General features: G+C 37.8%; 2 protein-coding genes across 2 annotated transcripts; one reads left to right on the forward strand and one right to left on the reverse strand.

Annotated features, from left to right (window-relative positions):
- Positions 1-24410: 24410 nt before the first annotated feature.
- Positions 24411-24711, reverse strand: LOC113931329 (60S ribosomal protein L38-like). Its single transcript, XM_035725757.1, has one exon. The coding sequence runs from the start codon at positions 24669-24671 to the stop codon at positions 24459-24461; it is 213 nt and encodes a 70-aa protein (XP_035581650.1). The 5' UTR covers positions 24672-24711; the 3' UTR covers positions 24411-24458.
- Positions 24712-31039: 6328 nt separating this feature from the next.
- On the forward strand, positions 31040-96514 carry EDA2R (ectodysplasin A2 receptor). Its single transcript, XM_027608927.1, has 9 exons — positions 31040-31116; positions 45713-45782; positions 46669-46765; positions 89650-89828; positions 90373-90458; positions 92699-92860; positions 94384-94388; positions 95906-95960; positions 96132-96514. Exons 3-9 carry the CDS (start codon positions 46679-46681, stop codon positions 96512-96514), a joined length of 957 nt encoding a protein of 318 aa, XP_027464728.1. The 5' UTR covers positions 31040-31116; positions 45713-45782; positions 46669-46678.
- Positions 96515-144179: the final 47665 nt, after the last annotated feature.

Below are 144179 nucleotides of genomic sequence, written 5' to 3' on the forward strand. Positions count from 1 at the left end.
GCAGACCTGTAGCAGCAGGGAAAGGACTTTAGACAGAAACCTGAGCCGAGATGTGCCCCGACGGGGAGGCGAGGACTGGGAGCACTGCAGAGGGGCGCACAAACCAGGATGCTGCAGTTTATAGCAGCACAGACAGAAACGAAGATAGTGCAGCCTGGAGAGCTCACTGAAGAACAGATTGCAATCTCTCTGCTCTGAGGCAGAGGGTTGGAAACGGTCTCTTCTGCTATGACTCTCAGAAGAGATGCAGAAAGCCAGCAGGGAAAGCCGCCAAAGAAAAAAAGCCCCCCAAAAACAGTTCTCAGGAGCCCATCCCCCGCCACAGGGGGGACAGGGCAACTCAGCCCAAATAGGGTTGCCTGAGTAACAGCACAGCAGGCCCCTCCCCCAGAAGACAGGCTGGGAAAACAAGAGGCCAGCAACCCTAAGGTCCCTAGAAAACAGGTACTTCTTGCTAGGGCTGTGGTTAATAATTTGGACTCTATATATTCCCTCAACTACCCATCAACAGAATGAATAGGAGGAGGAACCCCCAAAAGAGGAAAGACTCAGAGATTATGACTTATGCTGCAGATTTACAAATGGATGCAGATATAACCAAGATGTCAGAGATGGAATTCAGGCTAGCAATTGTGAAGACAATAGCTAGGATGGAGAAATAAATTAATGGCAACATAGAGTCTCTAAGGGCAGAAATGAAAGCTGAATTGGCAGAACTTAAAAATGCTATCAATGAAATTCAATCTAATCTAGATAATCTAACAGCTAGGTTAAGTGAGGCAGAAGAGCGAATTAGTGACCTGGAAGATAATTTAATAGATAAAAAGGGAAAGGAGGAGGCGAGGGGAAAAAACTCAGAATCCATGAAAATACAATCAGAGAAATAAGTGACACCATGAAGTGTTCCAATGTCAGAATTATTGGAATCCGGGAGGGGGTGGAGAGAGAGAGAGGACTAGAAGATGTATTTGAGCAAATCATAGCTGAGAACTTCCCTAATCTAGGGAATGAAACAATCATTCGTGTCCTAGAGGTAGAGAGGACCCCTCCCAAGATCAAGGGATAACAGACCAATGTGCCAGCATGTAATAGTAAAACTCGCAAATCTTAGAATCAAGGAAACCATCTTAAGGGCAGTTAGGGGAAAGAGATTCCTTACGTACAGAAGGAGGAACATCAGAATAACGTCAGAACTATCCACAGATCTGGCAAGCCAGAAAAGCCTGGCAAGACATATTCAGGGTACTAAATGAGAAGAAAATGCAGCCAAGAATACTTTATCCAGCAAGGCTATCATTTAGAATGGATAGAGAGATGCAGAGCTTCCAAAACTGGCAGAAACTGAAAGAATATGTGACCACTAAGTTGGCCCTGCAAGAAATATTAGGGGTTTCTATAAAAGGAGAAAGACCCAAGAGTGATATACAACAGAAATTTACAGGGACAATCTATAAAAACAATGTCTTCACAGGCAACATGATGAAATTAATTTATATCTTTCAATAATCACTCTCAACATGAACAGCCTAAATGCCCCCATAAAAAGGCACAGGGTTGCAGATTGGATTAAAAGACAGGACACATTCATATGCTGTCTACAAGAGACTCATTTTGAACCTAAAGATACATCCAGACTGAAAGTGAAGGGATGGAGATCCATCTTCCATGCCAGCAGACCTCAAAAGAAAGCTGGGTAGCAATTCTTATATCAGACGAATTAGATTTTAAACTAAAGACTGTAGTTAGAGACAAAGAAGGACACTGTATCATTCTTTTTTAAATTTATTATGTTATGTTAATCACCATACATTACATCATTAGTTTTGGATGTAGTGTTCCATGATTCATTACTTGTGTATAACACCCAGTGCTCCATGCAGAACATGCCCTCTTTAATACCCATCAACAGGCTAACACATCCTCCCGCCCCCCTCCCCTCTAGAACACTCAGTTTGTTTTTCAGAGTCCATCGTCTCTTATGGTTCATCTCCCCCTCTGAATTCCCCCCCTTCATTCTTCCCTCCTGCTATCTTCTTCTTCTTCTATTTTTTTAACATGTAATGTAATATTTGTTTCAGACGTACAGATCTGTGATTCAACAGTCTTGCACAATTCACAGTGCTCACCATAGCACATACCCTCCCCAATGTCTATCACCCAGCCACCCCATCCATCTCACCCCCCACAACTCCAGAAACCCTCATTTTGTTTCTTGAGATTAAGAATTCCTCATATCAGTGAAGTCATATGGTACATGTCTTTCTCTGATTGACTTATTTCGCTCAGCATAACACTCTCCACTTCCATCCATGCCGTTCCAAATGGCAAGATTTCATTCTTTTTCATGGCTGCCTAATATTCCATTGTATATATATACTAAATCTTCTTTATCTATTCATCTGTCTATGGACATCTTGGCTCTTTACACAGTTTGGCTATTGTGGACATTGATGCTATAAACATCGAGGTGCACGTACCCCTTCGGATCCCTACATTTGTATTTTTGGGGTAAATACCCAGTAGTGCAATTGCTGGATCATATGGTAGCTCTATTTTCAACTTTTTGAAGAACCTCCATACTATTTTCCAGAGTGGTTTCACCACCTTGCGTTCCCACCAACAGTGTAGGAGGGTTCCCCTTTCTCCGCATCACCACCACCATCTGTCGTTTCCTGACTTGTTAATTTTACCCATCTGACAGGTTTAAGGTGATATCTCATTGAGGTTTTGATTTGGATTTACTGATGGCGAGGGATGTTCAGCACTTTTTCATGTGTCTGTTGGCCATTTGGATGTCTTCTTTGAACAAATGTCTGTTCATGTCTTCTGCCCATTTCTTGATTGGGTCATTTGTTCTTTGGGTGTGAGTTTAAGAAGTTCTATATAGATTTTGGATACTAGCCCTTTATCTGATATGTCATTTGCAAATATCTTCTCCCATTCTGTCCGTTGTCTTTTGGTTTTGTTGACTGTTTCTTTTGCTGTGCAAAAGCTTTTTACCTTGATGAGGTCCCAATAGTTCATTTTTGCCCTTGCTTCCTTTGCCTTTGGTGATGTTTCTAGGAAGAAGTTGCTGCGGCTGAGGTCGAAGAGGTTGCTGCCTGCGTTCTCCTTTAGGACTTTGATGAACTCCTGTCTCACATTTAGGTCTTTCACCCATTTTGAGTCTATTTTTTTGTGTGTGGTGTAAGGAAATGGTCCAGTTTCATTCTTCTGCTGGTAGCTGTCCAATTTTCCCAACACCATTTGTTGAAGAGACTGTCTTTTTTCCATTGGACATTCTTTCCTGCTTTGTCGAAGATTAGTTGACCATAGAGTTGAGGGTCCATTTCTGGGCTCTCTATTCTGTTCCATTGATCTATGTGTCTGTTTTTGTGCCAGTACCATACTGTCTTGATAATGACAGCTTTGTAATAGTGCTTGAAGCCAGGAAATGTGATGCCGCCAGCTTTGCTTTTCTTTTTCAACATTCCTCTGACTATTCGGGGTATTTTCTGGTTTCATAGAAATTTTAAGATTATTTGTTCCATTTCTGTGAAAAAAAGTGCATGTGTATTTGATTGCATTGAATATGTAGGTTGCTCTAGGTAGCACTGACATCTTCACAATATTTGTTCTTCCAATCCATGAGCATGGAATGTTTTCCCATTTCTTTGGGTCTTCCTCAATTTCTTTCGTGAGTATTTTATAGTTTGCTGAGTACAGATTCTTTGCCTCTTTGGTTAGATTTATTCCTAGGTATCTTATGGTTTGGGGTGCAATTGTAAATGGGATCAACTCCTAATTTCTCTTTCTTCTGTCTTGTTGGTGTATAGGAATTCCACTGATTTCTGTGCATTGATTTTATATCCTGCCACTTTACTGAATTCCTGTATGAGTTCTAGCAGTTTTGGGTGGAGTCTTTTGGGTTTTCCACATAAAGTATCATATCTGCAAAGAGTGAGAGTTTGACTTCTTCCTTGCCAATTGGGATGCCTCTTATTTCTTTTTGTTGTCTGATTGCTGTGGCTAGGACTTCTAATACTATGTTGAATAGCAGCGGTGATAGTCACATCCCTGCCATGTTACTGACCTTAGGGGGAAAGATCTCAGTTTTTCCCCATTGAGAATGATATTCACTGTGGATTTTTCATAGATAGCTTTTATGACATTGAGGTATGTACCCTCTGTCCCAATACTCTGAAGAGTTTTGATCAAGAAACGATGCTGTACTTTGTCAAATGTTGTTTCTGCATTTATTGTGAGGCTCATATTGTTCTTGTTCTTTCTTTTATTAATGTATTATATAACATGGATTGATTTGTGGATGTTGAACCAACCTTGCAGCCCAGGGATAAATCCCACTTGGTCGTGGTCAATAATCCTTTTAATATACTGTTGGATCCTTTTGGCTAGTATTTTGGTGAGGATTTTTGCATCCATGTTCATCAAGGATATTGGCCTGTATTTTTCCTTTTTGATGGGGTCTTTGTCTGGTTTTGGGATCAAGGTAATGGTGGCCTCATAAAATGTGTTTGGAAGTTTTCCTTCCATTTCTATTTTTCTGGAACAGTTTCAGAATAATAGGTATTAATTCTTTAAATGTTTGGTAGAATTCCCCTGGGAAGCCATTTGGCTCTGGGCTTTTGTTTGTTTTTTGATAACTGCTTCAATTTCCTTAGGGGTTATAGGTCTGTTCAGGTTTTCTATTTCTTCCTGGTTCAGTTTTGGTAGTTGATACAGCTCTAGGAATGCATCCATTTCTTCCAGGTTATCTAATTTGCTGGAATAGAGTTACTCATAATATGTTCTTACAGTAGTTTGTATTTCTTTGGTGTTGGTTATGATCTCTCCTCTTTCATTCATGATTTTATTTATTTGGGTCATTTCTTTTTTCTTTTTGATAAGTCTGGCCAGGGGTTTATCAATTTTGTTAATTCTTTCAAAGATCCAGCTTCTAGTTTCGTTGATCTGTTCTACTGTTCTTTTGGTTTCTATTTCATTGATTTCTGCTCTGATCTTTATTATTTCTGTTCTCCTGCTGGGTTTAGGCTTTATTTGCTGTCTTTCTCCAGCTCCTTTAGGTGTAGGGTTATGTTGTGTATTTGAGACCTTTCTTGTTTCTTGAGAAAGGCTTTCCTCTTAGGACTGCCTTTGCTGCATCCCAAAGATTTTGAACAGTTGTGTTTCCATTTTCATTTCCGTGAATTTTTTTTAATTCTTTTATTTCCTGGTTGACCCATTCATTCTTTAGTAGGATGCTCTTTAGCCTTCATGTATCTGAGTTCTCTCCGACTTTCCTCTTGCGATTGAGTTCTAGTTTCAAAGCACTGTGGTCTGAAAATATGCAGGGAATGATCCCGATCATTTGGTACTGGTTGAGACCTGATTTGTGAACTTGGATGTGATCTATTCTGGAGAATGTTCTATGGGCACTAAAGAAGAATGTGTATTATGTTGCTTTGGGATGGAATGTTCTGAATATATCTGTGAAGTCCATTTGGTCCCGTGTGTCATTTAAAGTCTTTATTTCCTTGTTGATCTTTTGCTTAGATAATCTGTCCATTTCTGTGAGGGGAGTGTTAAAGTCCACCACTATTATTGTATTGTTGTTGGTGTGTTTCTTTGCTTTTGTTATTAACTGCCTTATATAATTGGCTGCTCCCATGTTAGGGGCATAGATATATACATTTGTTAGATCTTCTTGTTGGATAGACCCTTTAAGGAGGATGTAGTGTCCTTCGTCATCCCTTATTATAGTCTTTGGTATAAAAATCTAATTTGTCTTATATAAGGAATGCCACCCCAGCTTTCTTTTGGTGTCCTTTAGCATGGTAAATGGTATTCCACCCCTTCACATTCAATCTGGGGGTGACTTTGTGTCTAAAATTAGTCTCTTGCAGATAGCTTATTGATGGATCTTCTTTTTTTATCCAATATGATAGCCTGTGTCTTTTGATTGGGGCATTTAGCCCACTTATATTCAGGGTAACTATTGAAAGATATGAATTTAGTGCCATTGTATTGCCTGTAAGGTGACTGTTACTGTATATTGTCTGTATTCCTTTCTAGTCTCTGTTGCTTTTAAGCTCTTTCTTTGCTTAGAGGACCCCTTTCAATATTTCTTGTAGGGCTGGTTTTGTGTTTGCAAATTCCTTCAGTTTTTGTTTGTCCTGGATGCTTTTTATCTCTCCTTCTATTTTCAATGGCAGCTTAGCTGAATATAGTATTCTTGGCTGCATATTCTTCTCATTTAGTGCTCTGAATATATCATGCCAGTCTTTTCTGCCCTGCCAGGTCTCTGTGGATAGGGTTGTTGCCAATCTAATGTTTTTACCATTGTAGGTTTCAGATCTCTTCTCCTGAGCTGCTTTCACGATTTTCTCTTTGTCTCTGAGACTTGTAAGTTTTACTGTTAGATGTCAGGGTGTTGACCTCTTTTTATTGATTTTGAGGGGTGTTCTCTGTGCCTCCTGGATTTGATGCCTGTTTCCTTCCCCACATTAGGAAAGTTCCCTGCTATAATTTGCTCCAATATTCCTTTTTCCCCTCTGTCTCTTTCTTCTTCTTCTGGGATCCCAATTATTGTAATGTTATAGTATTGCTTGTCTCTCTAATTCTTCCCTCGTGATTATGTAGTTGTTTATCTCTCTTTTTCTCAGCTTCTTTATTTTCCATCATTTGGTCTTCCATATCACTAATTCTCTCTTCTGCCTCATTTATCCTAGCAGTTAGAGCCTCCATTTTTGATTGCACCTCATTTATAGCTCTTTTGATTTTGACTTGGTTAGATTTTAGTTCTTTTATTTCTCCCGAAAGGGTTTCTCTAATATCTTCCTTGCTTTTTTCAAGCCCAGCTAGTATCTTTAAATTCATCATTCTGAACTCTAGTTCAGACATCATACTAATGTCCATAGTGATTAGGTCCTTGGCAGTTGGTACTGCTTCTTATTCTTTTTGTGGAGGTGATTTTTTCCATCTTGTCATTTTGTCCAAGGGGAATAGATGAATGAGAAAAGAAAATGCTAAAAGGGTAACAACATCCCTAGAAAATAAACTCTAAACAAATCAGAAAAGGCCTGAAACCGGGGGAAAAGAAAGGGAAAAAAAAGAAAAAGGAAAAGATAAAAACAAACATGTACAAAAGAAAACAAAACAAAAACAGAATATGATCAAATATGATCAGGCTGGTGCATAGATCAGTGCCACACACTAGATTTTGGGCATATTTTGTTCCATTAGAAGAAAGTGCCTCCCAAAATTTAAAGAAGGAAAAACTTATTTATGTACAAAGTAAGGGTTAATACGATGAAGGGATGGAATATGACTGTAATAATGAAAATTATAAATGATTTTATAAAAGGAATTGATAAGAAGTCGGTTGAAAAAAGAAAGAAGAGGATTTAAAAAATAAAAAGGAGAGAATGTGTTCAGGCAGGAGAATAGAACAAAGCCATACACTAGAGATTTAGGGTATATTTTGATCTGTTAGAGGAAACTATCTCTCAAAATTTTAAAGAGAGAACAACTTATATATATATATACACCAAAAATAATGGTAACTACTATGAAGGGATAGAATATGACTCTAAAAATGAAAAATAAAAAATATATTTTAAAAAGCAATTGATAAGAAGTTGGTTGAAAAAGGGAAAAAGAAAAATTGAAAAAAAATGACAGTTAAAAAAATTAACTTCGATAGACAAGGATCATGGTAAAAATAAACATGAATTCTATGTGCATTATTCCCCTAGCGCTGGAGTTCTAACTTTCTCTTGATCAGTAAACTTGGTCTTGGCTGACTGTTCTTGCTGATTTTCTGGGGGAGGGGCCTGTTGCTGTGGTTTCCAAATATCTTTGCCGGAGGCGGAATTGCTCTGCCCTTGCCAGTTCCGGGCTAAGTAATCTGTTCAGGTTTGCTCTCGGGAGCTTTTGTTCCCTGCAAGCTTTCCGTACAGCTTTGGAGGACAAGAGTGAAAATGGTAGCCTCCCAATCTCTGCCTCGAGGAGCTGAGAACTCAGGGGCCCCACTCCTCAGTGAGCCCCCAGAGAAAAGCAGTCAATCACTCCAGTCTACCTGGTCTCTGGCCACACTCCATGCTCACCCGGCCTGTGAACGAGCATTTCTATCTCTGGTTCACGACCCCGTGTGGAGTCTCCAAACCCAGCAGATTCCTGCAGTGTGCTCCCATGCTGCTCCTCCCGGGAGAGGAAAGGGTGTCTCCCCAGATCTACTGCTTGTTGGGGCCCTGCTGGAAGAGCAGTGGCCTGACTGTGCCATGGATCATGGTTTCTGGCAACCCCGAGCTGAGAGCCCACTCCTCGGCTCTGTCTCTGCAGCTGGCTTCCCTGCTCTGATACATGGGAGCTCTGTTGCACTCAGGAATCACCAGTCTTTCTGTGACCCCAATGATCCTAAGACCACACTGTCCCAGTGAGTGTTTCACCCCCCACTTAGCCACTGGAATGATGTCTTTCAGCATAGCTGACTTCTAAAAGTTCCGATTTTGTGCTCCGCTGCTCTAACACTTGCAAGAAGCGACCAATGGAGGCCCCCTCCCCTGCCATCTATCCTCCCGAATATCACCTCAGATTCACTTCTCTGTACATCCTACCTTCCAGAGAAACTGGTCGCTTTTCTGTTCAGAGTTGTTGCTATTCTTTTCTTCGATCTCCTGTTGAGTTCGTAGGTGTTCAGAATGGTTTGGTCCTTATCCAGCTGAATTCCTGGGACCAGAAGAAATCCAGGTCTCATACACCTCTGCCATCTTTCTCCATTCCTGACACTGTATCATTCTTAGAGGGTCTATCCAACAAGAAGATCTAACAATTGTAAATATCTATGCCTCCAGCATGGGAGCAGCCAACTTCATAAGTCAACTGTTCACAAAAATAAAGAGTCATATTGATAACAATACGTTAATTGTAGGAGACCTCAATACTCCACTCTCAGCAATAGACAGATCATCTAAGCAGAAAATCAACAAAGAAATAAGAGCTTTGAATGACACACTGGACCAGATGGACCTCATAGATATATACAGAACATTCCATCCTAAAAACAACAGAATACTCATTCTTCATGAGCACACATGGAACTTTCTCCAGAATAGACCACATACTGGATCACAAATCAGGTCTCAACAGATACCAAAAGACTGAGATTATTCCCTGCATATTCTCAGATCATAATGCTTTAAAACTGGAACTCAATCACAAACAAATTTTGGCAGAAATTCAAACACCAGGAAGGTAAAGACCACTCTGCTTAAGAATGTTTGGGTCAACCAGGAAATCAAAGAAGAACTTAATCAATTCGTGGAAACCAATGATAACAGAAACACATTGGTCCAAAACCTATTGGATACTGCAAAGGTGGTCCTAAGGGGGAAATACATAGCCATCTAAGCCTCACTCAAAAAAAGTAGAAAAATCCCGAATTGACCAACTAACTCTACACCTTAAAGAACTAGAGAAAAAGCAACAAATGATGCCTAAACCACGCCTTAGAAGTGAAATAATTAAGATTAGAGCAGAGACCAATGAATTAGAAACCAGAAACACAGTAGATCAGATCAATGAAACTAGAAGTTTGTTCTTTGAAAGAATTAATAAGATCATTAAACCACTGGCCAGACTTATCCAAAAGAAAAGAGAAAGGACCCAAAATAATAAAATGATGAATGATAGAGGAGACATCATGATTAACACCAAGAAAATAGAAACAATTTTTAAAAATTATTATCAACAACTATATGCCAGTAAATTGAGCAACCTGGATGAAATGGATGACTTCCTGGAAACCTATAAACTGCCAGAATGAAACAGGAAGAAATTGACAACTTGAATAGGCCAATAACCAGTAACAAAATTAAAGCAGTGATCAAAAACCTCCCAAAATACAAGAGTCCAGGACCAGATGGATTCCCTGGGGAATTCTACCAAACATTCAAAGAAGAAATAATACCTATTCTCCTGAAGCTGTTTCAAAAAATAGAAACAGAAGGAAAACTTCCAGACTCAACCTATGAGGCCAGCATTACCTTAATCCCCAAACCAGGCAATGACCCCGTCGAAAAGGAGACTTACAGACCAATATCCCTGAAGAATATGGATTCCAAACTCCTCAACAAAATCCTAGCTAGTAGGATCCAACAATACATTAAAAGGATCATCCACCACGACCAAGTGGGATTTATCCCTGGGTTGCAAAGTTGATTCAACATTCACAAATCAATCAATGTGCTAGAACACCTTAATAAGAGGAGAGAGAAGAACCATATGGTCCTCTCAATTGATGCAGAAATAGCATTTGACAAAATATAGCATCGTTTCCTGATTAAAACTCTTCAGAGTATAAGGATAGAGGGAATATTCCTCAAGTTCATAAAATCCATCTATGAAAAACCCACAGCGAATATCATCTTTAGTGGGGAAAAGCTGAGAACATTTCCCTTAAGATTAGGAACACATCAGGGTTGCCCACTCTTGCCACTATTGTTCAACATAGTACTAGAAGTCCTAGCAACAGCAATCAGACAAGAAAAAGAAATAAAGATATTCAAATTGGCAAAGAAGAAGTCAAACTCTCTTTTCACAAACGACATGATACTTTATGTGGAAAACCCAAAAGATTCCACCCCCAAATTACTAGAACTCATACAGCAATTCAGTAATGGGACAGGATACAAAATCAATGCACAGAAATCAGTTGCTTTCTTACACACTAACAATGCAACTGTAGAAAGAGAAATTAGAGAAACGATTCCATTTATAATAGCACCAAAAACCATAAGATACCTCGGAATAAACCTAACCAAAGAGGTAAAGTATCTATACACTAGGAACTACAGAACACTCATGAAAGAAATTGAAGAAGACACAAGAAGATGGAAAAACCTTCCATGCTCATCAATCGGAACAATAAACATTGCTAAAATGTCTATGCTACACAGAGCAATCTATACTTTCAATGCCATCCTGATCAAAATTCCAATGACATTTTTCAAAGTGCTGGAAGAACAAACAATCCTAAAATTTGTATGGGATCAGAAAAGACCCCGAATCTCCAAGGAAATGTTGAAAAAGAAAAACAAACCTGGGAGCATCACATTGCCTGATTCCAAGCTATATTACAAAACTGTGATCACCAAGACAGCATGGTACTGGCACAAAAACAGACATAGAGACCAATGGAACAGAATAGAGAACCCAGATATGGACCCTCAACTCTATGGTCAAATAATCTTTGACAAAGCAGGAAAAAAACATGCAATGGAAAAAAGACAGTCTCTTCAATAAATGGTGCTGGGAAAATTGGACAGCCACATGCAGAAGAATGAAACTCAACCATTCTCTCACACCATACAAAGATAAACTCAAAATGGATGGAAGACCATAGAAGAACATAGGCAGTAACCTCTTGGACATCGGGCACAGCAACTTCTTTCAAGATACATCTCCAAAAGCTAGTGAAACAAAAGCAAAAATGAACTATTGGGACTTCATCAAATAAAAAGCTTCTGCACAGCAGAGGAAACAGTCAACCAAACAAAGAGGCAACCCACAGAATGGAAGAAGATGTTTGCAAATGACACTAGAGATAAAGGGCTGGTATCCAAATCTATAAAGAACTTCTCAAACTCAACATCCCCCCAAAAATAATCAAGTCAAAAAATGGGCAGAAGATATGAAAAGACATTTCTCTGAATAAGACATACAAATGGCTAACAGACACATGAAAAAAGTTCATCATCATTAGTCATCAGGGAAATTCAAATCAAAACCACATTGAGATACCACCTTACCCCATTTAGAATGGCAAAAATGGACATGGCAAGAAACAACAAATTTTGGAGAGGTTGTGGAGAAACGGCAACTCTCTTACACTGTCGGTGGGAATGCAAGTTGCTATAGCCACTTTGGAAAACAGTGTGGAGGTTCCTGAAAAAATTAAAAATAGTTCTACCCTATGACCCAGCAATTGTACTCTTGGGTGTTTACCCCAAAGACAGATGTAGTGAAAAGAAGGGCTGTATGCACCCCAATGTTCATAGCAGCAATGTCTGCAATAGCAAAATTGTGGAAAGAGCAGAGATGCCCTTCAACATATAAGTGGATGTGGTCCATATATACAATGCAATATTACTCAGCCATCAGAAAGGTTGAATATCCAACATTTACAATAACATGGATGGGACTGGAGGAGATCATGCTAAGTGAAATAAGTCAAGTAGAGAAAGTTAATTATCATATGGTTTCACTTCTTTGTGGAACATAAGGAATAGCATGGAGGACATTAGGAGAAGGAAGGGAAAAATGATGGGGGGAAATCGGAGGGAGATATGAACCATGAGAGTCTATGGACTCTGAGAAACAAACAGGGTTTTAGAGGGGAAGAGAGTGGGGGGAATGGGTTAGCCCGGTGATGGGTATTTTTTTTTAAGATTTTATTTATTTATTTAATTGACACAGAGAGAGAGACAGCGAGGAAGGGAACACAAGCAGGGGGAGTGGGAGAGGGAGAAGCAGGCTTCCCGCCGAGCAGGGAGCCCGATGCAGGGCTCGATTCCAGGACCCTGGGATCACGACCTGAGCTGAAGGCAGTCACTTAACCGACTGAGCCACCCAGGCACCCCCAGTGATGGGTATTAAGGAGGGCATGTACTGCATAGAGCACTGGTGTTATATGAAAATAATGGATCGTGGATCACCACATCAAATACTAATGATATATTGTATGGTGACTCACATAACATAATAAAATAAAAAAAATTATGCAAATAAAAAAATGAAAAATATGCAAAAGACATGAAAAAACTTTAAAATTTATATGCAAATTCCCAGTAAGCATACAAAGAAGCACCTAATTTCATTGGTCATCAGCAAAATAGAAATAGAAATGAAATAGAACACTCTCCAGAATGACCAAAATAAAAAAGATGGAAAACACTAAGTTTTGGTAAAGACATGGAGCAGCAGTAATTCTCATCTACTGTCAGTGGGAGTGTAAATTGATACAAACACTTGGAAGAACTGTTGATAGTATCTTGTAAAACTGAACATAGGCATGCATACTCTACTCTTAGGTATATTACCAAAAGAAATGGGTAAATAAGCTCATCAAGAGATCTGTTCGGGGATGTTTACAACAGCACTATTTGTAATAGCCCAATCCTGGAAATTCCCATATACACAGCAACAGTAAGATGGAGGATATGAATAAATACATTCTATACAAGGAATATTCTACAGCAATTCAAATGAAACTGCTGCAGTTACATGCAACAATGTGGATGAATCTTACAAGCAAAGCAAGCCAGAAACGAGTGTAAATTGTATGATTCTGTTCATATAAATCACAAAACAGTGAAATCTAATCTGTGCTGTTAGAAGTCCTATCCATGGCTCCTTTGGAGGTGTCTAATGACTAGAACATGGCACAATGGGAACTTTTGGGATGGTGGTGGTGTTTTTTATTTAGTATATGTTGATGTGTTATACTTTAATAAGGAAAGATAAAGAAAGTGAGGCAGTGTATTAGTTTGCTAGGGCTACCATAACAAATTACCACAAAATTGGCTTAAAACAACAGAAATTCATTTCTTCATAGTTCTAGAGACCAGATATTTGAAATCAAAGTGTCAGCAGGGCTACACTCTCTCTGAAAGCTCTAGGGGAAAATCTTTTTTTGCCTCTTCCAGCTTCTGGTGGCTGTAGGTGTTCCTTGGTTTGTGGCTGCATAACTCCAATCTCTGCCTCCACCTTCTGGCTGTCTCCTTCTCCCTGTGTGTCTTTCTTCTGTGTGTCTTTCATAAGGATACTTGTCATTGGATTTAGATGATTCAGAATGCTATTTTCCTTCTCCTTCTCCATCTCCAGAACTTTGGAATTGTTATTCATGTGTGTGTGTGTGTGTGTGTGTGTGTGTGTGTGTGTGAGAGAGAGAGAGAGAGAGAGAGAGAGAGAGAGTGCTGGGAGAGGAGGAGGGTCAAGTTCTGAAGGTACTTTCTCCACTTCCCTTTTCAAGAACCAACTGCTCTGGTCTTGGGGGAAAGGAGAGCAGGGAAATATGAGCAAACATCTCTTAACTTCTCATACTTGTGGTTTTCTCTGTTGGTTTTCTTGGTCTCTCTGGATAAGTTTGACTGGATACTGATACCTTCTGGGCTCAAGAGATTCATCTATGAGTCATTAGAGGGCTTCTCTACTGATTAGTTTCTTAATGCAAAAGATTCAGCCCCAGTTCATACTTTTCCATCCTCTCTTAGGTGCCACTCCCTCCTGTAAACCCCCTTAATTAACTACCATTAAATCAATGTCTAATACATACTATGTATGATGCCAAGTACATATTGATGAATATAAAGGCTCCCCAGCAGGGACAATATGACAACTAGTGGTGTTTTGGTGTTGAGGAGTGGATTTTAGTTGGATTTCAGGGGGCTTTTGAGCTTAATGAGGCTGGTTTTCCATAGGTGTAGGGCTAGGGTGAGGGAGATGAGGTTGTCAGAGGGAAGTGGAAGGAAGTGGTTAGATGGAAGCATACACAGGGTTATTGCTGGAGAATCTTAAAGTCCCTTGAAATAAACCTAGAGGTACAGTAATTTGAGAAGGAGTTAAAGTAGAGGTAAGGGTTCCCCCACTTTAGTTGGAGAAATTTGAATATGTTTGTGGGTAGGGGAGCTGGACAGAAGAGGGAAGGTGAGTGATAAAAGTACAGCAAGAGAGCAGTTAAAAATAAAGTATGGTCCAAAGGGGATAAGGGAGAGGGAAGAGGCTGATGCTCTCCTCCTCTCCACCAAGAGGAAAGGCCAGGATGGGTGGAGAGAGAGAGAGAAACTTACAGGATAAGGAAAAGAGGTGGAAGGGCTTCATAGCTTAAAAAATCTTTTTTTTTTTTTTTGGATTATAAGGAGAGGGGTCCATTTTCTTGGACTGATAACTAGGTGCCAAAGTAAGGACTTTAGGGAAGAGGTAGAAGTTTAGAATAGCTGTGCAGGGAGGATGAGGAAAACCTTTGGGAAGGAGAGAAAATATTTCACTTAGTGCTTTAGAACAGTGGTATTCAAAATTGAATGGGCATCAGAATCATCCCAAAGAGATTGTTAAAACACAGATTTCTGGGCCTGCCCCTGGAAATTTCTGATTCATTAGGTCTGGAGTGGGACTAGATAATTGCATTTCAAACAAGTTTCCAGGTGATGTTGATTTTGCTGGTTAAAAACCTGATTTAGAGTTCTTGAATTGATTACTATTTTCTGGCTGTATGATTATGAACAAGCTCCCCGGCCTCTCTATATCTTAGTTTCCCATCTGAAAAATAAGGATGATAATCATAGTACCTCTCTTATAAGGCTGTTGTGAAAAATTAAATTAGTTAAGACACATAAAGCACTTAGAACAGGGCCTGATAGTAGCTTGGCAGCAATCTTAAGTACTCAAATTTAGTCCAAGAAGACTGGGCATTTTTTCTGGCAACCTCTCATCTCTGCCCTATCCTCATCTCTAAGATCAGGCCCTAAGACTGCCTTCATCTCACTCCTAGGTGCTAACTGTTTTCTAGGGAATTTCTGGAGGGGCCAGCTCCCTGAGGCTAATTTGTAACTCTGTAGCTTCTACACTTAAGCCTGAAACTACTTGATCCTTAGATCATCTATTAGAATTGCTCCAGAGCAGACTGAGAGCCCCATCCTGCCTAGTTAGCCTTGAGACTTGCCATGAGGGGTCAATTTTCAACTTACTGAAGGGTAACACAGCCAAGGCCTGTAAAGCCCTCCTGAAGAGAGGTCTTGAGAGATGGCTTGAGGGAAATCTAAGGTCCAAACTCTCCCTTGGAGGAATCACTCTGAATTCAGATAAGCTAGAGGCAGACACTAAGGAGAATGACCATGGCTGCCCACACTCCATGCTGGGAACATAATATTAGTGAAGATAAATGGAAGAAGAGACTGTTATCTGCAGCGCTGGAGACTGACTTGACTCTTCACTGTGACCATAAATCTGTTGGCCTGTACATTTTAGCCATAGGTCCTCCTCACTTTGCCATCTTAAGCTATACAAATCTCATCGGTTCCTTCTATCCTATGACAGCCCTTCAGATATTGGCTGAAAGTGACCACATCTCCTTGAATCTTCTCAAACCAAATAACACAGTGGTAGTGGAGTGGCAGTGCAATGGATGTCTGGATGACTCACAATACCAAGGAGAATAAGAATGTTAGAACCTGCCCTCTTGACACTAGATAAATCTCATATGATTATGAATCTTTTTTTTATTTTATTATGTTAGTCACCATATAATACATCATTAGTTTTTGATGTGGTGATCCACGATCCATTGTTTTCGTATAACACCCAGTGCTCCATGCAGTACACGCCCTCCTTAATATCCATCACTGGGCTAACCAATCCTCCCTCTCCCCTCCCCTCTAAAACCCTGTTTGTTTCTTAGAGTCCATAGTCTCTCATGGCTCATCTCTCCCTCTGATTCCCTCCCTTTATTTTTCCCTTCCTTGTCCTAATGTCCTCCGTGCTATTCCTTATGCTCCACAAATAAGTGAAACCATATGATAATTGACTTTCTCTGCTTGACTTATTTCACTTAGCATAATCTCCTCCAGTCCCATCGATGTTGATGTAAAAGTTGGATATTCATCCATTCAAATGGCTGAGTAATATTCCACTGGGTATATGGACCACATCTTTATCCATTCATCTGTTGAAGGGCATCTCTGCTCTTTCCCCAGTTTGGCTATTGTGGACATTGCTGCTATGAACATTGGGGTGCATATGGCCCTTTTTTCACTACATCTGTGTCTTTGGGGTAAATACCAAGGAGTGCAATTGCTGGATCATAGGGTAGCTCTATTTCTAACTTTTTGAGGAATCTCCACACTGTTTTACAAAGTGGCTGTACCAACTTGCATTCCCACCAACAGTGTAAGAGGGTTCTCCTTTCTCCACAACCCCTCCAACATTTGTTGTTTCTTTCCCTGTCCATTTTTGCCATTCTAATTGGTGTAAGGTGGTATCTCAATGTGGTTTTGATTTGAATTTCCCTGATGCCTAATGATGATGAACATTTTTTCATGTGTCTGTTAGCCATTTGTATGTCTTATTCAGAGAAATGTCTTTTCACATCTTCTGCCCATTTTTTGACTTGAGTATTTGTTTTTTGGGTGTTGAGTTTGAGAAGTTCTTTATAGATCTTGGCTACCAGCCCTTTATCTGTAGCATCATTTGCAAATATCTTCTCCCATTCTGTGGGTTGCCTCTTTGTTTGGTTGACTATTTCCTTTGCTGTGCAGAAGCTTTTTATCTTGAGGAAGTCCCAAAAGTTCATTTTTGCTTTTGTTTCACTAGCTTTTGGAGATGTATCTTGAAAGAAGTTGCTGTGGCCGATGTCCAAGAGGTTATTGCCTATGTTCTCCTCTAGGATTTTGATGGATTCCTGTCTCACATTGAGGTCTTCCATCCATTTTGAGTTTATCTTTGTGTGTGGTGTTAGAGAATGGTTGAGTTTCATTCTTCTGCATGTGGCTGTCCAATTTTTCCCAGCACCATTTATTGAAGAGACTGTCTTTTTTCCATTGCATGTTTTTTTTTCCTGCTTTGTCAAAGATTATTTGACCATAGAGTTGAGGGTCCATATCTGGGTTCTCTATTCTGTTCCATTGGTCTATATGTCTGTTTCTGTGCCAGTATCATGCTGTCTTCATGATCACAGCTTTGTAATATAGCTTGCAATCGGGCAACGTGATGTCCCCAGCTTTGTTTTTCTTTTTCAATATTTCCTTGGTGATTCGGGGTCTTTTCTGATTCCATACAAATTTTAGGATTGTTTGTTCCAGCACTTTGAAAAATGTCATTGGAATTTTGATTGGGATGGCATTGAAGTTATAGATTGCTCTGGGTAGACATTTTAACAATTTTATTCTTCTGATCCATGAGTATGGGATATTTTTCCATCTTTTTGTGTCTTCTTCAATTTCTTTCATGAGTGTTCTGTAGTTCCCAGAGTATAAATCTTTTACCTCTTTGGTTAGGTTTATTCCGAGGTATCTTATGGTTTTTGGTGCTATTGTAAATGGAATCATTTCTCTAATTTCTCTTTCTACAGTTGCATTGTTAGTGTGTAAGAAAGCAACTGATTTCTGTGCATTGATTTTGTATCCTGCCACATTACTGAATTGCTGTATGAGTTCTAGTAATTTGGGGGTGGAGTCTTTTGGGTTTTGCACATAAAGTATCATGTCGTCTGCAAAAAGAGAGAATTTGACCTCTTCTTTGCCAATTTGAATACATTTTATTTCTTTTTGTTGTCTGATTGCTGTTGCTAGGACTTCTAGTACTATGTCGAACAATATTGGCTAGAGTGGGCATCCTAGGCGTGTTCCTGATCTTAAGGGAAAGGCTCTCAGCTTTTCCTGATTGAGGATGATATTCACTGTGGGTTTTCCATAGATGGATTTTATGAACTTGAGGAATGTTCTCTCTATCTCTATACTCTGAAGAGTTTTAATCAGGAAAGGATGTTGTATTTTGTCAAATGCTGTTTTTGCATAATTTGAGAGGACCATATGTTTCATATGGTTCTTCTCCCTCCTCTTATTAATGTGATCTATCACACTGATTGATTTTCGAAAGTTGAACCACCCTTGCATCCTGGGAATAAATCCCACTTGGTCGTGGTCAGTGATCCTTTTAATGTATTGTTGGATCCTGTTCGCTAGGATTTTGTTGAGGATTTTGGAATCCATATTCATCAGGGATATTGGTCTGAAATTCTCCTTTTTGATGGGGTCTTTGCCAGCTTTGAGGATTAAGGTAATGTTGGCCTCATAGAATGAGTTTGGAAGTTTTCCTTCTGTTTCTATCTTTTGAAACAGCTTCAGGAGAATAGGTATTATTTCTTCTTTGAATGTTTGGTAGAATTCCCCAGGGAATCCATCAGGCTCTGGACTCTATTTTTTGGGGGGAGGTTTTTGATCACTGCTTCAATTTTGTTACTAGTTATTGGCCTATTCAGGTTGTCAATTTCTTCCTTTTTCAGTCTTGACAGCTTATAGGTTTCCAGGAAGGCCTCCATTTCATCCAGATTGCTCAGTTTATTGGCAATTGGTTGTTGATAATAATTTCTAATAATTGTTTCTATTTCCTTGGAGTTAGTCGTGATCTCTCCCCTTTCATTCATAATTTTATTAATTTGGGTCCTTTCTCTTTTCTTTTGGATAAGTCTGGCCAGTGGTTTATTGATCTTATTAATTCTTTCAAAGAACCAACTTCTAGTTTCATTGATCTGATCTACTGTGTTTCTGGTATCTAATTCACTGGTCTCTGCTCTAATCTTAATTATTTCTCGTCTAATGCATGGCTTAGGCATCATTTGTTGCTTTTACTCTAGTTCTTTAAGGTGTAGAGTTAGTTGGTGAATTCAGGATTTTTCTATTTTTTTGAGTGAGGCTTGGATGGCTATGTATTTCCCCCTTAGTGTTGCCTTCGCAGTATCCCATAGATTTTGGACCGATGTGTGTTTGTTCTCATTGATTTCCATGAATTGATTAAGTTCTTCTTTGATTTCCTGGTTGACTGAAACATTCTTGAGCAGAGTGGTCTTCAGCTTCCAAGTTTTTGAATTTCTGCCAAATTTTTTCTTGTAATTGAGTTCCAGTTTTAAAGCACTGTGGTCTGAGAATATGCAGGGAATAATCTCAATCTTTTGGTATCGGTTGAGACCTGATTTGTGCCCCAGTATGTGGTCTCTTCTGGAGAAAGTTCCATGTGCGCTCATGAAGGATGAGTATTCTGTTGTTTTAGGGTGGAATGTTCTGTAAATATCTATGAGGTCCATCTGGTCCAGTGTATCATTCAAAGCTCTTGTTTCCTTGTTGATTTTCTGCTTAGATGATGTGTCCATTGCTGAGAGTGGAGTATTGAGGTCTCCTATAATTAACGTATTGTTATCAATATGACTCTTTATTTTGGTTAACAGCTGGCTTATGTAGATGGCTGCTCCCATGTTGGGGGCATAGATATTTACAATTGTTAAATCTTCTTGTTTGATAGACCCTTTTAGAATGTTATAGTGTCCTTCTATGTCTCTAACTACAGACTTTAGTTTAAAATCTGATTTGTCTGATATAAGAACCAACTTTCTTTCAAGGTCCACTGGCATGGAAGATGGATCTCCAACCCTTCACTTTCAGTCTGGATGTATCTTTAGTTTCAAAATGAATCTCTTGTAGACAGCATATGGATGGGTCCTGTCTTTTTATCCAATCTGCAACCCTGTGCTGTTTTATGGGGGCATTTAGGCCATTCACGTTGAGAGTGATTATTGAAAGATATGAATTAATTGTCATCATGTTGCCTGTGAAGACATTGTTTTTATAGATTGTCCCTGTAAATTTCTGTTGTATATCACTCTTGGGGTCGTTCTCCTTTTATAGAACCCCCCTAAATATTTCTTGCAGGGCCGGCTTAGTGGTCACATATTCTTTAATTTTCTGCCAGCCTTGGAAGCTCTGCATCTCTCCATCCATTCTAAATGACAGCCTTGCCGGATAAAGTGTTCTTGGCTGCATGTTCTTCTCATTTAGCACCCTGAATATGTCTTCACAGGCCTTTCTGGCTTGCCAGGTCTCTGTGGATAGTTCTGACGTTATTCTGATGTTACTTCCTCTGTACGTAAGGAATCTCTTCTCCCTAACTGCCCTTAAGATGGTTTCCTTGGTTCTAAGGTTTGCAAGTTTTATTATTACATGCTGGGGTGTTGGCCTGTTTTCCTTGATCTTGGGAAGGGTCCTCTCTGCCTCCAGGTCACGAATGTTTGTTTCATTCCCCAGATTAGGGAAGTTCTCAGCTATGATTTGCTCAAATACATCTTCTAGCCCTCTCTCTCTCTCCAGCCCCTCCAGGATTCCAATCATTCTGACACTGGAATGCTTCATGGTGTCACTTATTTCTCTGATTCTGTTTTCACGGATTCTGAGTCGTTTTTCCCTGGCCTCCTCTTTTCCCTTTTATCTATTAAATTCCCTATCTAGCTATTAAATAAAGTCTTCCAGGTCACTTATTCATTCTTCTGCCTCACTTACCCTAGCTGTTAGATTATCTAGATTAGATTGGATCTCATTGATAACATTTTAATGTTCTGCCCATACAGCTTTCATTTCTGCCCTTAGAGGCTCTATGTTGTCATTAATTGATTTCTCCATTCTAGCTATTGTCTTCACAATTGCTAGCCTGAATGCCATCTCCGACATCTTGGTTATATCTGCATCCATTTGTAAATCTGCAGCACAAGTCATAATCTCTCAGTCTTTTCTAATTTGGGGGTTCCTCCTCCTAGTCATTCTGTTGATGGGTGGTTGAGGGAATATATAGAGTCCAAATATTTGACCAGAACCCAAGCAAGATGCACCTGTTTTCTAGGGACCTTAGGGTTGCTGGCTGTCTTCTGGGTGAGGGGCCTGCCATGCTGTTACTCAGACAACACTGTTTGGGCATAGTTGCCCTATCCCCCTGTGGCAGGGGATGGGCTCAGTAAGAATCAGTTTATTGGGGCTTTTGTTCTCTGGCGGCTTTCCCTGCCAGCTTTCTGTGTCTCTTCTGAGAGTCAGAGCAGAAGAGACCATTTCCAACCCTCTGCCTCAGAGCAGAGAGATCACAGTCTGTTCTTCAGTGTGTCTCCAGGCCACACTGTCTCCATTTCTGTCTGTGCTGCTATAAACTGCAGCATCCTGGGTTGTGTGCCTCTCCGTGGTGCTCCCAGTTCTGCCTCCAGGTGTGGGCACTTCTGCCCTTTGTGCTTCTAAAACTGTCAGCCACTCCCAGTTCGCACATGCAACCCTGCCGCTCCAGGTTTCCATTCCAGGAGCTGCCCTAAAGTCATTTCCCCGCCTCTACCAGTCTTCGAGTTTGTGGCCTGTCCCCAGCGCACGAGGCTGTTGCTCACCCATGTAGGATCCTCATGGCCAGGCTCCCTCCTGCTGCCGTTTATCCTCTGATATCTGCCCATGGAATTATGGCTCCCCGTTTTGTACCTTGAAACCAACCGCCCACAATATTCTGTTTGTAGAGATCCAGATCTATTTTCTTACATCTCAGGCTGATTTCTTGGGTGCTCAGATTGGTCTGGTAGATATCCAGCTCAATTCCGGGGACCAGTTGAAATAGGGTCCCCTACTCTGCCATCTTTTCTTCCTGATTATGAATCTTTTAAAATATTATGTATCCCTTAATGTTGTCACTCACGATGATAACTTTTACCCTTTCCTTATTTATTTATTTATTTATTTATTTATTTATTTATTTATTTATGTCCAGGCTTATCATGTTGCAGATTTTTATTTTTTGGAAATTAAATCAAGCTAAACAATCCTGACATTTTGCACAAATGCTGCTCTAAAGCCCTCCTATAAGTAGGATTTTAGAGTGAACTATTTAAAACTTTTTTGCATTCTCAGTGATAATTTTTTTAACCCCACAAGGCTCTCTGTGGGTAAGAAGTAGCATGATGCAATGAAAAGAGCTTTGGATAGCCTTAGAAAACTCAGATTCAAATCTCAACAGTTCTGCTTAGTAGTCTTATACTCATATGGATGTCACTCAATTTTTATATATATCTTTTTTCTTTCTTTTCTTTTAAAGTTTTAATTTAAATTGCAGTTAGTTATCATACAGTGTGATGTTAGTTCATTTTTTTCACTTAAAAAAATGAAGCTATTAAGCCCCAGATGATTAAAGTGCTCTAGTGTTTGTGAAGTAACCTATAAATTGTCCATCACAGTGACTGCATAAAGTACACATTCAAGAGATTGCATTTCTGACCTTTCCAATTAGTAAATTGGCATATATTATTATTATTTATAATTATATATTAATTATATATTAATATATAATTAATATATAATTATATATTATTATGCTTTCCTGTGGTTATAAAGTTTAGATGAGATTTGTACATGGGTGCAGAACTCTAAAGGGCTATACCACCCATTATTTTAAAGTAACAGTATTAACAAATACATGTGTAGCGTCAGAGTTGCACAGCCTTCTGGTCAGTGTGTATGCTGAGCTTCCAAGCCTTAGCCTGCAGAGGTAGTGTAAAAAAGACACAAGGGTTTGTCTACTTGCCTCAGTGAAAATTACAAATTTCTCTCAAAAGAGGTTTGAGTCAGGCAAAACAAACAAAACAGAAACTAGTGACAAAAATTAGAATAATAAGTTTAGATGAAAGTGTGGGAAAATTAGTTGGGGGACAAAAGATTAATAACTATAGTCATCATTATAACTACCATCCTAACAGATCTCAGTTATTAAATTCCTGTATCTGGAACTGGGTTAGGAAGCACATAATGTTCCTCTTTAATATTCCCAGCCACCTTGTTCCTTTTCATATTTTCTAAATGAGGGAACTGAGGCTGTGAGAGATTAAAGTACTTGCTTACGATCACACAGAACACAGATTAGTAAGTGATAGACCTAGGATCCCAATTCAAAAACCAAAGCCACTTTAATGCTGTGCCATGTCCTTATTCACTGGAGCAAGACAGCATGATGTGGCATGCTTAGAGTTAGGCTCTGGCTATAGTTCTGAATTAAGCTTGTATTTGGCTGGGTGCCCTTGGGAAATTCACTTAACTTCTCTGGTCCTAAATTGCCACATGTGCAAAATAAGGGAAATCATACCTACTTCAAAAGGTTGTTCTATGGGTAATTAAGATCATATGTATAAAATGTAAGGGCCCCAACCTCACAATGTCATGGAGTGAGGTAAGAGAGAATATTCAGTGACAATATCTGAGAATGAGGAGTTAGAGATATAGAGGGAAGCCAGGAGACCATGATGTTTTCTAGCAAAAGAAATAGTTTCCTAAAGAAAACAGTGACCAACACTGGAAAAAAAAAAAAAACACTGTAAATAAATTTTAAAAATGAGTGAAAATTTTCCTTAAAATTTGTCAGTGAAAGAGGTCACTTGTGACTCGAGGAGAGAAAATAGAGCCAGACTGCAGTAGATTGGGAATCTAAAGGAAAGTGAAGACATGGAAACAGTGAATGGAGATTACTGTGGCCAGAAATTTGGCTGAGAAAAAAAAGAAAAAGGAGGCTGTTATTTGAGGAAGAGGCAGTGTGGAAGAAGGTTTGATTTTATTTTGCAGTGGGAGGAATTTGAATATGTTTGTGGATAGAAGGGCTGGACACAGGAGGGAAGGTGAATACTAAAGATATCAATGAGAGAGAGGTTAAAAAATGAAGAATGGTCCATAAGGGGCAGGGGAAGGGGAAGATGCTCATGCTTTTTTCCTGTCCTCCCAGAGGAAAAACCAGAGTGGCTGAAGAGAAAGACAACATTATAAGCATAAGGGGAGGGGATGGAGGGACTTCATGTCTAACAGAATCTGTTTTTTTGTTTTGTTTTGTTTTTTAAGAATTTTTAAAACTTTAATACAGTTCAAATCAGTGGGCCAGGTTCACTTCAGCTCCTTCACTGCCAAACCTGGGGGCAAGGACTGCTTCAGTTTCTCTGCCTTCTCCTTGGCCGTGATGACCAAGGTGTAAAGGTATCTGCTGCACCGAACTTTAAACTTCACATTATCCTTATTTTTCTTGATCTTGATGGATTTGGCGTCCTTTCGCCTGGCCGTGAGCAAAAAGTCCTTGATTTCCTCGATTTTGCGAGGCATGGCTACAGGGGGCGCATGGGAGCGCGCGGCCGGCACAGCAAGCAGCCTTATTTTGTTTTGTTTTAGTTTGGTTTTGGTTTTGTTTTGTTTTGTTTTTTGATAAAGAGGACAGGAGTCCATTTTCTAGACCGGGAATTAACTGCCAGAGTAAGGACTTAAAAAAAAAAAAAGGTAGTGGTTTAGAATAGCTGTCCAGGGAAGATGGGAAGAGCCTCAGATTGGGAAGGAAAGATTCTACTCTTGAGTGTAATAGTGAATAATTCAGGCATCAGCTATTCTTGAGAGTCTTGAGTCAGTTGTCACTAGTTGTGGCCCCATGGACAGATGGGGATACTAACCACTATACTAACGAGGAGCTGTGGCCCCATGGACAAATTACCTCTCATTTCTGTGACTCAATTTCTTCATCTATAAAATAGGAAGGATATGATATTTACCTCATAGGGTAATTTTAAAGATTAAATGAGGTATTGCATGTAGAACCCTTAGCACAAGGCCTGACATACAGAGTTAATCCAAGTGCTGATCAAGTGTTGGCTGTTGTTAGTATTTTGGGTGCAGGCATGGATTTTTTTTTTTTTTTTTTTTTTTGTCTATCTTCTTTGTATGGTCCCTTACCTGGGGCCAGGGAGTTCATTAACATAATAAAATAAAATTAAAATAAAGAAAGAAAGAAAGAAGGGTGAATTCAAAGGTAAACATTCTCCATTCAATTATTTTTTCACTCATTTATTTAACAAAGATATATTGAACCCTTAACCAACTGAGCCACCCAGGCGCCCGATATATTGAACCCTTAGTATACTTTAGGTTCTGTTTTGTGTGAGAGAATTAACCAGTCAGATGACAGGTAAGATCTCTGACACATAAGTTCCAGTGAGAAAAATTAGAATCAAGAAAGAATGGCAATGTGGAGGGGGGTACACTCTGGAAAACCTCAGCATTTGAGGGATAAATGGAGAAGGAGAATCTGGGAAAAGTTATAAAGAAAGGAATGAAACCAGGAGATATGGATTCCTTGAAAGTCAAGAGTTAGTAAGGAAAAACAACAACAACAACAACAACAACGTAATTTTGGATGTTTTGGAGAATTCAAATAAGACAGGAAGAAGCCATGGGTTTGACAGTAAAGGAATTCATGGGTGATCCTGAGGAGATCAGAATGTAATGAATTTAAAAATTAAGAGATGGGGGTAAAGATATGGAAGCAATAACTATGGAAAACCCTTTCCAGAATCTTGGCTCAAAAATGGATGCATTTAGGGGAATGATTCAGAGAAAGAGGGACTGTGAAGATGCCAGATAAAGCAAAGCAGGGTAGATGGGGGAAGTAAGCACAGATAGAGAGATTAGTCTAGAATAGAAAGGAACTCTCATATAAAAGACAAGAATAAGCTTGAAGGTGGAGGGATCAGAAGTTGTTTAAAGGGTTTTAGCCTGGTGCTGTTCTATGGTTTCAGTGAAACTGGAGAAGTCTTACCTACTAAGAGTTCTGAATAGGCTATATTAGTGTTAGGTGCTTGAGTAAGAGGAGTAAGTTTGAAATAGCCATCTTGGGCAGGTGAAAAAAAAGATGATTAAGGATCAAAGAAAAGACTGTTGAACTGGGATGCTGGGTGGCTCAGTCATCAAGCATCTGCCTTTGGCCTCAGGTCATGATCCCAGGGTTCTGGGATTGAGTCCCACATTGGGCTCCTTGCTCAGTGAGGAGCCTGCTTCTCTCTCTCCCTCTGGTGCTCCCCCTGCTTGTGCTCTCTCTCTCTCTGACAAATAAATAAAGATCTTAAAAAAAAAGACTGTTGAACTAAACTATGACCCAACTGAACTTTGAAAAATCCCAGGGCTAGGAGGAGCTCTTTTATATGTCCTACCTTTCTAATTCAGAAGATCCAAGACTGTATATGCCATTGCTTCAGACACCTATGGGCATGGTTATCTATACATATCACAAAAGCTGATGAAAGGGCACCAGGAGCTGATCTTGATATCCTGTCCAGGTACATACATCCCTATAGATGCTGGATTCCATAGGGAAGGCCCCATACATTTCAGTATCTCCTGGAGCCTCCAGTCTCTGCTTCTGCTCTCTGTTCCTAGTCTCCAGAGGGGCTTTAAAGTCCCCAGTGTGTCTATATCTCACATGAGTGGTCACTCTGCCTGCATCGAACTCTAGAATTAGAGGCTGACCTGGCTTTTCTCAGACACAGCCAAGGTGTGTCAGCATTCCCCCAAGTGACCTTAAGTAACCTCTGAGAGAGAGCTGAGGATGGCATCAGGGAGCCCTGAATCTCTCACTGGGCCGCAGAATAACATCTCTGGCCCCAGAGATAAATTCAGGCTGATTCCAGCAGTTAAGTGTAATCAGAGAGACCTTTTACCTGGGAGTACTTGGTTTGAGTTCATGAAGTGACTCTTGCCCATCTTAAGAGTAAGGAATGAGAAATCCCCCAAGAGATGAGCTGACTGAACCTTACTTCTACCACTCAGGTATGGGGGCCAGAGTGGCTCCCCCACAGAGAGCACAGCTGAGGGTCTTAAATCTACTGACCCCCACATCCCACCTCATGTCGTTGGGGGCTGGTGCTGAGGAAAAGTCCAAAAGACCCTAGCAATTCCATTACTCTATATTAGGGTTTTAGGAAAGTTCTCTCTTATAAAGTAAAATTTGAGCAGATACTAAGAGGAAGTGAGGGAAGGATCCATGCAGATATCTGGGGAAGAATTGTCCAGGCTGAAGGAACAAGTACAAAGATTGAGTCTAGAGAATGCTTTGAGTGTTGGAACAAACAGCAAAGAGGACAATGTGGTTGGATATGGTGGCCAAGGGGCAATGGTAGATGAGATTAGAGATATAAGGGTAGGGTGGTGGAGGTGGGATGGAGTTGGGTGGAGTGTAGGCTATTGTTAAGGACTTTGGCTTTTACTCTGAATTAGAAGCCAGCCATTGGAATGGTTTGGACAGACTTGAGCTGACTGGCATTTTCAAAGGATCACTCTGACTGCTGTACTGAGAATTGACTGGAGTGGAGTAAGGTCAAGAGCAAGACCAATTGTAGGCTATGGCAGTAATCTAGCTGAAAAGTGATGGTGGCTTGCAACAGTGTAGTTGCAGTGAATGTGCTGAGAAGTTGGGGGATTCATAGTATATTTTGAAGACAAAGCTGATCAGTTGTGCTGAGGGATTGAATGTGAGATGTGAGAAAAAGAAGAGGCAAGGATGATTCCAGTGCTTTTGGCTTCATAGGGTTTTTGTGAAGATGAGATAAATTAATCCATGTAAAACATTCAGAACACTACCTAGCAAGTGCTTGGTGAAGGTTAGTCACTATTACAGTATTATTAGACAAGTTATGGTGGAAGACAGTAGTTTCATACATGCTGCCTAAGGTCACTTTCTAAATAATGAAACAATAGCTTGTGGGCTCTGAAGTTTCCCTGGTACCTTTATCTCAGGCTTCCTCCTATCCTCCAGGAAAAGAAGCATTATAGAGTACAAGCCTCTTAATCTGTAAAATGGGGATAGTAATCCCTATCTTGTAGGACTGTTGTAAGCTACAAAGGAGCACATTTGCATGATTGATAAATGCTAGGTAAATGTTCCTTCCCATCTTTTCTTCAAAGAAGAATTTTGATTATGCTGTCCCCTAGCTAATGTACCAGCAAATGTCCTTTCAATTCAGTTCACTCAAGTAAGCATTACCAATGACCTAACATGGCTCCCTGTCCATATATTCAGTTTGCTAAGTAGGATCAAAAGAGGTAGAGCAGTGTAGCTGAGAGCACAAAAGTTGGGTAAGCCCTTGAGACTGAGGTTGTAGAAAGGTCCCTAATCCTGGCCTTGAAGGATGTTCTTATCTTAGCTGGAAAGGACTTGTGTTTAAAAAATAAAAGACAGTCTGGTTGTGCCAGGTGGGGGAGTGTCCCCAGGCTAAAGGGTTCTTCTTGCTCCCAACTAACATTTCTTCATCTGTGAAACATTTCAACATGTGGGGCTCCTTGGCAACTGAAGTTCAATATATTCAAAGTCTTCCTGGCCTCTTCCATTTTGTCTTTTGCATCCTGGTCCTTTCATTAATTTGTTTTGTTCCTTCTGCTGTGTATCAGGTTCCTTCACAGCCCTGCCATTTCCTAGCTGCTTGACACTGGGCAAGTCAGTCTATGCTTCAGTTTTCTCATCTCCTCATTGTGAATAGTACTAGAGTAGTTACAAGTATTAAATGAGTTAATATATGCAAAATACTGAGAAGAGTGCCTGGCAAATAACAAATGCTCTCTAAGAATTACTGTTAGTTCATGATGCTTACCAATTAGTGGGAGGGAAAGGACAGTCATTAAACAAGTAAGGAAATTAATTAAATGATTACAGGTTTAATTTAGTGTCAGTAAGGAAATAAATAGGGTGTGGGGGACAGGGGCTGGCCTGGCCAAGTGAGGCTTATATCAAGAAGTGACACTCTGCTGTGAAGACTCAGATCCTCCCTTGACATCACAGATTTTAACTTTAGCTTCACAATTTCTTCTGCTTCCATCCCCTTTTTTCATCACCATAGATCAGCCCCTCAGTAATCTCCTAATTAGTATCTACCACCAGCCCTTATTCCACCAATTCATTTCCTACCCTGCAGTCACACCCATTCTTTTTAAACTCTAGGACCTAGAATATCCTTTGAACACCTACTGTATTCTCTTTGCTTTATGAACATTAGCTCACTTTAAATTCACAACTTCATAAAGAAAGTATTCTGAGCCTCTCTCTGCAGATGGGACAACTAAAGCTCAAAGAGGATAAGTCCTCTGCTAAAGAGCCAACAGCTCGTAGATATTAGAACCAGAGTTGGAATAGAGATCTGTGGATTCTAGAGTCTGTATTCCTTCCAGATGCCTTCCTAAACTTGTATTTTATCTATTGTGTAATGACTGTATACCCAAGGAAATAATGATAGCATATACTTATATAACATTTGCCATGTGCCAGGTGCCATTACATGTATTAATTCATTAATTTTGAAGAAAACAACCCTATGAACAAGTGATTACTCTTGTTCCCATTTTACAGATGAGGATACTGAACCATGGAGCAGGTAAGTGATTTCCCCAAAGTCACACAGCTAGGAGGGGCAAACCTAGGATTCTAACTCAGTTTACCCTCCTTCTAGGCCTGAGCCCACAGTACCAGTCAAAAGGCCACATTCTGGTCCCAGCTCTAACCAGGGGCCATGTTTGGAGTTCACTCAGGACCTATTCAAAGTCACCTCAGAGCCTATTCAGCCCCTCTTTTTTCACCAAAGGCATTGCAGCCTATGTACCTATACCTTACCCTAAGCTCCTAGCATACAGCCTTTCTGCTCACACCAGGTAAGGTCCCTCAGAGTCTGATCATGGCACATTGCTTAGACCCTCCCTCATGCCTTGGCCTAAGCTTCCTTTCCCTTTATCCATAATGCAACTTGGTACGCCACAATTTGTTAGGCCCCCTCACTCTATTGAAGAGCATTTCCTTTCGCTGGTCATATTTTCTCTCTTATTTTTCCCTTTTCTCTGTTCCCTTACTACCCTTCTAGCCTGTACCTCATAGTTTGGCACCTCATTCAGTATTGTGTGCTGTTCTCTGACTATGTCCAGTCTGTCTTATCTCCCCTATTCCTCTGCAAGTTCTTCAGGGTCAGGTACTAGTAACATTCCAATACTTCTCCACTGCTGACTCTGTGATTATAAACTTCTAAACTCCCAGAGTGTCATTGCTGGAAAAAAACTCGTAGTCTATCTAGTACAACCCCTTCTTTGTATAGAGACTCTGGGGCCCAAAGAAGGTGATTCCACAATCGAAATCTCCTTAATTTTGAGTGGTGTTTCCCGTTTTATGTCTCCTCTCCTCCTGTCCAAATCCTATCTAACTTTCTGAACAAAGGAGAGAAAAAAAAAAAAAAGAGGGCCAAAGCTGGGAAGTGGCTTTTCCATGTGTCTGAAAATTGTTACTTTTCCAACACTAGTTTTCTGAAAAATTCCAGGCCCGCTAACATTCATGTATAGAACTTTGAAGAGCTAGCTGCATCCTACCATGCAATAGTTACAAGAAAAGAAGTCTGCACGGTGCCTCTGACCACTTGACCCCTCTCTCTGTTCCCACGGACCAAGCAAAACCTAACTCCCTGTCTGCCCACAGTCCCTGGAGCTTTTTGATTCCTTCCATAGGAGTGGCTTGGTCTCTGTTTACCTCCCCTTCCCCGCCTCCCAACAGCACTGTGTCAGTCTCAGGGGTGGGACTTCTTTGCATAGCCACGCCTAGACACTCGAGTAGCCTAGTAGCTGCTTTGGGAGCCTCAGGGGGGGCGGAGAAATAGACGTAGCATAAAAGAAAAGGAGAATGGGTTTAGGCTGTTGCTGCTACACAGGGATGTGAAATTAGCCTGAGTGATTGCAACGGATTTCATCTACTGTGAGTGTGGTATGTAGGCTGGGGGCTGAGGGGTGGGGGCTTGCTTGGTGGTATGTCTGGCCTGCGCTGAGGTGTGTTTGTCTAGGAATTCTGTTGCTGAAACAAGATCCATCCAATCATATATTTACAGGGTAAGTGCGGGAACACTCCCTGGCATGACAAGGCTGCTCAGATCTGTGGGACATAGGGATGGAAGTTCAGGATCAGGTTAGGGTGACCCTACTAAGGAGCTACAAATTCAGAATGTCTATGAAGGCATTCCGGTGGTCTGTCTGTCCATCCATCGGTATCCCGAGAATGCTGTCTAAGGTGCCAGGGACTTGAGTTAATAGCCCAATGGCTTTGGAGGGCCAGTGTGCCCCTGTGTAGGCTTTTACTGGACCTGTATGGCCTTTGAGAACATGCCTGGACACGTCCAAACACCCTGAGCACATGGGGTTTAGAGTTAAGGAAAACAAGGAGGCTGGGAGCTTAGAGGAAGGAGGGGTTGGATCAGACATGTGAAGCATCCCCAGGGAAGTTGAGCTGCCAGCCCACCCACGTGGCCCCTGGGCAAGTCAGGACTTGTGTAAAGAACACTGGGGCTCTATTTGGGGGCTTTCAGTCTGCCCCTTCACCCAATAGGTTTTTACTTGATCCCTCACTCCTGGAAGCTGAGCCCAGAGCAGTGATATTTTGATCCTGCTTTACCCCAAACACTGGCCAAGGTTAAGGCAGCTGTGAGACCTGGGGGACAAGAAGAGACCTGCCGGAAACCTGGAAGAGCAGAGACTGCAAAGTTTGGACTGGTGTTAGCAGTGTTGGCCAGTGCCCTGTCATGTAGGGTGACTAAGGCAAGAGAGTGTGGAGCGTCTTCCCCTATATAACTCTCCTATCCCCTCCTTTACCCCAATATACCTTCAGTCCAATATAACAGGCTCACTGAGCAACTACGCTTTGTCACCACTATGTGAGATAGATACTTAAAATGCACTGGGACCTGACAGTTTCATCATGGGTATAAGAACAAATATATATAACAAAGATAGGCTTTAAAGGTTTAGTCAAAATCCTTTGAGGTTGTCAAATAAGGACCACTTCAGGTTGAACCAGGGATAATCAGAAAGACATTTTTTACATTGTCACACCTTTTAGGGCTCCAGAGACAAACTACTTGAGTTCAAATCCCATCCCCACCATTTATTAACTTGTGTGACATTGGGCAAGTACAATTACTTCCTCCTTTCAGAACTCGGTTTACTCCAGGCTAAAATGGAGACAATAATATTGCTTACTTCATTGTTTTTGTGAGGATTAAATTAGATAATCCATGTAAAATATCTGTACACACTTAGCACAGTGACTGCACCAAAATAAGCACTCAATAAATGTTAACTATTATTATTTAAGTTGGACCATGAAGCACAGATAGGATTTCAACAGGTGGAGATAGGAGAGAAGGCAATCGAAGCAGGAAAAACAACAGGAACAACTGTTTGGAGGCAGGGAAGATCAAGACATGTGAAAAGAACACAGGCTGAACTGGATTTTAGAATACAATTAGGGAAAAGTGGAAGTTAAGTTTGCTGTGGTACATTGGTGACAAACTGGAAAACTTTTAGATGTTAAACTTTCTGTTTAATTGGACAAGCACTAGAAAGCCATTGAAAATTTCTGAGCTAAAGAAAAAAAGTCAAATTTATGTTTCCAGAAGAATAATCTGGTAAATATGAGTCAGCTGGATTGCAATAGGAAAGCACGAGAGGTGGATAAACCAGATGCAGAGAGGGAATGAGACCCTGGAGCTATGATGGTGGCTTTGGGAATAGAAAGGAGGTAATACATTTTATAAGACATCACAAAGTTGAATCTACAGAATTAAAAGTTGATAAACTATATGAGATTAAAAAAGGAGGAATGAAAAGAATCAGAATCTCTTGGGACTGGCTTAAGCTTTAAAAAGGTACATTCCAATCCCATTTCCATCTACTTCTCTGGATGGTACAATAGAAAGTATTTCCACTTTCTTTTTTTTTTTTTTTTTCAAGATCTTATTTATTTGACAGAGAGACACACACAGCGAGAGAGGGAATACAAGCATGGGGAGTGGGAGAGGGAGAAGCAGGTTTCCCGCCCAGCAGGGTGCCTGATGTGCTTGTATGTGCTTGATCCCAGGATCCTGGGACATGACCTGAGCCGAAGGCAGATGCTTAACGACTGAGCCACGCAGGCGTCCCGTATATCCATTTTCTTAGTTAGACAGCTGTGTTCAAGTCCTGAGTCTGCTACTTATCTGCTGTCTGGGATCCTAAACATATTATTTATCCATCATTCCTAGTCAGGATTGTATTTCTATATTTCTATATAGCATTTAGAAATGTGTGTGGGAAGCATGATTTTTAATTTTTTAATTTTTTATTTTTAAAGATTTTATTTATTTATTTGACAGAGAGAACGCACAAGCAGGGGGAGCAGCAAGGAGAGGGAGAAGGGGAGAGGCAGAGGAGAGGAGAGGGAGAAGGGGCTGCCTGCCAAGCAGGGAGCCCAACACAGGGTTCAGTCCCAGGGTCCCAGGATCATGACCTGAGCCGAAGGCAGACACTTAACTGACTGAGCCACCCAGGCACATTATATATATATATATATATATATAATGACTGAGGCACTATGGCATTTAGTGCCAACAACGAAGAGTTGTTTTTCCCACCCACTTATAATACCAACTGTAAGTCCAGTGAGAAATATTGAACTTCTCTGAGGCTCAGTTTTCTACTCTGAAAAGCAGGGACAATAGTACTTACATAATAGTTTTATTGGGAGGATGAAGGAAGATAATCCCTTTAAAGTACTAGCACAATATCTGACATATGGTAGGCTTTCATGAACCATAATTTTCTTTCACTGCAGTTGACTTCACCTTAAAACATCCTTGTTAGTCTCTGAACACTTCCAGAGGGAATGTACTTAGTAATCTCTGAGAGAGTCCATTCCCTTCATGGAAAGTCTTAACTCTTTAAAAGCTCTTCCTTTTGTTAAACTGAACTCATTCTCCCTATGATTTACACTCTGAGGTCTTAGTCATTCTCCCTGGAGCAACTCAGAGCAGTCTCTTTATTCTCTTCCATGATAGTTCATTATAGGTCTGAAGGACAGAGACCCGATCCTCCCGCATCTTCTGATCCCAGGTCAAAGAGCCCATTTTTCCTACCATTTCTCACATGGCATGTTGTCAAGTCAAATAAGACTGTGAGGATTTTAGCTATATAAATTGGGGTGATGGTACCTTCAAATTGATGAGAAACACTGCATAAGGAGCAGGATGAGTGACTGTGACAAGTTCCTTTATAATTTATTAATTCTTAAGTTCCCACTATGTGCCAGATATTTTCAAACCCATCATCTCACTGACTCCTCACCCCAACTAGGAAAGGTATAGATCTTCTTATCTTTATTGTACAGGTGGCCAAACAGACCAAAAAAAATAAATAAATAAAACTTTCTAGAGATTGTTAGTATCTGAGCCACAACTGGAAGTTAAATTTTTCTTACTCCAAGGTTAATGTCATTCTTTTTTTTTTTTCATTTTCCACAGTTGTTTGTGTTTAAAATATAGGCTGGGCAATTAGGCCAAATTTGACACTAGAGAAAGAGACTAAAAGAGAATGGGTTATCTAATTGCTTTATACTAGTTATTCTTTCTTTGAAAGACCTCATTTAGAAAAGCTTTTTAAGGGAGAAAAAGTCCCTAGTGCCAGAGGAAAGGCAAGCAATACTACCAGGGAGCACAAGCTAGGCCATAAAACCTTCCTTTAGATGTCTTCTTGACCTGCTCTACTTGAATGCCTTTTGCAGAGAGTGAAACATTTTTGGAGCTATTCCTCAGAGCTGAAGCTGGAGGTTGAAGCAGAAACTACTTTTCTCTGCTTCCTTTCTAGAGACTAGCTCCATCTATCAGTTTTCCCATTGGATACATGACAGGAGGGATGTGAGTCAGCTTCACCACCAGTCTGCAAAATAGAAGGTATTTTTCTGTGTTCATGGGAAATATGAGGATGGCTATAGTTTGTCTTGGATTAGAATTAACTACATATGTTTTCTATGTTCCTCACAAGATTAATTATGATTTCTTAAAGGTAGAGAAGATGTTTTATTCACCTCTGGTGTTTCCTCTTGCCACCATGTCTTAACAGAATGCCTAGCATAGAAGGCACTTAAGTATTTTTTGAGTGACCAGAAATCCATCCTTCCCTTCCCAGGGTGACTACAGTTATGATATCCCTTAAGCATCCCAAAAGATATCATGACATTTTCAAAAATAAATAAATTGTCATGTAACATATATGGCGGAATCAAAGACTAAGATGTCTTCACTTACAGGAGATTGTTAGTCACCATGGTAATGTGAGTAAGCCGAAAGGACCACTTCCCTTCTATGGGCCACATCTTCCTGACCCAACCTACCTTTTGGAAATTTTTCTTTTGAGGATAAAATGAGCCAAGTTTAGGCGGTGTGAGTGTGGTGGGGTGGGGGGGAAGAAGCTACAACCTAATTACTCACCAAGTAATTAGTCTTAAACCTGGGCCCACCCTTTCTTTAATTATGGGAAATAGACAAGCCACTAGGCCCTGAATTTGGATACTTGAATTGTAGTCCTGTCTCTGCCACTGACCAACTATGTGACTTTGGGAAAATTTTCTCCCTTCTCTGGGCCGTAGTCGCCCCATCTAGATCATCAAGGAATGGGGTTAGTTTGCCTTGAAGAATCCTTTTGGGATTCCATAATATATTTTCAATTATCTGTTGGTTTGAAGTTTTGACCAGCTGCCAAAGAGGAAAAAAAAAATAATGGAATATGTGATACTATGAATGTGAATACTGAGGTACCTATTTCTAAAAAAAAAAAATCAAAAATCAAGTAGAGCTAGATGGCATTTCTTTATTGGACAACAGGCAGTTGTGGCTAAGAAGAGTTTTAAACTTCCTTCTAACTCTTAAGATTATAGGATTCTGAAAATTGTCTTACAGAATGTGTGTTTACATATGAGATCATAGGCTTCTTGCTATATGTCTCACCTTTCTCCCACTACCCTGCCAAGTCTTATATTAGTGCCTCTTCTTTTTATTGGGCACCCTAAAAAAAGGCAAAAATTATTTTGGTATCAATATCTCATACCCTGTAAAGGCAGGCTACACTTTATGGACTGGTTCTCCCATTTCTATTGGAAGGATAAGTGGACCTAAGCTATACTCTGAAATGCTCATCAGGTTGTATGTCTGCTTCTTTACGATATTTTATTCTCTGGCCGATGAGGAAGGGATAGTGTGCTTGATTGAATTTAGATTGCTTCAGGAGATAGGGCACTGTTCTTACTGACATCTTCAGAGAAATATAGCTATTCCAGATTGCTTGGTAAATTAGACAGGGTGGAGAGAATGTGAGGCAAAAAAAAAAAAAAACATTAATAGAAATCAGAAATTAGTACCCTTGACTGAGTTTTATCCAGTTCCCAGCCCTGCAAAGAATTCATACCATGAATCCAGTTCCCAACTGGGATAACTCAGCCAAAAGCATATCTTCCTTGGGAAGTGAATAAATATTTATCCCCAGTCCTTCTGGTGGGATAACTAGTTTTTGATGATACCATAATTTCATGGTGTCTGTGGTCGTTGGCACATTAATAAATGACTCACTTTGGCTAAAATCACAGTGGAGCAAAGCAGGGGTTTTGGATATTGGCTAAGTGTTTGGCCCGTGGCTTGTCTCCAATTCCCTTTTCTCCCCCGCTCTGGGTGGGATAGTAACAACAATCATAACAACCCTCACATGTGTAGCACAAGCCAGAGTTTCCAGAGCATTCTCACATGCATTATCTCATTTTCCCCTTGAACATCATCCAGGGCAGTTTCTGTGCCTTTGTTCCCACTTGGGAAGACTGTTTCAACAATCATTAAAATGATATTTTCCCCTCATAATCAGCCCCAAATTTGCAGGTCTTAATTTCATCCCATTTATTTTATTAATTATATTGCTATATTCTTAGCTACACAGTTCTTTTCTCCCCTTCCCTTAACATTTTTTTCAGCAGTTGCTAAATAAAAAATATTTATATATTTTGTAGCTTTTTCTCCTCAATTTATAGTCTTTTAAGTTATGTTTATCTTTTTAGGTTTGTGCGTTTTTGTTGCTGTTGTTCTTGTGAATGTGTGTGCTCACACGTGTTTTGAAGGAGAAATGATTTAATATGGTTAGCATTTGCTTTCGGCTGAGTGGAAATGACCCAGTTCAGTTGGTTATTAATTCTATCTATACAATGACAATATGCTTTTAATAAGGATTTTTTTTTGTCTACCCCAGCGTCTTTATTCTTACAGAGGTATTGTCTGTTGTTCTGTATACTGGAATAAAGGACAAGGTAAATAGGTGAGGCTTCTTTAATTTTGCACAACTCCCTTCATTCTCCTCTGTTGATAATCCTGACATTACTGGACCAGTTGTTGCTATCACTAACAGTTGAAATTCTTTAGTCACTTTGGAAATGGAAAGAGAAGCCTGTTAAAAACTATAATTACCACCCATGGTATCTGAATCACATCTATGAAGGTATTATCATTTACTCAAACAGTAAAAGACAATTTACTTTTATCACATGCCCACAAAATAAAATCAAAATAATGCATCCCCAGTCTTGATGATCCTCTACCACCTTGTACCAACAGTTGATACTGTAATTCACCTCTTACTTCTCTCTTTTTTTAAGATTTTATTTATTTATTTGACAGAGAGACACAGCGAGAGAGGGAACACAAGCAGGGGGAGTGGGAGAGGGAGAGGCAGGGTTCCCGTGGAGTGGCGAGCCTGATGTGGGGCTCAATCCCAGAACCCTGGGATCACGGCCTAAGCTGAAGGCAGACGCTTAATGACTGAGCCACCCAGGCGCCCCTCACCTCTTTCTTCTTAAAACTTTGTCCTGTACTACGGACAATCTGGGTTTTATTCTTTCTTCCCTGGCTTCCTCTTCTTGGCTGCTGCTGGTTCTTCTTCCTCTTCTAGCTTCAAATATGGATGTCCCTCAGTGTTTTGTTCTTGATATTTTTCTTTGTTCATCTAAGCCTCCACCATAATTTACCTATACCAGTGTTTCTCAATCTCTCTCAGAGGTTTTGATTTAATTGATCTAGGGTATAGGTATTTTTTAAAGTCCTCTTGATGATTTTTTAAAGGTTTTATTTATTTATTTGATAGAGAGAGACACAGTGAGAGAGAGAACACAGCAGGGGGAGTGGGAGAGGGAGAAGCAGGCTCTCCGCAGAGCAGGGAGCCCAGTGCGGGGCTTGATCCCAGGACCCTGGGATCATGACCTGAGCTGAAGGCAGACGCTTAATGACTGAGCCACCCAGGCACCCCCCTCTTGATGATTTTGATATGCACCCATGAGTTGGTCTTTTTATACATTTGACTTATCTCTAAGCCCAACCTATGTTCTACGTATTTCAATTACCTGCTAGGCACCACCACTGACATTTCTTATCCCCTCCATACTTAAAATGATTTGAAAACCTAAGTATATTGACTTTTTTTCTAACAGTGAACTCTCTGTTCACACTTTTCATGTCCTTGAGGTTCTTCTGGTTTCCCTCAGAGTCTTCTCTGACTCATATTTTTCTTTAGACTCTCACATCCATGGAATTGTAAGGTTCTAGTGGTGCTTTTCGTAAAGCCTGTTCCCCTCACCATTACTTTCTTTCTATTGTTGCTACCACCCATGTCCTGGCCCTTATCTCTTAAGGCTTGGGAAGTAACCCTGTCTAACCATTCTTTCATAATAAAATAAAATTTAAAAAAATAAAGTACAATCAGATTAACATTAAGGAAATACCTTTTTGCCAAACAAAGATATTAATGATAAAAAATTAAATTTCAGTGACAGCCTGGGAGGACCTCAATTCCCTATTTTAGAGTTCACTGCCTTGGAAAGCATGCCAGATTCATGGGTCCTAAATTCCCTGTGGTCTGGCATTGTTTCTTACTAGATAAATAAATTCAGAGGAATCTTTTTTCTTTGAGCCTCAGGGTTTTTTAAAATTTATTAATTGGTGATAATAATCTCTGGCTTACTCCTGGGGTTATTGTAAGAATCCATTGAGCTGACTGATAGGAAACCTTTTATAAATTGTGAAACCTTTCACTGACACAGAAAACTGTGATCATTACTTTGTAGTCTTTAACCATTTACTAATTCAACAAATATTTATCTAGTGCCTACTATGTGTCAGGCACTGTTATAAGTATATGAGATAAAGCAGTGTGATCTCATGGTACTTACATTCTAATTGGAGGAAGAGCCAGGCTATAAAGGTATAAATAAGATGTATAGGATGTTAGATGGTTATAAGTACTGTTGAGAAGAATGAAATAGCAAAGGAGTATAGAAGATGTGGAAGGAAGTTACAGTTTTAAAGGAATGGTCAGAGAAACCTCACTAGGAAGATGGTATAATAAAGAACTGAAGAAGATAAGGGAGGGAATTATGTGGATATTTAGGGGAAAACCTGCCTGACTGAGAGAGCAGCAAGTGTGAAGAATTTATAAGTTGGGAACAGTCCTGGTTAGTTTGAGGAATAAGAAAAAGGCCAGCATGGCTGGAGTTAAGAGATTAAGAGGAAGAATAGTAGATCATAAAGTCAAAGAGGTAATGGTATAAGGGGAAATAGGCAGATCATCTCATTGACCATTCTAAGGACTTTAATTGTATTGCATGAGGTGGAGAGCCATCAATAGATTTTGAGATTGGAAATGACATGATCTAGCATGTTTTAAAACTAACTCTCCACCCTCAACCCCTTTGTCTTTATCACCCATTTTTTTCTAAAAACAAAACAAACAAAAAACAATGGGTAGGCCCCAGTTCACTCCCTCACCAAGTTTCCTTTGAATGTGGGAGAGACAAAAAAACCAACCAACCAAACAACAACAACAACAAAAAAGACTTTTTCTGACTATACGTTATAGTCAGGCAAAACAGACAAGAACCAAAAAAAAAAAAAAAAAAAAAAAAACCAAACCAAAACAAAAAATCCCTTAAAGTAGTAATTTTCAAAGTGGGCTCCACATGAAAATCACCTGATGAACTTTAAAAATTCCAAATATTAAGGCCATACCACTGACTGGTTACATTAGAATCTCAGGAATGGGGCCCAAATATCAGTATTTTTTGAAGCTCCCAAGGTGCAACCTATACAAAGAACCACTAGTCAAAGAGATTGGCCAAACTCATAGTATGAATGGGAACCTTGAGTCTAGCCCTGGGGAGGAACATGCTTCTGATGGGAGAGCTGTGCCTGGGATCATTCACCCTACTGAGGAGTGTAAAATTCACAGATAGTGGTGCAGGAGGAAGATAAGATACTTGGTAGTTTGGAAGCAGGTTATAAGCAAGAGAAAGCTGGGATAGGAGTGGCCATAAGTAAGGCCAGGAAATGAAGGGCTGAGAGCTAGCACCAAATGATAAAGCAACATCTGGATTATAGGCCAAATATCTGGAAATAATGAAGGCACTCATTATTATAATGAGATTAGAAGCTTAATTTTCAAAGAAAGCAGAGTTCTCAAGGCCAGGCTGAGCAACTGCTTTGATTTTTGGCAGTCTTATACATGTGGGCCACTAGGTAGGGCCACAGGAGAGGAATGGACAATGCATGGACCAGCTGCTGTCTTCCTCACCCTCTTTAATACCACACCTCCTGCACTGCTCAGGCAAAGTAAATATCTTCCCTGAAGTCCTGAGTTCTTAATTTAGACCTGTCATCCTGTCCTGCCCACCCGTCCTAGATACAAAGAACATGTTTCACCCCACAAGCATGTGCAAGTTGAGAAGAGCAGCAGCCGCAAGCTGTGTCCGAAGGCAGCTGCACCGGCAGCAGCCTGAGTACCTTAGATCTACCAGAAACTTGGCCAACATTGATTTTTCAGAGCACAGTGAGCTAATGTGAGGATTATTATTAATGTCAGTCTCATTGCTTCTCCTCTTCCCTGTCTACTTGTATTCTTACTCTTCTAGGTTATTGTTATTATTATTATTTATTATTATTATTTTGGAATCAGGACAGAGGGATGGGCAGGGAGAGAAGCCACATGACAAAGAGACAATATAAAGAGACACTAGTTATTTTGCCACTTGTCAGCCCCTCTGGTTAAATCCAATCAATATACCCAAACAACACTAGATAAATTTGGGTGAAAAAAGTTGAGTGGAAAAAACTCACAGAGGCACATATCAGAATATTCATAGTAGCTCTTTAAAATTTTAATTTTGGGGCTAACTTAGGTGGGTAATAACTACTGGAATAATACAGGGTAGTTCATAGTATAGAATTAAAGAAAAAGCTGAAGAACCAGCATTTTTAAAAAAATTGAGATAAAATTTACATACCATAAAACTCACCTTTATAAAATCTACAATTCACTGCTTTTTTAATGTATTCACAAAGTTGTACAACCATCATGACTCTCTAGTTCTAGACCAGTTCATCACCCCAAAATGAAGCTCACCCACAGTCATTCCCCATTCTCTCCTTCCCCCAGCCCGTGGCAACTAGTAGTCTACTTTCTGTCTCTAAATTGTCTATTCTGGTATTTCATGTAAATATAATCATACAGTATTTTTTTTTGTGCCTGGCTTAGCATAATGTTTTGAAGATTTATCCATGTTGTAACACATACCAAGTACCTCATTCCTTTTTGCGGCTGAATAATATTTCGTTGTGTGTTTAGAGATGGACATTCACATTGTTTCTACATTTTGGCTATTATGAATAATGATACTAGGAACATTTATGTACAAATTATTTCAAAGACTTTACTTATTTGTTTGACAGAGAGAGAGAGACACGGCGAAAGAGGGAACACAAGCGGGGGAGTGGGAGAGGGAGAAACAGGCTTCCCACTGAGCAGGGAGCCACATGCGGGGCTTGATCCTAGGACCTGAGCCAAAGGCAGATGCTTAATGACTGAGCCACCCAGGTGCCCGTGTACAAATTTTTACGTGGATATATACTTTCAATTATTTTGGGTATATACCTATGGGTGGAATTTCTGGGTCACATAGTAACTCCATGCTTAACATTTTGAGGAACTGCAAAAACATTTTTCAGAAGGACTGTACCACTTCATGTTCTTTTTTACATTACATTTTGCATTTATTTATGTTACAAATTGTTTGGAAAAGACTTTTTATTCAGTGTTTAAGTTCTTTTTAAAGATTTTATTTATTTATTCATGAGAGACAGAGGGAGAGAGAGAGAGGCAGAGGGAGAAGCAGGCTCCTCAAGGAGCAGGGAGCCCGATGCAAGACTCAATCCCAGGACCTTGGGATTACGACCCGAGCTGAAGGCAGACACCTAACCATCTGAGCCACCCAGGCACCCTTCAGTGTTTAAGATTAAAAACTACAAGATTTTGCTTGCAGCTGATGAGTGAAAAGAAAAAAAAATATCAACTGATTAGCTAGTTAAAATGTTCTGACTCAGAATAAAATTATTAATAGATATACCAGTTACTTTGTGTAGGCTTAAGAGTTCTGGAGCAAAATAGGTCTAAACAAAATATATCATCTGAGAGCATAGGGCTAATGAGTATATGAATTACTGAGTAAGAAATCTGATAAAGAGGGGTTATGGCAGACCTTTGATTCTTTTAGGCTTCTAGCAGTTGGTTACCACATGCAAGGACCGAGCAGCCAGTTATTTCACCTTTTTACTTGTCTGAGTTAAACAACTTTAACCCACTAAAGCAGGAATAAAGTGAGACCTTATAGATCAGGTAGAAAACATAAAGCAGTCCCAATTCTCCAGCAATATATGAGGGTTCCAATTTCTCCACATCCTTGCCAACACTCACTTACCTCCCTTATTTTTTATTACAGCCACCCTAGTGAATGTGAAATGGGATTTCATTGTGATTTTGATTTACATTCCCCTAATTGCTAATGATGTTGAGCATTTTTTTCATGTGCTTATTGACCATTTGTATATCTTCTTGGGGTGATGTATATTCGGATACTCTGCCCATTTAAAAAAAGATTTTATTTATTTATTTATTTATTTATTTATTTATTTATTTTTATTTATTTTAGAGAGAGAGAGATTGAGAGATTGAGAGGTTGAGCGGGGGAGAGGAGTGGATTCCTTTTTCCTCAAGCAGACTCCCCACTGAGTGTGGAGCCCCACTCAGGGCTCAATACCAAGACTCTGAGATCATGACCTGAGCCAAAACCAAGAGTTGGATGCTTAACTGACTGAGCCACCCAAGCACCCCTACTTTGCCCATTTTTAATTGGGTTGTCTTTATTTCTGAGTTGTCAGACATAACTATATATTCTACATATAAGTATTCTTTCAGATCTCTAGAATTTTCAGGGTTTTTCTCCATTTAATATGAATTGCCTTTTTATTTTTTTAAGTGTCCTTTGAAGCACAAAAATTTTACATTTTCATTAAATACAATTTGTCTATTTTTTCTTTTGTTGCTTGTGCTTTTAGTGCTATATCTAAAAACAAACAAAAAAAGACATTGCCTAGTCCAAGGTCATCAATATGTATACCTATATTTTTATAAGAAAAATGAAAAATTATAAAAAAAAAAGATTTCTTACAAAGAAAATTCTTATAAATAAGAGTTTTATAGTTTTATCCCTTACATTTGGGACTTTGGTCCATTTTGAGTTAATTTTGCATATAGTATGAAGTGTCCAATTTGATCATTTTTCATGTGAACCATTTGTCACAACACCTTTAAAAAAAAAAGCTGTTCTTTTCCCATTAAATTGCTTTAGCACTCTTTTTGAAAATCAATTGACCATAGCATAACAACTTTATTTATAATGGCCACAAATTGGAAAAAGCCCAATGTCCATCAACCAAAAAATAAAGTATAAATAAATTATGGCATATCCATATAATGGGATGCTAAACAACAATGGTAAGGAACAATTGTTGCTGCACACATGATGGATGAATCTCACAGAAATAACATTGAGCTAAGAAAGCCAGAAACAAGAGTGTTCTTGTATTAATTCAATTTATATGAAGTTCAAGGACAGATAAAACTAATAACGGTGACAGAAGCCAAAATATAAATTACTTGGAAGAAGGGGATGGTATTGACTAGGAAGGGCCATGAGACAGCCAGCTGAGGTAATGAAAAGATTCTGTATCTTTATTTAGATAGTGTTTATATGATTATATACATACGTAAAAATTTTATAGGCCTGTCCACTTGATTTTGGATGATTCAGTCTCATCCTCTGTGACATTTTAGAAGTGTGTCTAGATGTAGTTATGAAACACCTCAGAGTAGCCCTAATTTTCTCAAAACCTAATTATTATCTCTCACCTTCTCTTACAATAAAAAGGCCATTACATCTGCCAGAGGACAACTGATGACCACAGGGAAGAATTTGACATAACTTCTAAGTTTGCCCCTGGATAATAACATTTAAACATTATTAAACAGTTTTCCTGTATGCCCTGACTTCAAAACAGTCCAGAGTCTATGTTATTTTGTTCTCTGTAATAAAGACAATTCGTTAAGCTTATAATGAAAGAATTCATTTTGTATGTTTTAGATAAGCAGTTTGACAAAAACAGAGGTGGGGGGGAACTGTCTGTTCATTCCCTGGATTCTGCTATGAGGATTTAGTAATAAGCCTGTCTTGCCTAAACATATGTCTCAAAGCCTGTGTTAGAGGGATGTGTTAAGATTCATGACAAATAACATTTATTAGATAAATGGGGGTCTGGAATTCAAACAAAACAGAGTGTTTTGGACACCTGAAGGCTAGAAGCAGCTGCTGTGGAGATTTCAGATGCCTATGTCAGGAGCTTATCTCAAGGGCAGGGCTACTCTTTGGCTTCTGACAATGTTTTTCTGCTTTTGTGGGTAAGAAAAGGATACAGGGTAGTTGTCCAGACCAGTATGCTGGCTCTGTGCCCATGACACTTAATTCCTTTGTCATAAGGCCTATGCGACCACTGATAGTTTAGGTCCTTACTAAGAAGGATAGGTATGGAGGGGACTATGTTTATTGAGGCTGACGACTATGGACCAGTAATTGAAACAACACAAGAGGGAACATTTTTAGTTTGTGCAAGAATGAATTTTGTAGCCCACTTTCTTCTGAATGAAGGAATGAGGAAGAATGGTCCAGTTGATGGTGAGAAAAGAAACATTCAAACAAGAATACCAGCCAGGATGACTCACCCTAACACCATTGGGGACTTTTGAGGGGAAGAATGATGGCCTCTCAGAGTTCACATTCACTCTCCTCTCTTCCAACATATATACTTAGGATTTTCAGCACTTTGAATAGCCACCTGAAGTTCACCTTGGTATGAGGTTAAGGAACAAGCAAAAGAATCTCACTTTGTCTTTGAATAGTGCAAGTCGTGGGTATCAATTACTTGAGTCTCCCTCATTAAAGTCATCTTTGTAGAAAACTGTGTACTTAACTCTGTCTTATTTTGTGTAGCTTTTTCAAGTCTTCATAATGGTTTGATGGACCTTAGCTCATTTAATCTTCCCAAGAACTATATAAGGTAGGTGAGAAACATACTGTCCCCTTTTTTCAGATTAAGTAACTATGGCCAGAAAAGATAAAGTGACTCATCCAAGGGCATAGGTTGAAAGAAGAAGAGTTAGGTAAGTTGAACAACTAACCCAGTTTGCCTGAAACTGTCCCAGTTTTAGCACTGAAAACCCCATATGCTGGGGAAGCCTCTTAGTTCTGAGCAAACCTGGATAATTGGTTACCCTATAACCAGGATTAAACTCTATATTTCACAGCTCTCAGGTCAATGCTAGTGATACTGCCCTATGCCATCTGTATTCTGAGAACTGTTATCTGAGTAGTGTTTCTTCTTCTCTACCCCTTAGTGTACCAGGATATTTCTTCATGGTGGATCACCTCCCCTCCCACTCTTCCCTAGGGCAGAAGCAATGACAGCTAGTGGCCCTCCAAGGTATTCAGGACAGTTTTGGAAAAAAGAAAACCATGTTTCAGTTTTCTTATTCACAAAACAATGACAATAATCCCTATAGTGCTTACCTCACATGGTTGTTGTGTGGATCAAATAATAATGGATGTGAAAGTTCTTTCTAAACTGTTAATAGCTGGTCACATGTGAAAAATTGTGGTTATCCTCTACCCACCCAGACAGAAGCTAGCTCCTTGTCTTACTGTCTTTCCAGGTCAGCAAGTGGTACAACAACTAACTGTGTGAACTTTGGCAAATTTCTTGGCCTCTGTGCCTCAGTTTCCTCATATGTAAGTTAGGGATAATAATAATCTCTGATATGGTGGTGTAAAGTATTGAATGAATTATTTTTAAATATACAGCTTTTAAAAGAGTTCTGGGCACATGGCCAGGGCTATATAAGCATTAGCTGTTTTGGATTGGCTTCCTCAACCCCTGTAACTCAGAGCCAGAGACTATATTAAGTGGATCCATAAACCAAGTGACCCATAAACCAAGCCATCACTTTCCATTTTCACTAGCTCCCTAGTTTTTGTGTTATGTACCCACAGCCTTCCTACCATGGATTGTGAAGAAAATGAGTACTGGGACCAATGGGGACAGTGTGTCACCTGCCAGCTGTGTGGGCCTGGACAAGAACTCTCCAAGGTAAGTACCCCTGATCAGGATACTTATTTCTGTCACATTCTAGGAACCAGCCTTATAACTGAGTGGGTCCAAGATTAAGAGAGTCAGCCCCACCTGTGTCTAATCCAGTCTAGCAGGCAAAACATGGAATCCAAAGATTATGATAATAGCAGTGACAGTACCAACAAAAAGCCCACCTGACAGGATCAGGGTCAGGGGAGGGTTCCATGAGATAATGGCATATATCAAGAGGAAATATGGAATGCAGAGGCCTAGGAAGACTATTTAGCATTAGGGAAATCTTTCAACAAAATTAGGTTCCATCCACTTGGGATTCAGGAGCCAGATGTTAGGTCTGATCTGATACAGAGCTACTTCAGATCAGGTAGCAGAGGAAGGCCCCTCTAAGGAGATGTCTTCTGGGGACAGAATATAGCTCATACAGAGTTTCAAGGTGGGAATGAACTAGGCACATATACAAGGAAGAAGAAGTTTAGTGCAGCTGATGTATGGTAAGTGAAATAGAGAATGGTACACAATGAAGTCATAGAGGGAGGTATGGGCCAAACTATGTGGAGTCTTAAAATCTATGATGAAAATTTTTCATTTTTTCCCTAAGTACACCAGGGAAACTTTGGGGGGTTTTGATTAGAAGAGTGACATGATCCTAGAAGTAAAATAAAATATAGCAGTTATTTAGCCCACATTCCTATCTCTCTATTTCACAAAGTCCCGGAGACACCAACAAATGCAAGCACCAACTCTAATTTTAACTCCTTACGTGTAACATTCCGTACCACAGAGGAGTGTCCACATGGTTGATAAGGAATCCCAGGACCCAGGAAAGGTCATCAGAGGTTAGATCATGTTGGACATTGGGATGGACCTGATGGACTAAGCTGCTTGGCTTAACATAATCTATTTTCAGTATTACATAGATCTTCATGTTAAAAAGTCTTGGCACTCTCATTAAGAACAATCTCTTACAAATATTCCTGTCGTGTACATGGCTATTATGTTTAAAGCCATCCATGTTTACAAACCTGAACTTCTCCAAGGGAGAAAAATAGGTCTTTCTTTGTATCAAACTGCTGTTACCAAACTCTTAAAATATGACCCCTGACGAAATGTACATTTGTGTATTTCAGCACCACTAGAAAGCTCAGAGAAAATGAATGAGTTGCAATGTTGTGTTCCTGCAAAAACTTTATATGTAAACAGATTGTACTTGTATAGCAGTCTGTACCTTGTAAAGGACTTTCATGTAGATTATCTAATTTGGCTCTTAGTCCCACCAAGGAGGTATTAAGAACTCCATTTTAGATTAGGAAACTAAGACTTGGAGAGGATGCATGACTTTCTCAAAGTCAAAATGGTTCAGTAAAAATAAACATGAGCCAGATAAACAAGGGTTTGAGCCTCAGCTTTGCGGGGGGGCGGGGATTAGTTTAAATCTGACTCAATTAGGATATGCTAAATTAAAAGTAACATAAAGCAGCAGTGACTTGAACCATAAACACATTTATTTATGTAATGAACTCTAGAGGTCAGGAGACTGTGGTTGGTTGAGCAGATCAACAATGTTGTTAAGGACCCAGGCTCTTTTTATTCTTCGGTATCTTGTTTTGCCTTCATGCTTGTGTCCTTTTGTTTGCCATAACTCAAAGCATCACATCTTCACAGCATAGTCAAAGTCAGGAAGAAGGGGCAGGGACAAAGTACCTTCAATTTTATTAGGGAAGAAGTATTTTCCTAGAATACTTCCTAGAAGTATTTTCCTAGAAGCTCCTCAGCAGATTCCCCCTTATATCTTATGGGTGCAAATTGACTGCTGTATCTCTAAACTACAAGAAAGGTTAGGAAATTAATACCTGGCAAATGGGAATGGGATTGCCATGATTAACTAAGACCAATCAAGAATCAGTTCTTGAGGTTGGTCGCCTTGCAACTGAGAATGAAATCAATGTGCTATTAGTAAATAAGAAAATGGGCAATAACTTTTAGATAAGCAGCTAACATCACCTAACACAGCCTTGTATTTATAGTTACTTTTATTTAGTTTTAGAATTCACTCATATGGACTGTAAACATTACTATAAATAAATCTTTACAGAAAATCAACAGTATTTCCTCAGGACATATTTTTAGAAGTGTAATTACCGTGCAAAATAATGCATACTGTTTAGAAATTCTTGAAATATATTAACACTTCTGAATTTTTTTTTACTAATTTCCATTACAATTATATTTATTTTCAATAGTGCATGGATTTCTTATATCCTAAAAGGCAAACCACACATGAACAATGCATGTTTCTATCATCTATTAATTTTATACCTTCTTTTGTAATGTTAAATTACTAATTTGAGAACTCTTTTTTAAAAGATTTTATTTATTCATTAGAGAGAGAGAAAGAGCACAAGAGGGTGTAGGGTCAGAGGGAGAAGCAGGCTTCCCACAGAGCAGGGAGCCCGATGTGGGACTCAGACCAGGACTCCGGGATCATGACCTGAGCTGAAGGCAGTCGCTTAACCAGCTGAGCCACCCAGGCAACACAATTTATGAGAACTTTATATTATTTTGTTTTTTAATTTGAGGGGGTAAAAACTTTTTTGTGTTTATTGTCTATTTACATTTTCAATTGTGAACTATTCAGATTGTTTTACTCTTCTCTTCATTGTTTATTGTTTATCCTTTACTAGTTTAAGACACTAGACAGTATAGCAGAATATGGAGTGTTTTTTAAATTGTCTTTATATTATATAATATTTTAAAAATCAGAAATGGTTTTGAATTTTGTTTCATTTTATCAGCATTTGTTGACAATTTCATCTATTTTCCTCTTGACATGATAATTTGATTGTATATATCAATAAATTCCAAAAATTAAAATATCTTGCATTTCTAGGATAAGCCAATTTTGATTGTGATTTTGGGTTGCATAACCTTTTATGTTTTAAAAGTTCATATTTTATAATATGTAAACACTTTTATAGCACTATCAGCATCAAAATTTATATAAGAATTGTGCTAACTAGGTAAAATTAAGAATATTGATATTCTTCTAATTATAAAACAGTTAGTTTTGGGGGCCATAATCATTTGAGAGAATTACTTTCACCTCCTAATTAGGAAAGATTCTCAATATAATATTTTGCATGATACTTTATTCTTTTTTATTAGAAAGCAAATTATTCATTCATTCAAGAAGTTATTCTTTTTCTGTTTCTTTTTAATTTAATTTAATTAATTTAATTTAATTTTTTAAAGATTTATTTATTTATTTGAGAGAGAGAGAATGAAAGAGATAGAGAGCACGAGAGGGAAGAGGGTCAGAGGGAGAAGCAGACTCCCTGCCGAGCAGGGAGCCCGATGTGGGACTTGATCCCGGGACTCCAGGATCATGACCTGAGCCGAAGGCAGTCGCTTAACCAACTGAGCCACCCAGGCGCCCAATTTTATTTTATTTTAAAGTGTTATGTTAGTCACCATACAGTACATCATTAGTTTTTTTTTTGCTTTTTTTTAAATTTTATTTTATTATGTTATGTTAGTCACCATACAATACATCATTAGTTTTTCCTGTGGTGATCCACGATTCACTGTTTTTGTATAACACCTATGCTCCATGCAGTACATGCCCTCCTTAATACCCATCACCGGGCTAACCCAACCCGCTAGCCCTCTCCCTCTAAAACCCTCAGTTTGTTCAGAGTCCATGGTGTCTCATGGTTCGTCTCCCCCTCCAATTCCCCCCCTTCATTTTTCCCTTCCTTCTCCTAATGTCTTCCATGCTATTCCATATGTTCCACAAATAAGTGAAACCATAAGATAATTGACTTTCTCTGCTTGACTTATTTCACTTAGCATAATCTCCTCCAGTCCCATCCATGTTGATGTAAAAGTTGGATATTCATCCTTTCTGATGGCTGAGTAATATTCCATTGTATATATGGACCACATCTTCTTTATCCATTTATCTGTTGAAGGACGTCTCGGCTCTTTCCACAGTTTGGCTATTGTGGACATTGCTGCTATGAACATTGGGGTGCATATGACCCTTCTTTTCACTACATCTGTGTCTTTGGGGTAAATAACCAGTAGGGCAATTGCTGGGTCAGGGGGTAGCTCTATATTTAATTTTTGAGGAACCTACTCACTGTTTTCCAAAGTGGCTGTACCAACTTGCATTCCTACCACCAGAGTAAGAGGGTTCCCCTTTCTCCACAACCTCTCCAACATTTGTTGTTTCTTGCCATGTCAATTTTTGCATTCTAACTGGTGTAAGGTGGTATCTCAGTGTGGTTTTGATTTGAATTTCCCTGATGGCTAATGATGATGAACATTTTTTCATGTGTCTGTTGACAGTTTGTATGTCCTCTTTTGAAAAGTGTATGTTCATGACTTCTGCCCATTTTCTGACTTGATTATTTGTTTTTTGGGTGTTGAGTTTGAGAAGTTCTTTATAGATCTTGGATACCAGCCCTTAGCCAGTAGTGTCATTTGCAAATATCTTCTCCCATTCTGTGGGTTACGGTTTTGTTTTGTTCACTGTTTCCTTTGCTGTTCAGAAGCTTTTTATTTGATGGAGTCTCAAGAGTTCATTTTCCCTTTTCTTTCACTTGACTTTGGAGATATATCTTGAAAGAAGTTGCTGTGACCAATGTCAAAGAGGTTACTGCCTATGTTCTTCTCTAGGATTTTGATGGATTCCTCACATTGAGGTCTTTCATCCATTTTGAGTTTATCTTTGTGTATGGAGTAAAAGAATGGTCGAGTTTCATTCTTCTGTATATAGCTATCCAATTTTCCCAGCACTGTTTATTGAAGGGACAGTCTTTTTTCCATTGAATATTTTCTCCTGCTTTGTCGAAGATTATTTGACCATAGAGGTGAAAGTCCATATCTGGGTTGTCTATTCTGTTCCATTGGTCTATATGTCTGTTTTTGTGCCAGTACCATGCTGTCTTGGTGATCACGGCTTTGTAATATAGCTTGAATTCAGGCAACATGATGCCCCCAGCTTTGTTTTTCTTTTTCAACATTTCCTTGGTGATTCGGGGTCTTTTCTAATTCCATATAAATTTAAGGATTGTTTGTTCCAGCACTTTGAAAAATGTCATTGGAATTTTGATTAGGATAGCGTTGAAGGTAAAGATTGCTCTGGGTAGCATGGATGTTTTAACAATGTTTATTCTTCCGATCCATGAGCATGGAATGTTTTTCCATTTTTTTTGTGTCTTCTTCAATTTCCTTCCTGAGTGTTCTGTAGTTCCTAGAGTATAGATCCTTTATCTCCTTGTTTAGGTTTATTCCGAGGTATGTTATGGTTTTTGGTGCTATTGCAAATGGAATCGTTTCTCTAATTTCTCTTTTTACAGTTGCATTGTTAGTGTATAAGAAAGCAAATGATTTCTGTGCATTGATTTTATATCCTGCCACATTACTGAATTGCTGTATGAATTCTAGTAATTTGGGGGTGGAGTCCTTTGGATTTTCCACATAAAGTATCATGTCATCTCTGAAGAGAGAGAGTTTGACTTCTTCTTTACCAATTTGAATACCTTTTCTTTCTTTTTGTTGTCTGATTGCTGTTGCTAGGACTTCTAATACTATGTTGAACAATAGTGGCAAGAGTGGGCATCCTTGATGTGTTCCTTATCTTAAAGGAAGTGTTCTCATCTTTTTCCCATTGAGGATGATATTCACTGTGGGTTTTCTATAGATGGATTTTATGAACTTGAGGAATATTCCCTCTATCCTTATATTCTGAAGAGTTTTAATCAGGAAGGGATGCTGAATTTGGTCAAATGCTTTTTTTGCAAGGACCATATGCTTCTTCTGTCTCCTCTTATTAATGTATTCTATCATTTTGATTGATTTGTGAATGTTGAACCACCTTTTCATCTCAGGGATAAATCCCACTTGGTAGTGTGGATGATCGTTTTAATGTATTGTTGGATCCTATTAGTAGGATTTGGTTGAGAATTTTGGAATTTATATTCATCAGGGATATTGCTCTGTAAGTCTCCTTTGTGATGGGGTCTTTGCCTGGTTTGGGGATTAAGGTAATGCTGGCCTCATAGAATGAGTCTGGAAGCTTTCCTTCTGTTTCTATTTTTTGAAACAGCTTCAGGAGAATAGGGATTATTTCTTCGTTGAATGTTTGGTGGAATTCCCCAGGGAATCTTTCAGGCCCTGGACTCTTGTTTTTTGGGAAGTTTTTTATCACTGTTTCAATCTCGTTACTGGTTATTGGCCTATTCAGGTTGTCAATTTCTTCCTGTTTCAGTCTCGGTAGTTTATAGGTTACCAGGAAGGCATCCATTTCTTCCATGTTGCTTAATTTATTGGCATAGAGTTGTTGATAATAATTTCTAATAATTGATTCTATTTCCTTGGTGTTAGTCGTGATCTCTCCCTTTTCATTCATAATTTTATTAATTTGGGTCCTTTCTCTTTTCTTTTGGATAAGTCTAGCCAGTGGTTTATTGATCTTATTAATTCTTTCAAAGACCCAGCTTCTAGTTTCGATGATCTGACCTACTGTGTTTCTGATTTCTAATTCATTGATCTCTGCTCTCATCTTAATTATTTCTCTTCTAATGCGTGGCTTAGGCATCATTTGTTGCATTTTCTCCAGTTCTTTAAGGTGTAAAGTTAGTTGGTGAATTTGGGATTTTTCTATTTTTTGAGTGAGGCTTGGATGGCTATGTATTTCTCCCTTAGGACCACCGTTGCAGTTCCCATAGGTTTTGGACTGATTTGTTGTCATTATCATTGGTTTCCATGAATCGTTTAAGTTCCTTTTTGATTTCCTGGTTGACACAAACATTCTTAAGGTGAGTGGTCTTTAGCTGCCAAGTGATTGAATTTCTTCCATTTTTTTTCTTGTGATTGAGTTCCAGTTTTAAAGTATTATGGTCTGAAAATATGCAAGGAAGAATCTCAATCTTTTGGTATCATTTGGGACCTGATTTTTGTCCCATTATGTGGTCTATTCTGGAGAAAGTTCCCTGTGTGTTCGAGAAGAATGAGTATTCTGTTGTTTTAGGGTGGAATGTTCTGTATATATCTATGAGGTCCATCTGGTCCAGTGTGTCATTCAAAGCTCTTGTCTCTTTGTTGATTTTCTGCTTAGATGATCTGTCCATTGCTGAGAGTGGAGTATTGAGGTCCCCCACAATTAACGTATTATTATCAATATGACTCTATTTTGGTTAACAGTTGGCTTATGTAGTTGGCTGCTCCCATGTTGGGGCTGTAGATATTTACAATTGTTAGATCCTCTTGTTGGATAGACCCTTTAAGAATGATATAGTGTCCCTCTGTGTCTCTAACTACAGTGTTTAGCTTAAAATCTAATTTGTCTGATATGAGAATTGCTACCCCAGGTTTCTTTTGAGGTCTGTTGGCATGGAAGATGGATCTCCATCCCTTCACTTTCAGTCTGGATGTATCTTTAGGTTCAAAATGAGTCTCTTGTAGACAGCATATGGATGGGTCCTGTCTTTTTGTCCAGTCTGCAACCCTGTGCCATTTAATGGGAGCATTTGCCATTCACATTGAAAGTGATTATTGAAAGATATGAATTTATTGCATCATGTTGCCTGTGAATTCCTTGTTTCTATAGATTGTAAATTTCTGTTCTATATCACTCTTGGGGTCTTTCTCCTTTTATAGAACCCCCCTTAATATTTTTTGTGGGGCCGGTTTAGTGGTCACATATTCTTTTATTTTCTGCCAGTCTTGGAAGCTCTGCATCTCTCCATCCATTCTAAATGACAGCCTTGATGGATAAAGTGTTCTTGGCTGCATGTTCTTCTCATTTAGTATCCTGAATATGTCTTGCCAGCCTTTTCTGGCTTGCCAGGTCTCTGGGGATAGGCCTGACGTTATTCTGATGTTCCTCCCTCTGTACGTAAGGAACCTCTTCCCCCTAACTGCCCTTAAGATGGTTTCTTTGGTTCTAAGATTTGCAAGTTTTACTATTACATGCTGGGGTGTTAGTCTGTTTTCCTTGATCTTGGGAGGAGTCTTCTCTACCTCTAGGACATAAATGTTTGTTTCATTCCCCAGATTAAGGAATTTCTCAGCCTCAGTTTGCTCAAATATATCTTCTAATCCTCTCTCTCTCTCCACCCCCTCTGGGATTCCAATAATTCTTTTTTTTATTTTAAGATTTTATTTATTTATTTGAGAGAGAGAGAATGAGAGATAGAGAGCATGAGAGGGAAGAGGGTCAGAGGGAGAAACAGACTCCCTGCTGAGCAGGGAGCCTGATGTGGGACTCAATCCCAGGGCTCCAGGATCATGACCTGAGCTGAAGGCAGTCACTTAACCAACTGAGCCACCGAGGCGCCGTGGGATTCCAGTAATTCTGACATTGGGACGTTTCATGGCATCACTTATTTCTCTAATTCTATTCTCATGGATTTTAAGCTGTTTCTCCCAGACCTCCTTTTTTCCTTCTTTTGTATCTATTTATCTTCTAGATCACTAATTCATTCTTCTGCTTCGTTTACCCTAGCTGTTAGAGTATCTAGAGTAGATTGGATCTCACTGGTAGTATTTTTAAGTTCTGCCAGTTCAGCTCTCATTTCTGCCATTAGAGACTCTATTAGACTCTATGTTGCCATTAATCAATATCTCCATTCTAGCTATCTTCTTCATAACTGTTACCCTATAGTCCATTTCCAACATCTTGCTTATATCTATATCCATTTGTAAATCTGTGGCAGAAGTCACAGTCTCTGAGTCTTTCCTATTTGGGGGGTTCCTCCTCTAGTCATTCTGTTAAGTGGTGATTGAGGGAATGTACAGAGTCCAAATTATTGCCCACAAACCAAATAAGATGCACTTGTTTTGTAGGGACCTTAGGGTTGTCATCCTCTTGTTCTCCCAGCCTGTCTTCTGGGGGACGGGCTTGCCGGGCTGTTATTCAGGCAACCCTGTTTGGGCAGAGTTGCCTTGCACCCTGTGGGGATGATGGGCTCAGTGAAAACCTGTGTTTTGGGGCTTTTGTTCTCTGGTGGTTTTCCGCGTCTCTTCTGAGAAAGCAGAAGAGACCGTTTCCAACCCACTGCCTCAGAACCGAGAGATCACAGTCTGTTCTTCAGTGAGCTCTCCAGGACATGATGTCTCTGTTTCTGTCTGTGATGCTAAAAACTGCAGTGCCCTGGGTTGTGTGCCCCTCAACTTCCAGGTCCAGGCACCTCTCTGCCCTTTCTGCTTCTAAAACTGCCAGCCGCCCCCAGTTAGCATGGGTGGCCTCGCTGCTCCAGGTTTCAGTCCAGGAGGTTGCCCTAAAGTCCTTTTCCCACCACTACTGGTCTGTGAGTCTGTGCTCCGTCCCCAGTGTGGGAGTCTTTCGCCCACCAGTGGTGCAGGATCCCGACGGCTCCCTCCCCTTTCTGTTTATCTTCCAATATGTGCTCTTGGAATCATGGTTCCCAGTTTCATACCTCGAAACCAACCGTGTGGAATTCTGTTTGTAGATATCCAGATATATCTTGTTACATCTCAGGCTTATTTCATGGGTGGTCAGAGTGGTCTGGTAGATATCCAGCTCAATTCAGGGGACCGGTTGGAATAGGGTCCCCTACTCATCCGCCATCTTTTCCTCCCCCCGCCAAGAAGTTATTATTGAGGACAGTTTGATAGTGGTTTTTTTTTTAATTTTTTTAAAGATTTTACTCTTTTATTTGAGAAAGAGAGAGAGAACGAGTGGGGGAGGGGCAGAGGGAGAGAGACAAGTAGACTCCCCGCTCAGTAGGATGCCTGATGCAAGGCAGGATCCCAGGACCCTGAGATCATGACCTGTGCCACCCAAATGCCCCTGATAGTTTTTATTTTTATCCATTATGCCAATATCTGCTTTTAATTGGTGTGTTAGACCATTTATATGTAAGGTAATGAATGATATATTAGAGCATAAGTCTGCCATTTTATTTTTTATTTTATGTTTCTCTTTCCTCTGTCTTTTTTTGCTTTCCTGTGGGTAAATTGAACATTTTTTTAAGGATTCCATCTTGATTTATGTTAGTGTTTTGTGTAGTTTTTTATAGACCACTTAGAAAGAGGTCATTCTGGGTACTACAATATGCACATGCAACTTAACATTCTCTACTTGGTATCAAGATTTTATTATTTTGTAACATAAGTTTCACTGGTAACGGTAAACACATAGTTAAATTCTATAATTCTATAATTCCTTAAATTCTATAATATGGTAATAGTGGTGCATTACTCACATCTCTAGTTTAAAAGTAAAAAAATAATGTAGCAAAAATAACCATATCATTATCGTTATTATTTACACAATACAAAAACATGTACAGACATTTCCCAAGCTTACAATGGCTTGACATACAATTTTTCAACTTTATGATGGTGGAAAGGTGATAAACACTCTGTAAACTGTAACACTCAGTAAAAACTGTAATTTAAATTTTGAATTTTGGTCTTTTCTTTGGTTATTGATATGTGGAAAAATACTCTTTCATGATGCTGGGCAGCAACAGTAAGCTGCAGCTCCCAGTCAGCCACATGATCATGAGGTTAAACCACCAGTACAGTTGCAACCATTCTGTGCTCATAAAATCACTCTGCTTTTTTTTAACTTTCAGTACAGTATTAAATAAATTACATGAGATATTCAACACTTTGTTACGAAATAGGTTTTGTGTTAGATGATTTTGCCCAACTCTAGGCTAGTGTAAGCATTCTGAGACCATATAAGGTAGGATAGACTAAGCTATGATTTTCAGTAGGAGTATTAAATGCATTTTTATTATAATATTTTCCACTGATGATTCATTTATTGGGATATAACCACATTGTAAATTGAGGAGAATCTGTAAATTGTAATAGCAATAACCTAAAATGTGAGAGGGAGAAGTAAAAGTGTAAAGTATATGAATTTTATTGAAGTTAAGTTATCAGTTTAAAATAAGGTGTCAAAAGTTTAAGATATTTTATTTAAGCCTCATAATGACAACAAGGGAATGTCTTATTATAATAACAGAAAAGAACACAATAAAAATGTTAAGGCATACTGATACTAAAAGACATCAATACACAAATAAAAGACAAGAAGTTAAGAAACAGAAACAATGGATCTATAAAACAATCAAAACAATTAACACAATGACAATAGTAAGTATTTACCTATCAGTAATTACTTTAAAAATTGATTAAATCCTCCAATCAAAAAAGATAGAATGGCTGAATGGATAGAAAAGCAAGATCCCACAATATGCTGCCTACAAAAGACTCACTTTAGCCTTAAAGATAAATATAGACTGAGAATGGGAGTGAAAGAATGGAGAAAAACATTTCAAACAAATGGTGTAAAAAACAAAAAAACCAACAAGGTAGCTATACTTATATCAGACAAATAGACTTTAAAAATGTTAAAGAGACAAAGAAGTTAATTATATAATGATAAAGGAGTCAATATGTTGAGAAAATATAACAGTTGTAAATAGTTACATGCCCAACATTGGAGCACCTAAATATATAAAGCAAAAACTAACAGAGCTAAAAGGAGAAATACATAGTAATATAATAATAGATTGGGACTTTAATTCTCCACTCTCAATAATGGATAGATCCAGAGAATCAATAAGGCAACAGTGGATTTGAACAACACTATAGACCAAATGAACCTAATGGATATATATAGAACATTCTATCCAATTACAGCAGATACACATTCTTCTCAAGTGCACATGGAATATTTTCTAGGCTAGACTATGTATTAGGCCACAAAGGAAGTCTTAATATTTTCAAGAAGACTGAAATCATGCCAAGCATCCTCTGGCCACAATGGTATGAAACTAGAAATCAATAACAAAAGAAAAACTGGAAAATTCATGAATACATAGAAATTAAAACACACCCTCTTGAACATCCACTGGCTCAAAGAAGAAAATAAAGGGGAATAAGAATTTCTTGAGACAAACAGAAATAGAAACACCACATACAAGAACTTATGGGATATGACAAAAGTAATTCTAAGAGGGAAGTTTTTATCAATAAATGCCCATATTAAGAGCAAGAAGGATCCCAAACAACCTAATTCTATGGCTTAAGGAACCCGAAAAAGAACAAACTGAGCCCAAAGTTAGTAGAAAAAAAGAAATAACAAATATTAAAGAATAAATAAATCAAATAGAGAACACACAAGAAATAGAAAAGATTAAACTGAGAGTTGGTTCTTTGAAAAGATAAACAAAATTTATAAACCGTTAGCTAGACTAATCAAGGAGAAAAGAGAAAAGACAAATCTAACAGAATTATAAGTGAAAAAGCAGAAATTATAACTGATGGCACAGAAATTCCAAGGATCATTAGAGGCTATATTAAAAAGTATATTATAACAAACTGGACAACCTAGAAGAAAAGGGAACAAATCTTAGAAACATACAACTTATCAAAACAATTCAGGAAGAAATAAAAAATATCTGAATATACCAATTACTAGAAAGGAGATTAAATCAATAATTAAAAAAAAACTCCCAATAAAGAAAAGCCAAAGATTAGATGGATTTTTTGGTGAATCTTACCAAACATTTCAAGAATTAACACTAATCCTTTTAAAATTCTTTCAAAAAAACCAGAGAGTAGGAAACATTCTCATACTCATTTTACAAGGCTAGCATTATCCTGATTACCCAGAAAAGATTATGAATAGAAAAGAAAACTAAAGGCCAATATCTCTGATGAATATAGATGCAAAAATTCTCCATGAAATACTAGAAACAAAATTCAGGAGCACATTAAAGTGATAATTTAGCATAATCAAGTGAAATTTATCCCTGTGATGCAAGGATGGTTTAACATTGCAAATCAATTGATGTGATGCATCACATTAATAAAAGAATTATTATCATCTCAATAGATTCAGAAAAAGCATTCAACAAAATTTAACATCCACTGATGATGAAAAACTCCTAACAAATTAGACATAGAAGGAATGTATCTCAACATAATAAAGGCCAAATATGACAGATCCACAGCTAACATTATACTGAATGGTGGAAAGAATGAGAGATTTTTCTGTAAGATCAGGGTGCCCACTCTCACCATTTCTATTCAGCATAGTACTGGAAGCCCCTGCTAGAGTAATGAGGCAAGAAAAAGAAATAAAATGTATCAGATATGGAACAAAAGAGGTAAAATTGTCTGTATTTGCAAATGGCATGCTTTTATACCTAGAAAATCCTACAGATTCAATCCAAAAACTGTTAGATCAATGAATTCAATGTTGCAAAATGCAAAATTAACATAAAAATATCAGTAACATTTCTACACACTAAGAATAACATTTCTGAAAAAGAATAAATTGATCCCATTCACAGTAGAGTCAAAAGCAATAAAATATAAATAATTTTTTAAAGATTTATTTATTTTAGAGAGAGAGCATAGGGGAGGGGCAGAGGCAGAGGGAGAGAGAGAGAGTCTTAAGTAGACCCTGTGCTGAGCATGGAGCCTGAGGCAGGGCTTGATCTCACAACCCTGAGATCATGACCAGAGCCAAAACCAAGAGATTATGACCTGAGCCAAAACCAAGAGTCAGATACCTAACTGACTGCACCCCCACAAAAAAAATAGGAATAAATTTAACTAAGGATGGGAATGATATCTACACTGAAAATTATAAAACACATGAAAGAAATTGAAGAGACATAAACAAATGGAAGGCTATTTAACATTCATGGATTGGAAGAATTCATATTGTTAAAATGTCAATACTATTGAAAGCTATCTATAGATTCAATGCAATCTCTATTAATATACCTATGACATTTTTATAGGACTAGAAAAAACACTCATAACATTTATATTGAACCACAAAAGACCCCAGATAGTCAAAGAAATACTGAGAAAGAACAAAGCAGAGGGTATTATGCTTCCTGATTTCAAGTTATACTATAAAGCTATAGTCATCAAAACAGTATAGTACTGCTGTAAAAATAGACACATAGACCAATGGGACCAAATTGAGAGCCCAGAAAGAAACACAAATATATAGTCAATTAATATTTGACAAGGGAGCCAAGAATACTCAATGGAGAAGAGACAATGTCTTCAGTAAATGATTCTGGGATAATTGGATAGTCACATGTATGAGAATTAAACTGAACCCATATCTTAACACCACTCACAAAAATTAACATTAAATGAATACAAGACTTAAATGTAAGACCTGAAACCATAAAACTTCTAGAAGAAAACATAGAAACAAAGTGTCTTGATATGGGTCTTCGTAATGATTTGTTTTATATGATACCTGAAGCACAAGCAACAACAAACACAAAAGTGGGACTATATCAGACTAAAAAGCTTCTGCAAGGCAAAAGAAACCATCAACAAAGTGAAAAGATGACCTACAGAATGGGAAAAAATAATTGTAAATCATCTATTTCATAAGGGGTTAATAACAAAACATATGAAAGCTCATATAACTTTCATAAGGGGTTAATAACAAAACATATGAAAACTCATAACTCAATAGCATAATAAATAGCCCAATTAAAGAAATGGGCAAAAATGCTGAACAGACATTTCTCCAAAGAAGATATATGAAATTTCAACAAGATAGATGAAAAGATGCTTAACATCAATAGTAATTAGGGAAATGCAAAATAAAACCACAGTGAGATAACACCTCACACGTGTTAGAATGGCCATCATCAAAAAGACAAAAAATAGGGCGCTTGGGTGGCTCAGTTGTTAAGCGTCTGCCTTCGGCTCAGGTCATGATCCCAGAGTCCTGGGATCAAGTCCCACATCGGGCTCCCTGCTCTGTGAGAAGCCTGCTTCTCCCTCTCCCACTCCTTCTGCTAGTGTTCCCTCTCTCGCTGTGTCTCTATCAAATAAATAAATAAAAATCTTTAAAAAAAAGACAAAAAGTAAGCATGGCATGGATGTGGGAAAAAGGAACCTTTCTGAACTTTTGATGGAATTGTAAATTGGTACAGCCATTGGCAAACAGTATGGCGGATCCTTGAAAACTTAAAAATAGAACTACCATATAATTCAGCAATTCCACTTCTGGAAGTATATCCAAAGGTAACAAAAACACTAACTTGGGAAGATATTTTTACCCCCATGTTCATAGCAGGGTTATTTACAATAGCCAAGATGTGAAAACAACCTAAGTGTTCATGGATGAATGAATAAAGACTTTGTGGCACACACACACACACACACACACAATGGAATATTAAGCCATAAATAATGAGAAAATCCTGCCATTTGTGACTACATGGATGGACATTGAAGGCATTATGCTAAGTGGAATAAGTCTGACAGAGAAAGACAAATCCTGTATAATCCCAATTATGTGGAATCTAAAACAAAACTCATAGAAAAATAGACCAGACTTGTAGTTACCAGAGTCAGGGTGAGGTATGAATAAAGATGATCAGACAAACTTCCAGTTATAAGATAAACACTAGGGACATAATGTGCAATGTGATGACTGTAACTAACACTGCTATATGATATATAAGAAAGTTATTAAGAGAGTAAATCCTAAGAGTTCTCATCACAGGAGAGATTTTTCTTCTTTTTATTGTATGTGTGTGAGAAGATGGATATTTGTTGAACCTGTTTAATCATTTCACAGTAAAAATACATCATGCTGTATACCTTAAACTTCTACAGTGGCGCATGTGAATTATTTCACAATAAAACTGGTAGAAATTTACCGTACTGAGTAAAGTTTCAAAACATTTCTTCCGTTTAGGTTTCTTTACTTTCTCCACTTTTAAATACTGCCTTGAGTATCAAATAGTGTGACTTTCTTTTGAACATGGAACGTAGTTTATAAAACTCATGAGAACAATTTATTGTTATACTCATATTTTTATTCTTCCTTCCTGTCTCCAAATTCCTTTTAAAATTTTATCATTTCTTTTCTGTTTGAAATTTCCTTTGTTTGAAGAACTCCCTTTAGCCATTCTTTAAGTGTAGATTTACAACCAACAAATTATTTTAGTTTTTTGTTTTTTGTTGTTTTGAGTTTTGTTTGTTTTGCCTTAGAACGTCTTTCTTTCCCCTTCATTCCTAAAGGGTAGCTTAGCTGGGTGTAGAATTTACACTTGCAACAGTTCTTTTATTACTTGAAAAATGTTGGTCACTTCCTTCTGGCCTCCATGGTTTCGGATAGAAACCCACTGTCATGCCAATTGGTGTTGTCTTTAGGTAATGCCAATTTTTTCTGAGATACCTCCTTTGTCTTTAGTTTTCAGAAGTTTCATTATAATGCTTACCATTATATATTTATTTGAATTTATTCTACTTGGGATTTGCTCACCCGCTTGAATCTGTAGGTCTTTTGTCAAATTTGTGAAGTTTCTAGCCTTTATTTCTTTGAATCTTTTTTCAGATACTTGTTCTTTTATTTTTCTTTTCATGAAACTCTGATAATATAATTGTTTAATATTTTGTTATTGTCCCACAGATCCATTATATTTTCAGCCTGCTTTCTTCCTGTTCATTTTGCATAAATTCAATTGCTCTGTCCTCAAGTTCAGTAATTCTTTCATCTGTCAGTTCTTTTCTACTATTTAGTGAGTTTTTTGTTTCATTTCTTTATTTTTACAGTTTTTATGTGAAATGTGAAAATATCTATTTTATAACTTCTTGCTGAGATTCTCTAATTCTTTTTTTTTAAAGATTTTATTTATTTATTTGACAGAGAGAGACAGTGAGAGCAGGAACACAAGCAGGGGGAGTGGGAGAGGGAGAAGCAGGCTTCCTGCTGAGCAGGGAGCCCGATGTGGGACTCGATCCCAGGACCCTGGGATCATGACCTGAGCCGAAGGCAGACGCTTAACAACTGAGCCACCCAGGCGCCCTCTAATTCTTTTATTGCAAGATAACTTGTAATTGCTTGTTGAAGCATTTGTATGATGGCTGCTTCAAAATTCTTGTCAGATAATTCCAACATCTTACTCATTTAAGTGTCAGTTGATTGCCTTTTCTCATTTATGTGATTTTCCTGATTCTTGTTATGATAGGAGATTTTTAAAAAGTATATATCTTGGATATTTTGATAATCATGTTAAGAGTCTAAGGGTCCAATTCAATCTTTTATTTTAATAGGTGATCACTAGGTTTAGCACATCAGCCTTGACCTATGTTTGTGAGTATGGTTCTAATGACAGTTTAGTTTTAAGGGTCTTTGTAGTATGACTTTAGTCTATATAGTTTATCTTATGCTGCTGTGGCTCTCACTACTCTTTACTGGCACAGCCACAGGGGTAAAAGGAATTTCTCTGGCTAGGCATTAACTGGTGCTTCTCTATTTGAAAAAGGAAGTCCCTGAATTGTAGAGAGGAAGAACACTTCCCTGGTCAGACTACTTGTTGTTGTAGGATACCATTTGCCAGTGCACCATGGTGACCTGTCTCTAGGTGGGAAAGAAGAATCTCAGACCTAAAGGACAAAGAGGGTTCTTGGACTGAGCACTTGTGGCTTTGAGATCCATCTGGACAGTACCCTGGCAGCCTGTTGTCTCTGATTGTAGATTAGGAGACTCAGGGCTGCAGGTAAGAAGCTTACCAGGCCAGACCACTTGTGACAGAACCATATGTGTCTCATGTTTGTTTACTTCTGAAACATAAAATGATAATGCACATCATATAGAGTTTTATGGAGAATATACAAGAATGTAAGTACACTGGGCAGGAATTTTGGTCTTACTAATAAATTCAATTACCTAGTCACAACATCCAGAATAGCATCGTGGCACATAGGAGTTGCCCAATAATATATTCTGAATTAATAAAATGAGGAGAAGTAGCTGATACATGGTTGATTCTCAGTAAATACTAGCTTGCTCCTATCATTCCCTTCTCTAGTAAGTGAATAAGTGATGAGTCAGGTTTGTGTATACTGATTCCAATGCTGTTGATAATATAAAAACTTGCCTCCTATAAGGAAAATACCTAATGTTCATTCAGGACTTACTACTGCCAGCATGATGATAGTATGTTATATTCATTCATATTCTCTATCCCTCCACTCCTCCCTCTCCAACTCCCTCTCTCTCTCTCTCATTCATTTTGTTTCCAAGATTTATTAAATTCCACTTAGTTAACATACAGTGTAATATTAGTCTCAGATGTAGAATTTAGTGATTCATCACTGACATACAACACCCAGTGCTGATTACAACAGATGCCCTCCTTAATAACCATCACACATTTAAGCCATGCCTCCACCCACCTCTCCTCTGGTAACCCTGTTTGTTCTCTATAGTTAAGAGTCTGTTTTATGGTTTGACTCTCTTTTTGCCCCACTATATTCATTTATTTTCTTTTTTAATTCCACATATGAGTGACATTATATGGTATTCATCTTTCTCTGACTGACTTATTTTCCTTAGCATAATACTCTCTAGCTCCATCCATATCCCTGCAAGTGGGAAGATTTAGTTCTTTTTGATGGCTGAGTTATATTCCATTGTATCTTTATCCATTCACCAGTCCATGGACATTTGGGCTCTTTGTGTATTGTGGCTATTGTTCATAACGTTGCTATAAACATCGGGTGCAGGTATCCATTTGAATCTGTATTTTTGTATCCTTTGGGTAAATATCTAGTAGTACAATTGCTAGATTATAGGGTAGTTTGATTTTTAACTTTTTGAGAAACCATCATACTGTTTTCCAGAGAGGCTGCACCATTTGCATTCCCACCAACAGTGTAAGAGAGTTCCCTTTATCTGCATCCTTGCCAACACCTGTTTCTTCTGTTATTAATTTTAGCCATTCTGATAGGCATGAGGTAATACCTCATTGTAGTTTTGATTGTATTTCTCTGATGGTGAGTGATGTTAAGCATCTTTTCATGTGTCTACTAGTCATCTGTATGTCTTCTTAGGAAAAATGTCAATTCATGTCTTCTGCCCGTTTTTTAACTGGATTATTTGTTTTTTGAGTATTAAGTTTTATAACTTCTTTATATATTTTGGATACTAACCCTTTATTGGTATGTCATTTGTCATTCTGAAGGTTGTCTTTTTGTTTTATTGATTTTTTGTTTTCTGTGCAGAAGCTTTTTATCTTGATGAAGTCCCAATAGTTTACTTTTCCTTTTGTTTCCCTTGCCTCAGGAGACATATCTGGAAAGAAGTTGCTATAGCTGATCTCAAAGCAGTTACTACCTGTGTTCTTCTCTAGGATATTGATGGTTTCCTGTCTCACATTTACGTCATTCATCAATTTTAAATTTATTTTTCTATGTGGTATAAGAAAGTGGCCCAGTTGCATTCTTTTTCATGTAGCTGTTCAGTTTCCTAACACCATTTGTTGAAGAGCCTGTCCTTTTTTCACTGGATATTCTTTCTTGCTTTGTTGAAGATTAGTTGGCAGTATAGTTGTGGGTCCATTTCTTGGTTCTCTATTCTGTTCCACTGATCTATGTGTCTATATTTGTGCCAGTACCATACTGTCTTGGATCACTACATCTTTGTCATATAACTTGAAGTCCAGATTTGTGATGCATCCAGGTTTGCTTTTATTTTTCAGGGTTGCTTTGGCTATTTGGGGTCTTTGTACTTCAACGCAAGGTTTAGGATTTCTTGTTCTAGCTCTGTGAAAAAATGCTGGTAGTATTGTGATAGGGATTACATTAAATGTGTAGATTGCTTTGGGTAATATAGACATTTTAATGATAATTGTTTTTCCAATCCATGAGCATGGAATATTTTTTTTCCATTTTTTTCCATCTTCAACTTCTTTCATCAATGTTTTATAGTTTTTAAAGTACAAATATTTTGCCACTTTGGTCAAGTTCCTTTCTACATATCTTATGATTTTTGGTGCAATTGTAAATGGGATCAGTTCCTTGATTTCTCTTTCTGCTGCTTCATTATTGGTGAATAGAAGTGCAACAGATTTCAGTACATTGATTTTGTATCCCATGATTTTACTTAATTCATGTGTCAATTCTAGCAATTTTTTGGTGGAGTCTTTCAGTTTTTCAATATAGATTATCATGTCATCTGCAAATAATGAAAATATAACTTCTTCCAAATTTGGATGCCTTTTATTTCTTTTTGTCATCTGACTGTTGAGACTAAGGCTTCCAGTACTATGTTAAATAACAGTGGTGAGAGTGGACATACCTGTCTTGATCCTGACCATAGAGGTAAAACTCTCAGATTTTCCCCTTTGAAGATGATATTAGCTGTGGTTTTTCCATATATGGTCTTTATTATGTTGAGGTATATTCCAACTATTCCTACTTTGTTGAGGGTTTTTATCACAAATGAATGTTTGTGATATCTTGTAAAATGCTTTTTCTACATCTATTGAGAGGATCATATGTTTCTTTTCTATTATTTTATTAATGTGGTATATCACATTGATTGCTTTATGAACATTGAACTACTCTTGCAGCCCAGGAATAAATCCCACTTGATCATGTTGAATGATTCATTTAATGTACTGTTGGATTCAATTTGCTAGTATTTTGTTGCAAATTTTTACATCCATATTCATCAGGGATATTGGCCTGTATTCCACTTTTGTAGTGGAATCTTTGCCTGGTTTTGGAATCAAAGTAATGCTGGCCTCATAGAATGAGTTTGGAAGTTTTCCTTACATTTTTTGGGGAGGGATAGTTTGTGAAAAATAGGTATTAACTCTTCCACAAATGTTTGGTAGAATTCTCCTGGGAAGTCATCTAGCCCTGGACTTCTGTTTGTTAGATTTTTGATTACTGATTCCATCTCTTTGCTGGTTATCAGTCTGTTCAAGTTTTCCATTTCTTCCTGTTTCAGTTTTGGTAGTTTGTATGTTCTTAGGAATTTATCCATTTCTTCCAGATTGTCCAATTTGGTGGTATATAATTTTTCATAATATTCTCTTATAATTTTTGTATTTCTGTGGTGTTGGTTGTTATTTCTCCTCTCTTACTTGTAATTTCATTTATTTTGGGTCCTTTATCTTTCTTTTTGGTAAATCTGGCTAGAGGTTAATCAATCTTATTAATTTTTTCAAAGAACCAACTCTCAGTTGGGTTGATCTGTTCCAATGTTTTTTGTTTGTTTTTTCCCTCTACATTATTTAATTCTGCTCTAATCTTTATTTCCATTCTTCTGCTGTTTTTGGGCTTCATTTGTTGTTCTTTTTCTAGCTCCTTTAGGTGTAAGGTTAGGTTGTGTATTTGCTTCTTGAAGTAGGCCAGTATTGCTATATACTTTCCTCTTAGTATGGCTTTTGCTGCATCCCAGTGGTTTTGGACCACAGTGTTTTCATTTTCATCTGTTTCCATATATATTTTTAAAAATTTCTTCTTTAATTTCCTGGTTGACCCATTCATTCTTTAGGAGCATGTTCTTTAACCTCCTTGCTTTTGTGGTCTTCCCAAATATTTTCTTGTGGTTGACTTTCTTTCATAGCATTGTGGTCAGAAAATGTTCATGGTAATGATATCAATCTTCTTGTACTTGTTGAGGACTGATTTGTGGACTATTATGTGATCTATTCTGGAGAATGTCTCCTGTGCACTTGAAAATAATGTGTATTCTTATGCTTTAGGATGGAATGTTCAGAATAATATATTTCTGGTCCAGTGTGTCATTCAAAGCCATTGTTTCCTTGCTGATTTTCTTAGATGATCTGTCCATTGATGTAAATGGGGGTGTTAAAGTCCCCATTATTACTGTATTATTTTCAATGAGTTTCTTTATGTTTGGTATTGTTTTATATAATAGGGTGCTCCCATGTTGGCAGCAAAATATTTAAAATTGTTAGATCTTCTTATTATGATACAGTGTCCTTCTTCATCTCCTGTTACGTTATTTGTTTTAAAATCTAGTTTGTCTGATATAATTATTGCTACTCTGGCTTTCTTTTGATGTCCATTTGCATGACAATTTTTTATCCATCCCCTCACTTTCAATCTGCAGGTGTTTTTATGTCTAAACAAGTTTTCGTAGGCAGCATATACATGGGTCTTGTTATTTTTATCCATTCTGACACCCTATGCCCTTTGATAAGAGCATTTAGTCATTTACATTCCTTAAGTTTTCAGCTATAATTTCCTCAAATAAACCTCCTGCCCCCTTTTCTGTCTTTTCTTCTGAGACTCCTATAATATGACTGTTCATATGTTTGATGGAGTCACTGAGTTCCCTAAGTCTGCATTCGTAATCCAAAATTTTTCTTTATCTTTTTTGTTCAGCTTCATTATTTTATATAATTCTATCTTCTATATCACTTATATGTTCCTCTGCTTCTTCCATCCTTGTCGTCATTATGTCCAGTGAGTTTCTAATCTTGGTTATTGTATTTTTCATTTTGGTCTGATTTTTTTTTACCTCTTTTATCTCTGCAGTAAATGTCTCCCTGATGTCTTCCATGCTTTTCTCAAGCCCAGCTAGTAGCCTTATGATTGTTGCTTTAAATTCTGGATCAGGTGTATTACTTATATCTGTTTCAATATGATCCCTGGCTGTGATATTTTCTTGTTCTTTCTTCTGGGATAAATTCTTTCATTTTGGCATTTTGTTTAGGTCTCTGTGTTCTCTGTGTTAGGAAAGCCCGTTATGTTTCCTGCTCCCGAGAGTAATGGCTTTATTAAGAAGAGGTCATATAATATCCAGGGCCTGCCACTCAGTGTCTCTGGTGTGTGGTATGTGCACTCTGCTGCTGTGTTTTGGTTGCTTTACCCCTCAGGTCAGTCATCTGCGGAGTTTCTTTTTTGCCTGCTGTGGGGAGTGTTTGGACCTTGGCCAGAGTGTGGCAAGTTTTAATTAGGTGTGCTCTTGTCTGCTTGTTAAAAGAGATCTGATGTTATTTCTTCTAGAACTGAAGCTTTGCAGAACTCTGATTAGTAGACATGGTACCTGTGGTGGTTTGTTCTGGTCTTCTGGGAGAGGGGACCTCTGTGCTGGTTGTTGGGCACACTTGCCCAAGAAAAGTAGTAGAAACAGAGGACAGGAGTAAAAACTTGGTGTAAGCAAATTAGGCAGCAAATGTTGACCCCATACTGTTTACTGAAGTTGGTTTATAATGAGGGGTGGGGGAAAAAATGGCATCAGTCAGCTCCTTTGTCCCTGGAGAGGGGAGTCCATGTTTGCTGCTTACTCAAGCAACCACTTTCAGAGGACCGAATAATTTCCCCTTATATATCACAGACATTTTTCAGATTGCTGACTTCATACTGTCCCTGGGTCACATACCTGCCTGGAGTACAGCAGCACACCTTGGGCTCTAACCTAGCTAGGCCTGCTGACTTTTAAAATTCCACACGAGTGTGGGGACCTGCACTGGCCCCCTGGAAATGTTCTTGACCTGCTGAGACTGATGCAGGTTTGACCCAGAAGGGTAGCCACAACAGAGTGCAGGGGTGTGGATTTGGAACAAGCATGCCAAATAGCCAGTATCTGGCTTAGCTGCCCTCAGCAGGTGTCTCCACACCTATGCTGAGTGGAGGGGAGGTAAATGGTGCTGCTGTTGCTTTTGTCCCCAGAGAGGCAATGCCACCTCTCATAGATGTGCTTCAAAAAGTATGAATAGTCACTCCTCATGTCCCTTTGGTAATCCTGAGATCACACAGTCTGGCCTGGGGTTGTTTTCCTGCCTCTGCCCCAGGAGTAAGGCAGGGTCCTCAGGTTTCCATCCCAGTCAATCCTGGGGACCTCTAAAACTCCAGGCTTTGAGCCCCACTGGTTGCAAAAACTCATGAAATTCAGCACCCTTTTTTCCCTGCCAAATGCTTTGGGGAAGTGTTTACCTTGTGTGTATCCCTAAGCACTGTGCTGTCTCACTTTTCTGTGTAACCAGGGCTTCCTCCCCTCCACAGCACCCAAGATCCATTTATCCCCCAAACCATGTCTCTGCACTTCCTACCTTCCTCAAAGTGGCCTCTTCTCTCCCTGTATTTGTGCAGGTTGTTCTATCAGTTCTCAGGTAGTATTCGAGGGATGAGGCAAACCACCATCTGCAAACACTTCTCTCTTTCATTCATTTTAGGTTACGTTTTTAACTTAAATTTTTAGGGATTTTTTTGTTAATTTAATTTTGTTTTATAATTATGTAAAAATACAGTATTCTGAAGTCAAATGTATAAAACAAAACATATTCTCAAATTCTCACTTCTATCCTTGTCCTATCCAGCCTATTCTTTACTTCCCTTTAAAGGTAATTCCCCTCTTGCCTTTTTTTTTCATTTTTAGTTTTATGGTTTATCATTTTATTGTTTATTTCTGTAATATAAGCAAAAGTGTGTGTATGTGTGTTTGTGTATGTATGTGAACTGTTACCAAGCCTACCTAACCCACCTTTTAGATAAATGATATCATGCTTTTCACTACCTTCATGTTTTTCAATGGACAATACGTTTAGGAGATCTTCTATTCCATTATATACATAGTCTGCATTCCTTTATACCTGCAAATTTCTCCGCTGTATATGTTTCACAGTTTATACAACCAGTGTCCTCTTGATGGACAGTTTTGCTATTAAAAACAGTGCTGTGAGTAGAATTATGCACACACCTTTGTGTATTTTTGCAATTGTATCTGTGTGATAGATTTCTAAATGTACAGTCATTGGGTTGAGGAGTAAATGCTTATGCACTTTTGTTAGATATTGCCAAATTCCCCTATTGAGAGACTGTGTCATTTTCTTTTTTTTTTAAGATTATAAAGGATTTTATTACATTTGGCTTATACTTATGTTTCCCATAATGTGATTTTTATCATATGGTCAGTTTGTATCCACCATACACCCCAGTACCTCTCCTATTCTTTTTTTTTTTTACATTCAGTTAGCCAACATCTATCACCAACAATATGCCTGTTTCCTTGCAACTTTAGCAACAATGTTTTCATACATTTTAGATTTTTGTCAATCTGATAGGTAAAAAAAAAGTACAACAATATACTTTTATTTTTTAATTTTTAAAATTTTATTGAATTATTGGCATGCTATCATTTATCAGTTTCAGCTGTAAACCATAGTGATTGCATATGTCTATGTGTTATGAATTGATCCTCACAAAGTCCACTTACCATTTATCACCATAAAAAGTTATTACAATATTATTGACTATATTTCCTATTAAGTACATTACATCACCATAACTTGTTTATTTTATAACTGGAAGTTTGTACCACTTAATCTGCTTCACCTCTTTCCCCACCCCCAACGCCTCTTCCTCTAGTAATCAACAGTTTGTTTCCTGTATCCATGAGTCTGTTTCCATTTTGTTTTTTCACTTGTTTTGTTTTGTTTTAGATTCCACATAAAAATGAAATTATGTGGTATTTGGCTTTCTCTGTCTGATTTATTTCACTTAGCATAATACCCTCTAGGTCCATCCACATTGTTGTAAATGTTAAGATTTCATTGTTTTTTACGGCTAATTTTCCATACACACCACGTCTTCTTTACCCTTTTATCTATGGATGGACACATAGTTTGCTTCCATAAGCCACATAGCTTGGCAAATATGAATAATGTTGCAACAAACATGGAGGGTGCATACATCTCTTTATATTGAGGTATTTGTTTTCTTCAGATAACCACACAAAAGTGGAATTGTTAGATTGTATGTTATTGCTATCTATGCTTTTTTTGAGGAAATGCCATACTGTTTGCTATAGTGGTTGTACAAATATACATTCCCAGAAACAGTGTATGAAGGTTCCCTTTTCTCCACATTCTTGTCAACATTTATTTTTATTTTGAGGAAAGCAAATCTGATGGGTATGAGGTGGTACCTCATTCTGGTTTTGATTTCAGTTCCCTGGATGATTAGTGATGTCAAGCATTTTTTTATGTGCCTGTTGGACATCTCTACATCTTCTTTGGAAAAATGTTTCTTCAAGTCTTGGGCCAAATATTTAATCAAGTTATTTTATTGTATGAAGTTCTGTAAGTTCTTTATATATTTTGGGTATTAACTCCTTATCAGATGTATGATTTGCAAATATATTTTCCCATTCCCTTTTTGTTTGTGGATGGTTTCCTTTGCTGTGCAAAAGCTTTTTAGTTTGATGTAATGCAATCTGTTTATTTTAGCTTTGTTGCTCTTGCCTGAGGAAACTGGTCCAAAAAATATTGCAAAGAACAATGTCAAATTGCTTATCGACTGTGTTTTCTTTTAGGAGTTTTATGGATTCAGGTCTTACCTTCAAGTCTGTAATCCCTTTTGAATTTATTTTTGTATGTGGCATAAGATAGTGGTCCAGTTTCATTACTGTCCATGTAGCTCTCTGGTTTTCCCATCATTCATTTAAGGGATTCTCTTTTCCCCATTGTATTATACAGTTGCCTCCTTTGTCACAGATTAATTGAATATCTATCTATCTATCTATATCTATCTATCTATCTATCTATCTATCTATCTATCTATCTATCTATCTATGTGTGTGTGTGTGTGTGTGTGTTTTCTGGGCTCCCTATTCTGTTCCATTGATCTATGTTTCTGTTTTTATGCCAGTGCCACACTATTTTGATTACTATAGCTTTGTAGTATAGTTTGAAACCAGGGAGTGTAATGCCTCCAGGTTTGTTATTTCTCAAGGATGCTTTTACTGTTTGGCATCCTTTGTGGTTCCATCCAAACTGTAGTTTCATTTGGATTTCATTTATCAGTTTCAGTTGTAAACCATAGTGATTGCATATGTCTATGTGTTATGAATTGATCCTCACAAAGTCCACTTACCATCTGTCACTATAAAAAGTTATTACAATATTATTGACTATATTTCCTATTATGTTGATTTGATCAACCCACAAAGTCCACTTACCATCTGTCACTATAAAAAGTTATTACAATATTATTGACTATATTTCCTATTATGTTGATTTGATCAACCCACAAAGTCCACTTACCATCTGTCACTATAAAAAGTTATTACAATATTATTGACTATATTTCCTATTATGTTGATTTGATCAACCCACAAAGTCCACTTACCATCTGTCACTATAAAAAGTTATTACAATATTATTGACTATATTTCCTATTATGTACATCACCACAACTTGTTTATTTTATAACTGAAAGTTTGTACCACTTAATCTGCTTCACCTCTTTCCCCCACCCCACTCCAAACTTTCTTCTACTTCTTGTAAAATGCCATTGGTATTTTGGTAAGGATTGCATTAACTCTGTAGATTGCTTTGGTTAGTACACATGTTTTAACAATATTAGTTCTTCCAATCCATGAGCACAGAATATCTTTCCAATTACATGTGTCTTCAATTTTTCTCATCAGTGTCTTATAGGTTTCATTGTACTGGTGTTTCACCTCTTTGTTTAAATTTATTCCTATTTTATTCTTTTTGAAGCAATTATAAATAAGGTTATTTTTTCTTAATTTCTCTTTCTGATAGTTCATTATTAGTGTATAGAAGCAAAACCAATCCCATTGTTAATTTTGTATCCTGTGATTTTACTGAATTCATTTATTAGTTCTAATAGTTGTGTGATGGAGTCTTTAGGGTTTTCTATACATATATTTTTATATATCATGTCAAATACAAATAGTGATACTTTCACTTTGTCCTTTCCAATTTGGATGGTATTTATTTCTTTGTCTTCCCTAACTGAGCTGACTAGGACTTCCAATAGTATGTTGAATAAAAGTTAGAGTAGACATTTTTGTCTTGTTCTTGGCCTTATAGGAAAAGCTTTTTCACCATTCAATAAAAGGTGAGATGTGGGTTTGTCCTATATGGCCTATTATATTGAAGTACTGTCCTTATGTACACACTATATTAAGAATTTTTATCACAAATGTATGTTGAATTTTTTCAAGTGTTTTTTCTGTCTTTATTGAGACAACCATATGATTTTTATCCTTTGTTTTGTTAATGTAGTATATCATGTTGATTTGTAGATGCTGAACCATCCTTGCATTCCTGGAATAAATCCCACCTGGTTGTAGTGTATGATCCTTTTATTTATTTTTTATTCTAAGAAAGGAAGAGAAACTCTTTTTGTTATTTTTGTTCTTTTTTCATTTTTTTTTTTATAAGGGAGACAGAGAGAGAACACAAGCAGTGGGGAGGGGCAGAAAGAGAGGGAAAGAGAGAATCCCAAGCAGGCTCCACACCCTGACATAGGGCTCAATCTAACAACCCTGGGCTCATGACCTGAGCCAAAATTAAGAGTCAGATGCTTAACCAACTGAGCCACCCAGGTGCCCTGTGATCCTTTTAATGTATTATAGGATTTGGTTCATTAATATTTTGCTGAGGATTTTTGCATCTATGTTCATCAGGAATATTAGCCAATAATTTTTGTTTATTTATGGTATTTTTGGTTTGGGTAGCCTAATAATTCTGGCTCTGTAAAATGACCTTAGAAGCATTCCTTTCCATTCAGTTTTTTGGCATAATTTAAGAAAGTTAGGTACTAACTCTTCTTTAAATGTTTAGTGGAATTTACCCATGAAGCCATCTGGTCATTGACTTTTGTTTTTTGGGGAGTTTTTATATTACTGATTCAATTTTATTGTGTGTAGTCAGTATATTCACATTTTCTATTCATGATTCAGTCTTGGAAGGTTGTATGTTTAAAGAAGCTTATCCATTTCTTTTAGGTTTTCAAGTTTGTTGGTGTATAATTATTCATAGTAATCTCCTATGACCATTTGTACTTCTATGGTGCCTATTGTAACTTACCTTTTTGTGTTTCTGACTATTTATTTGGGCACTTTCTATTTGATGAGTTGGGCTACAGGTTTAGCCATTTTGACAGGTGCAAGGTAATATCTCATTGCAGTTTTGATTTGTATTTCCCTTATGAGTGGTGTTGAGCATCTTTTCATGTGTCTTTTAGCCATTTGTACGTCTTCTTTGGAAAAATGTCAATTCATGTCTTCTGCCCATTTTTTTAATTGGACTTTTTTGTTTTTTGGGTGTTGAGTTTCATAAGCTCTTTATATATTTTGGATACTAATCCTTTATCAGATATGTCATTTGAAAATATCTTCTCCCATTTCATAGGTTGCCTTTTAGGTTTGTTGATTGTTTCCTTCACTCTGCAAAACCTTTTTATTTTAAAGAAGTCCCAATACTTGGTTTTTGCTTTTCTTTCTCTTGTGTCAGGAGAAATGTCCACAAAGAAGTTGCTACAGCCAATGTCAAAGAGGTTACTGCCTGTGTTTTTCTCTAGGACTTTTATGGTTTCAAGTCTCACATTTAGGTCTTTAATGTGAGATTTAATGGGATTGATAATGAACTATCAGAAAGAGAAATTAAGAAAAAATAACCAGAAGAGACTGTCTTCTTTCCATTGGATAGTCTTTCCTGCTTTGTCAAATATTAATTAGCCATATAATTGTGAATCCATTTCTGGGTTTTCCATTCTGTACCATTGATCTATTTGTTTATTTTTATGCCAGTACCATACTGTTTTGATTACTAGATCTTTGTCATGTAACCTTAAGTCTGGAATTGTAATGCCCCCACCTTTGCTTTTCTTTTACTAGGTTGTTTTGACCATTCAGGGTCTTTTGTGGTTCCATACAAATTTTGGTATTGTTTGTTCTAGCTCTGTGAAAAATGCTGTTGGTGTTTTGATAGGACTGCATTAAATGTGTAGATTGCTTTGGGTACTAGAGACATTTTAACAATATTTGTTCTTCCAATACATGTGCATGGAATGTTTTTCAATTTCTTTGTTTCATCTTCAACTTCTTTCATCTGTGTTTCATAGTTTTCAGAATACAGGTCTTTTACCTCTTTGGTTACGATTATTCAGTTATCTCATGGGTTTTGGTGCAATTGTAAATGGGATTGATTCCTTGCTTTCTCTTTCTGCTGCTTCATTGTTGGTATATAGAAATGCAACAGATTTCTATACGTTGATTTTTATCCTGTAACTTTACTGAATTCATGTATCAGTTCTAGCAAATTTTTTTTTTTTTGGTGGAGCTTTTCAGGGTTTCTGTATAGAGTATCATGTCATCTGCAAATAGTGAACTTTTGACTTTTTCCTTGCTCATTTGGATACTTTTTTTATTTCTTTTTGTTGTCTGCTTGTTGTGGCTAGAACTTCCAATATTATGTTAAATAACACTGGTGAGAGTGGACATTCCTTTCTTGTTCCTCACTATAGAGGAAAAAAGAAATAAAGGCCATATAAGAAAAGCTGTTTTTCCCCATTGTGTAATAGATTAGGTGTTGAGTTGTATAAGTTTTTTATATATTTTGGGTAGTAACCCTTTATCAGATATGTCATTTGTAAATATCTTCTCCTATTCAGTAGGTTGCCTTTTAGTTTCTTGTGATGTAGTTTTAATTTGGTGTTTAATTAGCCTGCCTCATTGGATGTTAGGATATATTTTCTCTTCTTTAATTTTTTTGGAAGATTTTGAAAAATATTACTGTTAATTATTTAAATGCTTGTAGAATTCACCAGAGTAGCCATCTCATTCTGGATTTTTCTTCATTGAGAGGTTTATGATGATTCATTTAATCTCTTTGTAATAGATCTGTTGATACTGTCTATTTCTTCTTGAGCCAATTTAGGTTATTTGTGGATTTCTAGGAATTTGTCCATTTCATCTAGATTATATACTTTGTTGGTGTATAATTTTTCATATTATTATCTAATAATCCTTTTTATTTCTGTAAATTTGGTTGTATTATCCCCACTTTCATTTTGGATTTTAGTTATTTTTATATATCCTTTATTTTCTTTTGTGGTATACCTAAAAGTTTATCAACTTTGTTGATCAATTTTGTTGTTCAAAGAGTGAACTTTTTGTTTCATTCATTATATAGTTTTTCTACAGTATTTTATTTATCTCTACTCTAAGTTTTATAATTTCCTTTTTTTCTCCTAATTTTTGGTTCATCTTTCTAATTTTTCAAGGTGTAAAGTTAGGTTATTGACTTGAGATCTTGTTTTTTCTCTTTGTAATGTAGGCATTTACTGGTTTTTAACTTCCAAGTACTACTTTATTTGCTGTATCCCATACATTTTTGAATTGTGTTCTTATTTTCATTCATCTCTAAATAATTTCTAGTTTTCCTTGTGATTTTTTTCTTTGACTCATTGGTTATTTTAAGAGTGTGTTATTTAATTTCATATGTATATATTTTCCCGTTTTCTTTCTGTTACTGATTTAGAGCTTTATTATATCATGGTCAGAAAAGACAGTTTGTATGATTTTGTTTGTTTGTGTTCGTTTTTTTTTTTTTAGACTTGTTTTGGAACCAAACAGATAGTCTATTCTGCAGGATGTTCCATGTGCAATTGAGTATAATGAACATTCTTCCTTTATTGTTTGTAATGTTCTATATGTCAATTAGGTTTAATTGGTTTATGGTGTTTAAAGCCTTCTATACCATTATAGTTAGTCTCTATAGATATGCAAACCATTTTGGAAAGTAGAGTACTGTAATCTCCAAATAATTTTGTAGAAGTGCTATCACTCACTTAAATTCCGTCAATGGTTGCTTAACAAATTTGGGGCTCTGTTGTCTGGTTTATATGTATTCATAATTGTATTTTCTTGATGTAGTGATCCTATATTAATATATGTTCTTCCTTAAATATAGATGTTCTTCTTTTTTTTTTTTCAAGACTGTATTTAAATTCAAGTTAGTTAACAAATAGTGTAGTATTAGTTTCAGGGGTAGAATTTAGTGATTCATCACTTCCATATAACACCGAGTGCTCATTACAACAAATGCCTGCCTTAATGCCCACCAATCATTAAACCCACCCCCTCACCTATCCCCCATCTAGCAACCCAAAGTTTGCTCCCTATAGTTAAGCGTCTGTTATGGTTTGTCTCCCTCTCTGCTTTTATCTTATTTTATTTTTCATTCCCTTCCACTATGTTCATCTCTTTTGTTTCTTAAATTTACAAGGATGAGTAAAATCATATGGTATTTGTCTTCCTCTGACTAATTTATTTCACTTAGGATAATACACTCTAATTTCATCCACATCATTGCAAATGGCAAGATTTCGAGTAATATTCCATTATATATATATATATATATATATATATATATATATATATATATACACACACACACACACACATATGGATATATATGTTTTGTAATAGTCCATCATATTCCATCATATATATGTATATATAGCACCTCTTCTTTATCCATTCATCAGTGGATGGACATCCAAGCTCTTTCTATATTTTGGCTATTATGGATAATGCTGCTATAAACATTGGGATGCATATGACCCTTTGAATCACTCTTTTTATCCTTTGGGTAAATACCTAGTAGTACAATTGCTGGGTCGTAGGGTAGTTCTATTTTTAACTTTTGAAGGAACCTCCATCCTGTTTTTCAGAGTAGCTGTACCAGTTTGCATTCCTACCAACACCATAAAAATTCCCATTTCTCTGCACCCTCGTCAACATTTGTTGTTTCCTGAGTTGTTAATTTTAGCCATTCTGACTGGTGTGAGGTGGTGTCTCAATGTGGTTTTGATTTGTATTTCCCTCATGATGAGTGATGTTGACATTTTTTTCATGTGTCTGTTAGCCATTTGTGTGTCTTCTTTGGAGAAATGCCTGTTCATGGCTCCTGCCCATTTCTTAACTAGATTTTTTTTGGGGGGGGTTGAGTTTGATAAATTCTTTATCTATTTTGGATATTAACCCTTTATCTGATTTGTCATTTGCAAATATCTTCTCCCATTCCTTTGGTTGCCTTTCAGTTTTATTGACTGTTTCCTTTCCTGTGCAGAAGGTTTTTATATTGGTGAAGTCCCAACAGTTCATTTTCACTTTTGTTTCCCTTGCTTCCAGAGACGTGTCTAGTAAGAAGTTGCTGCAGCCAAGGTCAAAAAGATTGCCGCCTGTGTTCTCCTCTGGGATATTGATGGCTTCCTGCCTCACATTTAGGTCTTTGATCCATTTTGAACTTATTTTTGTGTATGGTGTAAAAGAGTGGTGCAGTTTCATTCTTCTCCATGTTGCTGTCCAATTTTCCTAACACCATTTGTTGAAGAGACTATCTTTTTGCCATTGGATATTCTTTCCTGCTTTGTCAAAGATTAGTTGACTATAGGGTTATGGGTCCATTTCTGGATTCTCTATTCTGTTCCATTGATCTATGTGTCTGTTTTTGTGCCAGTAACGTGCTGTTTTGTTAATTACAGCATTGTAATATAGCTTGAAGTCCAGAATTGTGATGTCTCCTGCATTGGTTTTCTTTTTCAACATTATTTTGGCTATTCAGGGTCCTTTCTGGTTCTATACAAATTTTAGAATTCGTTGTTCTAGCTGTGTGAAAAAATACTAGTGTTATTTTGATCGGGATTGCATTGAATGTGTAGCTTGTTTTGGGAAGTATAGACATTTTAACAATATTTGTTCTTCCAATCCATGATCATAGAATGCTTTCCGTCTCTTTGTGTCTTCCTCAATTTCTTTCATATGTGTTCTATAGTTTCCAGACTACAGATCTTTTACCTCTTTGGTTAGATTTATTCCTAGGTATCTTATGGTTTTTGGTACAATTGTAAATGGGCTCGATTCCTTGATTTCTCTTTCTGCTGCTTCATTATTGGTATACAGAAATGCAACAGACCTCTGTGCATTGATTTTATAACCTGCAACTTTGCTAAATTCCTGTATCAGTTCTAGCAAATTTTTGGTGGAATCTTTTGGGTTTTCTACATAGAATATCATGTCATCTGTGAAGACTGAAAGTTTGACTTCCTTGATGATTTGGATGCATTTTGTTCGTTTTTTGTTTGTTTTTTGTTTTGTTTTGTTTTTGTTTTTTGCTGATTGCAGAGACTAGGACTTTCAATACTATGTTGAACAACAGTGGTGGGAGTGAATATCCTCATCTTGTTCCTGACCTTAAGGGAAAAGCTCTCAGTTTTTCCCCTTAAGGATATTATTGGTGGGTCTTTTGTATATGGCCTTTATGATGTTGAGGTATGTTCCTTCTATTACTATTTTCTTGAGGGTTTTTATGAAGAAAGGATGCTGTATTTTGTCAAATGTATGTTTTGCATCTATTGAGAGGATCATGTGGTTGTTATCCTTTCTTTTATTAATGTAATGTATCACGTTGATTTTTAGGGGGTATTGAACACCCCTGCCATCCTGGAATAAATACCATTTGTCTTGGTGAATAATCCTTTTAATGTACTTTTGGATTCCATTAGTTAGTATCTCATTGAGAATTTTTGCATGAGGGTTTATCAGGGATATTGGTCTATAATTCCCCTTTTTAGTGGGTCTTTGTCTGGTTTGGGGATCAAGATAATGCAGGCTTCATATAATGAGTTTAGAAGTTTTCCTTCCATTTCCATTTTTGGGACAATTTGAGAAGAATAGATACTAACTCTTTAACTGTTTGGTGGGTTTCCCCTTAGAAGCCATCAGGCCCTCGACTCTCCTTTATTGGGATTTTTTTTTTTTAACTGATTCAATTTCTTTGCTGATTATGTGTCTGTTCAGACTGTCTATTTCTTCCTGATTCAGTTTTGGTAGCTTATATGTTTCTAGGAATTTATCCATTTCTTCCAGATCGCCTAATTTGTTTGCATACACTTGCTAATAATATTCTCTTATAGTTGTTTGTATTTCTATGGCATTGTTCGTGATGTCTCCTCTTTCATTCATGATTTTATTTATTTCAATACTTTGTCTTTTCATTTTGATAAGTCTGTCTAGAGGTTTATCAGTCTTGTTAATTCTTTCAAAGAACAAGCTCCTAGTTTTCTTGATCTGTTCTACTGTTTTATTGATTTGTATGTCATTGGTTTCTGTTCTAAGGTTTATTATTTCCCTTCTCCTGCTGGCATTAGGCTTTATTTGCTATTCTTTTTCCAGCTCCTTTAGGTGTAAGGTTACATTGTGTATTTGAGATTTTTACTGCATCTTGAGAAAGGCTTTTATTGCTATATACTCTCCTCTTAGGACAGCCTTTGCTGCATCTCCAAGGTTCTGAACTGTCATGTTTTCATTTTCAGTTGCTTCCATGTATTTTTTTTTTCATTCTTCTTTAATTTCCTGGTTAACCCATTCATTCTTTAGTGGGATGATTTTTAACCTCCATGTGTTTGTGGTTGTTCCAAATATTTTCTTGTGGTTGACTTCAAATTTCATAGCACTGTGGTCTGAAAATATGCATGGTATGATCTCAAGTCTTTTTGTAGTGGTTGAAGCCTGATTTGTGATCCTGTCCATGATCTATTCTGGAGAATATTCCATGTGCACTCAAAAAGAGTGTGTAGTCTGCTGCTTTTGGATGAAATGCTCTGAATATATCTGTTAAGTCCATCTGGTTCTGTGTGTCGTTCAAGGCCCTTGTTTCCTTGTTGATCTTCTGCTTAGATGATCTGTCTCTTGATGTGAGTGGGATGCTAAAGTCCCCTACTATTATTGTATTATTATCAATCATGTTCTTTAAGTATTTTATTAATTGATTTATGTATTTGGCTGCTCCCAAGTTAGTACAAATATTTAAAATCATTAGATGTTCTTGCTGAATGGATGCTTTTACTATGATATAGTGCCCTGTTTCATCTCTTGTTATGGTCTTTGTTTGAAAATCTAGTTTGACTGATATAAGTATGGGTACTCCAGCTTTCTTTTGATGTTCATTAGCATGGTAAATGATTCTCCACCCCCTCACTTTCAAACTGGAGGTGTCTTTGGATCTAAAATGAGTCTTTCGTAAGTGGCATATTGACGGTCTTTTTTTTTTTATTCATTTTGATATCTTATGCCTTTTGATTGGAGAATTTATTCCACTTACATTCAGAATAATTATTGATATATATGAATTTAGTGCCAGTGTATTACCTGTAAAGTCTCTGTTTCTGTCTAGTCTTTGTTGCTTTTGGTCTCTCTTTCCCTGTCAAATGGTCCCCTTTAATATTTCTTGCTGAACTTGTTTAGTGTTCATGAACTCCTTTAGTTTTTGCTTGGAAACTATATCTCTCCTATATTGAATGACAGCCTTGCTGGTTAAAGTATTCTTGGCTGTATATTTTTCCTTGTAGCATGTTGAATGTTTCCTTCCACTCTCTTCTGGCCTGCCAAGTTTCAACAGACAGGTCTGCTGCTACCTTATGTGTCTACACTTGTAAGTTAAGGACCTTTTACCCATGACATCAAAAACTAATGTTGGCTAACTGAACATAATTTTTTTTTTTAAAAAAGTTCTTTTCCCTAGCTGCTTTCAGAATTCTCTTTTTACCCTTGTATTTTGCAAGTTTCACTATGATATGTCTTGGTGTTGACTTGTTTTTGTTGATTTTGAGGTGAGTTCTCTGTGCTTCTTGGATTTGAATGTGTATTTCCTTCCCCAGATTAGGGAAGTTCTCAGCTGTAATTTGTTCAAATAAACCTTATGCCCCTCTTCCCCCACTCTTCTTCTGGGGCTCCTGTGATATGGATATTATTTTGCTTTATGGACTCACTGAGTTTCCTAAGGCTGCATGCATGATCTAATAGTTTTCTTTCCCTTTTATTTTCAGCTTCATTATTTTCCATAATTTTATCTTCTATATCACCAAATCTCTCCTGTTTCTTCAATCCTTGTTGTGATTATATCCAGTCAGTTTTGCATCTCAGTTGTAGCATTTTTTTTATGTCAACCTGACTACTTTTTAGTTCTTTTGTATCTGTAGCAAGGGTTCCTCTGGTGTCTTTTATGCTTTTTTTAAGCACAGCTAGTAGTCTTATGACTGCTGCTCTAAATTATTGTTCAGATATATTGCTTATATCTGTTTTGAGCAAGTACTTGGCTGTGATTTCTTCCCGACCTTTCTTTTGGGGAGAATTCCTCCATCTTGTCATTTTGGCTAAGTTTCTGTCTTTTGCATGTTTTATAAGCTTGTTATCTTTCCTACATCTGAAAGTAATGCTATATTAAAAAGGGGTCATACACTGCCCAGGGCCTGGCACTTCAGCAGGTGTTTCTTGTGTATGCTGTGTGCACTTTGGTGTTGAGTTTTGGCTGCTTTTTCCCACTGGTTCAACCTCTGCAGAGTTCCTCCTTGCTTGTAGTGGGGAGTGTTTGGACCTTTAACTAGGTGTGTTTTGATTTGTTTGTTCAAATAAGCCTTGAAAAAAAAGAAAAAAGGTCTGATAAAAAAAGAAAAAAAGTAACAGGAACAAATAAAAACAATCATAAAACTATAAGCCTAATTCTACAGAGAAAAAGAAAAAGAAAAGAGAAAAAGAATCCTGAGCCACCCAAAAAGAGAAAAGGAAATGGAAAAAAGAAACAAAACTATAAGCCTGATTCTAAAGAATAGAAAAAAAAAAAAAAAAAAGTAAAGCCTGGTCCTATTTCCATCAGAACCGCTGGTGACCCTTTGAAGCACTCTATGATCAGCAGACCTTGTGCATGCAGGGTTCTGCCTATGCTGGTCTTCTGGGGGAGAGGCCCTATGCACTGGCTCAGAGTCAGGCATGCCCCAGTACATATGCACTTGCCAGGCACAGGGGTCAGGTTTTGGTGTAAGCAGATCCCCCTTCTTCTTGGGGCCACTGTGTTGCTCTCTGAAGTCCAACTGTGTTGTTGGCGAGGGGATAAGTGGCTCCACCCCACTCTCTTGTCCCCAGACAGGGGAATCTCACACCCCCCTCTGTTTAGGAAGCCCTCACAGAATAGCAGGAGCCTTCAGCCCACCCAGCACTATAGCACTCCTGCATTTTATCTTTGGTGCTTGACTGGGATTCAAAAGTCTAAATCTTAGAGGACCTGGCACTACTTGTGCCTATCCCCATCCTCTAGTGTGGAACCTCACCCTGATGTGTTTGGTGTGCTTTGTCCCAGAAAAACAGTCCCTTGCCTGTGTGGTGCATGGAATCTATGGTGTAGCATAATGAAATACAGCAACCAGGTTATTCACCATCTGCACGTCCCCTGTTGATGAAAAGCTGGCACCTGCAGGGTCTTTTGTCCTTGGAGAGGCAATAAACCTTCTTTCAAATGTATTCCAGGAAGGGGAAGAGTCTCTCCCAGTGTGACCCAGGATATCCCTATACCACATTGTATGCTCCTAGGCTAGCTCCCTCCTCCTCCCCAGGAGTGCATGCCATAGTTCCACTCTGGTGAAAGTCGTGTACTTCCAAAACCTCAGAGTTTGAGCTCCATACACTGTTTGCAAAAAGCCTGCAACACTCAATACCCCTCACTCTCCACTCCTTGGTCCAGAGAGCTTTTCTTCTTGTGCGAACCTGATGCTGCACTCTTGCAACCCCTCTCTCTTTCTCTCCTTTTTCTCTCTTCATGGAAAGGATTCCCTCCCCTCCATGGCACCAGTTTTTCTTTCCCCCAGTTCACTTCCATGCACCTCAGCACCTGCCACATTATCTCTCTCCAACCATAGATATCTTTTTCCCAGTCCTCAGGTTGTTTTCATGGGTGTTCTAAGTGATCTGACCTCAATACAGCTGTCTTCAAGGGATGAGGAAAGCCCACGGTCCCCTTACTTCTCTGCCATGCTAACTACTCCACCTCTTCTTTGTTTTTATAGAATTTTTTGTTCACAGTCTATTTTGTATGACATCAGTATAAACACCCCAGATCTCTTTTTGTTACTATTTGCAAGGAATATGTTTTTTATCCTTTTACTTTCAACAATCTGTGTGTTTGGATCTAAAGTTAATCTCTTGTAGGCTGTATATGGGTGGGTCATGTTTGTTGTTGTTGTTGTTGTTGTTACTGTTGTTTTTTATCCAGTCTACCAATCTGCCTTTGGAGCACTTAAAACATTGACATTAAGAGAAATACTGAAAAGAGAGAGAGAAAAAGAAATACTGATAAGAGAGTACTTCTTACATTTTGTTATTTGTCTTATGTATGTTTTATACCATTTTTTGTCCCTCATTTCCTACATTATTACCTTTTTTGCTAGTTATTTTTTTTGCACTGAGGAGTTTTACTAATTCCTCTTTCATTTCTTTTGTGTATATTTTTAGTTATTTCCTTTTAGTTACCATGCAGATTCCCTTTAACATCCTGAATTTTAATGATGTAGTTTGAGTTGATACCAAGTTAACTTCAATAGCATACAAAAACTCTAATTTATAGTTTTGTCTCACCTCCCTTTATGTTATTATTGTCACTTTGGTTATTAATTATGAGCCCAATATCTTAGATTTATAATTATTATTATTTTTTCTTTTAAATCATATAGGACATAAAAGGTGGTGTGAAAAACTAAAAATGCAATAATGATGCCTTTTATATTTGCTCATGTATTTACCTTTACCAGAGATATTTATTTCCCTCTGTGGTTTTGAGTTACTATCCAGCATCCTTCAGTTTTAACCTGAAGAATTCCCTTTAGCATTTCTTGTAGTTTAGGTCTGGTAATATTAAACTGCCCCAGTTTTGTTTATCTAGAAATGTTTTAATTTCTCCTTCATCTTTGAAGAATTCTTTTTCTTGGCTAAGGAATAATTTGTTAGCAGTCTATTTCTTTTGACACATATGTCATCTTACTGCCTTCTAGCTTCCATATTTTTTGAGGAAAAATATGATCTCTTGTACTTGACAAGTTGTTTCTCTATTGTTGCATCAAGATTTTTTTCTTTGTTTTTGGCTCTGTACATCTTATTTGTAATATGTCTTATTATGGGTCTCTGAATTTTTCCTACTTCAAGTTCATTGAGCATTGTGGATGTGTTTATTAATGTCTTTCATCAAATTTGGTAAGTTTTTAGCCATTATTTCTTCAAATATTGTTTCTGCTTTTTTATTTCTCTCTTTTCCTTCTGGGAATCCCAATTGTTTGTTAGTCCACTTGTTGGTGTCTCTTAGGTTTTGTTTACTCTCTTCATTCCTTTTGTATTTCTGTTCCTCACACTTGATAATTTCAACTGTCCTCAAGTTTGCTCATTCATTTTTCTACCTGCTGAGAGCTGCTATTTAACTCTTGTAGTGATTTTTTCATTCAGTTAGTTTACTTTTCAGATCCAGGATTTCTGTTTGGTTTCTTTTTATAATTTTGATATTACCATTTTGTTCATACACTTATTTCTGATTTTTTTGTTCATGTTTTTCTTTGAATATATTTAAGATATTAGTCTTCTACTCTTTGTCTAGTAAGTCCAATGTCTGGACTTCCTCAGAAATACTTTCCATCAATTTTATTTGTTTCTTTAAATGAGCCATACATTCCTGTTTCTTTATATGTTTTGTCACTTTTTTGTTCAAAACTAATCATTATAATGTGACGTTAATCAGTTTTTTTCCTTCCTCACATTTAGCTTTTTTTAAAAAATTGTATTTATTAAAGGCTATATTAGTTCATTTATTTAGGTGTTTTTCCAAAATCCTTTTTCAAACACTGTATTCTTTCCCATATATGGTTATTTAGTCTGTGTTTATTTAGATCATGGTTAACTAATATTTTTATTTATTTATTTGAGAGGGAGAGCATGCAGGGGGGAGGGGGAGAGGGAGAGGGAGAAGCAGACTCCCCGCCGAGCATGGATCCCTATGTGGGGCTGGATCCCAGGATCCTGAGATCATGACCTGAGCCGAAGGCAGATGCTTAATGGACTGAGCCATCCAGGTGCCCCACTAATATTTTGATAGAGATTTCCTTGAGTGCCAGATATTTTAAAAAATAAAAATAAAATAAAATAAAAAAACCCACACACCTTTCCCAGTCTTTGCAGATTGGGTCTGTGCTGAAACACTCCTTCAACAATTAGCCAAACTTGCACTCAGCCTATGGATCAGCCCAATGTGTAAGCTTTGGGTCTTCTCCTTTTATAAGCATGTCTCTTGACCTAGGAATGCATGTGCCTTTCTAAATTCCCCCATATATATGGGTGCTTCTGAATGTTTTCATTTCCCAACACATTTCTCTCATTTTTTTCTAACCCTTCCAAGGTTAGGAAGTCTATCATGTTTCTTTGTTCGTAATTTCTTGCCCCAGATATCTGTGGTTTGTTAGTTTGCTTTGCAGCATTTTTTTAAATAAATGCCCACCCCTTTTCCAGTCTGAATTCTAAATTGAATGAAACAGAAGTGAAGACTTCATACCAGTCTTTTAGGTAGCCAACAGACAGGTTAGAACAGTCATACACAATAATTTATGAATAAGTTTTGCTCAATACATTCTGGAACTAGGGATGAAGGCCTCCCACTAAGAACACAGGCTGCTGCCACTTTAAGGTTGCCTCCACTTTAGGGCTGGTGCTGCTCAGGAGACTTGTGTAGTAAAGGCAAACAAAAATGGCATAAAACTTTCCTTTCATTTTCAAGTTGTCTTTTTTCTTGGTTCAGCATTTGCTTAATCACTGTAAATCTTTGTTTCCCAGAGTTCTGACAACTTTGATTCTGACAATTTCTGCATACTTTTCTTTTTTTTTAAAGAATTATTTATTTATTTGAGAAGGAGAGAGAGAGAGAGAGCACATGGGCAGGGGGAAGGGCAGAGGGAGAGGTAGGGAAATCCTCAAGCAGACACCCTGCTAAGCATGGAGCCTGATGTGGGGCTCAATCCTGGGACCCTGAGATCATGACCTGAACTGAAATCAAGAGCTGGATGCTCAACCAACTGAGCTACCCAGGTGCCCCTCTGTATGCTTTTCTGTTACTATGAGGAAATGAAGGCTTGGAGCTGTCACCTCCTCCATTTTCCTGATGTCCTGTCATTTTTAATATATTGATTTCAACATTTCTCTGGGTGTTACTGTGTACCAGAAAATCACAGTATAAATAAAATTAAGGCAGTTTTAAATTTAATTTAAGTATAAAGACAAAAACAGGCAGTTTTCTTGGGGCCAGGCCTGAGAGAGGCATGCATCATTTTATCCATGTTCCATTAGCTAGAAATTAGGCACCTGTACCCCCCTAACTACAGTGGGGTTAGGGAATGTTGGCTAGTGGTATTCTTAGGAAGAAAGGAGGTTTAGTTTGGCAAAAAATCAGCTGAATTCTGCCACAACTAGCAAATAGTTAATATCCCCTGATGACTAGAGTTGTATTTTGAGAAAAAAGCTATGATATATCAGGCAGGTGCCTTGTACCTAACTTAGAATGTCAGAGCTGGAAGAATATTTAGAGACTGTCTACTTCAGCCTCTTCAGATGTTGGGGCTTCTGATGCTCAAAAATGGAGAGAGGCTGGCTACAGTCACACTAAGTCAATATTAGACTTGAGGCAAGAACCAGCTGGATCACTCATCTCTCCTCTATATCACTGGCATTCAAACATTTTTTTTTTTACCACTACCAAGAGTAAGGAATACATTTTTTTTTATCACAACCTAACACATACTTGCATATATTTTATCTGTAAAAGTTTTACAAAACAATATTGAGGTATTGGTAGTGATTACAGCTATTTGTCAAATATTTCCACCTCCCCATCTTCTAGAACATTGTGGAATTGCATTTTCTTTTACTTGTGTAGTTACTAATAATCAGATGATATGTGTGATCAAAGACATGTGAGCAAAGTGAAATGGATCATTTCTGGAAGAAAGTAAGAGCCAGTGGCAATTCACAAAGTTCTCTTTTCCCTGATGCTCCAATCATGGCAACACAAAGATAAAGCCTTTGCCACCTCGTGTAGCCCAGTGAGAATAATATAAACCATAGCTCCTACTAGACCTCTGGTAGGCAAATAGGGTGAGTGAGAACTAAACTTTTGTTCTTTTAAGACACTGAGATTTGGAATTTGCTTTTTGCCTTAGCATAACCTAGCCTATGCTGACTGATACTTAGCATTAGTATATGAACTCTGATATTTTATATCATTATTTTGTTTTGTTTTTCAATTTCAATGTTGATCTCAAACTGGTAAATTTATTTTATGATTCATAAATATGTTGCAACTTGCAGTTTGTAAAACATTACTGTATATGATGTCCATTTGTCCCATAGCTGATCCTCTCCAAATTTCTGTTGAGCAATGTTAGTGATTCCCGTCTCTCTGCAGGATTGTGGTTATGGAGAAGGTGGAGATGCATACTGCACAGCCTGCCCTCCCCGCAGATTCAAAAGCAGCTGGGGCCACCATAGATGTCAGACTTGCATCACCTGTGCTGTCATCAATCGTATCCAGAAGGCCAACTGCACAGCTACCTCTAATGCTGTCTGTGGGGACTGTCTGCCTAGGTGAGCCTGCTGTGTGAGACCAAGCTTTCCTGGACCTTTTGTATTCCTTGGAGGTCTTTTTCATCCTTACCTCTCAGAGTCTAGTTGAAGTATTCTAACTGTTCATATCATGATGAGCTTAAGCTCCCATGAGAGAGAAGCAGTGTCTTCTCATGATCCGCCTACAAAGTGCCTAGCACATGGTCAGCCACAGATGAATACTTAACAACTTTTTCATCATGCTGGCATGCTTAAGCCAAGGCCCAAGATTCAAGATAAATCTCACTGTAGATTATAAAGCAGTTGATTTCAAAGCACTTCTCCCCTCTCTTGTAAGACTAATTCCCTTTTTAGCTATCGGGTATGGTTAATGGGGAAGGAGGTGGAACATCTGGGACTCTGATTCAGAATCAGACATAGAGGCAGAGCATTCATGAGGATTCCAGATGGGTGCTGGCTTCCAGGAGGGCAAGACTTTTAGAAGTTGCTTATGGTCTCAGTAAGGACCACCCCACATGCATTGCTTATTTTATTACCTTGCCATTCCTTATTGCTCTGACCATAGATTCTACCGAAAGACACGTATTGGAGGACTGCAGGACCAAGAGTGCATCCCATGCACAAGACAGACACCCACCTCTGAGGTTCAGTGTGTGTATCCAGTTCTCTTCTCTTGTTTTCCTCCAACCCATTGAGTGGTAGCAAGTTAGGGGAGTAAAGACTTCCCCTACCCCCTGTACTCCTTCCTGTAGAGCAGATTGACAAGAGAAACAGTTAACATTTGATTTCTTATTTCACAATACATTATCTGCCTAACCCTCTTTACATCATCTGAAAATAATTTAAGTCACGATAATCACCATTCTTTTTTTTTTTAAGATTTTATTTATTTATTTGACAGAGAGAGACAGCGAGAGCAGGAACACAAGCAGGGGGAGTGGGAGAGGGAGAAGCAGGCTTCCTGCTGAGCAGGGAGCCCGATGTGGGACTCGATCCCAGGACCCTGGGATCATGACCTGAGCCGAAGGCAGACGCTTAGCGACTGAGCCACCCAGGCGCCCGATAATCACCATTCTTCATACCTTATGAGATGGCTGTCTAGGTCTAATGAATTAATAGATTTAGAAAACACTATAAATTATATTTGTGCACTTATAGATGATAATGATGATGATAATATGAGGTTTAAAGGAGTCTCTATTGCTTAGGAATAGTAAAAGCCTGAATGAAGTACTAGGATCTAGTCTATGCCCATACCACTATCCATTTTTCTATCTATCATTTTTATCTATTTACCATCTATATATATACTCACTCTTTTAAAATTATTGATATTTTTATATTATGAAATACTTCAAATATGTAGAAATATTTAAAATGAAGAAAAATATAAAAATGGTTAGTTGCGGGCGCCTGGGTGGCTCAGTTGGTTAAACATCTACCTTTGGCTCAGGTCATGATCCTGGGGCCCTGGGATCAAGTCCCACATCAGGCTTCCTGCCCAGCAGGGAGTCTGCTTCTCCTTCTGCCCTTACCCCCTGCTCGTGTTCTCTCTCTCTCTCTCTCAAAAATAAATAAATAAAATCTTTATTAAAAAAGGTTAGTTGTGCAACATCCAAAATTAATAAATTCTAACATTTTGCATGTTTACTTCAGATTTTCTTAAAAAGAACAAAGATTCCACAGGTTTAATAGAATTCCTTTTATTTTCCTAAAGATTTTGTTTATTTATTTGAGAGAGAGAGATCATGAAGGAGGGGCAGAGGGAGAGGGAGAAACAGACTGCCCTCTGAGCAGGGAGCTTGAAGCAGGGCTCAATCCCAGGACCCTGGGATCATGACCGGAGCCAAAGGCAGATGCTTAACCAACTGAACCACCCAAGCACCCCTATAGAATTCCCTTTTGGATCCTCTCTGAATTTCATTCTCTCCCTATTTCTCCAGAGGTAACCACTGTCATAAAACTATATGTTATGCACAAACAATGAATCATGGAACACTACATCAAAAACTAATGATGTAATGTATGGTGATTAACATAACAATAAAAATTTAAATATTAAAAAAAAACTGTATGCATCCTGTTGGTAGGCTATGCTGCAGTAACAAACCCCTAAATCTCAGTGACTTAATACAACAAAAGTTTATTTTTCACTATACAAAGACATTCCTCCATCTTGTGGCTATACCATCTAGACCATGTGGCTCCTAGGTTGATGGAACAGGGAAGATATGGAAGAGACATAGTGGCTTTTAACTACTTCAGTCTGCAAGGGACACACATTACTTTCACTCATGGTCCATTGACTAGAAGTACTCTGATGGCCTAACTACAAGGATGTATAGGAAATGCAGGGAAGCATGTGGATAATTGGTGAGCACTATGATTCTACCAAGCCCTTCACCGATGTTTTAATACTTGTATTTTTTGGTGATAGATGTTTTATATAAATTACTTCAAGTTACTCACTTTACCCAATTTGCCTTTTCCCTTCTGGATTATTTATATTGATCCATACAGGTCTTTTATTTTAAGTTATATAATAATATTATATCATTACATGATTTATTTATCCTGTACCTTACTGATGAAAATTTTAGTTTGTTTCCAGTTTTCTAGGTTATATAACTAGATGTGACATGGAAACACCATAAAATATGTGTATCTTCAAATAATTATATTAACTTGTACCATACCAACAGTATATGCAAGTTCTTCCATTTTGTTCTTTATGTTTTTGCCTTCTCTACAAAGAATTAAAACCAGCTTAGCAGCCCTAACTGGGGAAGGTCCTAGGAAGAGGATAGTGGCTTAAGGAAGTTCAGGCCCAGTGTCAGGGTGACTATTGACTGCCCACAGTGACTGACTTCCCCCACTTTCTTGTCTCACAGGTGCCTTCCAGTTGAGCTTAGTGAAAGCAGATGTACCCACAGTGCCCCCTCAGGAGGCCACACTTGTTGCACTGATGAGCAGTCTGCTCGTGGTGTTTACCCTGGCCTTCCTGGGGCTCTTCTTCCTCTACTGCAAGCAGTTTTTCAACAGACATTGCCAGCGTGGTAAGGGTAGCTGCTTCACATATTACATGTATCAGGAGCAAGGCTCTGATTAGCAGAAGAGAGGAATTTTCTGGGGTTGAGAATTAATGGGCCTTCCCTACAGTGTTGAAAAACTTCAGGGGTGGACTATCTGTGGGTGGCAACAGAAAGCATGGGGCTTCAGAGACAACTGAAGCCAACCCTGCAAGTTTATGGAACCTGATTCATTAAGGTAGAGGGGTTCATAAAGGAACACAACATCATGAGAAAAACCTTGGGGAAGGAATCTGGATACCTAGGTTCTAAATCAACCTATATATAGCTATGCAACTTTAGACAAGTCATCTAGCTTCTTTGAGCCTCTTTATCCCTAATCTTTAAAATGAGAGTTGGTGTTGGATTAGTTGGTTTCTAAGTTCTTTTCCAGTTCTTCATTTCTACTTATATGTATAGATTCTGGAGCTTGTCAGGAATGGAGGATGAATGGCTGATTTTGAGACATGACTGTAATAAAAGTGGGTGAGGTCTTGGGCAACTGTTACCAGTATAGTAATATCCCAAATGTGGGTAACTGAGAGCCCAGTTTCCAGAGGAGTTGGTGGACCCAGACATTTTTCCCCAGACAATACTGACACCCAAAGAGCTCATACCCAGCCCATAGGAGATTGCCATGGAAATTGCAGATGGAAGGTCATATTTAAAGTCAGGAGTACCATTGTGATCTATTTTCAGCACAACTCTAGCCATTAGCCAAAACTATGGGACAGAAAGTCCAGGTCACTGAAGGCAAAGATGGGAGGAGATAGGATGATGGGCTGGCCAGCAATAGGCAACGGGTTAAAACAGGAGCCCAGAGTACTAAGGTTCAGTGCAGCTTTAGTGTCATTGAATTCCTGAGAGCTAGGCAGAGACACCTAAACAGGAATCCAGGCTAGTGAATAGAGTTTATTTAGTAAGAAAGGGGGAGGATAAAGTTTCTTAGATACACTGGTGCTCAGACTCCTCTTCAACCCACTGGATACTGGGCCCAAAACAATATCACTTTTTTAACTTCTCTCTATGTGGGAAGATCTCTTTTACATAGACCTCCTTGGGTAAGTTTGGCTTTAGGCCATGCCAGATAATCTATAAAAGGCCTAGCATATAGGTTTGGCTTAAGTAGTGGTGACTCTAGCACTTCATGGGCTACAGGGCACAAAGGGAACACTGTTATGCCTTTATGACCCCTCTCAAGCTCTGCTTCTTTCTCCTCTACTATTTGGTGGATCTTGGAACATTGTGGTTGAGGGTGGACCATCTTGTTTCTGACTTTGGAACCAGTTTCTCAAATAAGAAAGCTGTTGCCCAGTCCCTGGGCATGGGCATAAAACATGGGCAGTGAAACATTTGGGCCCCGCAGCCCAAAACGATGAAGATGAGGCAACATCTGAGAGTTGCTTTTGTCCCTCCTCTTGCCTCAGGAAAGGAGAAATGGGTAACCTGTCTCTGCTCCTCCCCTCTCTTCAAGATAATAATGAAGTACTCTTCTCTGGGGATATGAGGGCAGGTAGCTCCCTCAGGGTCTCCAAAGGAGAAAGAGGATTTTTTTTTTCACTTGGAGAGGGTGTTTATCAGGAGTCACTAACTCACATGCATACTGGAGTCATATAAGGGAAATCAGTGTGTGAATTAGAGTCAATATATGGTGTAATAGAGAGGAGTAGGGACTATGGCAAACTAAAGAGCTAGTTCATCTCCTGTCCAAAGGGGAATCTGCTACTCAGCTCCAGGTGGTTCATTCTTTCTTTCCTTCTTTCCTTCCTCCCTTCCTTCTTTTCTTTTTTCTTTCTTTTTTCTTTTTTTTCTTTCTTCCTTCCTTCCTTTTTCTTTCTTTCTTTCTTTCTTTCTTTCTTTCTTTCTTTCTTTCTTTCTTTCTTTCTTTCTTTCTTTCCTTTCTTTCTTCTTTCTTTCTTTCTCTCTCTCTCTCTCTCTCTCTTTCTTTCTTTTCTTTCTTTCTTTCTTTCTTTCTTTCTTTCTTTCTTTCTTTCTTTCTTTCTTTCTTTCTTTCTTTCTTCTTTCTTTCTTTCTTTCTTTCTTTCTTTCTTTCTTTTTCTTTCTTTCTTTCTTTTTCTTTCTTCTTTCTCTTTCTCTTTATTTTACCATGGGGGAATATTCAATGTTTTAAGATCTTCTGAATTTTCAGAAGAATCCAGAAATCTGAATTTCTGTATGATAGTTTTAAGCTCTGATGATGAATTCTAATAATAAAATACATACATAGATACTGAATGAATGAATAAATGAATGAATGAGAAAATAAATAAATAAATAATAAATAAATAAATAAATAAATAAATAAATAAATAAATAAATAAAACAACCACAATGCAGAGGGTCAAACAAATACACATCCTGTGGGCTCTTAGTTTATAACCTGATGCTGTATCAGACTTATGCATGAAGCATGTACTACGTTTCTATCACTGCCGTAACAAATTACCACAAATTTAATGGCGTAAAACAAAACTCATTTATTATCTCTCCATTTCCATAGATCAGAAACTTTGTAGGCTTAGCTGGATCTCTACTTAAGAGTCTTACAAAGCCAAAATCAAGGTGTTCACAGGACTGTGTTCCTTTTTGGAAACTGGAGGAGAGAATCCAGTTCCTTGTTCATTCAGAAAGATGGAAGAATTCAGTTACTTGCAGTTATAGGGATGAGGTCCCATTTCCATGCTGTCTGTCAGTTGAGGGCCATTTACAGTTTCTAGAGACCATCTGCATTCTTTGGCTTATGACCCCTTTTCATTTTCAAAACTAGTTCATGTCACATCTCTCTGATATTCTCTCTGACTCTTCTGCTTTTATTCTTCTGCTTTTAAGAGCACATGTAATGACATTGGGGCCACCTGGGTAATACAAGATAATACCACTATTTTAAGGTCCATAATCTTAATTCCATCTGCAATGTGCCTCTTGCCATATGACACAACATAACACACAGGCATAACACCAAGGGATAAGGATCATGGAAGAAGAGGGTCAAAATCCTGCTGCCCACAAAGGGTTTCTCTTTCTCTGGAGAAATTGATCCTTTTTCTTGATCTACCACTAGGTAGCCTCAATTTGATACCCCAGTGTAAGTGTGTTTCCCAATTGTACCACCTCAGCCTGGCGCTAGGTACTTAGATCTCCAGGGAGGGGAAGGGGAGCACTACTTCCCAGACCCTGCCCATCTTGTACTCAGGACCAAGTGCTCCACTGAAAGGAGCTCCTGCCTTTGGGTGACCCAGTGGCTTTCTGCTTCAAGTTGCAGGAGGTTCGCTGCAGTTTGAGGCTGATGAGGCAGCAGAAGAGGAATCTCTCTTCACCATGCCACCTGGCCAGGAGACCAGTCCTGAGTCCCCACTGAGTGAAAGCATCTTTGAGACCCAGCCACTTAACCCCATCCCGGATGATGACTGCAGCTCAACTTGTGGCTTTCCCACACAGGAGTCTTTTACCATGGCCTCCTGTGCCTCAGAGAGCCACTCCCACTGGGTCCACACCCCCATCGAATGCACAGAGCTAGACCTGCAAACGTTTTCCAGTTCAGCCTCCTATACTGGAGCTGAGACCTTGAGGGGGGACACAGCTGAAAACTCTGAAGACAGACTGGAGTTCAGTATGCCCTTTGAAGTCCCCAGCCCTTAACTCTAGTAAGGTGAGCTGGAAAGGTGGGACAGAAAGACCAGAAACTGGGGACCACCCCCAAGGAATTTTCCTCTGGAATACTGTTGTTCAGTAGGGCTAGAGGTAGAGGAAGAGAAAGCTAGAAACACTGGAGGGGCAACAGTGGTTATGCTAATCTTTGGAGTCTGTCAGCTAAATATCACATTTCTGGGCCTACAATTGTCAAGGAAGTAGCCAGGTTGACATGATGCTGGTCTTTCTATCCTGGTCTTTTACAAGCTCTCTCAGGGCCTCACTGTCTAATAGTCATATTCAGTTATCTCTGCTCATGTGTACAAGCACCATGACACAATGGGAAAATATGTAAGTCTTGCCATCTGGCAGCCTGAAATCTACCTCTGTTCCTTAATAGCTATATGAACGTTGTGTAAGTCTTTTTACCTCTCTGAGCCCCAGGTCTTTAAACTATAAAAAGTAGAGTACTACTCACCTCATAAGTTCTTGTGAGGGTTGAGTAAGAAATGTATGTGCGTCTTTTATAGTGCCTGATGCATTAGAAATATTAAATCATGTTAATTTTCTTTCCTTCCCCAGCCCCAGTCCAATTTATATACCCCTCCATATTGACTACACTTGTCTGATCTAACACCCCTTCATGGTAAGCAGGTCAGGGTTTGTCAGCCTCGTTTTATAGAGATAGGAACTGAGACAGAGAGGGAAAATGATTTGCTCAAAGTCACAGAGCAAATCAATGGTAGAATTAAGCTAGAGCCCAGTTTGGGGGCTCCATTCCAGAGTTTGTCTAACTTTATCAATGAGACCATTGCCTACTTTCTCAGAGGCTTAAGTAGCATGAGACAATATAAGGCAGGAGAGTGGATAGATTCCTACTTTTCAACTAACCAACTACCTTTTAAAGCCCTTTTCCATATTTCTGCAGCTAAGATATTGTCCAGGCCCTCTGACTCCCCCTTCCCTACATCTACCTAAGAAAATGTGAACAACATGTAGGTGAAATCTAACACTGCTATCAAACCAGTCAGCTTAGTTATCTTCAAGGTTATCTAGCCCAACTTCCCTTCCAAGTCCTCCAATCCATGTTTGAGTTCCTTTTGTAATATCCCCAACAAATGTTTGTGTCACCTTTGCTCACATACTTACAGTGTCAGAGAGCTTACTACTGCCCAATGTGTATTGCAGCTATGACTGGTAGATTGGAGCTCAATGTAAAGAAAAACCTTCTGTCTCCCTGTAGTATCTACTCATGGGTCCTGGATCTGTCCTGTGGCCCATACAGACTTCATCTGCTTTCTCTGCCTTGTGACAGCCCTGAAGAGGTCTAAAGATAGCATTTCCTCTCTGGAATGTACCATTTTGTGTTTCTCTAGAGAATGTGGGGCTTAAAGCTGAACCCAGCTTCATGAGGAATGGTCTCACCAAGATAGAACAGGGTAGAACTATCATCAACCTAGCTAAGCGATGTATTTCTACTGTTTCTAATGTTTCAACCATTGACCTAAACTATTTTTTTTTTTTTGAGAGATGAGAGCAGGAGACTAATGAGATTGCTCCACAGATTTCTAACTTGCTCTGCTCCCTCCCTAGGTCTCTTGGGCTTCTGGCAGCCTTGCCCAGTCATTCTCTCTGGACTCTCCTGCTTTGTTCCTATACACAACAGTAGCAGGGGCCTGGGATGTAGTATCCACAACAGCCAGTACTCTATGATTGGGGCACATCCTATCCCATCCCACCAAAGTGTTGATTCTTTACCATTTTCCCAAGACTGACCTGCAGCATTTATTGCTTCCTTATTATAGCTAGCTTGGAGAGCCGGATTCTTTGGCCATGGAATGACCAGACATGTCCCTAGCTCAGCTTAATTATAGAGAAAAAGGGAGGGGATGCCAATGAATGGGGTAGAGTTTTACTGCTTGCATCTTGGTCAGGTGGACCTGAAGTGGAGGCCTCTCAGTACAGTACAGATATTGATATGTCTACCTAGCACTTTAGGGACAAAATCTAACCCTTCCCCTTTTAGCTCCTTCATACTGCCCCCCTCTATAGTACACACACACACACACACACACACACACACACACACACACACACACACACACACACCTCTACATGCATCTTGGGGGAGGCCTGACACCTTGATTCCCCATTCATCTCCTAGACATCTTTGGTTGGGACAACTCTGGAGCTAGCCCATTCGCCAGGGTCTTCCTCCCCACAGATAGGTCTCTTACCCTTCTTTAGTGGAGATTCAACTCAATGTCTTTTTGATCTTTTAAATGGTACTTCATAAAGTTCCTTTTATTTTTATTTATCTTCCTACTTTTGCCTCTTTTGTCCCTTCCTGGTGCCTGGTCTTCTAAAGCCCAAGGCTAAATCTCTAGATCTCAATGGCCAAACTCACTTCAGAGCTTTGGTCTTCGAAGTGACAGCGAAATTACTGAGGTCTGCAGTGGGGGAAATGAGGACTGAAGGTTCTCACTGAGGCCTGACTTTAGGGCAGCTCAAGGACCACTGGTGCTTTCTTGGTTTAGAATAGAACAAAATCAGTTTCTGAGCCCTCACCACCAGTTTCACATGCTTCTCAGAATAAAGTGGAACTTCACCCTCCAAGGCTGATGGCACAAGACAGATGAGAACCTCTGGGCTGAGATGTGAGCATCATGGATTGTTTTTGAGTCCCTCTTATGTCTATAATGGGCCACTTGAACTGATGCCCACTCCCTCACAGTGGATCAGATTTGAAGAAAAACAGTTCTCAGATGAGTAGAGCAACTATCTCCTTTCTTTGGGAACAGTGTATATAGCCCAGAATGCTGGATGTAACATAATTTGTAAAAACCCAAGATAGAGATAGGGCACAGTTATCCTAGGGGTGGAAATGCTGAAATTTACTGCATATACAGGTGTTGCACTTTATAGTTTGCAGTGTGTGTTTACAGCCATTATCTCTTGGATCTTTTTTAAGATTTTATTTATTTACTTGAACACAAGAAAGAGCACAAGCAGGAGGAGTAGCAGACAGAGGGAGAGGGAGAAGCAGATTCTGCACTGAGCAGGGAGCCCGATGCAGGTCATGACCCTGGGATCATGACCCGAGCCTAAGGCAGCCGGTTAACGGAGCCACCCAGGCACCCCTCGTTGGATCTTTATACAAACCCTGAGATGGGCAAAGGCAAGGACTACCATCCCCAGTTTGCAGATGAGGAAACTGAAGCCCATAGATGGAAAATGACTAACCTTAAGTTACTTGGTGATGTATGGGTGAATAACAAGCCCTCTCTAATATCTTGAAATTTTAATTTTCTGGAAGACAATATTATGGACTAAGGAGATACTGAAAACAACAATCTTTGGTAGGAAAAAGGGTGGAGAGACAAATAAGTCTGTTATACCTGGATGTGAATGAGTTAATGTTCTTGCCCATATACCAAGCCTATTCTCTCCCCTTCCCAGCAACTCCCCTACCCCTACCCTGCAGCCAGCCTTGATGTACATTCTCTGCCAGGTCTGACCCTAGTATAAATCTAAGAGATTTACCATTTAGCACTGTCCCTCAAGAGGTCAAAAAGTGAGAAGGGCTGCAAGGTCAGACAAGATTCTTTCTACCTGCCTATCTTATTTTATTTTTGCCCCGGGGTTATGAAAAGAGTGGATAAAGGCTGGAGGCAGTAGGAATATTGATTCTATTGCCCCCCTCCCCACATTCCACTGTCCAATTTAAGAGACTCTGATCTTAGTTTGGGCAAAGACTTGAGACTTTTACTTTATTTAGAGGTGGGAGGAGTGCAATTATTTCATCTTTAAAAGCTTCCTCCAGGTAGATTGCAGCTATTGGAGTAAATACGTCAACTATAATTTCAGTACTTTATTAAAGTTTATTTAAAAAAAGTTTATTCACACATTATGCCTATTTTAAAGATGAAGAAAGTGAGGCCTAGAAAGACTAGTAAATTATCCAAAACAATGCATATTTGGGAAAAACAACCTGCCCTACATACCCACCCCCCACTCCCAGACCCAAGTGTGGGTCCCATGGCTGAGTGTATAGTCCAGGGAAGAACCAGTAGAGCAGAAACTGCTCTTCGCTATGAAAGAAGGACAGGGGAGGGCAATAGTTCTTTTTCTCTATTAGATACTGCCTAGATAACCCTAAAGAATCACTAAGGACCTTAGGGAAGAGACTTAGGAGATGAATTAAGGCAGCACATCCCTATTACCAGGAAAATCATCTGACCCAGTAGTCTGTAAATTGTTGCTGAGGTAACAGTGGTCTTCCATTGAAAAATAGCACATGACTTCATCTGCATCCAGGATATAGAGGTTTTTGTTTTGTTTTGTTTCTTTTCTCTCTCTGTAGTTCTTACCTTCTATGACCAATAAGGTTTCCTCTGCTTTCCTCTTCTTCTGCCAGGTTCCTCTAGACTCATTGCACTCCCTGGGTCAGCTGGAAACTCTTAGGGCATATTTGGAGAACAAGGTTTCTCCATTGCAGCATAGGGCAAAGTAAGTGATTTCCCAGTGGGTTGATTATCTGGGCCTCACTCTTTATTTGAGGCATATAACTCTCCAACTCCAGCAGGGAGCAGGGCTGGGTCTTGCTGTTTTTGAAACTTACAGAAAATTTCTGAGCCAAGTTGACCTTCCTTCTGGGGTCTGATTTTCCTTTTTTCTTTTTTTTAGAGTTATCATTTTTTTAAAATATTTTATTTTTATTTATTTATATGAGATAGAGAGTACGTACAAGCAGGGGGAGCAGCAGGCAGAGGGAGAGGGAGAAGCAGACTCCCCGCTGAGCGGGGAGCCCCATGTGGAGCTCAATCCCAGGACCCTGGGATCATGCCTGAGTGGAAGGAAGATGCTTAACCAACTGAGCCACCCAGGTTCCCCTGGGGGCTGATTTTCCTAAACTATCTCCCAGCGGTATCCCAGAAAAATCCTCCAATCAACTTAGGGGCAGCTGAGTGGGAGAAGAAAAGGAGCCCTTTTTTTTTTTTTTTTTTTTTTTTTTTTTTTGCTTTAGGTCCTACTTATACATCCCATGACCAGAGAGGAATAAGTTCCTTGGAGACTGTATTCTACTTTATTGTCTGGTTATCTTTCTGAATCCTGTAAAGCTAGTTCCCATCCCGCAAGTACTTGGTGGTTAATGAAGTGCATTAGGCACCATGTGCACTTCATCAGCAGGTTTTAGCCCTGGAAAAGGAATGTTCTCTACAGCAAGACCTCTGCTTTCAGGATTTTATTAAATGCATCTTTAGGGATAATCATCTATAATCACTGATTAAGGGTTCCTGGGGCAACCCATTGATGAGAGTGCTAAAAGCACCTGAGAAAAAGTAAAATGGACCATTGTACTGGACTGGGAATTAGAAGCAATTGAATTACAAGCCTGCACCAAGCAGCCTGACATCACACAGGTATTAGCAAATATGTATGAGCCAAGGCTTTCAGCCTTGGCGTTTAGGTTCTCTGTTCTTTTATTTCTGGGATAGTTTATTCCTCTCACTGGCTTTAATTAGTCATGTCTATACCTTCTGGTAGGGTAAGAACTAGTACCCAAACAGAAGATGATTCAGCTTGAGCAGGCCTTAGGTGTTCAAAGGTCACCATACACCTGGCAGTGGTTCAAGTCCAACACTACTGTTCTATGGGAACAGTGATTGTACACAGCAATAATAACAATAATACAATGATAAAAATGACACAGCCCTCTTCACTGTGCCTGTTCTAGACTTTATAATATATGAAGCTCATTTACACCTATTTCATCCTCCTAAGACCCCGAATTGGGTGTTATTTTATCCCTTTTTAAAGAAGAGGAAGCCAGCTCAGGTTACTAATTCCCAGAGCAAGACTTTTTCCACCACTTCAAAGCTTCCCCTTAACAACTGCTTTAGGATGGTACAGGTACCATAGGTGGAACTGGGGCAACATTGCAGAAAAAAAAAAACAAAACAGCCAGGTAGCAAAATCTCCCAGTCTATAAACACAGTAACTACAAAGCTATAAACACAGTAACTACAAACTCACTAGTGTGAGCCCCACAAAAGACAACAAACTTTCTGGCTGGAATACCTAGCCCAGAATAGCTTCTTGGCACTGACTTTTTCTGTAACAATGCAGATATTAGCCTTGGTTGCCAGGGTTACCTCAGTGCACAGGTGTGCCAGCCAAGAACAAAGTGTTCATGGTATGAACATTGTGTGATCATCCCAAGCCATACCCAGAATCACCTTGGGTCTAACTTCCTTTTTTAAAGTTCAAAAATTGAAGTTGGCAATGGAAATAGGGAAATGAAGTTTTACTTGGCTTTTTAAGGTATCTTATGTACAGGTGAAATGAAACATATTTTTCTTCTTTGTAATTGCTGTTTGGCCATGGCAAATATCACACTCAATTTTTTGCTTTTGGAGAGTGTTTTTATTTATATATTTATTTTTAAATGTTTGGAGACTTCAGTTTTTGTTCTATTTTTATATATTTTTTAAGATTTTATTTATTTGTCAGAGAGAGCACAAGCAGGGAGAGCAGCAGGCAGAAGGAGAGGGAGAAGCAGGCTCCCCTCTGAGCAGGGAGCCCCATGCGGGACTCAGTCCCAGGACACTGAGATCATGACCCTGCCAAAGGCAGACACTTAACCATCTGAGCCACCCAGGCGTCTCTGGAGAATGCTTTTAAAGATTTCCTTTTCATTGCTTTTAAAGTGTAGACATCTGTCTTTGAGCACCTTGCTTTTATGTATTTTTGTTTTACTGGAGAGTTATTGGTCAGTGGAAGAACAAAGGGCACTTGATAAAAACATTTTCAACATGACCCCGAGCTCACATAATAGTTGAGTTGTCTATATTTGAACTAGCAAAGTAAGTTGTTTTTGTTTGTAAGGGAGAGTAGCTGTTTGCCAGGAATTAGTTTCTTTTTGGTTCACTATTTCCCTCTCTGTATACCTGGATTTGGATTTTGACAGGGAAGAATCTGGGAGAGCGACTTTCTCCTCCAAGGTTCTCAGACCCAGGCTAGGTAAGAGTGTCAATACTGCAGCACTGTCCCCAACACACAGCCCTACTCTACTGGGAAGATCATCTCTCATGCCCCTAACACCCTGCCCACCTCATTATCAAGGTCTTTGGTGTTTTACACTGAATGTAGGTAAATTTTAATTACTTTTCCATCATAAATTAGTTATTTATATAAATTTTGTTAAATCTTAAGCCCTATATATGTGTGGCTACTGGCAGATGGCAGAGTTCTGTTTTGTTTTTGATGCTCTGGAAATATTTCTTATTAGCCAGTAAACAGAAATACTTCCAAACACTTTTTTTCCCCCCTCTACTTTCAAAAAACCAAGATGCTTCCTTTGGCTGGTGTATCTCTGCTCAGTGAGTACAGCAGGGAAATAAGGAAATGTGTTTCTTACAGTGGATATAACATCATGGGTAGTGGAATCCACTGATTTGTCTCTCAGGAGATCTGGTTTATAGTCCAAGATCTCCTTCTATCTTTTTAAATTGTTTATAACATTTATCTTCTCATCTGGCCTACAGATCTACTAGAAATTTTTGTGTTCTAAACTAATACTTCTTAAACAGGGTTCCATGGCCCTAGGAGACTTGTGCACATGTCTTTTGAGGTCTACAAAATTTCTAGGAGTGTGTGTATGTGTGTGCTTTAATTTCAATCATAAAATTTTAAAAATATAAGCATATTCTAACTAGGCCTTCTGAAAAATATTTACACAAATATTTATAGAAGCATTATTTATAACACCCATAAAGTAGAAACAACCTAAATGTCTATCAACTGGTGTATGGATAAACAAATTGTCATATATACATATAATGGAATACTATTCAGTCATAAAAAAGGATTGAACTGGCACACAGTATGTCATAGAGGAACCTCAAAGTATGCTAAGTAAAAAAAAACAGATACAATAAACCACATACTGTATGATTCGATGTCTATAAAATGTCCATAAAGGCAAGCTAATAGAGACAGAATGTACATTAGTGGTTGCCTGGGGCTGGTGAGAAAAAAATATTAAATATAAATTGGCACGAGGTATCTTATTTGGGGATAAAAATGTTCTAAAACTGAGTTACGATGATTATGGCTGCAACACTCAGTAAAGTTAATAAAAATCATTGAAATGTATGCTCAAAGTGAATGAATTTTATAATATGTAAAATATACCTCAATAAAGCTGTTTTTAAAAATATTCTATGATCACTGATTTATGAGTAGACTGGTGTTTTCCAATGTGATTACTTTCCAAACACCTGAATTGCCAGAAATAATCTCAAATAACCCCAATCTTTCTCCTTCTCTCCTTCCCTCCCTCCTCCACCCCAGCACACACACACTCTCACACACACAGACATACACACCACCCAATTACTCAATTCAGGACAAAATAAAGAGACAGAACCTGAGTCCTATTCAGTTCTTTTCATTTTGAGCTCTTACACATTACTTCTCGTGCTTTCTCACTTTCATATGTGGTCTCATTCAATCCTCATGACGTTCCTAGGTGGTTGGTGTTCTTTATAACCTTTATTTTACAAAAGAAGTTCAAACAGATTTAATGCTTTTTCTATGGCTATACATCAGTAAGTGCTGTGCTGGAATTCCAGCCCAAATCTGTCTGACTCTAAGGCACAAACACTTCCCACTATGCCACAGCTGCCTCCCTAAGACAGACCCCAGAAAAGAGAATCCTCTTCACCCCACTGAATTTCTCATAGTTCCCAGCTTAAGAAACTACACCAAAAGAGTCTCCCTGGGAATTTCTAACAAAATAGTGTCAAAATATTATCAGCTCATGATGATCGTTTCCATATTATTAGAATGACCACATTGATTATGCTGTTTTATTGGCCACAATGCTGTCACTGAAAGCATCTTAGAAATCTGAGTTATTTCACCTCCATTATTCCCTAGATGGATTAAGATCCTTCCCCCTTTCCTTGGCTTCAGTTTCCCTCTTGCTGAATAAAGGAGATTAGACTCAATGCTTTCTAAGAGCCTTCCAACACTGACAATGTGCAATGAACATGCAAGACCTAGCTTTGCTGTAGACTCACTCTTGGCAGCAGGGGAGGGAGGATAAAGAACATAACTGGAAATGGTTACTAGAAAACAACTGAGTGAATGACAAGGACTTGATTTTTTTTTTTTAACTTATGGACCTTATTGGTGTTTTCCATTCCTTTTAGGAATCAACTCTTTTTAATCTCCTGATATTTTAACCAAACTTTTATTAAAATGTACCTCTAGAGATTATCTTCAGATCTTCCAGCTACTTCTGAGAAAGGAAGTTTGCCATAAGTAGGAAGAACAAAGAGATATAGATCATTGTGCATTTTTCTATTCATTCATGTGCTATCTGTAAATCCATATATCTCCTTTTTTTAGTTTTTATTTAAATTCTAGCCAGTTAACATATGCTGTAATATTAGTTTCAGGTATACAATTTAGTTATCAACACTTACATATAACACATAAATGCACTCCTTAATCCCCATCACCTATTCAACCCATCCCCTCACCCACTTCCCTTCTGGTAACCATCAGTTTGTTTTCTATAGTAAAGAATCTGTTTCTTGGTTTGGCTCTCTCTTTTTTCCCCCTATGATCATTGATTTTGTTTCTTAAATTCCACATATGAATGAAATCAGATGATATTTCTCTTTCTCTGACTGACTTATTTTCTTACCCTCTAGCTCTGTCCATGTGCAAATGGCAAGAATTCATTCTTTTTTTATGGCTGAGTAATATCCCCTTGTGTGTGTGTGTGTGTGTGTGTGTGTGTGTGTGTGTATCACATCTTGCTTATCCATTAATTAGTCAATAGACGTTTGGGGAGGAGTTAAGATTGTAGAGGACTAGGGGAACCCTAGGTTTGCTCATCCTTCAAATACAGCTAGTTATCAAATCCTTCTGAACACCTGAGAAATCAATCAGAGGTCTGAGAGAACAAAAACCGCAAGTCTGCAAGTGGAAAAGTGACCGGCTTTTGAAAGGTAGGAGGTGCGGAGACTTGAATCCAGGACAATGTAGTTGTGGATACAGCAACAGGGAAGGAGTATGCTTACAGAGGCTACCACAAAGTATTATAAGCAGCGGAGTACAAAACCAGAACTTTTAGAAGACTGCTACAGTGTGGAATGTGCTTGGCTTAAAGGTGCTCAGGTGGTGAAGCAGGCAGAATCCCAGGTGGGACACCATGGTCTGAGGATCCCCTGGGTTGCAAGAAGAAGGGGTGGTGCCTAGGTGCTGCACTGTTACCAGGCATAGGAGCCTGGAAGCCAGCTGAGAACAGCGAGTCTGGGTGCCAGGTTTCTCCTCTATTGTCATAAACTGCAAATTGCTGTGTGGTTGTTTGACCCCTTTCCTAGGATGGGTCCTGGCAAACAGCAGAAATATGGAGAAACCATCCCTAGGAGGAACAGCGTGGGTCTGTGACATGGGAGTCCCTAAAATTTGGACTTATGAAACTTAGTCGTATGACTGAGATAAACACACACACACACACACACACACACACACACACACACATAGGTAGGGTGAACACAGGGCTCTGATGGAAACCAGGGAAATAAGAATGATTGCTCTTCTGTAAGAGCTCATGGAAGAGTAGGGGGGCATGAATTTTCAACTCCAGGGCTAGAGAGCAGGGCACCACCATATTCATCCCACCCATCAGTGCTGAAAGCCCTCAGGGAACAAAAAAGTGCCACTTAGTGGAGTCTGGAGCCACCGCTTACACCAAGCCCTGCCTCCCTGCCCCCTGGAGGTGCATTTCCACTAGGGCAAGTCCACCTGAGAATCAGTGCAACAGACCCCTCCCCAGAAGACCAGCACAAACAACTCACTCACACAAAGTTTACTAATCAGAGGGCTGCAAAACATCAGTTCTAGGGGAAAATAGATCTAACCTCATTTGTACTTTTATTCTTTATTTTTTTATTATTTTTTCATTTATTTTCTTATTTTTTCAACTCTTTAGTTCTATAATTTTTATTTTTATATATATACTTTATATATATTTTATTTTTGTTTACTTTCATTGTATTTTATTTCATTGTATTTTATGTATTTCATTGTATTGTATTTCAATATATATTTTTGTATACTTTCATTAAAAATTATATATATATATATATATATATATATATATAAACTATACACACACACACACAACTAGTTTCTTTTCACAAGCAGACCAAAACACACCCAAGATCTAATTTTGTGTTGTTGATGTTCTATTTGTTTTTTTTCTTTCTCTTTCTTGTTTTCTTTTCTGGACAAAATGATGAGATGGAGAAATTCACCCCAAAAGAAAGAACAGGAGGTAGTACTCACAACCAGGGCTTTAATCAATACAGTTATAAGGAAGATGTCTGAACTAGGATTTAAAACAATGGTTATAAGGGTACTCGCTGAGCATGAAAAAAATCATAGAAGATACTAGGGAATCCTTTGCTGCAAAGATAAAGGAACTAGAATCTAGTCAGGCTGAAATTAAAAATATCATAACCTAGATGAAAACCCAAATGGATTCCATAAAAATGAGGATGGATAAGGCAGAGGAATGAATCAATAATATAGAAGATAAAATTATGGAAAATAATGAAGTTGAAAAGAAGAGGGAAACGGGGCTGGGTGGCTCAGTCATTAAGTGTCTGCCTTCGGCTCAGGTCATGATCCCAGGGTCCTGGAATTGAGCCCCACATTGGGCTCACTGCTTGGCAGGAAGCCTGCTTCTCCCTCTCCCACTCCCCCTGCTTGTGTTCCCTCTCTCACTGTGTCTCTCTCTGTCAAATAAATAAATAAAATCTTAAAAAAAAAGAAGAGGGAAACAGTAATGGATCACAAAGGTAGACTTAGGGAACTCAAGTAACTTATTAAAATGGCATAACATTCGTATCACAGGAGTCCCAGAAGATGAAGAGAAAAAAAGGGGCAGAAATTTTATTTGAATAATTTATAGCTGAAAATTTCCTTAATCTGGAGAAAAATACAGACATCAAAATCCAAGAAGCACAGAGACCTCCCATTACATTCAACAAAGGCCAGCCATCACCAAGACATGCCATAGTCAAATTCACAAAATACACAAAGCAAGAATCCTGAAAGCAGCAAGGGAAAAAAGTCCTTAACCTACAAAGGAAGACAGAACAGGTTGGCAGCAGATCTGTCCACCAAAACATGGCAGGCCAGAAAGGAATGGAAGGAAATATTTAACGTGCTGGATGGGAAAAATATGCAGCTATGAATTCTTTATCCAGCAAGGCTGTCATTCAGAATAGGAGAGATAGTTTCCCAGACAAACAAAAACTAAAGGAGTTCATGAACATTAAACCAGCCCTGCAAGAAATTTTAAGGGGGACTCTGAGTGGAGAAAAAAAAAAGAGAGAGAGACAAAAAGCAATAAAGACTAGAAAGGACCAGAAAACATCACCAGAGACACCAACTCTACAGGTAACACAATGGCACTAAATTCATATCTTTTAATAATCACTCTGAATGTAAATAAACCAAATGCTCCAATCAAAAGACATAAGGTATGAGAATGGATTAAAAAAAAAAAAAAAACAAGATCCATCTATATGCTGCCTACAAGAGACTCCTTTTAGACCTAAAGACATGTGCAGATTGAAAGTGCAGGGATAGAAAACCATCTATCATGGTAATGGATGTCAAAAGAAAGCCAGATTAGCCATACTTATATCAGACAAACTAGATTTTAAAATAAAGACTGTAACAAGAGATGAAGAGTATTATATCATAATAAAGGGGACTATCCATAAAGATCTAACAATTGTAAATATTTATGCCTCTGACTTGGGAGCACCCAAATATATAAACCAATTAATAATAAATATAAAGAAACTCACTGATGATAATAATACAATAATAGTAGGGGACTTTAACACCCCACTTACAGCAATGGGCAGATAATCTAAGCAGAAAATCAACAAGGAAACAATGGCTTTGAATGACACACTGGACCAGAAGGAATTAACAGATATATATAGAACATTTCATCCTAAAGAGGCAGACTACATATTCTTTTCAAGTGCACATGGAACATTCTCCAGAAAAGATCACATACTGGGTCACAAATCAGCCCTCAACAAGTACAAAAAGACTAAGATCATACCATGCATATTTCAGAACACAAAACTATGAAACTTGAAGTCAGCCACATGAAAAAAATTTGGAAAGACCACAAACAGATGGAGGTTAAAGAACATCCTACTAAGGAATGAATGGGTTAGCCAGAAAATTAAAGAAGAACTTAAAAAAATATATGGAAGCAAATGAAAATGAAAACACAACAGTCCAAAACCTTTCAGATGCAGCAAAGGTGGTTTTAAGAGGGAAGTATATTGCAATAGAGGCCCATCTCAAGAAGCAAGAAAAGTCTAAAATACACAACCAAACCTTAAAATTTAAGGAGCTAGAAAAGGAATGACAAATAAAGCTTAAAGCCAGCAGAAGGGAAATAATAAATATTTGAGCAGCAATAAATGACATAGAAACAAACAAACAAAAAACAGTACAATGGATTAATGAAACTAAGAGCCAATTTTACAAAAGAGTTGATAAAATTGATAAACACCTAACCAGACTTATCAAAAAGAAAAGAGAAAGGACTCAAATAGATAAAATCATGAATGAAAGAGGAGAGATCACACCCAACACCACAGAAATACACACAATTCTAAGAAAAACTATGAACAATTACATGCCAACAAATTGGGCAACCTGAAAGAAATGGAGAAATGCTAGAAACCTACAAACCACCAAAATTAGAACAGGAAGAAATAGGCAATTTGAACAGACCCATAACCAGAAAATAAATGAAATCAGTAATCAAAAATCTTCCAACAAACAAAAGTCCAAGGCCATATGGATTCCCAGGGGAAATCTACCAGACATTTAAGAAGAGTTATTACCTATTCTCCTCAAACTATTCCAATAAATAGGAATAGAAGGAAAACATCCAAATCATTCTATGAAGCTGGCATTACCTTGTTTTCAAAACCAGACAAAAACCCCACTAAAAAGGAAAATTACAGGCCAATATCCCTGAGGAACACAAATTCAAAAATTCTCAATAAAATACTAGCAAATTGAGTTCCACAGTATATTAAAAGGATTATTCACCATGATCAAGTGGGATTCATTCCTGGGCTGCAGGAATGGTTCACCATTCACAACTCAATCAATGTGATATGCCACATTAATAAAAGAAAGGTTAAGAACCATAGGATCCTGTCAATAGATGCAGAAAAAAACATTTGACAAGATACAGCATCCTTTTTTGCTAAAACCCTCAACAATGTAGGGATAGATGGAACATATCTCAACATCATGAAGGCCATATACAAAAGTCCCACAGCCAATATCATCCTCAATAGGTAAAAAATGAGAGCCTTTCCCCTACAGTCAGGAACGAGACAAGGATATCCACTCTCACCATTACTATATAACATAGTACTAGAAGTCTTAGCCACAGCAATCAAAGACAAAATAATAAAATAAGTAAAATAAAATAAAATAAAAATAAAAGGAATCTGAATTGGCAAGAAAGAAGTCAAGCATTCACTATTTGCAGATGACATGATACTCTATAGAAAACCCAAAAGACTCCATAAAAAAAATTGCTAGAACTCAAAATTGAATTCAGCAAAGTTTCAGGATATAAAATCGATGTGTGGAAACCTGTTGCATTTCTATACACTAATAACAAAGCAGCAGAAAAACAAATTAAAGAATTGATCCCATTTGCAATTGTACCAAAAGCAATGAGATACCTAGGAATAACCCTAACTAAAGAGGTAATATCTGCACTTCGTAAACTATAGAATACTTAAGAAAGATTTTGAAGAGGACACAAAGAAATAGAAAGGTATTCCATGCCCATGGATTAGAAGAACATTGTTAAAATGTCTATACTACCCAAAGCAACCTACACATTTCATGCAATCCCTATCAAAATGCCAACAGCATTTTTCACAGAGCTAGAACAAACAATCCTAAAATTTGTATGGAAGTACAGAAGATCCTGAATAGCCAAAGCAATTTTGAAGAAGAAAAACAAAACTGGAGGCATCACGATTCTAGATGTCAAACTATATTACAAAGCTGTAGTCATCAAAACAGTACAGTACTGGCACAAAAACAGACACATAGATCAGTGGAATAGAATAGAGAACCCAGAAATGAACCCACAAGTAAATGGTCAAAAAATCTTCCACAAAGCAGGAAAGAATATCCAATGGAAAAAAGACAGTCTCTTCAACAAATGGTGCTGGGAAAATTGGACAGCTACATGCAGAAGACTGAAACTGGACCTTTTTCTTACACCATACACAAAAATAAATTAAAAATGGATGAAAGACCTAACTGTGAGACTTGAAACCAAAATCCTAGAGGAGAATGCAGGCAGCAACCTCTTTGACCTCGGCAACAGCAACTTCTTACTAGACAGATCACCACAGGCAAGGGAAGCAAAAGCAAAAGTGAACTGTTGGGACTTCATCAAGATAAAAAACTTCTGCACAGCAAAGGAAATAATCAACAGAACTAAAGGGCAACCAATGGCATGGGGGAAGATATTTGCAAATGACACATCTGATAAAGGGTTAGTATCCAAAATTTATAAAGAACTTATCAAACTCAACACCCTCCCCAAAAAACCAAATCATCCTGTTAGTTAATGGGCAGAAGAAAAGAATAAACACTTTTACCAAGAAGACATCCAGATGGCTTACAGACACATGAAAAGATGTTCAACATCACTTGGCTTAGGGAAATCCAAATCAAAACCACAGTGACATATCACCTCACACTTGTCAGAATGGCCAAAATTATCAACCCGAGAAACAACAGGTGTTAGCGAGAATGTAGAGAAAGGGGAACCCTCTTACACTGTTTGTGGGAATGCAAACCAGTGCAGCTACACTGGAGAACAGTTTAGAGGTTCCTCAAAAAGTTAAAAATAGAAGTTTCCTATGATCCAGCAATTGCACTACTAGGTATTTCCCAAAGGTTGCAAAAATATAGATTCAAAGGGGTACATGCACCCAGATGTTTATAGCAGCATTATCAACTAAAGCCAAACTATGGAGAGAGCCCAAATAACCATTGACTGATGAATAGATAAAGAAGACGGTATATATATATATATATATATATATATATATATATATATATAATGGAATATTATTCAGCCATCAACCAGAATGTAATCTTGCAATTTGCAATGACATGGATGGAGCTAGAGTGTATTATGCTAAGTGAAATAGTCAATGAGAGAAAGACCAACGCCATATGATCTCACACATATGTGAAATTTAAGAAAGAAAACAGATGAACATATGGGAAGGGGAAAAAGAAAAACATGAGAGAGGGAAACAAGCCGTAAATGACCCTTCATGAAAGAGAGCAAACTGAGGGTTGATGGAGGGAAGTGGGTGGAAGATGAGCTAGATGGGTGATAGCTATTAAAGAGGACACGTGATGAGCACTGGGTATTGTATGTAAGTGACGAATCACTGAGTTCTACTCCAGAAACCAATAATCCACTGTATGTTAACTAACAACATTTAATTTAAAAAGAAAAAAAAATAATTATGCTTGAAAGTAAAAAAATAAATTAAAGATTTGGGCTGTTTCCATAAGATGGCCATTGTTGATGCTGCTGCTATAAACATTAGGATGCATGCATCCCTTTGAATTAGTATTTTTGTACCCTTTGGGTAATTACCTAGTAGTACAAATACTGGATCATAGAGTAGTTTTATTTTAACTTTTTGAGGAACCTCCATACTGTTTTCCAGAGTGGCTATACCAGTTTGCATTCCCACCAACATGTAGGAGGGTTCCTCTTCTCTGCATCCTTGCCAACACTTGTTGTTTCCTCTGTTGTTAATTTTAACCATTCTGATAAGTGTGAGGTGATATCTCATTGTATTTTTGATATGTATTTCCCTGATGATCAGTGACATTGGATATCTTTTCAGGTGTCTGTTGGTCATCTGTACATCTTTTTTTAAAAAATGTCTATTCATACCTTTTGTTCATTTTTTAATTGGATCATTTTGGGGGGTGTTTAGTTTTATAAGTTTTTTAATCTACTTTGGATATTAATGCTTTATCACATGTCATTTACAACTATCTTCTCCCATTCCATTGGTTATCTTTTAGTTTTGTTGATTATTTCCTTTTGTTTGGATGAAATCCCAATAGTTCATTTTTGCTTTTGTTTCCCTTGCCTCAAAAGACATATCTAGAGATAAGTTGCTACAGCCAAGGTCAAAGAGGTTGCTGCCTGTGTTCTCCTCTAGGATTTTGATGGTTTCAATCTCACTGTTAGGTCTTTCTTCCATTTTGAATTTATTTTTGTGTATGGTGTAAGAAAGTGGTCTAGTTTCATTCTTTTGCATGTTGCTGTACAGTTTTCCCAGCACCAATTGTTGAAGAGACTGACTTTTTCCCATTGCATATTCTTTCTAGCTTTGTTGATGATTAATTTACCATACAGTTGTGGGTTCATTTCTGGGTTCTCTATTCTGTTCCACTGATCCATGTGTCTGTTTTTGGGCCAATACCATACCATTTTCATCACTGCATCTTTGTAATATAACTTGAAGTCTGGAATTGTGATGCCTCCAGCTGTGCTTTTCTTTTTCAAGGTGGCTTGACTATTTAGGTTCTTTTGTGGTTCCATACAAATTCTAGGATTATTTGTTCTAATACTGCAAGTCTGAGCCAGAGCAATCAGGCAACAAAAAGAAATAAAAGGCATTCAAACTGCCAGGGAAGAAATGATACTTTATATAGAAAATCCAGAATACTCCACCAAATAATTGCTAGACCTGCTAAACAAATTCAGTAAAGTCACAGGTTATCCATAGAATTTTTATAGGAATTTCACTAAATCTATAGAATCTATAGATTCTTTGGTAGTATAGACATTTTAACATAATCTTTCAAATTCATGAACACAGGATATTTTTCCATTTATTTCTGTCTTCTTTAATTTCTTTCATCAATGCTTTGTAAATTTCCAGTGTACATATCATTCACCTTCTTTGTTAACTTTATTCCTATGTATTTTATTATTTTTGATGCTATTGCAAATGGGATTGTTTTCTAGATTTCTTTTTTAGGTATTTTGTTGTTAGTGTATAGAAATGCAAATATTTTATGTTTATTTTTTATCTTTCATTTTTACTACATTTATTTAATAGTTCTTATAGTTTTTCTTTGAGTCTGTAGCATTTTTTTTTAATACACAAAATCATGCCATGTGTTACCAGAGACAATCTTACATTTTCCTTTCTTATTTGGATGCCTTTCTTTTTTTTTTTCTTGCTAAATTGCACTGACTAGTACCTCTAGTACTGTGTTTTATCAGAGTGGTGAGTGTGTAAGCACTCTTGTCCTGCTTCCGATCTTACAGGAAAAGTTCCCAACTTTTCACCATTGATTGTGTATGATATAATTTCTGTGCTTGTCATATATGGCCTTTATTATGTTGAGACATGTTCCTTCTATACCCAATTTATTGGGCACTCTTATCCTGACAGTGTGCTGAATTTCAACAAACTCTTTTTTCACATTTATTGAGAGGATCATATGATTTCTATCTGTTATTCTATCAATGTGATATATCATGTATATTGATTTGCATGTTGAACCATCCTTGCATCCCAGGGATTAATCCCACTTTATTATGGTGCATGATCCTTTTAATATATTGTTGAATTCAGATTACTGGTATTTTGTTTTAAACTTTTGCATCTTTATTTCTCAATGGTATTGGCCTGTAGTTTTATTTTCTTATATTGATTTGTTTGACTTTGGTATTAGTGTAATATGGCCTTGTAAAATGAGTTCGGGCATTTTCTCTCCTTTCTATATTTTTGGATGAATTTGGGAAAAATTTGCACTATTTTGTCTTTAAGTATTTGGTAAAAATTGCCATTGAAGCCATCTGTTCCTGGGCTTTTCTTTGTTGGGATGTTTTTGATTATTGCTTCAATGCCCATATTCCTTATTGGTCTGATCTGATTTTCTATTTTTCCATTATCCAATCTTGATAAGTTACATACCTCTAGGAATTTATCCATTTATTCTAGTTTACTGTAGTGTAACTGATAATAAGATCTTTTTATTATAATATAAATGCTTGACATTAAGTTTTTTATTGCCAAGGTATCCATTTTAAAGACATCCATCTTGGATAAACATAGTGTAAACTACACCACTAGATATAGAGCCAAGCTCCTTTACACCTCACATTCCCCTTTTAGAAAGCATTGGGTAATTTAGATAACTGACCACTTGAGTGACCCCAATTTCCTCCCCATGAAATAATTCTCACTATTATGTTGTAAATTTTCCAATGTAGAGTAAACTCACAAAGTCCTGGGCATCCCACTCTCAACCTTAATAAAAGCAGAACCCCAGGTCTGTGTTATTTCTGTACCCATGACCTCACTGAGTAGCCATGAGCATACCATGTACCCTCTAGGACTTGTGAGTAATAAACTTTATTTTTTCAAAGTTCCTAATGTTTATTGCTGAGGTGCATCTTGCAATCATAAGAATCACAGTGGCTGGTCCAGCCACAACACTGGCTTGGCTGTGGAAATGTCTGCGGGCACTGACCACAGAGTTTAGATCCAGGTGAATGTCCCCAGACATTCAAGCCAATAACATTACTATCAATAGGCTGAGACTGACATAAATCAGCTATTTAATATGTTGGCATACAATTATTCATAGTAGCTCCTTACAATCCTTTCTATTTCTGTGTCATGAGTTTTAATGTATTTTCTCTCATTTATAATTTTATTTGAATTTTCTTTTTATCCTTGGTTAGTCTAGATAAAGGTTTGTCAATTTTTTTTAGTTTTTCACAAAATCAACTCTTAGTTTCATTGATTTTTTTGTATTCTCTTTCTACTCTCTTTTACTTCTGCTCTGATCTTTGTTGTTTTCTTCCTTCTGCTAAAGTTGGGCTTTTTTTTTTTTAATCTTTTTTTCAACCCCTTGAGGTGTAAAGTTAGTTTGTTTGAGAGTTTTCTTTGTTTCTTAATGTAGGCATTTATTGTTATAAACTTCCCTGTTAGTACTACTTTGACTGCGTTCCAGAAGTTTTGGTATGTTTTGTTTATTTTAATTTGTCTCAAAAATACTGTGATTTTCCTTTTGATTTTTTTCTTTGGACCACTGGTTGTTCAGGAGTATGTTGTTTAATTTTTACATATTAGGGTGTTTTCCAGTTCTCCTTTTGATATTGATTTCTAGTTTCATACCTCTGTAGTCAGGAAATATATGTGATACAATTTTGATCTTCTAAAATTTGTTAAGGCTTACTTTGATTGCCAAGATATAATCTGTCTTGAAGAATGTTCCATGTGCACTGGAGTAGAATTTTGTTGCTGTAGGGCAGGATTTTCTGTATATTTTTGTTAGGTCCATTTGGTCTATAGCGTTATTTAGGTATGCTATTTTCTTTTTTTTTAAGATTTTATTTATTTATTTGACAGAGAAAGACACAGTGAGAGAGGGAACACAAGCAGGGAGAGTGGGAGAGGGAGAAGCAGGCTTCCCACGGAGCAGAGAGTCTGATGCGGGGCTCAATTCCAGGACCCCAGGATCATGACCTGAGCCGAAGGCAGATGCTTAACGACTGAGCCACCCAGGCGCCCCTAGGTATGCTATTTTCTAATTAGTTTTCTGTCCGGATAAAGCATTTATTATTCAAAACGAGGTACTGAAGCTCCCTATTATAGAATTATTGCCTATTTTTCCCTTAAGTTATGCTAATATTTACTTTAAATATTTAGGTGCCTTAATACTGGGTCTGTATATATTGATGAATTGGTACCTTTATCTTAAATATAGTGACTTCTTTTGTTTCTTGTGACTGATTGTCACTGAAAGTCTATATTATCTTATATAAATATAACCCTTCCTGCTTTCTTCTGATTTTTATTTGTATGGAATATTTTTTTCCATCTTTTCACTTTGAGCCTAAGTGTGTCCTTAAAGCTGAAGTGAATCACTTGTTAGCAGTATATTGTTACTTTTAATCCATTCATCTACTCTGTGTCTTTTTACCAACAATCTTAACCCATTTATATTCAAAGTAATTGTTGATAGGTAAGGACTTACTATTGCCACTTTGTTGTTTCCTGACTTTTAAAAAAACTTTTTTGTTCCATTATTCCTCTTTTGTTGTCTCTTTTTAATACATATTTTTGTAGTAACATGTTTTAATTCCTTTTTCTTTATCTTTCTGTGTATCTACCATAGGTTTTCCCTTTGTGGTTAACATGAGTGTTACATAAAACATCTTGTAGATGTAACAGTTCATTTTAAACTGATAATGACTTATTGTCAATTACATACAAAAGCTTTAAACTTATACTTCTCCTCCCCCATTTTATGCTACCCTTAACATCTTTATATTGTGTATCCATTATCAAATTTTTGTAAGTACAGTTATTTTTAATATTTTTTCCCTTAACTTTTATACTAAATATAAATGTGAATTATGTAACACCATTACAGCATTAGCATATCTGAATTTGACTATGTATTTATCTTTATGAGTGAGTTTTATACTTTTACATGTTCTTACGTTGTTACTTAGCATCCTTTTATTTCAATTTTTTTATTTTTTTTATTTTTTTTTAAGATTTTATTTATTTATTTGAGAGAGAGAGAATGAGAGATAGAGAACACGAGAAAGAAGAGGGTCAGAGGGAGAAGCAGACTCCCTGCTGAGCAGGGAGCCCGATGTGGGACTCGATCCCGGGATTCCAGGATCATGACCTGAGCCGAAGGCAGTCGCTTAACCAACTGAGCCACCCAGGCGCCCCCCTTTAATTTCAATTTAAAGAACTCCCTTTAACATTTCTTATAAGGCAGGTCTAGTGGTGGTGAACTCCCTCAGCTCTTATTGTCTGGAAATGTCTTTAGTTTTCCTTAATTTCTAAAGGGCTATTTCACTAGGCATAGTATTCTTTGTTGCCTTTTTTTTTCTTTCAGCACTTTGAATATACCCACTCCCACCTGGCCTTCAAGTTTTCTGCAAATAAATCTGTTGACAGTCTTCTGGAAGTTACTTTGTATAAAATGAGTCATTTTTCCCTTGCTGCTTTCAAAATCCTCTGTCTTTATATTTTACCATTTTGGTGATAAGATGTCTTGTGGTAATCTTCTTTGGGTTGATCTTGCTTGGGGTCCTTTGCGATTTCTGTAGTTAGATTACTTTATCTCTCCAAATATTTGGAAAGTTATCAACTATTTCTTTAAATAAGCTTTCTGCTTTTTTCTCTGTTTCTTCTGGGACTCTCATATGGATTTTCATTCTTTTGATGATGTCCCATCATTCATGTGTGCTTTCTTTTCTCATATTTTTCTTTTTATTCCTCTAATTTCAAATGACCTCTCTATGAGTTTAGTAATTCTTTCTCCTGCATCATCAATTCTGTAGTTGAAACTGTGTTGAATTTTCCAACTCTTTTATACCAATTCTTTTATTCTTCAGCTCCTGGAGTTTTGTTTGGTTCTGTTTTTATGGTTTCTTTTTCTATATTAAACTTCTTATTTTGTTCATGCATCATTTTTTTCTGTTTTCATTTCATTCTCTGTTTTGCCTTGAATTTCATTTAGGTTTTGAAGATGATTATTTGGAATTCTTTGTCAAGCACTTTGCAAATCTCCATTTCCTTGGGGTCAGCTACTGGAGCTTTATTACTTTGGGTGGTGCAATTTTGTTTGATTCTTCATGGTCTGTGTAGCTTTGCATTGTTGTCTGTGCATTTTTTTAGAGATTTTATTTATTTATTTGAGAGAGAGAGAATGAGAGATAGAGAGCATGAGAGGGAAGAGGGTCAGAGGGAGAAGCAGACTCCCTGCTGAGCAGGGAGGCTGATGCGGGACTTGATCCCGGGGCTCCAGGATCATGACCTGAGCCGAAGGCAGTTGCTTAACCAACTGAGCCACCCAGGTGCCCTGTTGTCTGTACATTTTAAGGAGTAAATGTTTCTTCTGCTAATTAGGCTGATTTCGACCTTGTGGTGGTGGCAGGTGTCCGCTCCCTGGGCTGATGGGATAACCTCCAAAATTGAAGTTGTGCTGGGTTGGAACCAACTTATAAGGCTGTTGCTGAGTCTGTACTTGGGCTTGAAGTTGGCAGGTTTGTTAACAAGGGCTCAAGTGGACATGGATCCTGTCTCGTTCCTGGGTGAATAGGACTGCCTCCAGTACCTTGTTTAGTAGGGTGGTTCTGGGACAAGGGCCTGCTTCAGGGTTCAAAGTTGGAACTACAGACCACTAGCATATTACGAGGTGCACAATTGGTATGCCTCCCACCAGGCCCTACAAGAGCTCCTGCCTGATTACTTGGTAGGTCCCTGGATGGGCTGGGCTAGCCCTGAATAATAGCTGAGAAGGGCTGGAACTGAGTTCCAGGGCTGTTTCAGGGTCCACAGCCAAAACTGAGTAATGAATACCTGGCTCTGGAAAAATGTATGAGAGTGTCTCCCACTAGGTCCCTTGGTTGGCTGAAATCTCTAAATGCAGCTGGAGGGACTGGAGCAAAGTATAGGGCCGATTCATGATCTCCTAAATTTCAGAAAGGGGTGTGTCTCAATGGATCCCTATTCCAACAGGACTGTTAATGCCTGGGAGAACCTGAAGCTGAGTATGGGGCCCTTTCATGATCTACAGCCTGACTGACATTGTAGGCTTACCTCCAGGTGTCCCTAGACCATGGCTGTGAGGAGATGGAGCAGGTTCAAGGGCCACTTCAGGGTCCATAAGTAGGATTGAGCTCTGTGTGTTTATTACTTGAGGTATGGGTGACCATGACTCCATTCAGGTGCTTTGTCATATGGTGCTGGTAACAGGATGAAGTCTGGGTTGTAGACTAGATGTCAGATGCACAAAGCTATTTTTGGGTCTTTAGGCAGAGTCATGGTCAGCAAGTTAGCTGCCTGAATAAGGCCTACTTTCTCAAAGCAGTTCTTGGTCTTGGACTCCACAAGGCTTTAAAAATCTCCTACCTGGTTCTCAAAGTTCCCACAAAGGAACTTTTGTCCATGGTTGGTTGCTTAAATCATTGTTGTTGAGGGAGATATAAATGGGGAACATTTTATTCCTCCATCTTACTAGCATTGTCTCTTTAATTGTTCCTTATTTCTAATAAACATTTGGAGGTACAAATTTCTCTCAGTGTATGGATTTAGTTGCATCTCACAAAATATGAATTCTATTTACTCCTATTTTAAACAGACTATTTTCTAGAGAAGATCTTGGTTCACAATAATATTGAGCAGAAAATACAGAGGGCCCCCTCTACCCCATGCCCACCCCACCAGTCTCCCACTATCAACATCCACATCAGAGTAGTACATTTGTTACAACTGAACGTACATTTATGCATCATCATTATTCAAAGTCCGTAGTTAATATTAGGGTTCAATCTTGTATGTTCTATAGGTTTGAACAAATGTATAATGACATATGTCCAGCATTATAGTATCAAACCAGATGGTTTCAATGCCCCCAAAATTCTCTATGCTATGCCTGTTCATCCTTCCCTCCCTCAAAACCCTGGCAACTACTGATCTTTACTATTTCCATCATTTTGCTTTTTCCAAAATGTCATATAGTTGGAATCTTGTGTTATACAGTATTTTCAGATTGGTTTCTTCCATTTAGTAATATGTCTTTAAATTTACTTCATGTCTTTTTGTAGCTTGATAGCTCATTGTTTTTCTAGTGCTGAATAATATTACATTTTCTAGATGTACTATGGTTAATTTATCCACTTGCCTGTTGGAGGACATCTTAGTTGCTTCCAAGTTCTGACAATTATGAATAAAGCTACCATAAACATTCATATACAATTTTTGTGTGGACATGTTTTCAATACATTTGAGTAAATATCAATTACAATAATTGTTGGAACCTATGGTCAGATTATATCTAGCTTTATAAACAAACTACCAAATTCTCAAAGTGTCTGTGTTATTTGGATTCTTACCAGCAATAAATGAGAGTTCCTTTTGCTACATCTTTGTCAGCATTTGTTGTCAGTATTTTGGATTTTAGCTATTCTAATAGATGTGTAGTTGAAACTGGTTTAATTTGTAATTCTCTAATACCATATAATGTTGAGCACCTTCTCATATGAGTATTAGCTATATATATATATATATATATATATATATATATATATTTTTGGTGAGGCATATGATCAGATCTTTTGTCCACTTTTTAATGGGGTTGCTTATTTACTTATTGTGGAGTTTAACATAAAGGATTTCTTTTTGGCAAGTTTTAGATACAAGTCCTCCATCAGATAGGAGTTTTCCAATTATTTTCACTATTTGTGGCTTATCATTTCATTATTTTGATTTCTACATACTTTTTATTTCTTTTGAGACTTCCTCTTTGAGCCACTGATTAGCTGGAAGTGTGTGATTTAATTTCCAAGTGTTGGAGATTTTTCTGATGTCTTTAAGTTACTGATTTCTAGTTTGATTTTATTTTGGCCAGAGAACATACTTTATATGATTTCAATTCTTTTAAATTTGTTGTTGGGGCACCTGGGTGGCTCAGTTGGTTGGGCATCTGCTTACAGCTCAGGTAATGGTCTCTGGGTCCAGGGATCGAGCCCTGCGTCAGGCTCCTTGTTCAGCAGGGAGCCTACTTCTCCCTCTACCTCTGCCTGCCACTCCCCCTGCTTGTGCTCTCTCTCTCTGTCAAATAAATAAATAAAATTCTAAAAAAATTGTTTTTTTATGACTTGGGATTTTCTGTGTATTGATAACTATTCCATGGGTACTTGAAAAAATACATATTATGATGTTGTTTGGTGAAGTGTTTAATATACAGTCAATTAGATATTGTTGGTTGAATTTGTTCATCAGATTTCTTAAATCTTTGATAAATTTCCATCTATTAATTCTGTCAGGTGCTGAAAGGGGGATGATGAAGTCTCTCACTACAGTTTTGGATTTGTCTACTTCTCCCTTTAGAATTTCTATCATTTTTTTTTTGTTTTTGGTCTCATATTTTGAGGCACTGTTGTTTGGTGTGTACACATGTTATTATTTATTTATTTATGTATTTATTTATTGACTTATTTATTTATCTGTTTGTTTATTATTGAAGTATAAAATTAACATACAATGCAATATTGGTTTCAGGTGCACAACATATTGAATCAACAAATCTACATATTATTCAATGTTCACCATAAATGCAGTCACCATACAATGTTATTAAAATATTATTGATTATATTCCTTAAAATGTACCTTTTATTTACATGACTTATTTATTTTATATCTGGATGTTTGTACCTGTGAATCACTTCTACTATTTTATCTATCCCTCATCACCCTTTCACAATCACCAGTTTGTTCTCTGTATTTAAGAGTCTGGTTTTATTTGTTCATTTGTTTTTTAGATTTTATATATATAACATCTTCTTTATCCATTCATCTATCAGTGGAAATGGGGTGCTTCCATATCTTGGGTATTGGCTATTGTAAACACTGCAAAAAACATAGAGGCACGTATATGTTTTCAAATTAGTGTTTGTTTTCCTTGGGTAAATACCCAGTAGTGGTATTACTGGATCATATGGTAATTATATTTTTAATTATTTTAGGAACATCCATTCTGTATTCCACAGTGGATGCACCAATTTTCATTCTCACCAGGAGTGCAAGAGAGTTCCCTTTTCTCCACAACCTCACCAATTTTTGTTATTTCCTTACCATTTTGATACTAGCCATTCTGACTGGTGTGAGGTGATATCTCACTGTAGTACTGATTTACATTTCCCTGATGATTAGTGATGTTGAGTAACTTTCATGTGTCTGTTGGTCATCTGCAAGTCTTCTACATTAAAATGTCTATTCATGTCTTCAGCCTATTTTTTAATTGAAATGTTTGGTTTCTTGGTGTTGAGTTATATAAGTTATTATATTTTGGATACTAACACTTTATTGGATATATAATTTGTAAATATATTCACAATTCAGTAGTTTGCCTTTTTGTTTTGTTGATGGTTTCTTTTGCTATGCAAAAGCTTTTTATTTTGGCATAGTCCCAATAGTTTATTTTTATTTTTGTTTCCTTTGCTTGAGGAAAGATATCCATAAATATGTTGCTAAGGCCAATATCCAAATGATTACTGCCTAGCTTTTCTTTTAGGAATTTTATGGTATCAGGTCTCACATTTTGGCCTTTAAAACTTTTTGAGTTTATTTTTGTGTACAGTGTAAGAAAGTGGTCCAGTTTCATTCTTTTGCATGTAGTTGTCCAGTTTACCCAACACCATTTGTTGAGAAGAGTTTTCCCCATTGTATATTTTTGCCTTCTTTGTCATACTTTAATTGACCGTATAGGCATGGGTCTAATTCTGGGCTCTCTATTTTTTTCCCTTCATCTGTGTATCTATTTTTGTGTCAGTACCATACTGTTCTGATTTATATACCTTTGTCTCATACATAGAATCTGGAACTGTGATGGCTCCAGTTTTGTTTTTCTTTCTCAAGTTTGCTTAGGCTATTCAAGGTCTTTTGTAGTTCCATACAGATTTTAGAATTATTTGTTTTAGCTCTGTGAAAAATACTAATGGTATTGTGATAGAGATTTCATTGAATCTGTAGATTCCTTTGGGTAGTATGGACATTTTAACACTATTATTTCTTCCAACCAATGAGCATGGAATATCTTTCTATTTATTTGTGTCATCTTCATTTTCTTGCATCAATATTTTATAGTTTTCAGAATACAGGTTTTTCACCATCTTGGTAAGCTTATTCCTATGTATTTCATTCTTTTTGGTTCAATTGTAAATATGATTATTTTCTTAATTTGTCTTTCTGCTATTCCATTATTAGTGTATAGAAATGCAGCAGATTTCTATATATTAATTTTGTATCCTGCAAATGTACTGAATTTGTTTTTCAGTTCTAGTAGTTTTTTGGTGGAGTCTTTAGGTTTTCTTTGTTTTCCCCCCAAGGGTTTTCTATATATAGTATCATGTCTTCTGCAAATAGTAAGAGTTTTACTTCTTCCTTACCAATTTTGATTTTTTTCTTTTTCTTGTCCGATTGCTGCAGCTACAATTTCCAATACTATGTTGAATAAGTAGTGAGAGTTGACATCCTTGTCTTTTTCTTGATTTTAGAGAAAACTTTCAGCTTTTCACCATTGAGTATGATGCTAGCTGTGGGTTTCTCATATATGGTTTTCATTATGTTAAATTTATAAATCTATAATATTGATAAATTTTATAAATTTATATCTATATATTTCTATATAGATATATGTATAATCTATATATGCCATAAAATATATGGTCTTTATTTTGTTGGGATATATTCTCTCTAAATAGATATTGTTGAGAGTTTCTATCATAAAAAGTGTTTTTTGTTAAATGGTTTTCTGTATCTATTGAGACGATTATATAATTTTATTCTTCAATTTATTAATGTGTGTATTATGTTGATTAAGTTGCAGATATTGCTGGAATAAAACCCACTTTACCATGATGAATAAACTTTTAATGTATTTTAATGTATTTTTGAATGCGGTTTTCTAATATTTGTTGAGTACTTTTGCATTTATGTTCATCAGGGATTTTGATTTGCACTTTTCTTTTGCGGTGTCTGTCTGGTTTTGGTATCTGGTTTTGGCCTCACAGCATGCATTTGGAAGTTTTCCTTCCTTTTCTATTTTTTGGAAAAGTTTGGAAAACAGGTTCTCAAAAGATACAGGAATACTGATTTGAAAGGGTACCTGAGCCCTGATGTTAATAGCAGCATTATCACCAATAGCCAAACTATGGAAAGAGCCAAAATGTGCATTAACTGATGAAAAGATAAACAAGATGTGGTATATACATACAATGGAATATTACTCAACCAGCAAAAAGAATGAAATCTTGCCATTTGCAACGATGTGGATGGAGCTAGGGTATATTATGCTAAGTGAAATAAATCAGTCAGAGAAAGACAAATACCACATAATCTCACTCATGTGGAATTTACAAAAGAAACAGATGAACATATGGAAAGGGGAAAAAAGAGATACAGAGAGGTAAAAAAAAAACTGTAAGAGACTCTTAACTATAGAGAATTAACTGAGGGTTTGTGAAGGGAGGTGAGTGTGGGATGGGCTTGATAGGTGATGGGTATTAAGGAAGGCACTTGATATGATGAGTGCTGGGTATTATATGTAAGTGATGAATCACTGAATTCTACTCCTGAAACCAATATTGCACTGTATGTTATCTAATCAGAATTTAAATAAAAATTTAAAAAGAAAAAATAAAGAGATTTCCAAACAAATAAACGTTAAGAGAATTCATGACCACTAAACCAGCCCCACAAGAAGTGTTACTGGGGACTCTGTGAGTGGAAAACAAAAAGCATAAGTAAGAGAAAGAAAAATAGGAAGCAAAAAGCAAAAACAAAAAACAAAAAACAACCTATAAAATCAGTTATGAGAAGCACAAAATAAAAGTAAAATATAATACCAAATATTTAACACATGGAAGGGAGAAGAGTAAAGATGAAGTTTAAATTTAAGGGACTGTCAGTATAATATAGACTAATATGTGCAGAAGATGTTTTATGTACACCAGATGATAACTACAAATCAAAAAACAGTAATAGACATGGAAGTGTAAATAAATGCTACTAAAAATGAATGAGTCAACCAGGAAATAAAAGAAAAAATCAAAAAGTACATGGAAACAAACAAAAATGAATACACGATTGTCCAAAACATTTGGGATGCAGCAAAAGTAGCTCTAAGAGGAAAGTTTATGGCAATACAGACTTACCTCAAAGAAGCATGAAAAATGTCAATAAACAGCTGAACCTAATGCCTAAGGGAACTATAAAAAAACAATAAACAGTGGGGCGCCTGGGTGGCTCAGTCGGTTAAGTGACTGCCTTCGGCTCAGGTCATGATCCTGGAGTCCCCAGATTGAGTCCCACACTGGGCTCCCTGCTCAGCGGGGAGTCTGCTTCTCCCTCTGACCCTCTTCCCTCTCGTGCTCTTTGTCTCTCACTCTCTCTCAAATAAATAAATAAAATCTTAAAAGAAAAAACAAACAGAACCGGCAGAAGGAAGAAAATAAGATTAGAGCAAACATAAATGATATAAAAACTAAAAACACAATGGAACAGATTAATGAAAGCATGAACTGATTCTTTGAAAAGATCAACAAAATTGATAAACTTCTAGCTAGACTCCTCAAAAAATTTATAAATAAAAAGAGAAAAGATTCAGATAAAAATCACAAATGACTGAGAGAAAATAACAACCAACACCACAGGAATACAAACTATTATAAGAGAATATTATTAAAAATTGTATGCCAACACATTAGACAACCTAGCGGAAATGGATAAATTCCCAGAAACATATAATCTACCAAAACTGATGCAGGAAGAAATAGAAAATATAAAAATACCCATTACCAGCTAGGAGATTGAATTAGTAATAATAATAAAAAAAATCCCAACAAATAAAAGTCCAGGACCAGGGCGCCTGGGTGGCTCAGTTGGTTAAGCGACTGCCTTCGGCTCAGGTCATGATCCTGGAGTCCCGGGATCGAGTCCCACATCGGGCTCCCTGCTCGGCGGGGAGCCTGCTTCTCCCTCTAACCCTCCCCCTTCTCATGTACTCTCTCTCTCTCTCTCATTCTCACTCTCTCAAAAAATAAATAAATAAATCTTAAAAAAAAAAAAGTCCAGGACCAGACAACTTCATAGGTGAATTCTAGCAAACATTTAAAAGGTTAATAAATATTTTTCTCAACCTACTCCAAAAAATAGAAAATAAGGGAAAGCGTCCAAATTCATTCTATAAGGCCAGTATTACACAATACCAAAACCAGATAAACACACCACCAAAAAAGAGAACTACAGGCCATTATCTCTGATGAACACAAATGAAAAATTCTCTACAAGAGACTAGCAAACCAAATCCAACAATACATTAAAGAAATCATTCAGCACGATCAAGTGGAGTTTATAAATGGGATAAAAGTGTGTTTCTATATTCACAAATCCATCAACATGATACATCTCATCAATAAGACAAAGGATAAAAACCATCTTACCATTTCAATAGATGCAGAAAAAAGGACTTGACAATGTAAAACATCCAATAATGATAAAAGCGCTCAACAGTGCAATTTTAGAGGGAACATACCTCAACATAATAAAGGCCATATATGGAAAAACTCACAGTGAACACCATACTCAATGGGGAAAAACTTAGAACTTTCTCCCTAAGGCCAGGAACAACATGAGGATGACCAGTCTCACCACTTCTGTTCAACATAGTAATGGAAGTCCTAAAAAGAACAATAAGACAACAAAAACAAGTAAAAGACAGCCAAACTGGAAAGTAAGAAGTTAAAATTTCCACTACTTGCAGATGACATGATACTATATGTAGAAAACCCTAAAGACTCCATGAAAAAACTACTATAACTGATCAATGAATTCAGTAAAGTCACAGGATACAAGATCAAAGTACAGAAATATGTTGCATTTCAATACACTAATAGTGAAGTAGCAGAAAGAGAAATTGGGAAAAAAATCATCTGGTTTACAATTGCACCAGTAATAATAAGATACCTAGGAAGTAGGTATCTTATTATATAATAAGTACCTATAAGTACTTATTATAATTTATAATACCTATAAGTAGGTATCTTATTATATAAATCTAACCAAAGAGGTGAAAAACCTGTACATTGAAAACTATAAAAACTGATGAATGAAATTGAAGACAACACTAATAAATGGGAAGATGTTCCATATGCATGGATTGCAAGAACAAATGTTGTTAAATGTCTAAACAACCCAAAGAAACCTACGGAGTTAATGAAATCAATCCCTATCAAAATACCAACTGCACTTTTCACAGAACTAGAACAAACTATCCTAAACTGTGTATGGAAGTATAAAAGACCCCAAATCCTTAAAGACATTTTGAAAAAGTAAAGCAAAGCTGGAGACATCACAATTCTGGACTTAAACTTATATTACTGAGCTGTAGCAACCAAAATAGTGTGGTACTGGCTCAAGAAAAGACACATAGATCAATGGAGCAGAATAGAAAACCCATAAACAAACACACAATTGTATGGTCAATTAATCTTTGAAAAGCAGGAAAGAATATCTAATGGGAAAAATGTCTCTTCAACAAATTGTGTTGTGATAACTGGACAGCAATCTGCAAAACAATGAAACAACCAGTTTCTTACACCATACACTACAATAAACTCAAAATGGATTAAAGACCTAAATGTGAGACCTGAAACCATAAAAATCCTAGAAGAGAGTACCGACAGAAATGTCTGTAACATTGGCCATCAAAATATTTTTCTAGATATGTCTCCTGAGGCAGGGGAAACAAACTCAAATTAAACTATTGGGTCTACATCAAAAGAGAAAGGTTCTGCCCAGCAAAGGAAACAATCAACAAAACTAAAAAGACAGCCTCCTGAATGGGAGAATCTATTTTCAAATGACATATCCCATAAAAGGTTAGTATTCAAAATATATAAAGAACTCATAAAACTCAAAACCCCAAAAAACATAATCCACTTTAAAAATGGGCACAAGATGTGAATAGATGTTTTCCAAGGAAGACATACAGATGGCCAACAGAAACATGGAAAGATGTACAATAGCTCATCATGAGGGAAATGTAAATCAAAACCACAATGAGGTAGCACCTCACACCCGTCAGAATGGGTGGAATCAAAAACACAAGAAAAAACAAGTGCTGGCACAAACACAGAGAAAAAGGAACCCTCTTTTGTTATTATTGGGAATGCAAACTGGTGCAGCCACTCTGGAAAACAGTATTGAGTTTCCTCAAAAAATTAAAAATAGAACTACTCTACAATCCAGTAATCACACTACTAGGTATTTACCCCCAAAACACAAAAACACTAATTCAAAGGGTTACATGCATTCCTATATTTATTGCAGCATTATTTACAATAACAAAATTATGGAAGCAGCCCAAGTGTTTATGGATAAATGAATGGAAAACAAAGATGTGATATATATATAATGGAAAATTATTCAGCCATAAAAATTAATGAAATATAGCCATTTGCAAATAAGTCAGTGAGAGAAAAACAAATACCATATGCTGTCACATATATGTGCAAATTAAGAAACAAAACAAACCAGCAAAGGAAAATAAAGGAGAGAGAGAGAGAGACAAATCAAGGAACAGACTCATAACTATATAGAACAAATTGATGGTTACAAGGGGGGGTGGGGTATGGATTAAATAGGTGATGGGGATTATGGAGGACACTTGTGATAAGCACCTGGGGTTGTATGGAAGTGTTGAATCACTATATTGTACACCTGAAACTAACGTTACACTGTATGTTAACTGAAATTTCAATAAAAATTAAAAAAAGAATTCCTCAATGAAATAAAATTTTAATGCAAATAAAATAAAATATCCAAAGAAGAAAGAAAAAGAAATAGGCCCCTTAAACTTTAGAAGGCAGTTAGTGAACTTTATCTCCCACTCCAAAACCTGCCTGAGCAGTACTTCCAGGGCACCTTCATGAGATGAAACGAACTTGATGATACCTTAATGACTTTCACATTTTTAGCCTTTCCACTGCTCTGTCCTTGCTTGCAAGCTCTGTGGAATGATGAAAACATCCTAGGCATTTATTCACGCTTATATCTTACACAAGCTGTATGTTTTAAGACTAGTGGTGGTGTTGGATACATGGGACTGAAGATTTCTAGGGAAGAAGACTGAGATTCCCATGTTCTCCGTATGGTAAGTTGCAGCAGCAGTGTGTAAACAGCACAGGAAATTAAGCTCCAGTGTGTGTGTGTGTGTGTGTGTGTGTGTGTGTGTGTGTGTGATATATCACATCTTCTTTATGCATTCACCAGTCAGTGGACGTCTGGACTCTTTCCATAATCTGGCTATTGTTGATAATGCTGCTATAAACATTAGGGTGCATGTATCCCTTCAAGTCAGTATTTTTGTATACTTGGATACAAAAATTGTTTTGCACTACTAAGTAGTGTAATACACTTAGTGCAGTTGCTGGGTTGTAGGATAGTTCTGTGTTTAACTTTTTTGAAGAAACTCCATACTGTTTTCCAGAGTGGCTGAACCGGTTTGCACTCCCACCAAGAGTATAGGAGGATTCCCCTTTCTCTATATCCTCCCCAAAACCTGTTGTTTCTTGTGTTGATTTTAGCCAATTTGACTGGTGTGAGGTAATAAATCATTGTAGTTTTGATTTGTATTTCCCTGATGATAAGTGATATAGAGCATATTTTCATGTGTCTGTTGGCCATCCATATGTCTTCTTTGGAAAAAAAAATGTTTATTCATATCTTCTGCCTACATTTTAACTGGATTATTTATTTTTGGGGGGGTGTTGAGTTGTATAAGTGCCTTATGTACTTTGGATACTAACACTTTATCAGATATGTCATTTGAAAATATCTTCTTCCATTTCAAATGTTGCCATTTAGTTTTGTTGATTGTTTCCTTCACTGTGCAGAAGCTTTTTTCTTTAAAAGATTTTATTTATTAATTTGACAGACAGAGATAACAAGAGCAGGAACACAAGCAGGGGGAGTGGGAGAGGGAGAAGCAGGCTTCCTGCGGAGCAGGGAGCCTGATGTGGGGCTTGATCCCAGGACCCGGGAATCATGACCTGAGCTGAAGGCAGACACTTAATGACTGAGCCACACAGGCGCCCCTGTGCAGATTTTTTTTTATTTTGATAAAGTCCTGATAGTTTATTTTTGCTTGTATTTCCCTTGCCTCGGGAGACACATCTAGTAAAAAGTTGATCCTGCCAATGTCAAAGAGTTTACTGCTTGTGTTCTCTAGGATTTTAATGGTTTCCCGTCTCACATTTAGGCCTTTTATCCATTTTGAATTAATTTTTGTATATGGTATAAGAAGGTGGTCCAGTTTCATTCTTTTGCATGTTGCTATCCACTTTTCCCAACAACATTTGTTGAAAAGACTGTTTTTTTTTCCCCATTGGATGGTCTTTCCTGATTTGTCAAAGATGAATTGACCCTATAATTGTGGGCCCATTTCTGGGTTTTCCATTCTGTTCCATTGACCTATTTTCTATATTTGTGCCAGTACCATACTGTCTTGATCACCACAACTTTGTAATATATGTTGACATCTGGAATTATGGTGCCTCCAGTTTTGCTTTTCTTTTTCAAGTTTGCTTTCAGGTCTTTAGTGGTTCCATACAAATTTTAAGATTCATTCTAGCTCTGTGAAAAATGCTGGTAGTATTTTGATAGGGATTGCATTAAATGTGTAGATTGATTTGGGTAATATAGACATTTTTACAATACTTTTCTTCCAGTCCATGGGCATGGGATGTTTTTCTTTTTCTTTATGTCATCTTCAATTTCTTTCATCAGTGTTTTATGGTTTTCAGAATACAGGTCTTTTACCTATCTATTTAAGTTTATTCCTAGGTATCTTATGGTTTTTGGTGCAATTGTAAATGGGTTAGATTCCTTGATTTCTCTTTCTGCTGCTTCATAATTGGTATAGAAATGCAACAGATTTCTTTATGTTGATTTTGTATCCTGAGACTTTCCTGATTTCATGTGTCAGTTCTAGCAATTTTTGGGTGGAGTCTTGCAGGTTTCCTATGGAGAGAATCATGTCATCTGCAAATAGTGAAAGTTTGCTTTCTTCCTTGCCAATTTGGGTGCCTTTTGTTTCTTTTTGTTGTCTGATTGCTATAGCTAGGACTTCCAGTACTATGTTAAATAACAGTGATGAGAGTGGACATTCCTCTATTGTTCTTGACCATAGATGAAAACTTTCAGTTTTTCTCTGTTAAGGAAGATATTCACTGTGGATTTTTCATTGAGGCCTTTATTATACTGAGGTATGTTCCTTCTAACCTTACTTTGTTGAGGTTTTTTATCATGAAAGGATGTGAACTTTGTCAGATGCTTTTTCTGCATCTATTGAGAGGATAGTTCTTATCCTCTTTCTTTTATTAATGTGGTGTAGCATGTTGTTTGACTTGTGAATATTGAAGGGAAACCAAGGAATAAATCCCACTTGATCATGTTGGATTCAATTAGCTAGCTTTTTATTGAGGATTTTTGCATCCATGCTCATCAGGGATATTGGTCTGTGGTTCTCTTTTTTAGTGGAATCTTCGTCTGGTTGGTATTAGTGTAATGCTGGCTTCATAGAATGAATTTGGAAGTTCTGTTTTTAAATTTTTTGGACTAGTTTGAGAAGATTAGGTATTCATTTTTCTTTGAATGTTTGGTAGAATTCATTTGTGAAGACATCTGGCCCTTGACTTTTGTTTTTTTGGGAGACTTTTCATTACTGATTCAATTTCTTTGCTGGTTATTGGTCTGTTCATGTTTTTTATTTCTTCCTGTTTCAGCTCCCTGCCCTCCACAGCACCCATAATCCATTTCTCCCCCAACCCACATCTGTATACTTCCTACCTTCTTCAATGTGGCTTCCTCTCTCCCTTTAGTCATGGAGTTCGTTCTATCAGTTTTCAGGTTGATTTCTGGTGTATTTAGAATGATTTAATAGCTATCTGGTTGTGTTCTAGGGATGAGACATGCCTAGGGTCCTCCTGCTCCACCATCTCTACTCCACCCTAGACAAGGGATTGTTTGTTATACTAGATTTTCCTACTTGAGTTCGAAGTTGCAGGTACAAATGTCTTTATGGTCTCTTGTCTCAGGGTGAATAAATGGAATTCACAGTTTCCCAACTCTTAATGAAGACTTTACACTACTTTGAGATTAATGTTCTGAGTGGGAAAACCTCTAGATTAAAGGTATTTGGGGCCAGCTGGATCTATGTCTCTCTCCTAGGTATATTTGAAGATCATCACAAAAAATATTCAAAGTAATGGAAATTTTATTTCTAGTAGAATCACATTACAAAAAGATAGTTCGATTCACTCCTAAATTATAAATCTCGCTACTATATTTCAATTAGTTTGATTAACACAAACCTATTTACATAAATCTAAATATTGTGTACTTTCTTTAGAAATCAGCATCTACCATGTCAAGAAACTGACATTGAGCTCTTATCTACACTTTTCCCGCAGTACCCACCTTGGGCATCCAGATAGGCTATTTCCTTCAGCATCAATCTTTCCCTAGGATATAGAAAGGCTTCTTTCCAAGATATACAACAATAGTTGATCCAGTGCATTGCTGTTTTCACAACATATCGCCATTCATCAGCTTATTTGCAAATGAAACCTACAGCCTTATTCAGATTCCCCACAGTCTTTTGTTTTTCAATGTGGGGGGAAATACTGACAATAAGCATGTTGAAAAAAATCAAAATGTCTCACTTTGGGACTCACAAAGCCATCATCACATATAGGGTAATTTTCTAATTATTACAATGGAAAGGAGTTTGAATTAGACACAGAAAAGTCTCTGAACAAAAGTTATCAGAATAAACAACTTCATTCCCATTCTCAAACTGTCCAGATGAAGACTATCTCCTTTTCTTCCTAACATGGCCCAGAAGACAACTGTGTCCATAAATTTGGCTTTGCCTCATAGTCTACAGATGTTGCCAGCCTTCAGCAATGGCAGAGTAGCAAGCATAAGGTCCACATATGTAATTATGATTCCAGGTCATCACTTGCTTATATTAAGGCATGAACTTCTCCTGGAGCAAAACTACATATTAAACCAGGTCATGGAGAAGCAGACACCCAAGCTTAGAAATTCCTCACAAGGCAGGAATAGGAATTTTAGCCCTTGGTTCTCTTTCTTACTCTATATGTTGTAACAAGGGACTGAGAACACATGTCTCAATGTCTTTATGAATTCCCAGTTGACTACCAATTTTATATGTGATCTTTAAAAAAAAAACTAAAATGGCATTTAATCTGTTTTCTAGTGTGGACCAGCAAGATTCTTTTATGCTAAGGGCTTTTTAAAGTTGTGTGTGTATCTTTTTATTCTGTTGTCAATACTAATTAACCAGAGAGATAACTCTAATATAAAAAGAAAATAGAGTTTTATTCAAGCCCAATAAGGACAGCTGACCAGGAAACACAATCTTCACAGGGAAGAAAGTGCTCCAGAGAATAAACAGTTTTTACAGAGTCATATACTTTTTTACATCTTATAAAAACTTAGAAGATTATAGATTAACATTTAGGCAGGAATCATGAATTTTAACATCAAGGAATACAGGGAGTAAAAGCATTGAATAAGGGGCAACTGGGTGGCTCAGTTGGTTAAGCCTCCAACTCTTGATTTTGGCTCAGGTCATGATCTCAGGGTTGTGAGATTGAGCCCCATGTCAGGCTCTGCACTGGGCATGGAACCTACCTGAGATTCTCTCTCCCTCTCCATTTGTCCCTCCACCATCCCTTACCTGTCTCTCTTTCTATCTAAAAAAAAAAAGTATTGGTTGATATTTCAAGGATGAGAGGGTTTTCCTTTAGGCTACTCATTCATAAAGCAGATATACTATGCAAATGTGGTGGGCCATAAATGGGGCTTTTGGTTTAAACAATGTTTATGTACAATCATTCTCACTTAGAAAGATATCTAAAATGGCTTCCCTTGTATATCAGGCCTTTAGAAAAATTGTCTTTCATTATTGTGTATATGTATATATTCATTTGTGTATATTTATATAGTTATCTGTGGATGAGTTTATGTTCATGTGTATTAAATTTGCTACTCCTTTAAGGGTTTGTTTTTATGTGTGTTTAAGCAAAAAATTAAGTGGATTTTCTTTAGAACAGCAAATATCCAAGCGGTATTCTTATACACATTTGCTAATAAGACACTTGCCATGCTGTGATGCCAGAAACATGAGTGATATTTTAATGTTAGGATTAACATGAAATTTTAATGTTAAGATTAGTGACTGCAGCAATGTACAAAATAGTCATCTAATCACCCAGAAAATTGATGAAAGTGTTGAAAAGATCACAGAGTTCATTCATTCAAATGGATAATTGACTGAAAGAATGACTAAAAAATAAAATTTAAATTTGAAATATGTTATGAAAAGATCCAGTGTGTTTTTTTAAAAAAACACACAATAAATCTGTGTGTGTTCATTTTTCTCTATCTGTGTGCATGTGTGTGTATGCTTGCATATGTGTGGAGGTATTTATGTGTATTCATACATGTGCAATGTGTAGAAGTGTATATGTATAGGTGTGTGTGTGTGTGTGTGTGTGTGTGTGTGTGTGTATGAAGATACCTTAAATGCAGGAGGGGAGGGAATTCTCAATCAATGAATTCCTTCAGCTCAAAATACCTAAGAGTGAATCTACATTATACATTCACAAATGACTAACACATAAGATTGATTACTGTCCTAGATATGTGTCATGGGATAAAGTCCCCCACTCCAATTGTTTCGGTGAAGTGAGACATTGGACAAAATGCATGTAAATCTTGCTCTCATCAAAGTATGTCTCCAAATATCCTAGGTTGGACCAAGATACAGTTTCTTGGCCTTGGACAAAGACTAGTATATGCATTTGGATGTGTGAAAGGGGAAAATTTATGAACTTCTCCCATCTACCATTGCTGTAAATCTTTGCTCAAATATACATTTCAGAAAGAATGCCCTTCTGACAAGAAGGCAACATTACTAACAAACTGTTATTAGGGAATACACTTTAAATTGTTTCTCCAGAAGTGAAAATGAATTTTGCAGGGCTATTGATACAGTAGTAGTTTTGCTGGGTCTTCCAGGTAGCTGATAACACATGTTCAGAAAAAGGCTGGTCTAAGTGAGTGATGCAGTCTATAAAAACGAAACAAAACAAGAAAAGATGGGGTTTTTGAAGCCACATGCCCATTGTTCTTTAGCACCATTCTAAAACCCATAGAGCTAAATGGCTGTGTTAGAACCTAGGGCCTAGAGCTCACTAGCACCATGTTCCAACCAAATGAGCCCACTGGCCAGAAACTACTTACAGAGGCAGCAGCCTCACACAGAGTTCAGATTAGTTGCTGCTGAAAAGAGTACACAAAACTCACAAGAAACTCAAACTATCAAGAAGCCCAATTCTTCAAACATCCTGTACATCACCAAAGCTGATGGGTAGACAAAGTTCTGTGAATGTGGAGTTGAGGCAACAGCAAACACTGAAGCTGGATCATCTGTCAGTCATTGAACATTCCAGATCTTCAGCCTTACTGAGGGTAAAAAAAAAGTGATTTTTTGGAGGATAGGGCTAAGAGTAAGGAGGGGTTTTCCTCAAATGAAAGAACATTAGGTAAAAATACAATAGCACAATAATCATTTAAATTACAATAATAGTCCCTTTATCTGAAATTCTCCTAAGCCAAAGCAGGAGAAGGAGCATTACAAAACAAGGTATGATTCCTCTGAGAAGCACAGGGTACTTAGGGGCAATTTCATTTGTTTTCTCCTTCTAGGGAGGCCCTAGACAGTCAGCCTGATTGTCCTAGGATATATCGATGCTGACAAAAGGAGAATGGAAGCACAACTCTCTGTCCTTAGTTAAAAGAATGAGAAGGATTTACATAAAGAATGAGGAAAAGATATCAGCAGAACTCATCATTCACAAAAAACTACTAATCTCAGAAACAGCTAAAGCCAAAAGGAGATGATAGGTGGATGTGCAATTTACAACAGTGACAGTAGTAAATGTGGTCATCTACTCAGCCCAGGACTTCACTAAATATTTAATTTTATACTTGTGTGGAAAAGTAATAAATATATAGGTGGTGGTAAGGTTTATAAGAGAGAGGAGATAAAGGGTACATCCATGAAAGTAAAAATGGAAAGAAAAAAAAAATTCAAACTACAGCTCTTTCCTCTCAAATTCTCCTTGATCTGAAAAGGAGATGCGGTACTCTAGCAAGTAAGGAAATGTTTAAGAGATATCTGGAGTTCTGACTCTAAAAATCCACTTTTCCCTGTCACCAGGTAGTATAAAACTAGCCAGAAGTCAAACTCCACTTAATTTGCTTTATGTTCTTGGAGATGGGCTTGTCCTTTTCCAGAGGAAACTCAAGGAATCAAAGCAGTTTAAATAATATATCCTCAGTAGATTTAGGAAGAAAAGATGGTGGAGGAGTAGGGGACCCTATTTCAACTGGTCCCCAGAATTGAGCTGGATATCTACAAGACCACTCTGAGCACCCACGAAATCAGCCTGAGATGTAAGAAGATCTGGATCTCTACAAACAGAATATCGCAAGCGGTTGGTTTCCAGGTACAAAGCGGGAAGTCTTGATTCTGCAGGCAGATATTGGAGGATAAACAGCAGCCAGTGGAAGCCCAGCCATGTGGATCCTACACCACCAGTGAGGGACAGCCTCACGTGCTGGGGAAGGGGCACAGACTCACAGACCAGTAGCAGCGGGGAAAGGACTTTAGGGCAGCCCTGGGAAGGAAACCCGGAGCGGCGGGGTCGGGTGTGTGAACTGGGAGGGGCTGGCGGTTTTAGAAGCACAAAGAGCAGAGACGTGCTCCGACCTGGAGGAAAGACTGGGAGCACTGCGGAGGGGTGAACAACCCAGGACACTGCAGTTTATAGCAGCATGGACACAAATGGAGACAGTATGGCCTGGAGAGCTCACTGAAGAACAGATTGTGACTTCTCTGCTCTGAGGCAGAGGGTTGGAAACAGTGTCTTATGCCCTGACTCTTGGAAAAGACGCAGAAAGCGGCCAGGGAAAGCTGCCAGAGAACAAAAGCCCCCAAAACTGATTCCCACTGAGCCCATTCCCTGCCACAGGGGGGCAGGGCAACTCTGCCCAAACAGGGTTGCTTAAGTAACAGCATGGCAGGCCCCTCCCCCAGAAGACAGGCTGGGAAAACAAGAGGCCAGCAGCCCTAAGGTCCCTAGAAAACAGGTGCATCTTGCTTGGGTTCTGGTCAATAATGTGGACTCTATACATTCCCTCAACCACCCATCAACAGAATGACTAGGAGGAGGAACTCCCAAAATAGAAAAGACTGAGAGATTATGACTTTGCCACAGATTTACAAATGGATGCAGATATAACCAAGATGTCGGAGATGGAATTCAGGCTAGCAATTGTGAAGACAATGGCTAGAATGGAGAAATCAATTAATGGCAACATAGAGTCTCTAAGGGCAGAAATGAAAGCTGATTTAGCAGAACTTAAAAATGCTATCAATGAGATCCAATCCAATCTAGATAATCTAAGAGCTAGGGTAAGTGAATCAGAAGAACGAATAAGTGACCTGGAAGACAATATAATAGATAAAAAGGGAAAAGAGGAGGCCAGGGAGAAACAACTCAGAATCCATGAAAATAGAATCAGAGAAATAAGTGATACCATGAAGACTTCCAATGTCAGAATAATTGGAATCCCGAAGGGAGTGGAGAGAGAGAGAGGACTAGAAGATGTATTTGAGTAAATTGTAGCTGAGAACTTCCTTAATCTGGGGAATGAAACAAACATTCGTGGCCTAGAGGCAGAGAGGACCCCTCCCAAGATCAAGGAAAACAGGCCAACGCCCTGGCATGTAATAGTAAAACTCACAAATCTTAGAACCAAGGAAACCATCTTAAGGGCAGTTAGGGGAAAGAGATTCCTTATGAACAGAGGGAGGAATATCAGAATAACGTCAGACCTATCCACAGAGACCTGGCAAGCCAGAAAGGCCTGGCAAGACATATTCAGGGTACTAAACAAGAACATGCAGGCAAGAATACTTTATCCGGCATGACTGTCATTTAGAATGGATGGAGAGATGGAGAGCTTCCAAGACCGGCAGAAACTGAAAGAATATGTGACTACTAAGCCGGCCCTGCAAGAAATATTAAAGGGGGTTCTATAAAAGGAGAAAGACCCCAAGATGACATAAAACAGAAATTTACAGGGACAATCTATAAAAACAATGTCTTCACAGGCAACATGACAATTAATTCATATCTTTCAATAATCACTCTCAACGTGAATGGCCTAAATGCTCCCATAAAACAGCACAGGGTTGCAGATTCGATAAAAAGACAGGACCTGTCCATATGTTGTCTACAAGAGACTCATTTTGAACCTAAAGATACATCCAGACTGAAAGTGATGGGATGGAGATCCATCTTCCATGCCAGCAGACCTCAAAAGAAAGCTGGGGTAGCAATTCTTATATCAGACAAATTAGATTTTAAACTAAAGTCTGTAGCTAGAGACACAGAAGGACACTATATCATTCTTAAAGGGTCTATCCAACAAGAAGACCTAACAATTGTAAATATCTATTCCCCCAACATGGGAGCAGCCATCTACACAAGCCAAGTGTTCACCAAAATAGTTATATTGATAACAATATGTTAATTGTAGAAGACCTCAATACTCCACTCTCAGCAATAGACAGATCATCTAAGCAGAAAATCAACAAGGAAACAAGAACTTTGATTAATACACTGGACCAGATGGACCTCATAGATATATACAGAATATTCCACCCTAAAACAACGGAATACTCATTCTCCATGAGCACACATGACTCTTTCTCCAGAATAGACCACATACTGGGTCACAAATCAGGTCTCAACTGATACCAAAAGACTGAGATTATTTCCTGCATATTCTCAGAACACAATGCTTTAAAACTGGAACTCAATCACAAGAAAAAAAATTGGCAGAAATTCAAACACTTGGAAGCTAAAGACCACTCTGCTCAAGAATGCTTGGGTCAAACAAGAAATTAAAGAAGAACTTAAAGAATTCATGGAAATCAATAAGAACGAAAACACATTGGTCCAAAACCTACAGGACACTGCAAAGGCGGTCCTAAGGGGGAAATACATAGCCAGCCAAGCGTCACTCAAAAAAATAGAAAAATCGCGAATTCACCAACTAACTCTACACCTTAAAGAACTAGAGAAAAAGCAACAAACGATGCCTAAGCCATGCATTAGAAGAGAAATAATTAAAATTAGAGCAGAGATCAATGAATATGAAACCAGAAACACAGTAGATCAGATCAATGAAACTAGAAGTTGGTTCTTTGAAAGAATCAGTACGATCGATAAACCACTGGCCAGACTTATCCAAAAGAAAAGAGAAAGGACCCAAATTAATAAAATTATGAATGAAAGGGGAGAGATCACAACTAACATCAAGGAAATAGAAACAATTATTAGAAATCATTATCAATAGCTATATGCCAATAAACTGAACAATCTGGAAGAAACTGAGGCCTTCCTGGAAACCTATAAGCTGCCAAGGCTGAAACAGGAAGAAATTGACAACCTGAATAGGCCAATAACCAGTAACAAGATGGAAGCAGTGATAAAAACTTCCCAAAAAACAAGAGTCCAGGGCCTGATGGATTCCCTGGGGAATTCTACCAAACATTCAAAGAAAAAATAATACCTATTCTACTGAAGCTGTTTCAAAAAATAGAAACAGAAGGAAAACTTCCAAACTCATTCTATGAGGCCACCATTACTTTAATCCCCAAAGCCGGCAAAGACCCCATCAAAAAGGAGAATTTCAGACCGATATCCCTGATTAATATGGATTCCAAAATCCTCAACAAAATCCTAGCTAATAGGAACCAACAATACATTAAAAGGATCACCCACCATGACTAAGTGGGATTTATCCCTGGGATGCAAGGGTGGTTCAACATTCGCAAATCAATCAATGTGATAGAACACATTAATAAGAGGAGGGAGAAGAACCATATGGTCCTCTCAATTGATGCAGAAAAAGCATTTGACAAAATAAAACATCTTTTCCTGATTAAAAACCTTCAGAGTATAGGGATAGAGGGAACATTCCTCAAGTCCATAAAATCCATCTATGAAAAACCCACAGTGAATATCATCCTCAATGGGGAAAAGCTGAGAGCCTTTCCCTTAAGATCAGGAACACGTCAAAGATGCCCACTCTCACCACTATTGTTCAACATAGTACTAGAAGTCCTAGCAACAGCAATCAGACAACAAAAAGAAATAAAAGGTATTCAAATTGGCAAAGAAGAGGTCAAACTCTCTCTTTTCTCAGACGACATGATACTTTATGTGCAAAACCCAAAAGACTCCACCCCCAAATTACTAGAACTCATACAGTAACTCAGTAATGTAGCAGGATACAAAATCAATGCACAGATATCAGTTGCTTTCTTATACACTAACAACACAACTGTAGAAAGAGAAATTAGAGAAATGATTCCATTTACAATAGCACCAAAAGCCATAAGATACCTTGTAATAAACCTAACCAAAGAGGTATAGGATCTATACTCTCGGAACTACAGAACACTCATGAAAGAAATTGAAGAAGGCACAAAAAGATGGAAAAATATTCCATGCTCATGGATCGGAAGAATAAACATTGCTAAAATGTCTATGCTACCCAGAGCAATCTATACCTTCAATGCCATCCTGATCAAAATTCCAATGACATTTTTCAAAGTGCTGGAACAAGCAATCCTAAAATTTGTATGGAATCAGAAAAGACCCCGAATTGCCAAGGAAATGTTGAAAAAGAAAAACAAAGCTGGGGCATCACGTTGCCCTATTGCAAGTTGTGATCACCAAGACAGGATGGTACTGGCACAAAAACAGACATACAGACCAATGGAACAGAATAGAGAACCCAGATATGGACCCTCAACTCTATGGTCAAATGATCTTCGACAAAGCAGGAAAAAACATGCAATGGAAAAAAGACAGTCTTTTCAATAAATGGTGCTGGGAAAATTGGACAGCCACATGCAGAAGAATGAAACTCGACCATTCTCTAACACCATACACAAAGATAAACTCAAAATGGATGAAAGACCTCAGTGTGAGACAGGAATCCATCAAAATCCTAGAGGAGAACATAGGCAGTAACCTCTTTGACATCACCCACAGCAACTTCTTTCAAGATACATCTCCAAAAGCTAGTGAAACAAAAGCAAAAATGAACTATTGCGACTTCATCAAGATAAAAAGCTTCTGCACAGCAAAGGAAACAGTCAACAAAACAAAGAGGCAACCGACAGAATGGGAGAAGATATTTTCAAATGACACTACAGATAAAGGGCTGACATCTAAGATTTATAAAGAAGTTCTCAAAATCAACACCCAAAAAACAAATAAGTCAAAAAATGGGCAGAAGATATGAAAAGACACTTCTCTGAAGAAGACATACAAATGGCTAACAGACACATGAAAACATGTTCATCATCATTAGCCATCATGGAAATTCAAATCAAAACCACATTGAGATACCACCTTACACCATTTAGAATGGCAAAAATTGACAAGGCAAAAAACAACAAATTTTGGAGAGGTTGTGGAGAAAGGGGAACCCTCTTATACTGTTGGTGGGAATGCACGTTAGTACAGCCACTTTGGAAAACAGCGTGGAAGTTCCTCAGAAATTTAAAAATAGAGCTACCCTATGACCCAGCAATTGTAGTCCTGGGTATTTACCCCAAAGACACAGATGAAGTGAAAAGAAGGGCCATATGCACCCCAATGTTCATAGCAGCAATGTCTGCAATAGCCAAACTGTGGAAAGAGCTGAGATGCCCTTCAACAGATGAATGGATAAAGAAGATGTGGTCTGTATATACAATGGAATATTACTCAGCTATCAGAAAGAATGAATACCCAACTGTTACATCAACATGGATGGGACTGGAGGAGATTATGCTAAGTGAAATAAGTCAAGCAGAGAAAGTCATTTATCATATGGTTTCACTTATTTGTGGAACATAAGGAATAGCATGGATGACATTAGGAGAAGGAAGGGAAAAATGAAGGGGGGAATCGGAGGGAGAAATGAACCATGAGAGACTATGGACTCTGAGAATCAAACAGGGTTTTAGGGGGGAGGCGGGAGGGGAGATTGGTTAGCCCAGTGATGGGTATTAAGAAGGGCACGTACTGCATGGAGCACTGGGTGTTATATGAAAACAATGGATCATGGATCACCACATCAAAAACTAATGATATATTGTATGGTGACTAACATGACATAATAAAATTTAAAAAAATTTTAAAAAATAATATATCCTCATTAAGGAGAGAATGATTAAGGTAGGAGAAGAAAGAGAAGATGTTTGAGGAAAAAAAAGGAAGCAGATACACACATACACTCTAACCAAATGATGATAACCCATTTTCAAAAAACTGCTAAAGGTAATGGGGTGGTGTAGCCACTATGAAGTTGACAGCAAAGGCAGCAGCAAAAGTCTGAAGCCTGGGACTTCCAAGAGTCTCCACAGATATCTTGTGTTGATAAGAGTCTATTGTTGTTCTTGTTGTTGTTTTTAGTTATTGTCATGAGCACGCTATGAAGGCACATGCATGAGTTGTGTCTTTCCACATTGTCAGCTTTATTCAGTCATAAAGCAATTAAATTACAATTATAAAGCCGGTTCAAGGTTCCAAACTCAATGACATTTCACCATGTGATTAAACTTGGCTTCTTACACAGCACACAGAGCAGGACATAAGACAAACCGCACAACAAACAAGATAACAGAAGGGGTGTAGGAAGTTAACAAAGCAAATGTGAAGTCAGTCTGTGAGCACGCAGTTGAGATAAGGCCTC

Source organism: Zalophus californianus, chromosome X (genome assembly GCF_009762305.2).
Source record: "Zalophus californianus isolate mZalCal1 chromosome X, mZalCal1.pri.v2, whole genome shotgun sequence".
Classification (NCBI taxonomy): domain Eukaryota; kingdom Metazoa; phylum Chordata; class Mammalia; order Carnivora; family Otariidae; genus Zalophus; species Zalophus californianus.

What these genes read in the sequence shown, in the direction of transcription:
- EDA2R (XM_027608927.1), top strand. Translation starts at nt 46,679, where the DNA reads ATGGATTGTGAAGAAAATGAGTACTGGGACCAATGGGGACAGTGTGTC. An exon ending in TGTGGGGACTGTCTGCCTAG is followed by an intron (nt 89,829 to 90,372) that starts GTGAGCCTGCTG and finishes CTCTGACCATAG; the next exon opens with ATTCTACCGAAAGACACGTA. An exon ending in ACCCACCTCTGAGGTTCAGT is followed by an intron (nt 90,459 to 92,698) that starts GTGTGTATCCAG and finishes CTTGTCTCACAG; the next exon opens with GTGCCTTCCAGTTGAGCTTA.
- LOC113931329 (XM_035725757.1), bottom strand. Translation starts at nt 24,671, where the DNA reads ATGCCTCGCAAAATCGAGGAAATCAAGGACTTTTTGCTCACGGCCAGG.